At 38.0% G+C, this 144,179-nt stretch overlaps 2 protein-coding genes across 4 annotated transcripts in view; both read right to left on the bottom strand.

Annotated features, from left to right (window-relative positions):
- The window catches only part of kiaa1671.S (KIAA1671 S homeolog), a 130,254-nt gene extending 78,907 nt beyond the window's left edge, over positions 1–51,347 (bottom strand). The window contains exons 1-5 of the mRNA XM_018244035.2: positions 51,144–51,347; positions 24,652–26,223; positions 23,631–23,718; positions 13,900–16,788; positions 12,330–12,449 (exon numbers count right to left, since the gene is read on the bottom strand). Coding sequence (XP_018099524.1) covers positions 12,330–12,449; positions 13,900–16,788; positions 23,631–23,718; positions 24,652–26,156 — 4,602 coding nt within the window. The 5' untranslated portion in view covers positions 26,157–26,223; positions 51,144–51,347. The remainder of the gene's footprint in view (positions 1–12,329; positions 12,450–13,899; positions 16,789–23,630; positions 23,719–24,651; positions 26,224–51,143) is intronic.
- Positions 51,348–81,450: 30,103 nt separating this feature from the next.
- On the bottom strand, positions 81,451–140,733 carry LOC108707084 (small G protein signaling modulator 1). 3 transcript variants are annotated; one of them, XM_018244033.2, is made up of 25 exons: positions 140,581–140,733; positions 140,429–140,472; positions 130,680–130,755; positions 120,059–120,221; positions 119,143–119,295; positions 117,737–117,804; positions 117,050–117,195; positions 116,088–116,219; positions 112,999–113,123; positions 110,249–110,316; positions 108,840–109,003; positions 107,682–107,811; positions 105,443–105,581; positions 103,947–104,011; positions 102,880–103,025; positions 100,714–100,842; positions 98,408–98,590; positions 96,325–96,396; positions 94,358–94,954; positions 92,793–92,917; positions 90,202–90,284; positions 89,135–89,244; positions 85,576–85,672; positions 84,204–84,371; positions 81,451–82,718 (listed from the first exon to the last, which is right to left on the bottom strand). In XM_018244033.2, exons 1-25 carry the CDS (start codon positions 140,597–140,599, stop codon positions 82,630–82,632), a joined length of 3,291 nt encoding a protein of 1,096 aa, XP_018099522.1. In that variant the 5' UTR covers positions 140,600–140,733; the 3' UTR covers positions 81,451–82,629. The 3 variants fall into 3 exon arrangements, with proteins under 3 accessions (XP_018099522.1, XP_041436196.1, XP_018099523.1); XM_041580262.1 differs by having other exon boundaries at positions 105,443–105,578; XM_018244034.2 differs by having other exon boundaries at positions 108,840–109,000.
- Positions 140,734–144,179: the final 3,446 nt, after the last annotated feature.

The following is a 144,179-nucleotide window of genomic DNA, read 5'->3' as shown; positions in this document are numbered from 1 at the left end:
ATATATATATATATATATATATATATATATATATATATATATATATATATATATATCATACAGGGATTCCCAGCTGCTTATTTTTATTGGCCAACAATCATGAACTGGTGGCTACTCTTAAAAACGTAGTGCCGACAATGTGACGCAATTTGGGGCATTTCCAAAGTTTTTGGGTGTCTGTTACTAAGCAGCAGCAATAAGGATGCTCTATGCCAAGTGCACACATGCAATATGCACATCAAATCCTATTAACTACTTTAAAATAAGGAGCAAATAAGGAGCAATCCACCAGAACATTCCCATAATGTTTTTAAAACAATGTTTTTAAAACAAAACTCAAAGACTACCTCTGGGAGCACCTGGATAACACCTGAACTGGCACATATATAACAGTGTAACAAACTGTAACCCACAGCACCTTAATACAACTCTGAATTGTGTCTGTATGTTACCCTCCCATTTAGACTGTAAGCCCTACGGGGTAGGGTCCTCTAGCCTTTTGTTTCCTTGACACTGAGCACTTAATCTGTATTGTAATTATATTTTTTATATTTATGTGAATTGTATTTCTAATAATGTTTGTTACTACTAATTTATTGTTTTGCTGTACAGTGCTTTGCCCTTAAGGAGCGCTTTACAAATAAAAATATATATACATACATACATACATAATTTTGCTCCTAGGAAAACATAAACACCACGTAAAAATAACCTTAATGTGCAAACAAATGTATACACTTTGAAGAGATATTTAAGCTACTGGGGGCATAAGATCTTTCATTACTTAAGCTGGCCACAGATCCACAGTACGAATCAATGTACAATCGGACTTTCCCATCTCCCGACCTGCCACTAACCATTCAGATCAAAGTCTTACCATTTTGACCAAATAAAGGAGGTAAAGAACAGATCAGCCGATGTTCTACCCCTGACAGCAATTGTACGATAGACAAAGCTAGTGACAGTCTCCCACTGAAAATCGTACGATCGGCAATACACGCAGAGATATTATCAGCAGCCGACAGAAATTTTCTAACCTGTCCGATCGACCAAACAACCGATCTCCGCCGGACGAAAAATGTCGGGAGCCTCCACACACGTTCTGAAAATTGTACGAATCCTCGATTCGTACGATGAGATCTTTGCATCTATGGCCAGCTTTAGGGACTTATTCAGTGCTTATGTACTGTGCTGCAAACGATATATTGTGTATGTACAGTTGTGCTCAGAATAATTGCAGTGTGTTTAAAAAAAGTGAATAAAGCATGAGAAACATCCCCATATCATGATGCTTGCGCCACCATGTTTCACTGTCTTCACACTGTACTGTGGCTTGAATTCAGTGTTTGGGGTCGTCTGACAAACTGTCTGCGGCCTCTAGACCCAAAAAGAACAATCATGTCCACAAAATGTGCCTTCAGCAATTTTTTTTTTTTTCAACAATGGGACTTTGCTGGGGCTACTAGCCGATAGCTTGGCTTCACATAGGCGATTTTTATTGTAACAGTACTCACAGACAACTTTTGGCCTTCTTTGATCTTCCTGGAACTGATCATTGGCTGAGTCTTTGCCATTTTGGCTATTCTTCTATAGAATTGAATGGCAGTTTTCCATTTTTTTTCCACATCTTTCTTCTTTTGGTTGCCATTTTAAAGCATTTGAGATCATTTTAGCGGAATAGCGTATCATTTTCTGCATTTATTTTATAATCAACTTTTTAATCAAAGTATGCTGTTCTTCTGAACAATGTCTGGAATGACCCATTTTACTCAGAGAGAAATACACTATAACCAGCATGCACAACATTTGCTGCCTTCCTTCCTTAATAAGGACCGTAATTGACACATTTTTTTCATTGAATGAATGACCTCACTAATTAAACTCCCCGCTGCTATTATTTGGAACCAGCTATTATTATATTGAACAAGCCTTAATTATTCATTTAATTCCACAGAATCAGCTACATGTTGGGTCTGTTGGTTTTCTATTTCTCTACTACTACTAGAAAATGATTTGCCAAACTATTATTAAGCAAGTCTGGTTAAACCAAAGTGAGCTCCTTGCTCCCAATATATGGCCGTTGACTTTAAAATAATTTATATATTAGAATGGTGATTACTTTGTTTTATTTTCTTAATAGAGCATGGTTTACCTTGTCTTAAAAGTTGTCTGCTGACACTGTGGAAAGTGACACACAGTCAGTTATGATGACCTTTAAAACTATATATATATTACAGCAGCAGAGACAGTGCTGTAGCAATGAAATTACTGTATTATACAGCAATATCTACTAAAGCCAACAGATGGCAGCAAAGAAATGTTCTATCGACAATGCTGAGGAAAAAGAGACATGATTACGCACTGTTATTGTAGTTGACTTTTATAGTACCAATATTTTCCACAGAGCTATATAATATAATGTAGCTATAGTGAGCCTTGCTATTGGAAGCTTACAATTACAAGTCCACATTGGGTTGGAGAGTGAATTACCAAGCAATGTGCATATCTGCTTTCAGTCCCAGAGGAGTATATATTAAAGTAAAACGTTTTGAACATCAGCAATTCTGCATCAGGAGATAAGCAAGTGTTCTGCATAAAAACAAAATATGTGTTCATGAGGTGGCATGAAAGGCTTATTGGCAAAGTTCAATAGGACATGTGGAGAGTCACAACTAAATGATGGATTTTAGTAGTCACATTCAGGTGGTGTGTGCCTAAGCTATAATCTGCATCTCTAGAAGTAGGCTAGAATTTGATGGGGTGGAACCTATACTTGATCTTATATCATTTATCTCAAAATAACAATAAAAGCTAAATTAATTAGGAACCCCAAGTGATGATAATTGCTAACATGGGACCTTACATTCAGCAGAGTCCTCAGCCACTCCTATTTCTTCTTTCCAGTGATCCCTTGTGCTAAATGAATAAAATATGTGCATTTGTATTACAGAAAGTTCTGTATTGTGCACACACCCAGCCGGGCAATGCAGAGGATTTATTGTCTAAAAACACAGCAGCAAAATGCTTAAAATCACATTGACCTCTAGCCCCTAAAAGCATCTCAGTCAGGAGTCTCATTTGACTACATTGCTTTAAGCAGAAAAAACAAAGGTAATTACCCAGCAAGAGTAGTTCAGTGAAAAGTAAGAGAGCACATACACTGCTCGTTGTTCAATGGGAGAGCTTTTTTCCTGCCACCAATTTTCGCCACAGAATATGAAAAATGACTGCATTATACTAGTTACTGTTTACTCCCACAAAATGACCTGAATGAATTCTTCATGCTATGCTACTTGTACATCTGTAGCTTCACTCCTCTTCACCCTGCTAATGTCCATTCTTTCCTGAATAATATGATCCACCATTGTCAATTATAAATCATTCCTGATGTCTTAAAGGCCTACGGCACACAGGTTGTATGGAGAAGAAACTGAGTTTGGCTATACAGACTGCTGCTGGAGAATATTACATAGCTCATTATTGCAAAGGTTAGCGTTAACACTTTCTCTCGAGTTTCGTGAAATATTTTGGCACAAAAAATGCTTTTCAATTGTGAAAATGTATTATATACACTATTGTGTGCAAAAGCCATTTGTTCGAAAACTTTACGCAGTGGTCTTTGCGAACACTGGGGTTTATTTCCTGTACAGCTTCTTTTTTTTTTTCCAAAATAGTTTTTTATTGGAAGTCCAGCTCATCTAAACAAAGGATTTCAACAGTTATGTTGTTAGAAATTGTATATAAGTGCATATTTAATAAAATATTGTTTTACATATACAGGGGTTTTAGGGTTAAATGTGCATATATGCAGAAGAAAAACACATTAGGTGAAATCTAAAATTGTTGTGATGGGGTGTTGGTGTTCACACTTCCATAATTACCACCACGCCTAAATAGGATAGGTGTTGGAGATTAATTTTCTATGTTTGAACACATTAATAACAAAACAAACAAAATAGTTTAACTAGAGCCAAATATGCCCATCATTTGTCTTATATATGAAGGATGTATGTCATCCTTAATCATCCATATGTTGGTGGACTCTGGGAGGCAGCTGTTGCCTTCGTCAGCTTTTTATTTTTTTAAATAAATATTAATATCTCATCCTCAGCACAAGTTTTAGAGCTATGGTATCACATTTCAGTAACCTTCACTAGCTGAAAAGCAGCTAAAATATGAATTGTCATGTGAATTGTCAATTGTAGGCAATTGTATATCTTTCTCAAACAGATTGAGGAAAAACAAGACAGCTCACAATGTGTGGGCAGCAAAATAGTTTTGTATGTGGGACACTGCTCATAAAGACCCTTTTTTTTCCGGTATGCCATTTGCACTATCAAGCTCCCTGTAGAGATGAGCTAAGCCTCCGTTTTCCAAGGTTCGGCGTACCTTCCAAAAACAGAACACTGATTTTAAGTACTATTTATCACTGACTTTTCAGTACTATTTAGAATCACAAGATCATTCAACAGTGAGCTGCTCCAGGGCTGTGCTATTTCTAGCCAGTGATATTACACATAGCTTGTTATGAATTACATAACACAGATACGTGTAGTTGCTAATACAGACTCAGATTGTGGGGGCATTTCTACAAGCCTCCCTGTAAGCGTGCCTTGCAAAAAATATTGATACCCCTAAAATGCTGTTTGCTGTGATAATTTTATGACACAAACACAAAATTTGCTTTTATTGTGGTTATTTAAAACTATTTTAAAAATACCCTGAATTTGTAACAGGGCTGTACAACGCACTGGTATGGTGCTTTGTTGAGGCAGCTGTATTTTAGATATAATGATAGCCACCTATATTATGCAAAGCGATTCCTTTCCTTCTTTTCGGTAAAACTGCCTTAGCATGATAGGATGCAGATAATTAGAGATTCCTAGAGATCTGCCCCTTTACAGACTACGGGCAGATTTATTAAGTGTCGAATTGAAAATTCGAATTCTCAAAAATTTTTATGGGGAAACCTGTCAAATTCGGGTAGGGTATTATCCAAACTCAATTTGAGTTTTTTTAAAAAATTCTAATTAGATTTTGAAGATTTATCAGACTCTGGACCTTTAAGAATTTACATTCGACTATTCACCACCTAAAACATGGCAAATTACTGTACAAGCCAATGGGAGAGTTTCAAAGAAAATTTGGTGAGGTTTACAGCCTTCCTGACATTCACGTTTTTTTCTGAGAAAAAAAACTCACACCGAGTCTTGTATAATTCTAATTGAATTCTATTCGAGTTTTCGGATCGGTAAAATTTGTCAGAGTTTTAACAATTCGATTCTTTCAATCTGATTTATGGGAGTTTAAAAAAAAACTTCCATGAATTTGAAATTTAACCCTTGATAAATGTGTCTCTTAATGTGGCCTACACTTCAAGATGCCTGTGGAAATTCAGCCTTAGTTTGCTCATACCCTGTACAGACCAAAATGGCAGCATACCAATAATTCAGCAGAAAGTCCAAAAGGTATAATCATCCTTTATATTTCTGAGAAAGTTGGAAATGCAGAGTAATGAGGCCATACAGAAAAATTTTTACAATTGTGTACAAACGTTAAGCTTAAAAGTCAAGAATATGCCGGTGGATTTATCATGGTTTTATAAAACAGTAGAACCCCCATTTACATTTTTTGAAGGGGATCTGAAAAATAAATCATGGAAAATGTAAATTCAGGGAAATGCATTATATATACTGGCAGGACCTCAAAAAAAAAAAAAAACGGGTAAAATGAGGAAAAACTTTAAATCAGGGAATGTAAAATTGAGGCTTCACTCACTGTAGTTTAGTTGCATTTTTCTTTGCAGATGCTTAAATATTCCACAAGAGGGCATATAATTACATAAAAAGACAAACAAGCTGTCATCAGCAAAGAAGTGTAAACAGTTTATCTAAACTGCTAAGATTTTGGCAAAATAAAACTATTGAACCACTTTAAAATGCAGGTTTAAGTTATGATGACAAAAAAAACAATATTCTCCAGAAAACAAAAGTAATACAGGGTGTGTTTTTGGCAGCAGAAAAGGAAACACAAACTACTGGGCCAAAACAGTGGTTTATGGGTAATTTGGAGACATGGATTCATTCCAAGGTGAGGCTATGAAAGAAGAGAGGTCTGGGGACACAGAAAAAATAGAAGTGAAACCATGTGATTAGTCTCCTGAGATTTAGTGGAGGAGAAAAAAACTGCCTGATCTAATGAATTATCCTGTCCTGAGGGGTTTGGGAATCAAAGAGGTTGTTTTGTTTCATGGAAAACATGCCAGCTTTTCTCTTCAACACAGAGAACTGATCTCTGGGCATTAAAGGCAACCTAATAGCCTATTATTAACAAAACAATATGGCCAGTGGAAAGGACAGGATTTCTGCTCATGTATCCCTGTAGATTGTGTCAATGAAAAAGGTGTTAGCAGCAGAGTTCCACTTTCTGTAGGGAAAAATCACATTTGTATGCTCTATCAAGCAGGGCCTTCTTTACCTCCCATATCAGCCAATATGTAATCTCCATGCTTGATGCATGCACCCTTCTAGTATACAGTGCTGCGGAATATCATGGTTCTCTATAAAACCATGCACAAAAGAGGTGATCAGGGTTTTGTTTCAGGGCTACAAACTTAAGCAGGCAACAAAGTGGATAACCAACTGGTGGCACAATGGTTAATAAAAATTGAATCAGTGAACAGCCTCTTTGAAATCTTTAGATAACTTTAACTCTGGTTGTTAAAAGGTTAACATAAGGCTGCAGCATCCCCTTAATCACTTAAAAATCCTTCTACTCCTCTAACCCACTCTGCCCCCTTCCTCAGGAATTTAATTTGGCTGTTGGCTCATGAGCATGCTCAGTTCTTCTCAGTTCTGATTACTAAACATGCCCTCTATTCTAACAGCCAATGAGGAGATAGCACTGCTGGTTTCCATAGAAACTCCGCTCTAGCTGTCTGATCCTATTTTTTTCTCCTAACCACCTCTGAGCTCAGCTTAAACGTTACAGTGCGTAAAAGAGAAACAAACCCTTAATAACGTTTTTTTTATTAAAGTTTTGTTTCTCCTTTAACCCCAGCAGAACTTTTTATCAAAGTATGTTGTGCCTGTGTAAACTTACATCCTGCATTGCATGAACTTTACAGAATACATGTCCTGTTTGCAAAAGTCATGTTACTGATGATGTGTCAGAGGGAAAATGGCCGCCAGATGAAAGCTGCTATTTGTTGTAGGAAAATGTGATGGCATTGGCAAATAGAGGGGGTATATGCAGTAAAAATGATGTGGCTTGGGTGGGGAAGATATGCCCAACCTATATACATGGTAGGAAAATGTAGGCTTTACATGTCCTCTAAGGTTCTAGATTCTATTTCAGCCATTGTGTGGGTTTCCTCTAGGTACTCTCCTCACACACTCCAAAAACATACAGGGAGTTTAACTGCCATCTGACAATATTGACAACAGCAAGTGTGATTGCAATGAAACCTTAGCTTGTAAGCTTCACCTATACATAATACTTGTGATGTATAATGCCTGTAAAGTGAAGCAGAATATTTTGGGGCTATGACCAACTGCAGCAGCATGAAAATCAAACCTGAGGCGGTTTCAATGTAACAGCCTGTGTTTGCTTAATTCCATTAACTCTTATAAAGTGTAACCAACTGTAAGCCAACAGACAAAACAGATCGACAGAACTGTTGGTTCTCCTCATGACACTTGCAGGCAGATCCCTTGGTGTGCACTAGTGCATGCAACTGGCAGGAGGAATGCAGTGCAGAGTGATGACCAGACTAGCAGATCATCTTGAATTGCAGGAAAAACACATGAGGACTTTTATTTGTACATTCCATTTTTTGCTGATGACAGCACAACTGGCTCATGTTTACATGCCTATACGCGGTATACTCCTGTTAGAGAAAAAGCAATGAACATTTCCAAATTGCCATTTTGATACCTGCACACTATCATCATTTATGCCTTTTTCTCATTATACTCCATCTATATTAAAAATTATTGGTAGGAAAGACACTGCAAATTGGAAGTTACAAATCAGTACACGGAATTACATTATTCACTTTAGAGACCCCTGAAAAACTGATAAACCACCCTGACATATGTTTCTATGAGTGATGTTCCCATTTGTCTTTTAACCGTGTATTGATGCTCCCATTGGCAGTAGTGCAGATAATACAAAGTTACAAAGGTTACTTGTTACCAGTACAAGGCATATGAACCTTTACAATTGAAGATAAAACCTGAAGGCCAGATAACTGGGGATAAGTGTTCTGAGTGGTTGTAACTTTATGACTGTACATTTATGACTGGGTTTTTATAGTCTTAGTTCAAAGTATGATCTCTTTTATGCCTCAGACAGGAATGGAACAGAATTGTGGCACAGTATTAACTGTTTTTAGAGGCATACATCAGGAAGATTGTTGTTGGTAGATCAATGGTAATGTGGTATATAATCCATCCAGCAGTACAGAGAAGCACCATTGCATAAAATATTAGACAGAGCAGATATTTTCATTATTACAAACAAGTAAAAGAGTAGAGAGATCTTAACATAAAATGTGTGCAGGTCGTACAAGTCACTACCAACAGCTTGCAATCACAGCAGTCTGCTACAGGGCAGGATCTCATTCTTCCATTACAGTAAATTTAACCAGCTGAACCTTCAGTTTATAACAGTAGGCTATATCATGCCTCCTAAGATGAAAATATGTGTTAGCTATAGAAATTCTTCAAGGGTCTTCAACAATAAGTCAAATACAAGAGTCCTCTGCACTCAACCCATTATCAATATATTTAAGACAGAGACATTTTGTGCATACTGCTACTGAAAAATGCCTTACCCTTTAAACAACACAGGGATTGTTTGTCCATATATTGCAATATATTTAAGCTGGCCAACTACGTTAAAGTCATCCCATATCTGGCCAGTCCTATGCTCATCTGATTCATTAAGAATTCTATTGCTGCAATTTACATTTTACACAGGGACTAAGTTTTACCTGCAACCTGGGTCATCAACAATAATACATACCTAATGTTAATATAATACACAAAAGCCATGAATATCTTGTAAATTATATCCTTATAAACGGTGAGTTCTGATGTCATCAGTTATAAACGGTGAGTTCTGATGTTATTTCCGTCACATGACTCACTGAAATTTGTGTATTATAATAAATAAAGTACCCCCGGTTGTAAAATATGAGGATATTAGAAGTTACCTCAGAGTTCCATAACCTGTATAAAAACACTCGGCCTTCAGCCTCGTGTTTTTATATGGTCATGAAACTCCTCGGTAACTTATAATATCCTTATATTTTACAAGAGGGGGTACTTTATTCACTATATTATCCTACTGATCATGCAATCACTAGACTTTAAAGGAATTGTTCAGCGTAAAAATAAAAACTGGGTAAATAGAATGTGCAAAATAAAAATTGTTTTCAATATAGTTAGTTAGCCAAAAAAAAACGGCTGGAGTGACTGGATGTGTAACATAATAGCCAGTTAGCTACTTCATGCTTTTAAGCTCTCTTGGTTTCCACTGATTGGTTACCAGGCAGTAACCAATCAGTCACTTGAGCGGGGCCACATGGGTCATATCTGTTGCTTTTGAATCTGAGCTGAATGCTAAGGATCAATTGCAAACTCACTGAACTGTTATGTCCTATGTGGCCCCCCCTTAAAGTCGCTGACTAACTCAGAGTTATAGAGCTGAAAAGCAGGAAGTAGTGTTATGTTATGTTAGACATCCAGTCACTTCAGCCTTTATAGATGACATTTTGGCTAACTAACTATATTAGAAACATTTTTTTGCACATACTATCTACTATATTTACTATCTATTTTATTTTTATTTTATTTTCCTTTAAAGCCGTTTTTTTTTTTAAATGATTGCCTAGGTATGGAGACTCTGAAATCCATTTATCAAATACAGAAATTATGTTCTAGTCCTAGTTAAACATTAACACTAGAGCAAAAGAGCATATATTTATTGCATCCACCTACTCTGCACTTAGCAATGCAAAAGCTGATGATCTGTAAGGGGTGTTACAACAATGTAGAAAGATACGTTCTCAGGGCTTCTAAAGTTGTAATAGTAGTCAAAGGCACAGCAGGGCAGTCAGGTGTGTATTCACTTGTCTTTGCACAATCTTTACATCAAATGGCCTGATGTAGCAATGCACATTTTCCTTCTCAAATTTATAGCACTTAGATGGATGACATTCAGTTAAAGGGACAGTGTACCCTCCTTTTCACTCAGCGTTAGGGCAATGAATAGGACTTGTGCTGGACTTTTCGCCCATTAATTAGGGAAAACCTATTGCTTTTCTATTTCTAAACAGGGCAACGTATGAAAGTAAAAGTAAAGTCACATTATATTTCCAGTCCTGCCATGCAAGGTAGACTAACCCCTCCCTTCCACCAACTATAGCCTGTGATCTTGCTTCAATATATTTTTTTAATTTTGGTGAAATATCTGAAAACAACTTAAAGGGATCCTGTCATCGGAAAACATGTTTTTTTCAAAACGCATCAGTTAATAGTGCTACTCCAGCAGAATTCTGCACTGAAATCCATTTCTCAAAAGAGCAAACAGATTTTTTTATATTCAATTTTGAAAGCTGACATGGGGCTAGCTGGTCATGTGACTTGTGCCTGCACTTTAGGAGAGAAATGCTTTCTATCAGGCTGCTGTTTTTCCTTCTCAATGTAACTGAATGTGTCTCAGTGGGACATGGGTTTTTACTATTGAATGCTGTTTTTAGATCTACCAGGTAGCTCTTATCTTGTGTTAGGGAGCTGCTACCTGGTTACCTTCCCATTGTTCTTTTGTTTGGTGATATCACTCCAACTTGCAGTACAGCAGTAAAGAGTGATTGAAGTTTATCAGAGCACAAGTCACATGACAGCTGGAAAATTGTTAATATGTCTAGCCCCATTTCAAAATTGAATATAAAAAAATCTATTTGCTCTTTTGAGAAATGGATTTCAGTGCAGAATTCTGCTGGAGCAGCACCATTAACTGATTCATTTTGAAAAAAATGTTTTTCCCCATGGCAGTATCCCTTTAACTGAAAAAAGTTTTGGAGGGTGAACAACCCCTTTAAACCCCAGCCAAGGTCAGGCCTGGTACTAATTTACCAGCAATGCAATTATACTGCTGTTAAGTCTGTGTATTGTTTCACACCTAGTCCACTGAAACCTTGACCCACCCCAATCTCCACTCCCACTAAAAATATAGAACTTCACAAACAAATGCAATTCCTTTACTGAAAAATGAAGTTCTATTAATACATGTATCTGCATAATCTAAGAAGCACTGCCTTCTTTTGAAGTCTATAGACTATATTTGAAAATCCTTACTCACTCATTGTTATACCAAGCATGTACTACAAGAAGCAACAGGTGCCCTTTTCTGCTCCACCTGGAGGAATAGATCCAGACAGGTAGAAAGTTGGCCTTTGTGTCTGACAGACTGCAAACCTTTTTGGTGACAGAACAAAAGCAAAACATGATTTCAACTATTAATTTTGGTTTGAATACTTGGTGTATTCTAAACTCTATGGAGCAGGAACCTCTGATTTCTTGTGTCTCTTAACAAGTGCAACTTAATCTTTATTACTGCGTACTGTGACCTCAATGAGGGTTGACACAACGAAAGTATCTTTTAAGCAAGTCTTGAGAGTACAGCAGTGTTCGACATGTCATACCCTTCAATACAAAAACCAAGAAAAAATAAAATCATGTTGTTTTTTGTGCTCCCTTAATAAACCACATCTTTGAAACAAAAACCATTTGCATTTTAAAGACCGTGACAGTTATTTGCACACATTTGTCAAGAACATTTCTCTGCCTGGTGCTATTAACAGCAACAGTATAAATGCAGAACACTGTACCAATGAAGTGAGAAAAACAGTTTTGTCCCCTTTCTGACATTTGGCAGACTACTTTAAAACGACACCGAATATTCTGCAGGTCATGTAAAGAAACACTTTTAATTAAATTTGTATCACTGGTCTGATGCCATGGTACAGGTATTGGCAACCCAGACTTTTGATTTATTTCCACTTACCCATGATAACTTTATCACCCACCGGAGCACATACAGGTTTTCTGTTGCCAAACACTTTCCAAAGGCTACAAGAAATGAGCTATAGAAGGTGCTGAAGATACAGGTTCAAGAAACCATCTTTAAATGAAAGCCTTTCTCAGAAAACTAGCAAGCTCATTTTAAACCCATAATGCCCTTAATGTTTTATTTTTTTAATGTGGAAAATAAATCTAATAAATTTGGCTTCTATAACAAATAAATTTCTAGTGAATCCTTACCAGCTGTGACAGTTCTGCTCTCCCTCTTTGTTGCTTTGTACTTCTCCTATGGGATGTTTCAGTCGTAACTTCAACTGTTGTTGAATGGTATACTGTTTTGTTGTAGTCCTGGGAATGCAGCTTTAAAGAGTTACACATAAAAATAAAATTATTATTATTATTCATCGAAAGGTCTTTAAAATTTCAAAATTACTCACTTGAGCTCCGCTCTGTGCAGATGGGCTTACCGATTTCATCTTGGCAATAAAGAATAGTATGCAAAGCAAAAGTACACTACAAAAAGCTTTTCAATAGATTATTCACAACATGTATTACTATTGACCTAGTTCTTATCTGGCAACAATTATAAGGCAATCAGGATTTCCAGCATGGCCCTATCAGATGTTGTCAGCTCAGGAAAGGAACGGGTTACATGTGTGTGATGACCGTCACAAAAGGGGCACATTTATAGATACTTTAACACAGGACTCTCATCTAGAACTGGCTTTGTCATGTCAGCATTAATGCTATTTTTACCCAGTCCCACACAGGCAAAATGCCTTTCCTGCATCTTACTTTTTCTCAGAATTTACACCATTCTTACACAGTTCCCTATAAACTGACAAATTGGCGTTCTATAATTCAATTGACTTGTTGCATTTCTGCCATGAGCCACACTGAGGCTAAGCAGAAAAATAAAAAAACACTGTAATAATTAAAGTTTTATGAGCAACCACAAAGTGTATTTAACTTTAAGAATGTAAGTGTAGAAGTGTGTTTTTTCAGGAGAAATTTCATTAGATGTAAGGCGGCAATAGAAAAGTTACTACTACCAGATTCAGAATATTTTAACTGCCCCAGCCATGCACTACAATATATGTCCAAAAGCATAGTGATAATGAATCCCCCTACCCACATGGAAGGAATATGTGTATACTATCATCCAGCAAATGAAGCAAGAACTGTGACCTGGTATATGCCGTCACACAGCAGACTTGCTTCCTGCAAACAGCAGAAAATGAATGCCTCTGTTTCACAATAAAGCACGTTTTGTAACATTGTTTAACACTTGCAAACAAATTATTAAACTAAGAAAATATTATCCTCAAACAGAGTCAATTTAAGGACACAACTATATACTGGCCAAAGCCAGCCCTATGTGAGCAGTGACAGGTACATTTCATTCATTTATGTCAATACAGACACAGGAAGGATGGGTATGAATCAACTACAGGTATGGGATCCCTTATCCGGAAACCAGTTATCCAGAATTATCCGAATTACGGAAAAGTTCTCTCTCATAGACTCATTTATCCAAATAATCAACATTTTTAAAAATGTTCTGCTTTTTCTTCTTAATAATAAAACATTACCTTGTACATGACTAATGTATTTATTGAGCATACAGCACAATCTAATACTTATTTACATGACAATGGACATTAGAAGTTCGCTTTCACTGTTAAAGATTGGTGTTGACTTACAAAAATATTCAGAACCAAACTTACATCAATATTTTTAACTGGTTTCTATGTAAGAAAGGGGTATCAAGCATACTTTAATAAAAGTAAGGAACACAAACATTACATACCTTATTACCACTTTGTACACGCTCTTGTTCATTGAAATGTCTTGATGATAAAGTTTGTACATTATAATCATCAATAGGTCTCTGCTTTAACCTATCTTGCCTTCTCCTTTCTTTGTCCTCTAACATTAGCGCTACTAAATCACTAGACTTGGCTGGGTGTCTTCTTTCAGAATGTGTTGGTTTCATCTCAGCTACACTGGATTTATTTGCTGTCTGGTTGGTAGGCTGATGTTTTAGTTTGATATCGTCTTCATCATTATCAACACTGAGCTCAATAAAACCAAAACCCTTTGATGGCTGCCTTCCCGTTTCTACTTCATAGGAGTCTTCAAGCAAGGAAGTTGGCAGTTTGTGGGCACGTCTCCTTTCTCTTGATGAGTCAAGCAGCGCATCCACAGTACTTATGTTTTTACTACAGGATTGATGCTCTCTAGTTTTAGACTGTTTTACATGATCTGCTTCAACAGTAAAAGTGGAATCAGTAGACCGACTTTCATCCTTAAGATGAGTGAATTTATGGTCTTCGGCTTTTGATTCATGTCCAGAATGTTCTCGAGAAGCATACCATGATGAGACAGTCTCATATTTGACTCCTTCATTATATGTGAAATGTGTCACGTCAGGGTCTTTCCATCTTCTGCTATCATTCTTTTCTGAGCATTCCCTGAAGGATCTTGACCTCTCCCACTTAGATCTGCCCTGATCAGGATTATCCCTTTTATTTTTAGAGTCTTTATAATCTATCATTAAAGCATCAATATCGACAACTTGTGATTTGTATGTCCCTTTTAGATCAAAATGTTCAGGTCCCATATGCTGTTTGTGATCATAATCTTTTGCCAAGTGTTCTGCAAAAGAATCTCTGTGTGTAAGGCTACTTTCATTATCATATGGCTTTTTTCTATGTCTTTCCTGCAAAAGATCTATATCAATAGTAGTTGGCCTATAAGTTTCTAAACTCTTTACATCAGACTTTACATTGAAATCAGATTTCACAAAAGCCTGGCTTCTGCTTTTGTTTTGTACACTTGGTTCCCTTCGTATTGCAAAGTCTTGTTTACCAACACAAGAATCCCAGTTATCATTGTGTGACGCTGCATACAGTTTGTCTGTATTTAAGTCTTTTTTTACAAAAAGATTGTTTGATTGGAGATTTACAGCAGTGCCTTGATATTCAAAAGCGTTTTCACTTTTTTCTTTTTTATCTAAGCACGTCACAGCAAAATATGTTACCTTTGTATCTTGTGGAGAGGTGTCTCTCAGTGTAAATTTGTTACAAATGTCTGGATTTTTATCAGCAGTGACTTTGTTAGTGTTCCCGGTAGATGCCTCATTAGTTGTGTATGTGGTGAAATCATATGTGGTATTTTCCACTTTGCTATTATCTTTTAAAGGAAACAAGGATTGCTCTCTTCTCCATTCATGTTCTGTGAATAATTTGTTAACTCTGTTGTCTATTTGAGAAAGTTTTGTGTCCACTGAAGATGAATGCATGCTGAGATTTTTCTTCATCTGTTCAATGTCATTATTAAGCATTGATTCAAAAACAGCCATTGATTCTTCTTTGACTGTATTTTTGTACAACAGTTCTGAATTGTTCTTTGTGACAGATCTATAAGGCCGGTTTGCATTTTCTTTAAAATTGTCTACTTTAGAACTATGGAACTGTTCTCCATAAACACCAGTGTCATCTTTACTATCAAACACTGATGCAATTTGTGCACCTTTTTCACCACTGCCTTTGCTTGATTTGTAAGTCTGGGGTTTTAAGTAATCTCTATGACCTTCTCCCAACAGTTCTTTTCCAGATATTGGTTGATTTGCTGATGGTGATCTAAAAGAAGAATGCTCCAAACCTTTTATTGATTCTTTTTCTGTCAGATTTGTCCTTAGTGTACTCTCTTCCCACAGTTTGGCTTTCTCTGTTTTGATTTCTTTGTCTTGAACAGCAGAAATAGTAAATGCATCTGCCTTGCTTTCATTTGAGCTTATTCTTTCTGCAGTTAATGCATTGTCAGCATGTGCCTTTACAGGTGGTCTTAAATCATATTTCTTTTCTAAATCAAAGTCTTTATCTATAAACGAGTTTTGTGAACTGGTCTGTGTAGTGCGTTTCCTGTATTCACTTTTGCTTCTTTGAAGCCTGCTCCAAGGGCGATCAAGGACATCACCATCCAACTCTGATTTCTCTTGTTCTATTTCTATTTTACTAAAAGATCTTCTAGATCGTAGGGTCCGGACATTTTGCTCTGGAAGCAACTGTATGGACTCGCTGGACACCTTTTCCCCAATAGTTTGAACAATTTCATATCTAGGCTCTATTCTCTGATTACTTAAATCAACTACAGTATTAGTACGTTTGTGTGGACTATGGCTGGCAACGTAAGTACTCTTCTCCACAACATCAGCTTGAGGAATTCTGGTATTCAACATTTCAGTGCTTTGTTGATACTTAGAAGAGTTATCACCCTCCCTACAAGCAGTCCAGCCACTTGATTCATTAGCTGGTGACTTACTTGTATGTTTATCTGGAACAGTATGTCTTGGAAGGCCCGACTCATTAACACTGTGCCATTCAATATTGTGTTCAAACATAGTAGCCTTAACAGTTCTGAATTCGTTGCCAGTAATATTTTCTTTTTCGCTTGTACTTTCTGTTGCTGTATCAAATTTTTTATCTTTAGAAGGGAAACTTTTCCTCTCATTGGAAACATCTGGGCAGGCTTCAGATTGCTGATACCAGTCTGATTTTCTTAATGATCTTTTCCTCTCAATGGGAATATCTGGACAGGCTTCGGATTGCAGATACCAGTCTGATTTTCTTAATGATCTCCGTGATTTCCACTGCTTTTCCTCTGACACATGACAGTCCTTTGTATCGATAATTTTCTGAAATGTAAAGATATTACTTTTTATAATTTAATATACTAAAGCAGTTAGATCTAGCAAAAAAGAGATCTTTTTGATCCCCCAACCAGAGACCCAAAGAGTGCAATAACAGACTGGTCTCACACGTAGAATTTCCATAATGTGCTTACCATGTGTGAACATACAAGGCTGAAAATCCCAAGATATTTCAATCTTTCTGCCTTTCTTGCCTGAGATTTTTTTTTTATTTTTATAAAAGGCATTATGTTTGCTTTGATGCAATAACCCATAGCAACTAATCAGATATTTGGTTTAAAACAGTAACCTGTAAATATTACCTGCTTAGTTGCTATACGTGATTTGACCAGTAGCAAACTCCGCACATTAATGCCCTTAGAATAGAACTGAATTTGAAAGTCAAATCAATTCTAATGAACTGCGTCCAAAATGGCTTTGATAAATGTGCCAATTTGTTAAAGGAACAGTAACACCAAAAATTAAAGTGTTTTAAACAAATTACACTATACTATGTACTGTTATCCTGTACTATTATCCTGCACTGGTAAACATGGTGTGTTTGCTTCAGAAACACATCTATAGTATATAAACAAGTTGGGGTTACATAGTTACATAGTTAAATTGGGTTGAAAAAAGACAAAGTCCATCAAGTTCAACCCCTCGAAATGAAAACCCAGCATCCATACACACACCCCTCCCTACTTTTAATTAAAATTCTATATACCCATACCTATACTAACTATAGAGTTTAGTATCACAATAGCCTTTGATATTGTCTGTCCAAAAAATCATCCAAGCCATTCTTAAAGGCATTAACTGAATCAGCCATCACAACATCACCCGGCAGTGCATTCCACAACCTCACTGTCCTGACTGTGAAGAACCCTCTACGTTGCTTCAAATGAAAGTTCTTTTCTTCTAGTCTAAAGGGGTGGTCTCTGGTACGGTGATCCACTTTATGGGTAAAAAGGTCCCCTGCCATTTGTCTATAATGTCCTCTAATGTACTTGTAAAGTGTAATCATGTCCCCTCGCAAGCGCCTTTTTTCCAGAGAAAACAACCCCAACCTTGACAGTCTACCCTCATAATTTAAGTCTTCCGTCCCTCTAACCAATTTCGTTGCACGTCTCTGCACTCTCTCCAGCTCATTTATATCCCTCTTAAGGACTGGAGTCCAAAACTGAACTGCATACTCCAGATGAGGCCTTACCAGGGACCTATAAAGAGGCATAATTATGTTTTCATCCCTTGAGTTAATGCCCTTTTTTATGCAAGACAGAACTTTATTTGCTTTAGTAGTCACAGAATGACACTGCCCAGCATTAGACAACGTGTTATCTACAAAGACCCCTAGATCCTTTTCATTTAAGGAAACTCCCAACACATTGCCATTTATTGTATAACTTGCATTTATATTATTTTTGCCAAAGTGCATAACCTTGCATTTATCAACGTTGAACCTCATTTTCCAGTTTGCTGCCCAGTTTTCCAGTTTAGACAGATCACTTTGCAGTGGCAGCATCCTGCATGGAACCTATAGTTCTGCACAATTTAGTATCATCTGCAAAAATAGAAACAGTACTTTCAATGCCCACCTCCAGGTCATTAACAAGTTGAAAAGCAAGGGACCTAGTACAGAGCCCTGCGGTACTCCACTAACAACACTGGTCCAATTAGAAAATGTTACCACCACTCTTTGTAGTCTATCTTTTAGCCAGTTCTCTATCCAGGTACAAATACTATGTTCCAGGCCAACATTCCTTAATTTAACCAGTAACCTTTTGTGTGGCACTGTATCAAATGCTTTAGCAAAGTCTAAGTAAATCACATCCACTGCCATCCCAGAATCGAGGTCTCTACTTACATTCTCGTAAAAAGAAATTAAGTTAGTCTGGCAAGATCTATTACGCATAAAACCATGCTGGCACAAACTCATAGTATTATGATTTGCTATGAAGTCCAGTATCTTATCCTTTATTAACCCAGACTAACTGGCCTATAGTTTTGAGGCTGAGAACGGGATCCTTTTTTGAATAGAGGCACCACATTAGCAATTCGCCAGTCTCTCGGCACTATGCCAGATCTCAATGAATCCTGAAAAATTAAGTAAAGAGGTTTGGCAATCACAGAGCTAAGCTCGCTAATTACCCTGGGATGAATACCATCTGGCCCTGGACCTTTGTTAATCTTAACATGTTCAAGTCTCTTTTGAATTTCTTCATGTGTGAACCATGCATCATTAGTTGTATTACTAGAATTGGGAGTGTTAAGAAGGAAACCTTCACTTACTGGTTCTTCATTTGTGTAGACAGATGAAAAATACGAGTTCAGAATCTGCGCTTTTATTTTATTTTCATCAACCAGCTGACCCCCCTCTGATAGTAAGGGTCCCACCCCTTCCTGCTTCATTTTTTACTATTGACATATTTAAAAAATAATTTTGGATTTTTTTTACTGCTTGCTGCAATATCCTTTTCTATAGCAATTTTAGCTTGCCTTATAGCTTCTTTGCATGATTCATTGGCCTCCTTGTACCTTATAAATGTTTCGGCTGTACCAGCTAACTTGAAAGCCTTAAAAGCACGCCTTTTCTTACCCACCTCAACACCAACGCTTCTATTGAACCAAAAAGGTTTTGCTTTGAAACGACGTTCCTTGCTTACAAGTGGAATATACTGACAAGTATATTTATTAAGCAGCATTTTAAAGACTTCCCATTTTTGTTCTGTGTTTAACCCTGTGAAAAGCATTTCCCACTTAATATGTTGCAGAGATGCCCTTATACTGTCAAAGTTTGCACGTCTGAAATTTAGTGTTTTAGTTACTCCCTTATAGAATTGCTTCTGCAACAGAATCTCAAAGGAGACCATGTTATGATCACTATTCCATAAATGCTCACCCACACAAATGTTAGAGATGAGTTCAGTATTGTTAGTTATTACAAGGTCCAAAAGAGAGTTATTCCTAGTAGGTTCTTGAACGAGCTGGAATAAAAAGTTGTCATTCAGCATATTTACAAACCTACTAGCTTTTTCTGTCTTAGCAACCCCATTACCCCAGTCAATGTCTGGATAATTGAAGTCACCCATAGCAACAACTTGACCCAGCTGTGAAGCCGCTTGTATCTGCAAGAGTAGCTGGGCTTCATACTCGACACTTATACGAGGTGGTTTATAGCATACACCATTGATAATTCTTTTTAATACCTTTTGCCCAGTCGAAATCTCTACCCAGAGTGATTCTACACCCTCACCAGTGCCAGCTATTTTTATTTCTTTAGCGCATGGCTTTAATTCAGGCTTTACATACAAACACACTCCTCCACCCTTTTTTAATCCCTCTGTCCCTCCTAAAAAGGGTGTAACCATTTAAATTCACAATCCAGTCACATGTTTCATCCCACCAGGTCTCAGTGATACCAATTATATCATAATTTTTAGAGCATGCAATTAATTCTAGGTCTCCCATTTTACCTGACAAACTCCGTGCATTTGCCAGCATACAGCGGAGGTTACTACTTTTAGTAGAGAATTATACGTTAAGTTCTGTTTTCCTTGTAACAGAGGGACCTCCTTAGCTGGTAAACTGTATGCCCCCCTCACTCCTCCCCCATGACCCCTTACTAACCCCACTGCCCCGTCTACACTAGCTTCCCCATAATCCTTTATCTCACCCACCCCCCCCTGCCTAGTTTAAACACTCCTCCAACCTCTTAGCCATTCTTTCCCCTAGCACCGCGGACCCCCTTCCATTGAGGTGCAAACCGTCACGGCTGTATAGGTTGTACCCCAACGAAAAGTCAGCCCAGTGCTCTAGGAACCCAAACCCTTCCTTCCTGCACCAAGACTTGAGCCACGCATTAAACTCCCTAAACTCCCGCTGTTTTCCTAAACTTGCACGTGGCACAGGCAAAATTTCAGAAAAGATTACAATGGAAGACCTTTCCTTGATCTTAGAGCCTAGATCCCTGAAATCATTCTTTAAGGTCTTCCATTTAAGGTGTGTAGCCATGGGGGCAGTCATTCAAGCACAGGATACACAGTAGATAACACATAACTACTGCAGAATCCTATTTTATACTACAGCGCTTATCTGTTATCTGCTGTGTATCCTGTGCCATTTCTCCTTATTTCACTTTAGAATGGCTGCCCCCATGGCTACACAGCAGTTTGCATATATAAACTATTGTAGTCTTTCTGAACCAAACACACCAGTTGAACTAGTGCAGCACAGTCAATACATTATGTTTTCATTAGTTTAATACACTTTAAATTTTTGGTGTTACTGTTCCTTTAAAACATTCTCCTGACTGTCAAGAACATTTTCCTGGCAGTTAGTAAAGTGCTAACTGTGATAATAGTTATATGGCTGGGAAGAGGGTAGCTCAGTTTGAATTTGAATAATTCTGCCCCAAAGTATTGATCACGCAAGCAAATGTAACAGTATTATTTGATGGTTGTGTTAATGGCAAAATCACACAAGACCACTTTAATCTGCTTCAACAAACCATAAAACAGATTATCATTACAGAAATGAGAAGTCTGTTTCATTATTGGATAAGAAAAACAAGTTTAAAATGAAGGAAAGAGCATATCAATTAGCCTTCCTGTCAAATAGGAAGTTGCTGGTACCGTACTTTTTTTTGGCACTCTAACAGGTTTAAATTGAAAATCTTTCAAATTTTATTAATAAATAACAAATTCCTTTTATATTACTTATTTCCGCATTATTCCAAGACTTCAGGCCAGCAAAATTGCTAACAATTCCATCACACGCTCTCTCCAGGCCCGGTGCCTTGGGGTTATCCTAGATTCTGCCCTGTCATTCACTCCTCAGATCCCTATATGAATCCTATGACATGTTTTGGATTTCAAGCATCTGAATTTGTAACTTCCACCTTCTCGGAGCAATAAATAAAAAAAAAAAAGTAGGAGGGGACCTGTAAGAGATAACCTTATTTAACATTACTGCATGGTCACCTCCACATGTCAACAAGGAAATGTTACACAATGTCTCTGCACCTTTTCCACTATGAACCAGGTTTATACCTTGTGGTGCAGATAGCTATATGTGTCTCAGTAAAAAAGTTAGAAATGTGTTTCTTATTCCAGTAAGACCATTATGTCCTGTGACATGTACCTTTACTGTTACATAGAGGGGGTAAATATCAACAGGGAAAGTACTTGTTAGGGCATAGTGCTAGGAATCAATCATATTATCCATAGGCATAAAATGTCTTATGAATGTTTGAGCCTGGAAATGCTGCTGTGTGGGACAGAAACCCAAAATGGAATGCACTAATTGAAGGCAGATTTAGCAAATATACTGCATAACATTTTCTTTTGTATTTACTTTCCCTTGTGACTTCCCTAATAATTCACAGTCTCCTAATAACTGGATAGCATCATTCCTTCACCCACAATGTTATTCTGAACCCACAACAATCTTGGGAAATAAAGCAGGAAATGGCTTTGCTAAAAACAAATTTGGCTTTTAAAACTAAAAGTGCATGCTATTAGTGCAGCCAAAAATACCCCACCAGCCTTATAGTAGCTTCTCATGCTTCTGACTTCCCCTACGTGCTAAGTATTATAATGAGAGTGTGGGTGTTCCAAGGGTCAGAAGTCTGTGCCTACAGTACATTCACTGCATTGTTTACTGCTGCACAAAACACTAAGAGGCATACTTATAATGGTGTGTAAAGTTAAAAATGTGGTGTAAAAGTTGCTGTAAACAAAATTTACTTTTAAAGTTCCTTCATTGTTTTGAAGCATGAGTTTTCATCATAGCAGAAAAGACTCATTACAAAAAGCTAGGATTAGTTTAAATTGCCTCTGCCATAGTTTTACAAAGGTGTGAAACATGGGAGAGCGCAGGTGAAATGATGGATTTCAGTAGCACCGATGGGTTTTTTTCAGCACCAGAAAATCACAATTTTTAGGAAACTGCAAAAGAAGAATTCTTCACATTTGTACTGTAAAATCCGAGCCTGACCAGCACATGCTAATGATAAAACATCGAACATCGAGGTACTTCTGTAGGTTTTTTAGAATTTTAGTTCAAGCCTCCTTTTTAGGGTCCAACATTTTGGGCAGCCCCCCTTAGATGTTTCTGAAATAAGGTATATATTACACATTTTATATGATGTTTGTATATGTATTGCTATTGAAAGCAGTGTTTGTCCCTTTCTATTCTCTGCACTGTCGATATGTAATACAAGTCAGCTGATTAACAGACCCATCTTTGCTGGGGAACTAAGACTTTTGTTTAAAAAGTAACAACCAGGAGTTAGTTGCTATTGAAAGCAGCATTTGCCTGTTTTGACAAAGAACTTTAAAAGGACTGAAAATTGTTAATAAATGTATATTGTAAAGTTGCTTAGAATTATGTTTTTTTAATTAGGCAAATTTTTTGTCGGGGTTATTTAAAAGGTTCAATTTTTGTGATAATAAATGTGTGATAATATCAGATTAAAAATAAAATTAAAAATTAGTTCTGTTTCCACCAGTTTACATCAGCCAGCTCAGAAGCATATAATACTACTGCAGTGCCTTTCTTTCACTTACACGTTAAATTCCAAAAAGCACCAATGCCGAGTGTTTTTAGGGGTGACAAACATACTTCCACTGACAGGTATTTCCCATTCAAGTGGGTTATATAAGCCATGTGTGTCATATTCCTAAAAGTTTCTTTCCGAGGCAAGTTGTAAAATATTTTCCTAAAGATTTATCTTTATTTTATCTGGCACTGCTAAGGCCTGGGAACAAAATTTGGCCATTATCCATAAAATGCACCTTGTATTAAATATTTAACCCTTTCAGTTCTCCGGGATGATAAGAGAGTACCTTTGGGTCTGGTGATCCATTGAAAGTTTGTTGTTCTTCATTATTTTTTGCATCTTTTATTTCCATGTTTGGTTGTGAACTTGTCAATCTGCAAAATATAATAAAACATGAATAAAATATATTTTACTTCTCATCTAAAAAAAGGTCAACCCACAGTATCTTCATAAATTCTACATCCACCAATTTAACAAGTTACATTGCACCTAAGAGACACACAAAGGTGATTTCTAGCTTGCAGGCTGCCACTTGCACAAATCTGAACTCATTATTGTTTTGTTTATTAAATTACTAAGGAATACCTAAAATTCCCTGTGACATTTTCATATGAGCATATCCATAATGTAGAGTGGAAAAAAAGGCACAACACTATATACTACCACTTAATCACATAGCAACACAGCAGGGTTATAGTCACTGTAAAAATATGCACAAAAAATACGCTAAAACACTTGAATATCAAAATTACCAAAGTAAGTTGGGTACCTTATGAAGCATTTTAAACAAAAGGCTTACTTCCTTTTAATTTAAGAGTTGGAAGAGTTTACTCTAATAAATAGGTGCACAGGTGCATGAACAATTAATGTGCAAGGATTTCATGCTGAAAGCTAAGAATGGAGAGGCCAAGAGTGACACAACACATTTTTATTCCAGAACTGAAAAGGGCTCAAGAGTTCCTAAATACCTAAAATATTTCTGATCTGTACTTTTAGCCCAACTGGCTAAATGGATATTAAAAAACCATGGGTAGAGTACCCCCAAACCACCACAGCTACAATCCAAGAAATCATCAGTATCAAATCTCTAATGCAGTCATTAGATAGAAACATGCAGACAGAACAGAGATGTGGCAATAGCCAAGTGCAGTAAGTTAAAAATGGTTTGGGTTTTAAACAACAGCAGGTTTTCTCCAATGTCATGTTTGTAAAAATTTACCTATTTCTAAAAACTGTTTGCTTTGATAAGCTAGGAAGACCAGGATGAGATTTTAGAAGATAGGAATCAGACATTTAATAATACACACCTTTTTGTCAGTTCTGAAGAGTGGTCCAGGGATTGTAAAAATGTTGGTGTCTTGCCGGGTTTTGTTTCAACGGTTTCTGAAGAAAACCCTCTAATCCTTTGGATATTAGAACTTCCTTTGCCTTGTTCAGCTGTAGGATCTTCAGATACTTCCACTGAGGAACCAGAATTTGCTAAAAGAAGGCTGATGCGCCTATTAATGGTTCCAGGTGTAATGCCAGTGTCATCTGAAGGCTGCACTTCACTGACTTGACTGTCAGGAAAAACAGACTTTATTTCTTGTAGTGTACCTCTGGCATTACCACTTTTTGCTGTTAAATGTACTTTGCTTTCTGTTTCACCACCATCACTGACATCTTGGTCTCTCTTTCCTTTGATTATGTAATTGAGGACTGATTCCTTAATTAGGGGTTCAGATTGCTTATTTCTGTTAAAGGCCTCTGTGGTCATTTGATACCTGCTGCTACTGTTTCCTTGATTTTTACTTCTAACTTCATTAAGGCCACCATCTTGCTTTAAAGAAAGTTCAGACTTCTCCTCAATTATGCTAGAGCAAGTTGGATTTTTTTTCAAAGGTATATTTTCCTTGGTTTCATCAAAACTATTGCCTTTCTTGAGCACTAATGATCCTCTAGTTTCAAACTTTGCCGTAAGATCCACAGAAAGAGGCCTTGGCTTTCTACCACGTGTCTTCTCATCTGTAGCTTCTTGAGCTGGATCATTTATAGATTCTAGAAAGACAGCAGACACCGGACGGCGTCTAGGCCTTACCTGGGCTCTCACAGATGAGCTGTCTTCACTTTCAAACTTTAATGAAGATTTGTTCATTTTGTCAGTTGCTACATCTGGAGGGGATATCCTAAAACTTGTAAGACGTGATGCTGTGTCCTTGGGTTGAAAATTTTCCAGTGTACCTGGTATCACCGGGGGTTTGGTTGTGACCTCAGGTTTGGGGCTAGATTTCTTTTCATTTGAATGTGAAGTAAATACAACATTCTCTGCAATGTTTGTTGATGTGCCCCAAACAGACGGTTTCTGCATCTGAATTTCAGCAGTAGATGCAAATGATCCTGTTTTAGCTTTGGTGGCTTCATTCTCGTCAGTGCTTTGCTGTTGAGAGACCCTGAAAATTCTTCGGTTTATTCTCTCATTAATCTGTGGGTTGTCTGATTTGCTAGTAGGCATTCCAGGTGGTATATCATTAGAGACAAATTCCATCAGACTTCTACTTATTCGGAAATCTGGAGGTTTATCCTTTGAAAAAGGTTTAGGTGAAAGTCTTGGTCTGGATCTTACAGTGAGCATACTCACAGATTTAGTAGCAGCATGATCAGTTTCTGCAGTAAAAACAGAGCTTGTTAAACCAGAGTCATTCGACTTATTACTCGCATCTGAAAGAGGACTAGTATATGTCCTTGGCGTTTTAACGTCGTTTAGTATGTCATTTAGACTGGCTTGAGGTGTTCTCGATGACAATGGGGAAGTGAGTTCTACCTTTGTTGCCATGGTGTTTGCCAGCTAATACTCCATATGGAAAGTATCCAAAGTGGCCGTAACCATCAAACCAATGATTCTGAAAAATAAAAATACAACTAAAAGTTAATCATTTGATTGATAAGAGATGTAAAATATGTTTATCACCACCTTTTTTTGGGGTGGTTCACCTTTGAGGTAACTTTTATTATCTTTAAGAACGGCTAATTCTAAGCAACTTTTCAAATGGTTTTCAATATATATTTTTTTTATAATTTTATAGTTATTTGTCTTTTTCTTCTGAATCTTTGCAGCTTCCAAATGGGAGTTGCGGACTCCCCTTCTAAAAAACTCCCTGTAAGGCTACAAATGTATTGTTATTGTTACTTTTTATTATTGATCCTTCTATTCAGGCCTTTCCTATTCATATTCCTGTCTCTTATTCAAATCAGTGCATGGTCGCTAGGGTAATTTGGACCCTAGTTACCAGATTGGTTAAGATGCAAATTGATGAGCTTCTGAATAAAAAGATATAACTCAAAAATCTTTCAATAATAAAACATGAAAACAAATTTCAAATTGTCTCAGAATATCACTCTCTACATCATACTAAAAGTTATCTCAAAGGTGAAAAACCCCTATAATCTGCAATGCTCCATGACACTCCATTTTTGTTCTTCATGTTCTTCATTTAAAATCTGTGTGCCTACTCTCACTTCCCATCATATTTTTAAAATGCTGCTACCACTATCATTAAGTCCACGATATATTCACAGATTATTCAGTGAATGTAGAATATCTTGTATTTCCCTCTGATACAGCTAAAACAGGTTATTTTTTTATTCAGTCTCTCCATCCTAGACCCAACTAAAACTATCCATCCTTTTACCAACCTAGCAAATCACACACAAAGCTCTGAACTGCACTCTGTCTTACCTTCATTCTGAGAAAAAAGGCCAATAACACCAATTAAAAAGTGGATGTTATTAATTGATAACAAAAAATTGTTATATTAAGGACAACAGTTTGAAATTTTTTTTTTTGGCCTGCTAACTGGGAATGGTCAATGTATGAGGGCCAACTCAATTCAATACAAGTAAAATATGCAAATACTGAGAAACCAAACATTGGGAAGAAATACCTGCTTTGAATAACACGACAGCAGGGGCTGGAAATAAACTCCAGGAAAGTGGCAATAAATTACCATTACAGGCAATTGATACCAGTATATTTAGTAAACAGAAACTGTTTTAACAATATATTTTTTAGTAGACAGGAGATCAGCTTGCTAACCACAAACTGCTTGTTCCAGAATCCCCAAAAAGAGGGGTTGTGGGAGCACTCCAAGTGCAATGGAAGTACAACTGATCTGGCCAAATGAGCTACAAACATACAAAAAATGAGGGGATTGATCAATGACGGGTAGACACATATTTAGACACATAGGTAGACAGATAGGAAGACTGATCGACAGACTGATCGACAGACAGACAGAGTTTATACAGAAAAGAATGGTTGGCACTGACAAGGAGAAAATAATACAATTTTAAAAATCCAGATGTTATGGACTACAAACACAGCAAGAGAAGAGCAGGTAAAATTAGATATGAGTTATGAGCAGATTTTTTTCCATTGTTTGCAATTTTTGTGTAATATCACCATGTGTTCAACAAAGCACAGCCAGACACTTTCCTTCAATAAATCCTTTGAGTTTCCGTAAACGAATCAAGCTAGCAGCAAATAACTGCATACTTTAGCTCCACTGGGAACACAACACACTACAACACAAACTCAGAGAGAGCTATGTTCTTTTATATCATATATGATATATGCACACATACTATACCTATGCAATTTATATTTCCAGGCTTCTCAAACCAAAAAAAGTAACTTATTAATACCTAAACATCACTGTGTAATTTTTTTAAGTTAAAGTTATTTCTACTTGTCTAAAAGATGGAAGGCAGTAGCTAGCATATCAGTATAGAGTAAAAGTATAGAGTAAAATCTAGTATTGAGATCTAAATCTCTTGCTTTACACTACTAAACTAATATATTAAAGGAAAAGGAAAGTCATTTTTACTTGGGGGAGCCAAAAGTTAGGCACCCACAAGTGATTGCACTTACTTACTTACCTGATACGGATACACCTATCAGGAGAAAACGGCACCGGCCAGGGATTCTTCCAGTGAGCACCACAGAACGATCCTCTTTCGGCTTCTCCTTTCTTCTCGTGGCTGCGGATGTAGAGTGAAAAGCCAAACTATAACGAAAAAGTCAGCTATTTCGTTCTACTGCGCATGCGTCTGGCCCAGGTAATTTGAAGAAAGAATAAGCAGGAAGGTAATCGATCCATCGTGCTCGCTGGAAGGATCCTGGGCTGGTGCAGTTTTCTCCTGATAGAAGCACCGGCCTGGGGTATCAGGTAAGTAAGTGCGATCACTTGGGGTGCCTACGTTTTGGCAACCCCAAGTAAAAAGGACTTTCCTTCTCCTTTAAGTCATATTGCATTGTTTTGTTTTACATCAACTTTCCTTTTTTATAAACCCATTAATAAATACTTGTTGTCGCTTCCAATTTAAAGGGGACATACAACTTACATTCACACCATAAAATTTAAGAAAATGTGTTTTATTATGTACCATTCGGGACAACTTCAGTTGCTCTAATCTATACAGACTGCTTGTGGTGACGCCATCTCGCTCCGTCTTTTCCCCATCGAGCCGCAGCAACTGAGAAGGACAGGGTGTACAGATGTGGGTGGCGCTGTTTGCGGACGACATTTTGGTGCCACATCATGCTTGGGTCCTTCTCAGCACTGCTGTGCTCATCCCCAACCTGCTTACTCAGTGAGCAAGCGCATTCCTGTTGTCAGTGAAATAGCGCACCAGTTTTAACGGGAATGAGCACATCAGTCTGCAACTTGAATGCATTAACCTCGGCCTGCCTGCTCTGATCTATGAATGCTGAGCTTTCTGTGATAAGTCTCTCCCAGTCTCCACCAGTAAAAGTAAGCTGAAAAAAAAATAGATATTGCAGTCACCGACTTTTAGGTAAAATTTATTGGCAGTTGGAAATCACACAGTGAATGTATATTGGTTTTAAGGGGTAAATTGCTTTCAAAATGCTTTTTATGCATCATTACTATATCTGAATATGAAGATTATATAAAATGTCTCCTTTAAAGAATGCAAAGCACATTTCACCTTACTCTGAATGCAGTGCTGTCTTCACTACAGAGCACAAGGGCTTTACCTGAAACACCTCCTGCCGGTCTGCCTGCCACGAGGCCCAGTATTTCATTGTTATGCACTACAGAGGGCTCTGACCAAATGTTTGACTAGAAAGGAGGCTTAAACCCCAAATGTAAAAAAAAACATAGTTTTAGATAGAATGTATACCTATCTACTAGGGATGCACCGGATCCACTATTTTGGAATTCGGCCGAACCCCTGAATCCTTTGCAAAAGATTTGGTTGAATATTGAACCAAATCCTAATTTGCATATGCAAATTAGAGGTGGGAAGGGGAAAAAAAGTTACTTCCTTGTTTTGTTACAAAAAGTAATGTGATTCCCTCCCTGCCCCTAATTTGCATATGCAAATTAGGATTCGGTTCAGCCAGGCAGAAGGATTCGACTGAATTTGACGAATCCAAATCCTGCTGAAAAAGGCTGAATCCTGGCCGTATCCCGAACTGAATCCTGGATTCGGTGCATCCCTACTATCAACATACTTATCTAGCAATTGTTGGGTTTTTTTCACTCTCTACCTGGGTAACTAAATCAGACAAAGATCTGTTTTTTGTTGGCCTTTGGCAAACAGAACCGAGCATTCTGGTGTTTTGCCAGCTTCACTCTTTAAACTCCACAAATATATATGCTGTTACAGCTGAAACATATTCTACTAATGCACATACAGGCATATACACACATACATATACGCAACATACTTGATACTGAAGTTGACTATTTGCACATTTCTATACATTTTTGCTTACTCACAAACATGTTTGGGATCCGTTATCCAGAATGCAGGAGAACTGGCCTTTTCTAGAAAAGGGGTCTTTCCATAATTTGGATCTCTATATCTTAAGTCTACTAAAAAAAAACATTGCTTAAACATTAATTAAACCCAATAGGATTGTTTTGCCCCCAATAAGGAATAATTATATCTTAGTTAGGATCAAGTACAAAGTACTGTTTTATTATTACAGAGAATAAGGACATTTTTAAAAATGTGAATTATTTTATTTTGATTAAAATGGAGTTCCATGGGAGATGGCCTTCCCGTAATTCAAAGCTTTCTGTATAATGAGTTTCCGGATAACAGATCTCATACTTGTACACATATGAACCATTAGCAAGTGTACACATTTGTTTTACTAGTTTGCATCTTTGTTTTGTCCTAAATACCATTCATTGCACTGCGTGACTAGATTAGGTACTTTGACCTCAAAAAATGCTGTCTTGTCAATTATTTTTTTATGTTATTGATTTGAATGACTTTATCACATTAGTCCTGCCTTGCTGTTCATTACTTGTTTTTGCCCATAAAACTATAGCTGTGCACTGAGACTAACTAATCAGGTCACACTGCATGATGACTTATTTTATTAGTGTGTGTGATTGCACTGTACTTTTTATTTCTGTATCAGAAACTAGAATCAAGAAACAAAATGTAATGTCTGTCGTGCATCTAGAGTGAATCGAGGTATATTATACACAAGCATATTATACATTATAGCGCTTGTGCGTATTTAGCTGTATTTCGGCTGTAATGTGGTGTAAAAAATGGCATAATTTTTGCTTTTTCTTTGAGCAATGAATCTTTCTATAATTTGGGTCTTCATGCCTTAAGTCTACTAGAAAATCATGTAAACATTAAATAAACCCAATAGGGTTGTTTTGCTTCCAATAAGGATTAATTATATCTTAGTTTGGATCAAGTACAAAGTACTGTTTTATTACTACAGAGAAAAAGCAAATCAATTTTAAAAACCTGGATTATTTGATTATAATGGAGTCTATAAGAGACGGCCTTTCTGTAATATGAAGCTTTCTGGATAACAGGTTTCCAGATAACGGATCCCATATCTGTATTGTGAAAAAAAAATAGGTACCTTTTAATTAATAATTAACATTATTGAAAGAAATAAAGAAATAAAGCACCAGCATAAGATAAATACAAATTACACAGTAGAAGTGCAGGTTATGGGCAACAAGCAGTGGCTGCTAAATTATGCAATGTTCTGACTCAAGAAATGTTTAATTCTGCACTTGCAAAAACTAATAAAGGGTTAAAGAAAAAAAAGATTATTTTCAGATATACCATCAGCACATTGCACATGTAATAAATAAAGCACACTAAAGCAATGTATGTCCATATATTAACATTAAAAAAAGTCAATGGAATCATTAGTAAGAGTGCAAATTAAAAAATGGTTTGGGACGAGTGCCAAAAGCTGGCCAATGCTCAGGCAATTGTATCCAGTACCAAAGGTGATTTTCTGGTTCAAGTGCAATGTGTAAAAATAATATAAGTATGGGATCTTTTATACCTTTTTTCCAAATAAGGGATTTTTCTGTTATTTGGATCCCTACACCCTAAAAAGGTATAAAAAGTAATTTAAAATGAAATAACCCCTATAGTATTGTTTTGTCTCCAATAAGGATTAATTACATCTTAGAATCAGGTACAAGGTACTGTTTTAATATTTTTTTAATATTATTTAATTAAAATGGAGTTTATCAGAGATAGCATTCCTGTAATTCTGAGATGTCTGCATAATGGTTTTCCGGATAACAGATCACATACCTGTACATAACATCCGGAGGGTTATTTACTAAGCCCCGAATGCAAAAATCACGAAAAATACGTGTTTTGTTTTTTTATAAAATCGGGCTTTTAAAAATTCACTAATTTTTCAGAATTTATTAAACCCCACGGCTGGAAAACTCCAAATCTGAAATCTGAAATGTCCTGGTGGTCTTTTTCTCCTTACTTTAGGTTTGGGCTGCGGCACTCTAACCATAGGATTTATTTGGTGAGCATAAAAGGAAATGTAATTGTATGAACAGCCATTCATTTGGATTTCATTAAATTGCCTTTTTAGTGCAATAATCAGATCCTGGGTCTTTGCAAGGGCCAAGTTAAAAAAAAGAAAAAGAGCCCTATTTCATCACAGTGCCTTCCAAAGCTGAATGAGGGTTGTATTGCATCTGCAGGGTAATTAAGGTTGCACTTTCCACACAAATACAATAAAAATATTTAGCCATTATGCAATCCTAGTCTAGTGTGGCGCTGTGCTGAAACCTGTGTATTCCCTGTGTGTGTATTTCATAGGTCACCTTCTCTGATGAAACTTTTCTCCTGCAAATGGGATGTACAGGTACCCCAACATTTTATATGAATTCTTCTTATTTCTATATTTCTTATACAGGTATGGGACCCAACCCATTATGCAGAATGCTCGGACCTGGGGCTTTCCGGATAACAGATTTTTCGGTAATTTGGATCTTCATACCTTAAGTCTACTTGAAAATAATATAAACATTAAATAAACCCAATAGGCTGGTTTTGCTTCTAATAAGGATTAATGATATCTTAGTTTGGATCATATAAAAGATATGGTTTTATCACTACAGAGAATCATTTTTAAAAATTTGGATTATTTGGATTATTTGGATAAAATGAAGTCTATGGAAGACAGCCTTTCTGTTATTCGGAGCTTTCTGGATAACGGGTTTTCGGATAACAGATCCTATACCTGTATCTATTCTTTCAAGCCATTTACAAGATACAGGTATAGGACTTGCTATCCAGAATGCTCTGGGCCTGGGGTTTTCCAGATAAGGGATCTTTCCTAAATCTTTATAACTTATGTAAACATTAATTACATTTTGAAAAAAAGGATTATTTCATAGTTGGGATCAATTACAATTGGCTGTTTTATTATAACAGATAAACAGGAAATATGTTTTATTTGAAATTTGAATTCTTTGATTAAAAATTAATCTATGGATGATGACCTTCCTGTAATTCAGAGCTTTCTAGATAACAGGTTTCCAGATAACGGATGTCATATCTATAGCCACCAGCCCCATTCTACAGTCTGTTCCTCTATCAAGTTGAACATTTAAAAACAAATGCCTTCATTTTCAGTTGATTTCGGAAAATACACTACTTTTGTGTAGCAAAGCATATATTTACTCATTTAATATTTTGACTAAACTGTTTTTAAATGATGGCACTGGGTTTTCTTAGTAGGAGCAGATGATTGATTTTAATTGTAGGGGCTGAAGTATGAAACAAAAAACCCCCACAAATGTTCAATTCTATTTTGAGATCTCAGAAGCTACATATTTTGCATACCCTATGAATATGAGGCGTCTATCTAGTCAGGAGAAATTCATATTTAGAACATTTTGTTTTTGAACCCATGAGTTAGAGAAAAAGGTGATATGGGCAACTATCCAACTTTTTAAACATTTTGTAAAAATCCCTACATTTAGGGGCAGATTTCTCAAGGGTCGAATTTCAAAGTTGAAAATACTTCGAAATTCGAACATTGAATTGAATTACTTCGACTTTAATATAATATTGAAGTCAAAGTTTTTTTTTTTCATCGAATTTGGCCTTTTGCGGTCGAAGTAAAATCGTTCGATCAAATCGAACAATTCGAAGGATTTCAGTGATCGATCGAACGATTTTTCTTCGACGTTAAAAAAACGTAGAAAACTGCTCTAGAAGGTCCCCATAGGCTCATAGCACTTCGGCAGGTTTAATTTGGTGAAGTATTGAAGTCGAAGTTTTTGTTAAAGAGACAGTACTTCAATTATCGAATGGTCAAATATTCAAACTATTTTACTTTGAATCGAATTCGAAGTCGTAGTATCCTCTTCGATTTTTAAAAATTTTTAATTTTTTTACTTCGAAAATTCCCTCGAATTCACTTCGACACTTGATAAATCTGCCCCTTAGTAAAGATTGTATTCATGCTATTTTGTGTACAAAAACATATTTGCCAATTCATTACAATCTCTAATTTCAGTATACAACCTACAGTGATAACATTTAGAACAAAAATTGAGTCACAAAATAATTTAGGCATGCTTAGAAGGCTTGTGTCATGCTAAAAGATGTAGCTTATCATCAGGATATGTTTCTCAAATGAGCACAAGATATCGAGATTTGTCATTTAGTGCATATGGTTGTGTTTAGTTTAGACACTGAAAGGGTTAAAGGGGTTGTTCACCTTCCAAACACTTTTTTCAGTTCAGTTGTTTTCAGATTGTTCCCCAGAAATAAAGACTTTTTTTCAATTACTTTCAATTACTTTATTTTTTTTTACTGTTTTTCAAAAATCTAAGTTTAAAGTTGCATGTTCCTGTCTGTGGTGTTTGAGTCTGGCAGCTCAGTAATTCTAAACTGTTACAATTTTGCAACATGTAGTTAATACATTTTTCAGCAGCATTTCTGGAGTATTAGCAACTATTGTATCAATTCTAACAGCTGCCTGTCATGAAACCCATTAAGGGTAGATTTACTAACGGCCAAATTTTCGTCAGTGTCAGCTTCGCACCTATCGCACCGCTTCGCAGGCACAAATGTGCTACGAATACGCTAATTCACTAAAATGCGAAGTTTTGTCCTGGGCGACGAACGCTGGCGACTTTTTGCTAGCGTTACTTCGGCTGTGTGAGCATTTCATAGCGAAGATGCGCTAGCATTCATTTGTGCCTAGCAAAACTTTGCTAGTGATCTTGCGCTTAGGTCAATTTGCATAGGGCGGGAAATTTAAAGTTGTATGGACGTCTTTATTATAAATGTGGCTGCAAATGGTTTAAGTTACCGGTTTTTATTACATATGTCCAGGGAACCTTAATAAAGACAAGAGGGTTAATATAATGCCCTACACATGAGCCCAACGTAAAATTAATGTTCCATATGTTATAAATTGTGTTGAGAAAACCGCTAACCCCAAAAAAGTAAGTTAGGACTTTTGCAGCCAATCCCGCTTTTTATGCAAGACAGAACTTTATTTGCTTTAGTAGCCACAGAATGACACTGCCCAGAATTAGACAACTTGTTATCTACAAAAACCCCTAGATTCTTCTCATTTAAGGAATGGAACACACTGCCATTTAGTGTATAACTTGCATTTATATTATTTTTGCCAAAGTGCATAACCTTGCATTTATCAACATTGAACCTCATTTTCCAGTTTGCTGTCCAGTTTTCCAGTTTTTCCATGTTGGAACATGTTGAACATGGGGCAACAGACAGGTAATGTGAAAACCTTGTGCAAATACTTTATGGCAAAGTTATAAGTAGCTCTCAAAGGCAATATTATGATAGATGTAAAAAGAGTTTAATTTCTGGTGTCAGTATCTCTTTAAGTCTACTAGAAAATCATGTAAACATTAAAAAAAACCAATAGGCTGGTTCTGCTTCCAATAAGGATTAACTATATCTTAGTTCGGATCAAGTACAAAGTACTGTTTTAATAATACAGAGAAAAATTAGACCATTTTTAAAAAATTGGATTATTGGATTATAATGGAGTCTATGGGAGACTGCCGTTCAGTAATTTGGAGCTTTTTGGATAACAGATCCCATACCTGTATTGACAGGAATACCTAACACATATTACTAAAGGTGGCCATACACGGGCAGATAAAGCTGCCGATATCGGTCGTTTGGACCAATTTGACAGCTTATCTGCTTATCTGTGTATGGGGGCTTCCGACGGGTCTGCCCGACCGATATCTGACCACGATATCGATCGGGAAGGTTTGATTTTTAACCGGCCGACCCGTCGGAGCCCCTTGGCGTATCGTAATTCGATCGTTCGGCCATATGGCCGAACGTTCGAATTACCCCCGATATAGCCGTGTGGTTAGTGGCATATCGGGGAAAGATCCGCTTGTTTGGCGATGTCGCCAAACGAGCGGATCTTTGAGTCTATGGCCAGCTTTAGTTCACAAAATCCACAGATTTTCAGAAAAAGCTCCTCTGTAGTACATGGATATCAGTCAGGATTACAATACACACACACAGGTGAATTACATTTGATTTTATCTGAGCGTCTATGGCCACTTTTACTGAGAATTCACCTAAGAAGAGCTTGTGAAAGGGCTTAGCAGAAGACTGCAAAGCCTATAAATGCTTTTTCAGGCAATTATCATTTGACAATAACTCTTCAGACAATTTCTACATACAGTATATACACCTTTGAATTATTATTATTATACTACAAAGTAATAAAAGCATAACACTCTGGCACACCAAACCTGTATCCAACCATCAGAAACACTAGTAAGATGATCGGATATAGCCACTTATGCCCCTGATTGCATCTGTGCAAGACTGAGAATAGCACTGAGACATGAAAGTGATAGCCAAGGCTACCACGAAAAACAGGTTAAGCCAGAAGACAGCACAGCAGGAAGGGTTAGGAACCATGTGATCACTAGAGGCTGCGTCCACCTTCGTAGCCTGCCCATACCGAGTAAAATGGAAATGCAATTCATTAACACTGTTCAACTGCTAAATTCACTGCACAGCTCACAGGTGCTTTAGCAAAGAGCAGAAACAAAATGAGTCAAAGGGTGGAATCCATAACATAAGCCATTCTTAGTACTTCAGTCCGAGATGCCGGCAGGGAGCCAGAATGCCATGGAGCAAAGGTTACAAACAGGGTGTGTGTCTGTAAAGATCACCCACACGTTGGAATTTGGGGTAGGTCAATACAGGAATGCTTAACACTTTAGGGTCCGCAGAGAATTCATTTCTTCATTGCATTTTGCAAAAAACAAAAAAGGGCTTGAGTACTAGGGTTTAAATGAACAAACCAAACAAACAGATTTAAATGAATAAACAAATACAGATTTTAAAGGAACAGTTCAGTGTAAAAATAAAAACTTGGTAAATAGATGCTGTGCAAAATAAAAAATGTTTCAAATATAGTTAGCCAAAATGTAATGTATAAAGGCTGGAGTGATTGGGATGTCCAACATAACACAACTTCCTGCTTTTCAGCTCTATAATAACTGTGAGTTAGTCAGTGACTTTAAGGGGGGCCACATGGGACACAACTGTACAGTGAGTTTGCAATTGATCCTTAGCATGCAGGTCAGATTCTAAAGCAAACAGTCATGACTCATGTGGCCCTCCTCAAGTTACTGATTGGTTACTGCCTGGTAACCAATCAGTGGAAACCACGAGAGCTGAAAAGCAGGAAGTAGTGTAGTCTGGCTATTTTGTTACACATCCAGTCACTCCAGTCTTTATACATTACATTTTTGTCTAATTAACTATATTAGAAACATTTTTTTTATTTTGCAGAGTCTATCCATTTACCCAGTTTTTAAATTTATACTGAACAATTCCTTTAAAAGCCTAGAAGTGCAAACAGGCACATATTCCAGTCACCAAACATTATATATTAGTGTGGAAATTATACAGAACACAAGCAGGGCAAGTGCAAAAAATGATTCTGAATCAGGAAATGGCAAAAATTACAAATAATCCAGGTACTTTGTATACAACTCAGGAATGGATAAAAGTAAAACACAACCCAAACACATGTATAACTGATATGGATGTTATGCCGCAACAGAAAATAAACACAAGTCATGAAAAAATTAATTTAATTAAAATTTAAAATTTAGCACTTCAATAAAAAACACAATAAATATTGCAGACTTGTACCCTTCTGAACTAGTCACTTGTCAGAAACTAATCAGAAACTGACTGGCCTGTGTATGGACCCTGCCCCACCAATATCTGGCTGATAATGGGAAAAAAAAGTCAGCATCATGATGCAGCCCTTACCCGATAGGCCTCGGTAGAACCACAGTATAATCCAGTCATATGCCCCAGGTCCAACAGTTGTATCAGCCCAATTTAGCCCAGCCCATAAGTGGCCAATTTAGACAAAGTAGTGACAAAGCAGATCTTTAGGTAAATGACCAGCTTTAATTGTTCATGCTGGTTAGAGTTTGCCACCATGATGCCATCTAGGGCAGAGAAAAGTAAATGTACTTGGATCACTAAGCTGACTTCCAAGAATTACCCAGGTCCCATTCCAAAAGGTTTAAAAGATATTACAGAAAACTTTAAGGAATACTCTTCACTGTCAAAAACTATTTTATAAGTTTAGAAAGCTGAACTCCTACAATGATAAACATGCTGATAAATAAGGTTCTCTGCTAACGCGTTCCTATGCCAATTTGAACATTTACAGAAAAACAAAGTCCATATAAATCATATATTTAGTCTTTACATACCACAGGTATTACAGAACTTTCATTCAATCAATATTACTGTCATTACTCAGTTGTTCTTACAAGCCATGAGGACACCGTGGTGTTATTTGGCCACTGAGTTGGAGTGCAGAATCAACCACAAGGATAGGTTGGTTCTGTTTCTAATAAAGTGAAACCCAACAGCATTGCTAAATAATAACAACATAATCAGTTCTGCCACATTATAAATGGGTCTGCTGGTGTTTAGTCAAAGCTTGTATGACCATCTGATTGTGTGTTGTTTATATATATTTTCAACTTAGAGTTTAACCATTTTGGAGAAAGGGCATTTGCAGAAAATATGTTAGTTTAAGCCCAATTAACTGTTTCATTAGCTCTCCTCTCCCTTCTCAAGAACGTTGGGCTGTGTTTGCCCTGCAAGAATAGGTAATGGCATGACTGTACCACAGGGAAGAGAGAGAAACATAGGATATTTGAACCTTTTTTTTGTTACTGTTTGTGAATTTGCTTTTAGCCACTCCTTTAGAGCACCTATATATAGTAGACTGCTCATATATAACTGATTGACGCAAAACTGGCATGCACACCCTTGCCCTCATATGCTGTTGTAGCTAGGTGCTCAGTCCTTAGGGGGAGACAGCCCTCCCCAAAATCCAATGGAGTAAACAGACAAGGTATTGGCACATAGTAGCACTTGCAACAGGGGAGCAAGTGCTACTGTGTGCCAGTACCTTGTCTGTCTGCTCATATATAACTCATATTTCCCTAATGCAAGGGAACATTTAAACCTAATGCCTAAACACTCAGCCTAAGGGTGGTGGCAGACGGGGAGATTAGTCACACAGCGACAAATCTTCTCTACTGTGGGCGACTACTCTCCCCAAATGCCTTCCAACCGGCAAGAATACATATCACCGGCGTTATGGCATATTTAGCTCTTTGTTTTGCGAAGTCACCCGAATTTGCCTCACAAGTAAAGTTCAACTTCTCGAAATCCGAAGCAATACTTATGCCGTCCCGCTGGGGACATTCTTGCCAACTGGAAGGCATTTGGGGAGATTAGTCGCCCACAGTAGAGAAGATTTGTCGCTGGGTTCAAAAGAAGTTAAGAATAGCAGCTTACTTGCCACAGATCACAAAGGGGCATATTTAGTAACATTGAAGACAAACATCACTGGTGATTCTGCCACAGCAACCAATAAGATCTTTACTTTCTATTTCTAAAGGTGGCCATACACAGGCAGATTTAATCTACCAATTCAGCAGTTTATCTGCTTGTGTATGGGGTCTCCGACAGGCCTCCCCAACCAATAAATGGGCAAAAAAAAAAAGACCCCAAGTATCAGATAAATACTGTAGGCTGTAATAAATGCTAGGCGTAGTACTGAAAGCTTTTTATTCGATAAGGGCCAGATGGGCAGCATCAGTCAAGCTTTCCCAGCTGAGTGACATCATTCCGCAGAGGTTGGACCAACTAAGATAGACAAGCCTTGTTTACTAAGACGTCATACAGATCTAGTACATACAGCATTAACTGCTAGGTCAGGTCTGCTTTTGCCAATCCCTCAGTGTAAAGGCTCTGCATTTATGTTCCTAACTATTGTCTACAAGCTTTTTCACATTGGCTTTCTGTTACGAACACAAGACTTGAATTTTTATCCCAGTAAAACAGACTTCTTTCTCTTTTGTGTTTAACTTGCTGCAATTGTTTTCATTGCATAACTATGCCCCATGCACTTTTATAAATGTCAAAACTTATGTAAAAAATACATTTAATTATTTTCCTAATTGTCAGTGGGCTCAAGTTTTTCCTGTAAACACGGGAGAAAATTTGCTGATCTTACACACAAACATGCAGAGCTACACCCTTCTGGAGTCAGCCATAAGATTGTACAAGCTACAAATTTTACTAGAGAGAGGTGCTCCGCTGATACTTATACAAGTCTAACTAATACTACCCTACTATTGCCTGTTGTCTCCATAGCGGAAATAATGCCAGGGAGGTTCTTAGTAAATATATAAAAGGTTGGATTATGATTTGCCAAAAGCCAATGTAGCAAACGGTTATTAAGTGTTCCATTTTGATTGCATATGGTTAAACTGCAGGTTTTGTGCAGCTATCTCCCCTGCAGCTCAATAAATCCCAAGGTAGATGACAGAGCATACAATCTCTTTAAAACATACAAAGGTCAAATCATTACTCAAACACCTGACTGTTTATGGATCAGCAAGAAAATGTAATAGCACAATATGCGGTTAATCATGGAGTTGACAGAGCCACAGCATTCTTATAGCAGATCAAGTTCCCACCAATACAGCATCTGATTAATATATTCTTACAGTAACTGAAGTGGATTAGAACCAGACATTTATGGTTGTTTTAGTGCCCAACTAGTACATTCCAGGTGACAGGTGTATTCTCTTCATTGGGGAAGATGGCTTAGCAGCATGCAGGTGCAAATAAACACAATACCCGGGCAAGATGGAGAACAGTGTAGCCTGCATGATTTCGCTCAATCTGTATCAGGTACAACACTTGCCCTGCTCAGGTGTCAGCCACCTGCTATTCCCCTGTTTTGTGTTGTGTAAAAAAACAGAAATGGCAAGTGGCTGGCAAAACACCCATGTAGCAGAGAGCTTTATTGATTCTGACAGCTACAAACCTACAGCTTGCTCATAAATGTGACTATACAAGGCCTGTTAGGGCTGGGCTTGAAAAACAAGGACACAGAAATCACAAACCAAGCACTTTGCTATAGAACAAAGCTACAGCTGACAGAGATTATATTTTGTAAATGATTCAGCTCTAAAAAATCTTGGGGATAGACAGAAAGAGACGTAATAATATATAGTGTATATATATAGTGTAGTAATTCTTGTTTTATATCACACACTGTGAGGTCATACTCATTAGGGGAAGTGTTTTTTAACACTGTGTAACACCTCCTGGGGTATGAGATTGGATATTCACAAACCTTTAAAGGAGAACTCCACAAAAACATATCTTAAGCTTTTTGAAAAGTAAACATAATTTCAAGCAACTTTGCAATATACATCATTTAAAAAATATGCAGACTTTTCATGATTTTTTTTTTCGATTTACCTTTTTATAAAGAAGATTACAGCATCTTGAAAATAGCACATTATACACAGTGACACGATGAAAGCAACATGATAGCATATGATCAGAAGCATGAGCACTGAGGTTTTGATAGACTTGTTAATACTGTACATTTTATGGGGTTCTCGGATTCTTAGGTATAGGCCCATGTGGGCCTTTTCATGATTTTTAATGATTTCTGACAGTTCCCTAAGCCTTGCCCCCTGCTCTTCTGCTGATCTTTCTGACTACTTTGCTGAGCTGTCTGACTACTGTTACTTTGTATCAACAGCCATCTGTCCTTAGACTGTATCCTCCAAACCCCACAATACCCTGCACACATGATTTCAATAAGGAACGGAACATCCTGCATGCTGTCTGTAAACTGTGAAATTTGTAACATCAGTGTTTAGTCCCTCCTTCCCTGCCAGGATTTCAAATGATGCAGAAAGAGAAGAACTGTTAAACAGCTGGATTTCTGCATAGAAAATGGCATTTATTCATACTTTTTGAAGAAACAGGTAACCGTGATGGGTATTTTGGGGTGTTATGTGGACCTCTTTATCAAATTTTGGTTTGGAAGCCGGAGTTCTCCTTTAAAAATATGTTAGTGTTGCTATAAACTTGCTCCAAAGTTGCAAACATCAATGGCTCTAGTCTAGAGAGATGTGCTCAAAATAGTGTAAAAATTAAGAAATACATTTCTCAAATAAAATTATTTATTTATTTATTAAAAGTTTTTACACTATTTTTAGCACATCTCTCTACAGCAATTGATGTTTGCAACTTTGGAGCAAGTTGATATCAACGCTATCAGATTTTTAAACATTTGTGTGTATCCAATCTCAAACCCCAGGAGGTGTCACTATTTTTAAACGACTAGTTAAAGGGCAAATTAACCGTGCAGCTGAAGAAAAAAAAATTCCCCTAATGAGTATGACCTCACAGAAGGGTGTGATATAAAACAAGAAATACTACACTATATATTATTACATCTCTTTCTGTCTATCCCCAAGCTTTTTTAGAGCTGGTTCATTTACAAAATATAATCACTGCTATATCCAATGGAGAACGGACAACCAGAACCAGCGGAGGGAGTGGACCACAGAGTTCCTGCATATCTTTATATATTTACAGCTGACTGCACTTGCTACTATAGGTTTGTTGTACGCTTGACCATTAAGTTACTTGTGAGGGGGTGGGGGGGCGCCGAGGGTTCTGGTAGCTGTATGTCACCAACAATGCAGGGCATGTTTATTTACAGAATGGGAATATCTACAGTATATAAAAAGCTAGTTTAATTTAAGACTAATGAAATACATATGAATATTTATGTTATCTTTCCTAAAAGCTTGCAATTTGCAACCCACAAAGGGGGGGGGGCGACATTTATTTAGAGAATGGGAATATCTAAATAAAAAGCTAGTTTAACTTAAGGCTAATCAAATACATGTGTATATTTTAACTTTCCCAAAAGCTTTCCCAAAAAGAGGAGCATTCTGTGGTGCTCACTGGTATAACCCCGGGCCAGTGCAGTTTTCTGCTGATAGGAGCACCGGCCCGGGGGTTTCAGGTAAGTAAATACATTCATTTGGGGATGCCTAACATTTGGCACAACCAAATGATAAACGACTTTCCTTCTCCTTTAAACCTCTAATTTAAATAATGTTAGCAGATATATGGTCATGGGTATTAAAAAAAACTATTTGGTGCTGAAACTAGTTATGTGCCATGCTTTACTGTTTTCCTATAATCCAAACCCCAAAACATTGCGTATATACCAGCACAAATATCTGAGTGTACATCACCTTAAAGGGGGCACGTATCTTACAAATAACGTAATGTAAATATGCCCAGATTGCTCTCTTGACATCTCTTGAGGCTTCTCTGCTTAGTTTTATCATGTATCTCATACTAAGCAAAATAACGGAGGAGGAAAGCATCAAAAGACGCTTCCTGCTTTAGTAAAATAAGATTCTGGCATACTGCCTAGCCCTTGTCTGCAGGGGGTCAGTGGAGTACACTGAGCAATTTTACCAACAGCAACCAAATTTTAAATGAAATCTGTTCTCTACTACTCTGTAAGAATAGTACCTAGTCAGTAACTAATCAGTACAATATCCCATTGAACAAACTGGGCTAAACAAGAAAAGATATTATACAATATCTGCACATCACTTGTTAGAAACATTTTGACTGGCCTTTTTTTTCTATAGCACTGACTAGCAAATGCAAGAAGCTTTTGTTAAATGTTTATCTGGGTATAACGGAGCATTATAAAAAAAGGCAAAAAGATAAACCATGCTATTATATTAGCAACAAAGCAAAACCTAAAAGGTACTAAAACAATGAATTCCCCAGTGCCTTATTCTGCTTTTATAAAAGGGAAAATCAAAGCAAGACTTGATTCTGTTTACAGACTATGAGAAATAAAGCAGGCCTGTGGTTATGGCTTGCACTATGCCAAAGGAAGCATAACAAAACAGGGAATTCTGATTCTCAACAGCACAAAGCTCACAAACATATTTCTAAGAAGGCTTTACCGGGAAGATTATATATAAATACAGAAATGATAAAGAACACTTGACTTTGGTTAAAGGCTTAAGTCTCCAGGAAACAAAAAAGGCACGTGCAAGAATTCAGGGCTATAAAATGCTGGCAATAGTCCTCCAGCAACTAGGAAAGCGGACTGGTAAAACACGTGAGAATAATGTAGCAGAGGAAATCTTCCCAAAATGCATGGGACTAATAAATAAGAGCTCTGGACAAATTGCCTATTAGAACAACCTGCAAACTGCAAACTACATTGCTAATCAGAACTGTTCTGATTACCAGTGCACAGAAAAATAGATATCCACTGTGGTTATGAAACCTCTGATAATATAATTATCTACCTCACAAGGACCAAACATGGAGAAGCTTCATTGCACGGACAATGATTGAAAAGTGGTGTATACTGTCTTCTGAATAATCTAAATAAAAGCAGTACTTTTTTTTCTTTTTTTTAATAAAAGCATAAAAACATACATTTACATTTTCCACACAAACCTAGGTGTATATTGCCCCTTTAACATATCTGTTCTAAACAGCCATGCATAGGTACAAGCATATTAAAGGAGTGGTTCATCTTTAAATTAAACGTTTAGTATGTTATAATTCTAAGCAACTTTGCAAGTGGTCTTCATTATTTATTTTTTATAATTTTTGAATTATTTGCCTTCTTCTGACTCTTTCCAGCATTCAAATGGGGGGTCACTGAACCCATGTAAAAAACAAATGCTCTGTAAGGCTACACATTAAGGGGCATATTTATCAAGGGTCGAATTTTGATTTGAAAAAAAAAACTTCGAAATTCAAAAAAAACAACCGAAATTAAGTCAAAGATTTTTTGGGTCGAATAGGTCAGTTTTCGATCTAATAGGTCCGTATTTGATAAAATTCGAACTGCCCAAATAGAAGTAATAGCGCAATCGATCGAATTCGGTTCGAAGTTTTTCCCAAAAAAAAAACCAAAACCTTTGATTCCACCAATTGACTCCAAATAGGTTCTAGGAGGTCCCCCATAGGCTAAAACAGCAATTCGGCAGGTTTTAGATGGTGAATGGTCGAATTTTTAAAGAGTCGAATCGAATTTGGACTATTCCCTAGTCGAAGTACACAAAAAATAGCTCAAAATTTGAAATTTTTTCATTCCAAATTCACCTCGACCTTTGACAAATCTGTCCCTTATTGTTATTGGTACGCTCTACACTATCACTCTCTACATCATACTAAACGTTAACTTAAAGGTGAACAACAAGTTTTAAGAAACTTTTTCAACTGCTAGAAAACTAAAGCTTATAACAACCAATGAGCCATCATTCTTGGAAACATGGAACTATTTGCTAGTATTAATGCACAAGACGCAGTGCAAGTAAACTAAGTTATTCCATTCTACTGACCCCCCTCAACAACAATCGGTGTGCTCAGCACCAAAGAAAGGGAAAATATCTGCACAATAAGCCTCCTAGGCTGCAGGTTCCTGATATATGTGCAATGCCATTAACAGGACCAAGCAAGCCAACAATAGGAAAGTATTCATGAGGCATAACTCCATAAATCTAAATTTCCATAGGAATCATTTCAGCAGACCTGTGCATTACTCATATTGCGTTGTGCAGGCAGAGTGGTAAAACATATGAGCTGTACAAGCTCCAGTCTTAAAGGAGAAGGAAAGCTACGGAGACATTTTATTGCCAATAGATAAGCTGCAATAGTGCAAGCTAGAATGCTATATTTATTCTGTAGAATGTTTTACCATACCTGAGTAAAAAGCTCTAGAAACTCTCTGTTTGTTTAGGATAGGAGCTGCAGTATTAACATGGTGTGACATCACTTCCTGCCTGAGTCTCTCCCTGCTATGGGCTCAGATTACAGTAGAGAAGGGAGGGGGCGGGGAAGAGGAGCAAACTGAGCATGCTCTTGCCCAGGGCAATGAGGTTTAAGCTGAAGGCAGGAAGTCTGATACAGAAGCCCATGTGTACACAATAGAAGGAAAGAAATGCTGTGTTTCTTTTGACAGGGGACTCAGAGCTGCACTACTTTGGGGGTTTACTGGTATATTTAGATGGACCTTTCTGATAAGGCTTACTTAGTTTTAACCTTTCCTTCTCCTTTAAGACATCTGAATTCTGAAATACCACACCAGTAATACAAACTATTAAAAAAAAAGATATTTAAAAAATCCAATTATGGAATTGCAAGTAAAACAATACTCAGTGAGTCTGAAAGAAACTCTGCCCTTTATTGATTTATGATATGGAGCTTTTGTACAATATCAAGATCTGTTCAGAGTGAGCAATGTGAGGATCGATTATCTTTCTTTTTAAAGAAAAACTGTGACTCATACTGTTCTCCACCCACCCTGTCAGTACAGGTATGGGGCATGTTATCCAGAATGCCTGGGGTTTTCCAGATAATGGATCTTTCCATAATGTGGATCTTCATACCTTGAGTCTACTAGAAAATCATATAATTAAATAAACCCAATAGGCTGGTGTTGCTTCCATTAAGGATTCATTAAATCTTAATTTTGGTCAAGTACAAGGTACTTTTTTATTATAAAAGGAGTCTATGGGAGACGGCTTTTCCGAACTGAGCTTCCAATTCTGAGCTTTCTGCTCTTCTCTGCATTTCCCATTAACTGTAATTTTCCAAATCATATGGCAGTCACTTTGCTGGCCAATACTGTCATTGAGTATCTATGTTCAAATAACAAACATGATTAAAATTCCAAATGCTATGGGGCAGATTTACTAAAGGGCGAAGTGACTAATGATGGCGACGATTTGCCAGCGTTGCTGTTTTTAGGCACTTTGCCCTTGAACGGGTGCAGGTAAAAAGAGAAAGAGACAGACACTATCGCTCATTTGCACTCTATCACCAGGCGAATTTTCGCTCTGGCGAATGGACATTACTCCGCAAATTCACTAAGATGTGGATTTTACTGAGCGTTACCTCTTTGGCCAGACTTGCCTTCGCCAGCTCAGACCAGGTGAAGTGCATTGGAGAACATAGATCTTCCTCGATCTTCTGTTACTTACATCATATTTTTAGTGGAAAAAGTTCCAAAGTCCCAATAAACACTGGCGTCTTTTCCTATATTCAGAGTGATAGCCTGCAAAAGTCCTTAAATTTTCTTTTAGATATCCGGGTTCCCCCATACATTTTCTAACATATGGAACATTAACTATACAGTGGGCTCATGTGTAGAGCATTATAACAAATATATTTTCTTTATTAAGGTTCCCTGGACTTGTGTAATGTAATGTATTTGCTGCAACATATACGCCCATTCAACTTTACAATTTCCCGCCGTATGCAAATTAGCCTGAGAGAAGACCTCTAGGCATAATTGAATGCTAGCGCATCTTCGATTTGAAGGCCGAAGTAATGCTAGCGAAAATTCGCCAGCGTTTGGCGCCCTTGACGCAACTTTGCATTTTAGTAAGTTAGTGTTGTCTGAGCAAATTTTCGCCAGGCGAAGTGTAGCGATGGGTGCAAAGCCGTCCATGGCGAATTTTTGCATGTTAGCAAATTTCCCCATATATGAGGAGCTGTCAATTAGTAAAAGAAGCAGTGGATTTTGGGGTGGGAGTAGTACTCACGCATAGACTAGAGTGAGTTGACTAAAATTTGACCCACACCCGCCACTAACCCAATTTGGTAACTCCCACACCCGACAGGCTGCTCTGCACACGGCCTGAGAATATCGTGCGTAAGTCAGCCCAAACCCGCCCAACCTTCACACATTACTAATATAGATATTGTTTCATTATTACAGAGAAAATAATTTTTACAAATTAGATTTGCTTGACATGGACTCTATGGAAGATGGCTTTTCTGTAGTTTGGAGCTTTCTGGATGAAGGGTTTCTGGGTAAGGTATCCCATTCTTGTACAGAGTACTGTAGAATCTCTTTTTATCTGGGCCAACAAGTTTACACAGTATTTTAGAGAGACTGCTGATTATTCATGTTGGCCTTGGTCCATAATGGAGTTTACAATCCAAGTTCCCTATCACATTCACACAACACAATAGGGTCAAGTTGATGAGCAGCCACTTAACCTGCCGTATGTTTTTGGAGTGAGGCAAGGAAACAAGAGTACCAAAAAAAACCTACCCAGACACTGGAGAACATATAAACCAATGGGCACCACAAGTACTAAGTATTGAACAACTACGGTATGTGCCCACTTTTGGAAATTTTTATACAACTACTATTTCCAACAGTAATTTATTTCAATGTATTTTCATTTCGGACGTCTGCTTCTAACACTGCATTTGTTAAATTCAATAACAAAATGTAACAAAGTTGTCAGGAAAAGCCTGGGGGTGGAATGCACATATAATATCGTGACGTACAAGCTGTGTCTAAATATTATCACAAATCACATATAGCATCATTTCTAGGACTGCGAAACGCCCTGAATTTAAATAGACAGGCTAAATCAGAGATATTCAAGCTACAAGCCCAATAAATCTCAGTGTCCCTTGGAAGGCTGGAGAAGTTCCAGCTGGGGATTCCTCAGTAAATAATTAATTGATTATATGTTAGTGTCACAATTTAGTTCCAACAGTGAGTGCCTTGTGTGACAAAGTTCACATGTTATGCCAGAGCATGCAAATGTGGTTATGTACAAGTCTAATAAAGCCCTCTCCCATTTGCATACAGAACAAGTCTGGCAGTTGTGAGATCAGAGCAGCTCAGTCTATAGAAATGAAAGGGCAGGATTAGCAATGCGCTAAAAAAATTCCTTATAATGTAATTATAATGCAATCAGCTAGAGCAGCACTTTGCTGAACTGTAATGCACTATATCCAATAGCATGCAAGAACAGTAGTCTTTGTTTTGGCTTCATTTCATCAGGAATCGGCTTCTTTAAAAAAATGTGCATTGTTTTTAATACCTGCCACTTTTAAAGCAGCCAACTACAAACAAGCCTCCATTTCCCATATAAAAGCGAGCCATGCTTGGCGGCACACAGCTGGGGGAGGGATGGGAATTTCCTAGTCCTGCACTCTTACATCCCCATGTGTTTTGTTTTTATTTTGCCGAGATTTGTTATTACAGGATAGGCACTGACCTCCGGCTGACACTAACATTACTCAATATGGAAAGCGCTGTCCCAAAATGCCCTAATAAGGGGAGATTGTGGACATTTTCTCAGTGGTTATGGGACCTTCAGTCTTAACCATTTCTGTGCCAGACAGGAAAGTCAATGTCTCTGCCACTAAAGAAAGTATCCTGTGTACGGTGCATTGTCATTAGAAATATTAGCATACGCAAAGCTTCATAACAGAGTGAGCAGGAGGAAAAATTCTCTGCAAAAAAATATACATATATTTGGAATCTCTAATATGTACTTTGAAGCTTCAATAATGATCTGGTAATTTTGCAAAATCTCTTCCACTAAAATATAAAATACTATACATGTCCCAGCTTATGGAGGGAGTAAGGTAGTTATACAACTATCTCAGAGGGGCTGTCGGTGTCAAATCCTCTGTATCCCAAGCAGTGGTGTAACTAGATGATATTGGGCCCCACTGCAAATTCACTATATATTGATACCAATATATACTGAAATTGCCCCCTATACCTCCTGGGACCCCCTGCAGCCGCAGGGTCTGCTTCCTCTGTAGTTACGCCCCTGACCCCAAACCACAGAGAACAGTAATAAGGGCCTTGTGTTGCCGGATATTAATGGGTGGCGTGACCAGAAACACAGGCTATTTATAGTACATCCACGCATTTAATTAGTCAATTATATTTTATTGAGCACATGATTTCCCATATTACATTTATAGAACGGATTTCAGTGCTTATATCATAGAAAAGACATACTTAATGAATAGATTACCTTCTTCTTAAAGTTATTTGAATTAAAACAGGGAAGCCCCAATCTGCTGCTGTTAAACTACACAACTCACACACTGCAGCTTGAGCGAACTGAAGATGGATAAGGAATGGGGGGGGCGCAGGTTGGGAGATGTGACTGCTTCCTTCTGTGCAAGAGCACACAGGAGGAAATGCAGTGAGGAGGCACAGGTGTAGGGTGGCAAGGGTGTCGGGAAGCACAGGAGTCGGGAGGCACAGGAGTCGGGAGGTACAGGTGGAGGGAGGTACAGGTGGAGGGAGGTACAGGTGGAGGGAGGCACGGGAGGATGGAGGTAGAGGTGTCGGGAGGCACAGGAGTAGTAGGTACAGGTGAAGGGAGGCCCAGGAGGATGGAGGTACAGGTGTCGGAAGGCACAGGTGGAGGGAGGCACAGGAGTCGGGAGGTACAGGTGGAAGGAGGCACAGGTGGAGGGAGGCACAGGAGTTGTGAGGTACAGGTGTAGTGAGGCACAGGAGGATGGAGGTACAGGTGTCGGAAGGCACAGGTGGAGGGAGGCACAGGAGTAGTGAGGTACAGGTGGAGGGAGGCACAGGAGTAGTGAGGTACAGGCGGAGGGAGGCACAGGAGGATGGAGGTACAGGTGTCGGAAGGCACAGGTGGAGGGAGGCATAGGCGTAGTGAGGTACAGGTGGAGGGAGGCACAGGAGTAGTGAGGTACAGGTGGAGGGAGGCACAGGAGTAGTGAGGTACAGGAGGAGGGAGGCACAGGAGGAGGGAGGCACAGGTGGAGGGAGGCACAGGAGGAGGGAGGCACAGGTGGAGGGAGGCACAGGAGTAGTGAGGTACAGGTGGAGGGAGGCACAGGAGGAGGGAGGCACAGGAGGAGGGAGGTACAGGTGGAGAGAGGCACAAGAGTAGTGAGGCACAGGTGGAGGGAGGCACAGGAGGAGGGAGGCACAGGTGGAGGGAGGCACAGGAGTAGTGAGGCACAGGTGGAGGGAGGCACAGGAGTCGGGGGGCATTTAGTGACACAGTAGACCCCGTATGTCAGACTCGTCCTGCACCAGCATTTCTATAGCAAAACAATTACAGCCATACCCTGAAGTTGAAGGAACTATAACAGGTCCCTAGAGAGAAGTGTTCCTGTAAGTGACAGTTTCCCGGAAGATTTATGTTGGAGAGTTACTGCCCCTATAACCTCAGTGATGTTCCTCTATCCCACCCTGCACAGCGAATGGAAAGTTTTATTTGCCACTAACAGACTCATTTACCTGTTTCAGTCCCGTTTTCCCACTCTGAGCAGTTGCACGCACTCTCCCTCTATAGGATTCTCCGCTCACAGTCCTCCTTCCTCTTTCTCCATGTTCCACCTGCCCTAACAAGGAAAGCTCCGCCCGACCAACCCAACCTGCTCCTGCTCCGCCACGCTATCCCCGCCCACTCCCCTTGCCACAAGGAACTCCAAGCCTTGGACAAAAGGAGCGCAACCTAACGTGTTGTGTGGCTGGAACAGGGGCGGAGTTAAGGACTGGAAGCGGCTTTGTTAACATGGCAACCTGTGGCTGCTACTGCTGGAATAGAAGTGTGTCGTGTATGCAGCGCCACCGCTTGGCCACGCAACTTGGTCGCAGAACAATTCAAGTTGTACATCATCTCCCAAGCCAGTAGTGTAACCAATTGAGCACAGGTATGGGAATGCTAGCGGCTCAGGGACGCCAATATTGCTTATACAGCAGCCATATCAATGTCATGTAAATGCTGTGATGTGTATAGTATATTACAGTGTTATTATTTCTTCCTTTTTCCCTTCAAACTGTGAAAAACACTGGCTGTTTTCCCAGGGATCCTACTGTGCCAGTCATTCACTCATCTATTAGAGTGTAAGCCTTTTTATTTCTACTGTACTAGTGTGTCATATATATGTGTCATTCATACACTCTTCTTTTGTACCGCCCTGCACAATATATCAGCAAATTATTCAGGCCTGTTAACAATAATAATAATAATAATTTACTAATGAGAGGGTGACAGGTCAACACTATGAAATTAAACAGGCAATGTTGGAACTAGAGTGCAATGCGCTGGGCCCCTCCAAAATAAATTTTTGCTGGGGTGGCCAGCACACTGTGATCCCCTACAACTCCCCCCCCCACATCTGCTCACCCCCACCCCGTGACTGCTCACCCCCACCCCGTGACTGCCCACCCCCACCCCATGACTGCCTACTTCCCACCCCCTGCTGAAGTTTCCTGTCGATGTCTGTGTCCCCTTTATTCTTTTCAGCTATAAAGGAAGCAGACCCAGTTGGCTGGGCCTGATTTGCTTCCTCTATAGTTATGCCACTGACTACGGTACGGAGTGCAATCAAACTTGTACCCCATATAACCCTTTGGTGTCCTTTATGACCTAAAACAGTTTTACCAGTGCAGAGCAACAGTATATTATATTTTCATTACTTTAGGACACTTTCATTTTTTGGTGTTACTCTTCCTTTAAAGTAGAACTAAAGCTTAACTAAAGAAGTAGCTAGAAATGTTGCAACCACAGCCCTTTAGCAGGGAAGATCTGTCTCTCCAAAGATGCCCCAGTAGCTTCCCAATTTCTTTTCTGCTGATTCACTGCACATGCTCTGTGCTGCTGTCACTTACTGAGCTTAGGGACTGACTCAAATATACAATACACATTGAATATAAATGTCACAATATAAGGCAGATTAGGACTTAATACAGATAATTAATACATGGCAGCACAGAAACCAGTGCATTTAGTATCAGAATTTAATAATCAGCCCTGTAGCATCAGATTATATTACAGACCAACCTCAATTTCTGCTTGATAATTAGTGACAACCCCTAAGCTTAGCTTCTCAACAGCTGCTCAGAGACCACTGAGCATGTGAGTGTCACAGACACTTTTCAAGATGGTGACCCCCTGTGACAAGTTTGAAGTCCTGGATCATTGCTGCTATTGATGAGCTGAAACTTTAGGCTGGTGCAAAAAGTTCAATATATAAAATATGGAATTTTTAGCCATGTTCATTTTTAGAGTCTTGTTCTCCTTTAAATAATCAGGTGCAGATGTCACTCTTATGCTGAACACCTGAACTGATGCAAACAAACACCGGAAATGATCCCAGACAGGCTTATAAAATATTTTGTGCAGCTGCACTTTATAAACAATGAAGTGCTCATGCAGTTGCATCTATTTTGGAGTATCAGATGCAATTGTGGTAGACACAGTGCAGCTGCACCAAGAGTCACTAAAATTCTTGGGAAAAATGCTGCAGTGTGGGAAAAATCATGTCAATCTACTGGAATGGAAAATAGAAAAGCTGTATGATTTTTATGCACTTGACAACTTTTCAGGTGCATTTGTTTAGCCATTTACAATATAACATGTAATGGGGGTACAGTGCTGGGGGGGGGCAAATTCATGGCTTGATTCCATTTTTTTTATTCATTGTACGCTCTAATGAGCAGGCCTTCTTTATATCCAGATTTGGTGTGCATTATATACTTGTTAATAATAATCACTAAAAAGGTTTCTCTATAGACATCAGACAGCACAATTTACTGTGTTTTACAATACCCAGAGTTGCATTTCAGTGGCTGTTTATGGAGATTATCTCAGTCAAGGAAAAAAAGTGTGGCAGTATCCACTGATTAATATAGAGAGAAGGAATTCTTTCTGACAACAAGAAGCTCTAACATCATACATTACTGCACATGTTTAATGTCTGTTTCTTGCATTTTCATCATATATGGCTGGATGTAAAATGTGTGCTTAGGAGACAGACTCCATGATCACCCATATGCAAACTAAGTATGGCTGTCAGCATACTTTTAATATTTTCCGTGTGAGCCACTCTACATTGGACCTCTTCACTATATCATAACACTGGGGCAGGGGAAGTGGATACCATGTTTATAGCACTGTAGATTACACTTCATCTTCTGTGCTTTGATCTGTTTGCTGTAAATCAGCAGGAGGAAAATAAAGACTTCCATTTCAAAGCAAATTGTTTCAACTTTTCTAAATAATAATTGTATTGTAACACTGGAAGATGGTAACAGTTTTATATTTATTACAAATGTACAATATTTGTAACAAGCGGGTAGTACAGTGAATAGTTTTTCCACAGCCTAATATTATAACAATATATATAGTTATCTGAGAGCCCCATGAAGATATATGTTGTTATTAATAAATTATGTTTTTACTTTGTCCATAACCATTGGATGTGTAATATAAAGCAACAACGACAATAAAATGATAGCTTCCGAGAGCTATAGTTTTTGCCTGTCAGAGTCAGTGACCCCCCATTTGAAAGTGGAAAGAGCCAGAAGACAATTAATGCAAAAAAAAAAAAAAAAAAGAATAAATGAAAACCAATGCGAAGATTTGGTCTTTACACTGTGGTCTTTACAGCTTCTTTTCTTGTAATAGCCTTGGAGCCTACCATTGCAATACAGACCTCCTGACCTGACAATTTGAAGGCCTCTACACTAATATGCATGGCTTTCTGCCCTCTGAACATTGTTTGTGCATTCCTTTATTTCTTCCTCCTGCATGGAGGAATGTAGCCTTATACAGATTACTATATATTCCTTCTTAGTGTGGCAGAATGGAATCTCATATAAATGAATGCATGTGCCTCCCAAATTAGTCAGTGTGCAGTGTAGAGTAGATATGTGCTGAATTCTTCACCCCTTTGTGTGGAAAGAGACTTTGCTTTACAGACCAGTTCACTATTTCTCCCTGTGTACAGAATTTGTGCAGTGTTATTTACTTTAATATATCCTTCACACACATTATACGGGCTTTAGCATATATTACTTATTTGTATATCCTATTTTGCATGTAAAACTTCGCTTTGTAAACCTTCACAGCTTCACTGTAGGGCTGTATAGCTGAGAAGATTCACAAGTTAAAATGAACAGAGATCGGGAGACCTATATTTTGTCCTGAGAAAGATGACAGTCCTAACTCGAGTCCTGCGGGAATTCATTTCTAAGACCTGGACCTGACCTGAACCCGCAGCCGAACCACAATTTTCCCACTTTGATCCGCTACGCAACCCGGACTGCCTTATCCGCAAGTAATAATGCAAAGAATGATGCGATCCGCATCGGAGCTCACCCAGTAGCGCTGTGTTTTCCCGGTCGCAGCCCGTGCGAGACGCCGGCCACTTCCTGCCGGTATTCAGTGTAGAGCAAACAGTATTCTCGTCACTATCGGCGCTGATCCAGGACACGGCACACAGACAACGGCATCAATGCAAAAAGGTTGGCTTTATTTGAACACACACATGCGGTTGTGGATTACAGCGGTGGATACACAAGGCTGTCTGCCTTATCCGCAACCCAACCCACAACCTGCCAACCACCATCAAACAGGAAGGGATTGTGCTACAATTCGGGAGTGATGTCATCAAAAGTGGGCGGGGACAGAACAAAATATAGACAATATTACATAAGATAAGAAATTTTGATGAGACACGGTACTGGACCCACGACCCGCAGACCCGCAGCAGAAAATCCTTCCCTCATTCCGCAGGGTGCCCACTTTTTTTGCGGGTAACCCGCGGGTACCCGACCCGCTGCAGGACTCTAGTCCTAACCATGCCTTTCTTACACATGAACTCTCTTTGCAGCTTGGTGTGTGAGACAAAAAATCAAGGAGAGTACCTTCTTACACCGGTCATTGAATAAAATTAAAATGTAAAACATCCTGTTCCACAGCATTTTATAGATAGGACTGAAAGGACTGACTCTTGATGTCAGCAGTGCTAGTATTTCTTTATTTATTACATAGGAAACAATGTATACCCTTCTGTAAGTTATAGGGATAGTAGAAGTCAAAGGGATTTTCTATGATCAAGGTTGAATTCCTAATGACTCTTATTAAATAGTGTCAGTGTCCATGCTAATAATAAGGAACTCTTCCTTTCTCCACACTCAACACTTTTACTACACACAAGCATGATGAAAGACCAAGACTATGTTCAATAACATACAGTATGGAAAGGAGACAATACTCACTATTCAACTCACTATTCAACTACAATTATCCACAAATTCATTAGAGCAGACCTAGAATAGACCCTCCATTGGACACAAATACCTTAGGGACTGGGCCAACGCTATCTTTAACACCAGCACTCTCGATATTCTCTTTCTCGTCAATACCAAATTATGACTTTACAGCTCCTGCACCAATCCTATTTTACATAACATACATTTTTTGATATCTGGTCCACCTATATCCTACACTCACTACACTCTGGTCCACTATATCACAGTTGACAGGTACTTTCCTTAAGACACTTTCCTTAGACACTTATGTCTAGAGCTGGTGAATGTGATCATAAAAGGTCTTAGCTGGTTTTATGTTATGTTAATTTTGTTTTTGTTTGTGGTTTGTATATTTTGTTCTTCCTGTGTTTCAAAAACACGATTCCTGTTACCTTCATATGGTAGCATGAGACAACCTAACGTGCTTATTCGCCAGCTACCCCTCTGCATTTATTCATTAAACCTCCTACAGATTTTGCACCACCAATAACCCTGGGAACTGTGGATTGAAATCTTAAAAGGAACGCTCTGTTGAGATCATGCTTGTAACACTTGCAATACTGTTGCTTTGTGTTATAAAAAAATAAAAAATTAAATAAAAACAATATTAATAAAAAAAATAAGGAACACTTCTCCCCTGGGAAAAGTGAGTGCCTTGACAGTACTCTAATTTGGGCCACTAAATAGTCCCCAGAAGTGAGGGGATCAGAAATGCTCAGAAGTCTTGATCACTTCTATCAGTTATACAGACATCGGCTTCATGGTGAACAGTGATATTATTATTATAACAACAACAACACATTATAACACATTAGATATGTATAGAGCTAGGGCACCTTAAAGGAGAGGGTGCAGGGGTGCACCAATATGATCTTTTTCCCTGGAAACCCCAGGGTATATATATCCCATTGGTGGGGTTCTGCAACCCCTCATCCCTAAATCTGTGTGTACCATTTGAATGAAGGAGACATCTTTTTCAAGGAATTGTTCAGTATAACAATAAAAACTAAAATAGATAGCAGAGTAGGTACGTGCCTAGGGCGCAAAGCTGGGGGGCGCAAGGCACGTACCTTCTCTGCCGCCTGCATACCCCATGTCAGGTCCACTCTCTTCCCTGACTGTCGATTCTCTCCCCATCTATTCGCACAAGCACCCGTTTGCAAATGCGCGCGCATCGCTGTGGCCGGGCGGGTTGTCTAGGGCGCCTGGCCGTCTGGCACGGCTTTGTAGATAGGCTGTGCAAAATAAAAAATGTTTCTAATATAGTTAGTTAGCCAAAATGTAATCTATAAAGGCTGGAGTGACTGGATGTGTAACATAATAGCCAGAACACTACTTTTCAGCTCTCTTGGTTTCCACTGATTGGTTACCAGGTAGTAATCAAACCCAATCAGTGACTTAAGGGGGGGGCACATGGGTCATAACTGTTTGCTTTTGAAACTGATCTGCATGCTAAGGATCAATTGCAAACTCATTGAAAATGTATGTCCCATGTGGCCCCCCTAAAGTCACTGACTAACTTGGAGTTAGAGAGATGAAAAGTAGTGTTTTGTTCTGTTATATGACACATCCAGTCACTCCAGCCTTTATACATTACATTGTTGGCTAACTAATTATGTTAGAAACATGTTTTCTTTTGCACAGTCTATCTGTTTACCCTGCTTTTATTTTTACACTGACCTGTTCCTTTAATTGGAGTGAGCAGTTCTTCTTAACAGAACATGCCTACTGTATATACAATATTTCTAGTGCTTCCAGCTATAGTTTCTTTTTTATTGTAACCTCTAAGTAGAATCATAACAATGAGACTCTCCTTTGCTAAAATTATATCTTAATTGGATGCACTGATTCACTGCATAGATATGGGTGAGGTGCTAAAGGGAGTGTTGGCCCTAGCTCCAGACTATGACAAACGCTTATAGAGATGTCTAGCACACCCACAAGAGTCTTTTTCCATTAATATAAGATAAGCTTACATGAGTCACCTCCATATTAATGGGAAAGTTCACCTAAAAGCAACTTGTATCTTATAGACAGGAGTTCATTTATAGTCCATTGTAAAGATCTATTAGCCACAAGGTTATTTGATCTTGTCACACATTTTTATAATTCTCCCCAAAAATGAGGAATAATTGTAAATTAAATTATTATACCACTTTCTACATTATAACACATTATCAAATATATTGAACACTGTGACTTAAATAAATGACCCCTTTGGTTTGGTAGATGTCAAGAAAATTCCACCACAATATAATATACTGACTATATAGTTTGGTGCAAGCGGAATAATATATTTATGGTTTGGACTTAACACTACGGGGCAGATTTATCAAGGGTCGAAGTGAATTCAAGGGAATTTTCAAAGTAAAAAAAATTCTAAATTCAAAGTAATTTTTTTAGATACTTTTTTTCTTTTTCGACCATCGAAAAGGATACTACGACTTCGAATTTAATTCGACTTCGATTCAAAGTAAAAATCGTTTGAATATTCATAAGTACTGGAACGTAGAGACGCACTGTTTTCGCATACTTCTTTAGGGCTGAAGGTGTCAATAGACGTACTAACGTGCCAGTACAGTAAACTAAAGAAGTATGGCGTCACTATGTGCCAGTACTTGTCTATTGCTAATACCTTCAGCACACAGGCAGCAGTATAGACCAAGTGGCAGATCATTTCACTAATGTGCCCAAATATTACTGCTACGATTACTCAATTCCTGTAATTTAATGTTAATGGTTCAAAGAATGTCGGGCTGAATGGTCGGCCCCCATCTCACCAAATCTGGCCCTTGTTGCAAAAAGCACATATACAGAATAGTATCATTGAAGGAAAGTCACCCGTGATTTTGCCTGCATTGTGGGTTGCACATCAAATTGTGGGTCTTCCACAACCCCCCTTGTGAGTCCTCTGTTTCCCTGGACACCCATAATACTGCAGGCTCGGTCCCCTCTATAGTTTCCCCACTGTCAGGAATGCCTGGAACAAACATGGATTATACTGAGGGTGAACTGCATCACAGACCATATTTGAATGGGCATGGTAACTGGAACAAGAGGTTCTAATCTGTTGTTAAATGCTATGTTACCGTGTTGCTATGCTTAGTCATTTCTTTAAGTTGCATGCCAAATATTGGGTAATCAGCTAAATCTTTTATTTTGCAGGAGGTGTTTGTCTCATCATGACAGAACAATTTGGCTGTAGGTAAATATTTAGTTATAACTTCACCTCCCATATCACTCAGAATACCTGACTAAAAAATCTGATGATTTCTATTGCACATTTCAAGATGGAAGAGTGATGGGAACACTTACATGTGTTTTTTATTTTTAAATGTATTTTACCCATATTGGAATATATTAGCTATTTATAAACATATTTTTTTTACCTTCAGTATATTTTCTAAGGACACATGGTAGCACTTGCCCTTTAATAATACAGGTATAGAATCAGTTATCTGGAAACCTGTTATCCAGAAAACTGAAAATGATTTCCCTTTTCTTCGTAATAATAAAACTGTACCTTGTACTTGATCCAAACTAAGATATATTTAATCCTTATTGGAAGCAAAACCAACCTATTGGGTTTAATTAATGTTCAAGTGCTTTTCTAGTAGATTTCCAAGTTACAGAAAGATCTGTTATCCGGAAAACCCCAGGCACCGAGCATTCTGGATAACAGGTCCCATAACTGTATATAAACATCCTCTTACTTTGATGAACAAAAATGCTTTTTGTGGATTATGAACAAAATCCTACACGGAATGAATACATTTCAGCATCACTCAATCAATAAAAAACTGTGGCATTCACAGTATAGCAAACTGTTTTCTATACTGTACATGCCACTAAGTTTGAACAAGTTTCTGTAAAGAAAAAATACCCTTCAGTATTTTGTATTTGATTTTTTGCTTTGATGGTAAACCGAAAGCCCAACAAAGGGGCAAATTTACTAAAGGACGAAGTGACTAACGCTGGCTGAAAATTCGCCAGCGTGAAGTCATTTTGCAACTTTGCAAATTCGCCAGCGATGCTGATAGCCTAGCGCAACTTCGCACCCTAACGCTTGCGAAGTTGCACTCTGGCGAAGGGGGTGAAAATACGCAAATTTACTAACATTGATCTTTTTCTAAACGTGACCTCCTTCGCCAGAGTTTACTTCGCCAGGTTAGAGCAGGCAGTGCAATAGAGTAGAGTTTTAAAAAAAAAGTTGAAAAATTTTCTAAGTCCCAAAATAGTTGAAATTTTTTCTAAGTCCCAAAAAACGCTGGCGCTTTTTTGGGTGATAGGCTGAAAAAGATCGAATTTTTTTTTAGGGTGCCCACCTTCCCCCCTACATTTGTGGCACCTTAACTATACTGTGGGCACATGTGTAGGGCATTATAACACCTAAATAAACTTTTATTAAGTTTCCCTGGGCTTGTGTAGTGTTCTGTATGCGCTGCTGCATACACATCTATTGAAATTCAAATTTGGTGCCGTATGTAAATTAGCCTTCGCTATTGCAACTTCGGAAACGATCAGTAACTTGTGCGGAACTTCGGATCTTCGCGAATTTGCGATGTCCTGACGAATCTACACCTGGCGAAGTATGGCGAAGACAACGCTGGTGGATCTACAGAGGTAAGTAAATTTGCCCCTTAATGCTTTTACATTAATTTACTCATCTTTCAATGTTTTATTGACAGGAACTAGCGTTGTGGGGCTGGTAACTAAGAGTTCCATGTTTCTAGGAGATATCTGGTGGACTGTGTTAGTGGCATAAGCAGCAAGCCTCCATTCATGTGAAGTGAAAGCAGAATTTCATGAGCTTAGGAATTATGAAAAGGCAGACTCTGTTTTAATCAAATAGTCCACATTTTTTAAAAATAATTCCTTTTTCTCTGTAAAAATAAAACAGTACCTTGTACTTGATAGCAAACGAAGATCTAATTAATCCTTTTTGGAAGCAAAACCAGCCTATAGGGTTTATTTATTGTTTACATGATTTTCTAGAAGACTTAAGGTATGAAGATCCAAATTACTGAAAGATCCATGCCCCAAAGCCCCGTGTCCTGAGCATTCTGGATAACAGGTCCCATACCTGTACAACAAAGCTGCATTTTAGCTGAAGATGTCTATGAAAGTATTACACTGAAGTATCTAGTGAGTAGATAAAAAGAAGAAAACACTCATTAAAGAAGTCACCTAGGGGTATAATCATAGAGAAAGCAGACTCTAGTACTGCATGGGGTCCCAAGAGGTATAGGGGCCCAGCAGTTCACTGGCTGATAAGCAGATTTCATATATCTTTAGGCAAAATGTCTTATTTCCAAAGGTTAGCGTGCCCATAAAATGATTTGCTCTGAAGCTCAGGGCCTTCTACTTAGACCACTGTTGCTACTCACAACTTCTTACTAAGTTCTTACTATGAATATGAATAATTATTTTTAGACATAAAACAGTATATGTTACATTGTAGGGGTGGTATTTTGTGCCAGTGGGTTGCACAGCAAAGGACACAACCTCCATTGGACAAGCACCAGTATCCCTGTTCTAAAGATTTGCATAAAGGGCTGCAGAGCAAACCCTGAAATTGCTGTCAGCCTGGACTTTGTTGTAATTCCAAGGTTCACTTACTGGCTTACATTGACAATGAAAACAGACTTTTAGCAAGTGAATCAGAACTACCACTGTTCTGATGGAACCTGAAGGCTGGGTAGGTAGATAATTTAGGTTAATATCTTTTTTTCCTTGAAACTGACTTGATACTTTGAGGTGGCCACTTTAACTGGCAGTACCTTATGACCAACATTCCTATATTACACACAACTGTGGTGGTTCCGTACACTGGATAAAAAAAATTAAGGAGCTTTTGTGGTGTTATAAAGAGAGACCTCAAGCTTGCAAGTCTCCTTAGAGTTCTTTCATCTATACCATCTATATAATTATCATTAAAGGTAAAAAGATGTTTTTTAATTTGTTGTCTAGTAACTTGGCATGATTTTTCTTAAACAGAAGTACAAATATAGGACAAACTACACCACAGTAATGTATTTGCTACACTATTATACTGATATGTCTATTACATGGAGTGAAGTTAATCTTGTATAACCAATGTTGAAATAAAATTGGAAAAACAAGCTTAGAAATGGAGCAGAATTTAATGAACCAATGTTGAAATAAAATTGGAAAAACAAGGCCAGAAATGGAGCAGACTTTAGTGAAGCATCAGGTACAACGCAGCACAACATGTACACTCAGAACAACATTTACTTCAACAGGTAAATGGTTCACTATGTTAGGTCAGGTGCTATATCTGTAGGTCATGGCATCTTAGTGACTACAATGCTTAGCACAAAGTAATACAAAAAAGAAATGAACCTTTACTGGTATGTTGGCTTATCCCAGATGGACAGCATTCAGATGGAGTGAGCTTCTGATTTCATCTTCATGATGGTGTCGTGTATGGGATCTCTCTGGGTCATCCAGTCACTCATTTTGACCCTCATTTCCAGATTCAGTTTAATGTCTTCTGCATGATACAAGACGGATACCATATCTTTTGGGGTTTTTGTCCATTGCATAGGACCAAAAAACATGCTTTGCAACCAGACCTGCATTTATTAAAGAACTTTAGACAAAAGCCCTGACGTAAATGGGAAGGTAGGCATTCATATACAATGTATACTTTGAATTATTTGTTTATATATAGGAGTGCAGCAATGTAAAAGTTAGCCCTTTAGTGGGTTATTTATCAAAGTCCGATTTTATCTCAACAGTTTCTGCTACAAACTCCGATCAAATCCGCGCTGGTTTTTTATGCTTATTTATTATTACATTTTCCTGAAAATTTGCTTTAATTTTTCAGGATTTTTGCATTTAGAGATTTGTGAATAACCCCCTTTGTGTGTCCCTGTAAGCAGAGTAGAGTCAATTGTAAATGCGGGAGTCCCAGTGTTGTATTTGAATATGAGTACAGTACTTCAAATTGCTGTATTTTGGAACTGTTCAAGAATACATTAATTCCCCCTGTGATAGTTTACATATCATATATACATTTGGATACCCAGGGTAAATCTGTGCCAGCCTGTGCAGAGTCAAGTAAACTATATTCAGAAACTGCTGGTTCAATTTGGTGCACCTTCATAAAACTGGGTGTGGAATGTGTGATATCTGAACAAAATGTGGTTATGTAGTCTGAATTTCTCATGTAATTGTGCAAAATACTTATTTCTCCAGGTCTCACCACATTGTCAAGGCATTAACCATAATTGCTCGCAGGACCGAGCATCTGTCAGGAGCCTGAAGTGAGGAAGCACATTATTGTCCTACATTGATGTCCCTACCCCAATTAAATCATCTAGACCCCACATCACTGCTTTATACAAGGGGTATACTGAGGGAAGACCACTGTGGAGTTGGGTCTCAATTGAGAAGGATACCCCTGTCTCACTGTTACCCATATTTAATTGTGGCAGTGTAGGAAGGCCACTTGTATTTATTGGTGCTTGTATATATTTGCTGATGTAATTACATTTGCAGATGAAATATAAAAGAAATGATTTTTTTTTTAATTTTTAATCAAGTGAATTCTCACACACACACACTTTTATATACTGTATATATTTATGGTACCCTAATTACAGGCCTTCTGATAATCTTTCAGTATTATATATTCGCTATTCAACTTTGAAAGAAATAAAAACTACCAGTTCTGCTTGGAATGAATAGCACAGTTTGGCTGTGATCCACATGGCCATACAGTATATTGCTAGAATAAAGAAAGAACTTTGCATCTACAACAGAATAATTTGGATGCAGTAACTAAATCATATTTATATGCTCCTATGCAGCCCTGTTTATGGCAGATAAAAAGGAACTTAGAGTAAAATTATTTTAATATACAGAAGAGAGAAGTGGAGATAAATATCTGGCAATCGTACATTAGTATTGAACTGACTTGTGAAGTGAGCCTATGATTAAGTGTTTGGAACACGAAACGTGTCAGGCTGTTTTGACACAATAAACTTTTTCACTTTTTGGAACATCTGCCTGGTGGAAGTTTTTGCCCTTGAGTGCCTGCTTCTATTCGAGATTTTGACTTATGAAGTGTTTGTAACCTATGGGTTGGTATCTAAACATGAGTCACCATGATGCTAAGTTAGGTCCAATAAATTTTCTTCCTGCAATAGAAAATACTAGTTAAAAGCTAATACATGAATATAAATTCAGTCTTGGGTCTAAATCTGAATCCTTTAATCGTGATGTAGACAGAACAATCAGTGAATGCACATTGCTTCTCTCAGACTTCTAAAGGCGTTTGGCGAGGTCAACAAACAAGCAGATCTTGCCTTGATATGCCCTGATCTGATCTCATAAGATTTTTTAAATCAGAAGGCCCCATACATTGGCCAATAAGCTGTCAACTCTGTTGGCAGTTTTATCAGCTTGGGTATGGCCCCTTTAACACACTTACATTATTAATTCTCTATCACAATAAACCATCCATTTCATTCTTTCACTAAACAGTGTAAGTGTGTGTGGATATTCCAGAGATGTAGTAACATTGTACCTTTTGTGAAACTTTCTACGTATAGATTGCCGCTGTGTTGCTGTTTGGGGGATGGCTATTGCTGAGTTTTGGAGCAGTGCTGGTTTTATCATGGACAATCATTCCAGTGGACTCTGTCAAAGAACCGTGTGCACCCCTGCTAGATATGCCCAAATCTCTCCAGGTACAACTGTATCTTAAGCCTAAGAATTACATTCATTTTACAAGAGTTGTACTGGCTCTCTACTCTCTATATAGGATTTAGGGGCACATTTATCAAAGGGTAAATTTTGTGTTCACTCTTTTATAGACCCCCTAAGGGGGTTATTTATCAAAGTCTGATTTTAATATTTTCTGCAAATCAGCTCGGGTTTTTTACGCTTATTTCTTATTACATTTTCTAGAAAATTCGGGTTTGTTTTTTCGGATTTTTCACCCAAAAACTCAAATTTCTTCTGCTTTTTTGCCCTGAAAACTTTGGGATATTGCATGAAACCCAACACAAATCCATAAATCATTGTGACTTCTCCCATAAATGGGGCAAATTCACTAAGCGCCGAAAATACGCTAGCGACACCTTCGCGGCACTTCGCCAGGCGAAGTTTTGACAGGGCGCCGCTAATTCACTAAAATCCGAAGTTGCGCTCAGGGAGGCGAAAGGTAGCAAAGTTGTACTAGCGTTAATTCGTCAAGCAAAGCAAAGTTACGCTAGTGACGCCTAATTTGCATACGGCGCCAAAAAGTACAATGGATGTGTAGCACCAAATTCATTACACTACACAAGCCTGGGAAATCTTCATAAAATAAACAGAGTTGTGATTTTGCCCTATACATGTGCCCACTGTATAGTTTATGTGCCATATGATAGGAAATGTAGGGGGAAAGGAGGGTACCCCCAAAAAAATTTACGATCTTTTTCAGCCTATCACCCTTAAAAAAGTAAAAAGACGCCAGTGTTTTTTTGGGACTTAGAAGAAATTTCAACTTTTTTTGAAGCAATCCCTATCTACTCTATTGCACTTCACCTGGTCTGAGGAGGCGAAGGCAAGTCTGTCGCAAGAGGTAACGTTCAGTAAAATGCGCAAGTTAGTGAATTAGTGTAGTTACGTCCCTTCGCAATAGCACAACTTCGCCTGGCGTAAGGGTGCGAAGTAGCGCTAGAGTAGGTCCACTTCGCTTGCAAATTTACGCCAACGCCCTTTAGTAAATCGGCGAAGAAACTAAATGATGTCACGCTGGCGAATTTGCACTTTAGTAAACTTGCCATTGACGTATATGCAACTTCGACAGGTCTGAGGTGCCGGATTTTCTAGTTTGGACTTTTCCATCCCCGGGGTTTAATAAATTCCGAAAAATTCGTGATTTTTTAAAAGTCCGATTTTATTAAGAAAAAAATCACAAATTTTTGGGGATTTTTGCATGATAATAGTTTTAAGAGATTTAAAACTCCCCTTTAGGGAATGCTTTTGACTATATGAGAAATATACCCCATCATTTCTGCTGCCAGATCCCCTTTGTTTATATCTTGTAATTTTTTTAAGCAGTTACAATACTGTTTCCTACAAGTCCTCTCTCTGCTATCCATCAAACAGGAAGCCAGTGTTTTCCTGTAATGTCAGAGATATCCAGGATATACAAACTATTGTTTGGGCAGGGATTGTGGTGAAGAGGGAATGCTTGTACTTACATTCCACTGAGAGAGAGAGAGTTCAAATAAATGAGCTATACCATTGTGAGTTACTAAAGATAAAAAAAATCAGAAGCTTGCCGATAGATTGTATTCAATTTTATACAATGTGTGTCTTTTTTTGGTAAGCTTTTGATCTGTAAGGGCATTATTATTTAGCACTGACAGTGAACTATAACACCCCATAAAAAACTGCTTTGGACTGCTTAAAGTAGCCAATTTAATTGTGACAAACTAGTATATTTGCTAAAGCAGTGTTTTAACTAATTTATTAAAGCAGTTGCCTGTCTTTCATGTAATTGTTAAAGCTGTGGGTCACCTAAGTTAATTTTTTGTATGTTATAGAATGGCCAATTTTAAGCAGCTTTTCAATTGGTCTTTATAATTTTTTTTAAACAATTTTTTCAATTATTTGCCTTCTTCTTCTTCTGACTCTTTCAGCTTTTAAATGGTGGTCACTGATCCCATCTAAAAAAAAACAAATGCTCTGTAAGGCTACAGGTGTATTGTTATTGCTACTTTTTATTACTCATCTTTCTATTCAGGCTTCTACTATGTATTTTTTTGTATTCCAATTTCTTGTTCAAATCAAGGCATAGTTGCTAGGGGGAGTTGCTGGAGAGCTGCTGAATAAAAGGCGAAATACAGTCATATGAAAAAGTCTGGAAACCCCTATTAATTCTTAAAAAAAACTTTTTAGAGTTTTGTTTATCATTGCCTGAGCTTTCAAAGTATCAACTTCCTTTTAATATATAACATGTGTTATGGAAACAATAGTATTTCAGCAGTGACATAAAGTTTATTGGATTAACAGAAATGATGCAATATGCATCATAACAAAATTAGGGTGCATAAATATGGGCACCCCAACAGAGATATTACATCAATACTTAGTTGAGCCTCCTTTTTGCAAATGTAACAGCCTCTAGATGCCTCCTATAGCCTTTGATGAGTGTCTGGATGACGGTATTTTTGACCATTCGTCCATACAAAATCTTTCCAGTTGAGTTAAATTTGATGGCTGCCGAGCATGGACAGCCTGCTTCAAATCATCCCATAGATTTTCCATGATATTCAAGTTGGGGGACTGTGACGGCCATTCCAGAATATTGTATTTCTCCCTCTGCATAAATGCCTTTGTAGATTTTGAAGTGTGTTCAGGGTCATTGTCTTGTTGGAATATCCAACCCCTGCGAAACTTCAAACTTTGTGACTGATGCTTGAACATTATCCTGAAGAATTTGTTGATATTGGGCTAAATTCATCCGACCCTCGACTTTAACAAAGGCCCCAGTCCATGAACGCGCCACACAGTCCCACAGAATGATGGAACCTCCACCAAATTTGACAGTAGGTAGCAGGTGTTTTTCTTGGAATGCGGTGTTCTTTCATCATGCAAAACGCTTTTTATTATGACCAAATAACTACATTTTTGTCTCATCAGTCCAAAGCACTTTGTTTCAAAATGACTGTGGCTTGTCTAAATGAGTTTTTGGTTTAAGTACAGAAAGGGCTTCTTTCTCATCACCATGCCATACAGATGTTCTTTGTGCAAATTGCACTGAATTGTAGAGCAATGTACAGATACAACATCTGCAGCTAGATGCTCTTGCAGGTCTTTGGACCTTTGGGTTGTCTGCAGGCCCGGATTTGGGGAGAGGCCCCCTAGGCCCGGGCCTAGGGCGGCAAGATGTTAGGGGCGGCAAGCAGGCCCCCTAACATCTTCTCTATAACATAGTAAAGCGGAGCGGTCCGTGACTGTCACATTTCCCTATTGACCCGGCGCAGCAGCTTGTGTGGACTCCTGCTGTGCGCCTGCCTCTACTCTACAGAGAGTAGATAGCAAGCGGTGTCGGTGCAGATCTCCACTTCATCCTGTCTGCGCTCTGTGACGTCGCCATGTTACCATGTAACTGCGCATGCGCGCTTCATCGTGACATCACTTGGCGCGCCACACGGGCACGCACGGCGCCAGAGTAATTAGAAATAGAGTCTAGAGGATTGGGAAGGGAGCAAGTTCAGGCAAGAGCTGCTGAGCGCATGCGTGCACAGAAAATACGGGGGGGGGGCGGCACAGTAGCTGGGCCTAGGGGGGCAGGAAGGGTAAATCCGGCCCTGGTTGTCTGTAACCATTCTCACAGTCCTCCGCATATGCTGCTCCTTTATTTTTCTTGGACTGCCAGACCTGGGTTTTACAGCAACTGCCTGTGGCCTTCCATTTCCTGATTACATTCCTTACAGTTGAAACTGACAGTTTAAAACTCAGAGATAGCTTTTTGTAACCTTCCCCGAAACCATGATACTGAACAATCTTTTGAGATTTGCTTTGAGGATCCCATGCTGTCACTCTACAGAGGAGAGTCAAACAGAAGCACAACTTGCATTTGGCCACCTTAAATACCTTTTCTCATGATTGGACACACCTGCCTATGAAGTTCAAGGCTAAAGGTGGCCATAGACACACAAATCGGATCGTACGAATCGAGGATTCGTACGATTTTCGGATCGTGTGTGGCGTGTGCCGACATCTTTCGCCCGGCGGAGATCTGTCGTTTGGTCGATCGGTCAGGTTTGATTTTGACCCGACCGTTCCCGCCGGAGCTCATGGCTAGAGATGTCGCGAACTGTTCGCCGGCGAACTTGTTCGCGCGAACATCGGGTGTTCGCGCTCGCCGGAAGTTCGCGAACGTCGCGCGACGTTCGCCATTTTGGGTTCGCCATTGTTGGCGCTTTTTTTTGCCCTCTCACCCCAGACCAGCAGGTACATGGCAGCCAATCAGGAAGCTCTCCCCTGGACCACTCCCCTTCCCTATAAAAACCGAAGCCCTGCAGCGTTTTTTCACTCTGCCTGTGTGTGCTGAAGAGATAGTGTAGGGAGAGAGCTGCTGCCTGTTAGTGATTTCAGGGACAGTTGAAAGTTTGCTGGCTAGTAATCGTTTTGATACTGCTCTGTTATTGGAGGGACAGAAGTCTGCAGGGGTTTGAGGGACATTTTAGCTTAGGTAGCTTTGCTGGCTAGTAATCTACCTTCTACTGCAGTGCTCTGTATGTAGCTGCAGTGGGCAGCTGTCCTGCTTCTGATCTCATCTGCTGACTGCTGCAATAACAGTAGTCCTTGTAAGGACTGCTTTTATTTATTTTTTTGTTGTTTTACTACTACTACTACTACTACTACTATAAGAGCCCAGTGCTATTAGTCTAGCAGTGTTGGGGAGTGGGACTGGTGTGCTAATCTGCTGCTCCTAGTAGTTCAGCAGCACCAACTTTAATTTTTTTTTTTTAATATTCATTTTTTTTTATTTTACTTTTTTTTATTTTACTACCGCTGTAGTAGTGTATAAGTTGACCTTTTAGGCATTATTTGCCCTGTAGGCATTATTTGCACACTGTTTTCTTCAACCCGCCATCGAGCTGTGTGACCTTGTTCCCATTCTGTCTAAATATCCATAATATTACCGTCTCCAGAAAAAACACCGGAGTCACTTTTTTCAAGCAGCCATAATATATTTTACGTAATCCGTATCCACCGCTGTAGTAGTGTATACGTTGGCCTTGTAGGCATTATTTGCACACTGTTTTCTTCAACCCGCCATCGAGCTGTGTGACCTTGTTCCCATTCTGTCTAAATATCCATAATATTACCGTCTCCAGAAAAAACACCGGAGTCACTTTTTTCAAGCAGCCATAATATATTTTACGTAATCCGTATCCACCGCTGTAGTAGTGTATACGTTGGCCTTGTAGGCATTATTTGCACACTGTTTTCTTCAACCCGCCATCGAGCTGTGTGACCTTGTTCCCATTCTGTCTAAATATCCATAATATTACCGTCTCCAGAAAAAACACCGGAGTCACTTTTTTCAAGCAGCCATAATATATTTTACGTAATCCGTATCCACCGCTGTAGTAGTGTATACGTTGGCCTTGTAGGCATTATTTGCACACTGTTTTCTTCAACCCGCCATCGAGCTGTGTGACCTTGTTCACATTCTGTCTAAATATCCATAATATTACCGTCTCCAGAAAAAACACCAAACAATGCCTACAAGGTCAACGTATGGCAGTTGTTTAAAGAGAACAGTAGATTACTAGCCAGCAAAGCTACCTAAGCTAAAATGTCCCTCAAATCCCTGCAGACTTCTGTCCCTCCAATACAGAGCAGTATCAAGCAGATTACTAGCCAGCAAACTTACTATCATCTGTCCCTGAAATCACTAACAGCTCTCCCCCTACACTATCTCTTCCAAGCACACACAGGCAGATTTTTCAGATACATTTTTGCCCTTGATCCCCCTCTGGCATGCCACTGTCCAGGTCGTTGCACCCTTTAAACAACTTTAAAATCATTTTTCTGGCCAGAAATGTCTTTTCTAGATGTTAAAGTTCGCCTTCCCATTGAAGTCTATGGGGTTCGCGAACCGTTCGCGAACCGCTCGCATTTTTGCGCAAGTTCGCGAATATGTTCGCGAACTTTTTTTCCGACGTTCGCTACATCCCTACTCATGGCACATCGTAATCTGATCGTTCGGCCATACGGCCGATCAGATTACCCCCGATATAGCCATGCCTGTTAATGCATATCGGGGAAAGATCCGCTTGTTTGGCAACATTGCCAAACGAGCGGATCTTTGCATCTATGGCCACCTTTAACGAGCTAATCCAACCAATTTGGTGTTGCCAGTAATCAAAATTACTTTCACCTTTGATTTAATTTCATACTGAATACGGCTTTGTTCAGAGGTTGCTCAAAGGTGAGAGCAACCTCTTTAATAAATGTGATACAAGTCAGACTGCTTGGAATCCATTAGAATAACCTACAGTAGTACAGATAAAACTGCTCCTAAAGCTGGCCATAGACACAAAGATAAAGTTGCACAAATGGAAGGTTCGCACAATTTTCGGGACGTGTGTGGATCGTCCTAACTTTTTTAGTACAATAGTTATCGTCAGGTTAGAAAATTTCTATTGGCTAACTATAATGCCTCTGTTTGTATTGCCTATATTATGATATCAATGGGTGACTGTTGCTACTATTTGTTGGATATAACTTCATAAGATTGATGTCAAGGCCAGAACACTCTGATTTGTTCTTTTACTACTGAATGGTTAGTGGCAGGTTGATTGTGAAGTACAATCGTTTGCCGGATACAAGGCACGTCTATGACTAGCTTAAGTCTCGTGAGAAAGAATGTATTTCTTTTATATATCTGAAGAAAATTCTGCTGCACAGCCTACTATTTCTACACTGCTGTGATACAGTGATAAAAAGCTGAAATCCCAAGTAATGCTCTGTCATCTGTAAGTTAATTATACTGTCTGTCATGTGTAAGACTTTATTGCATGGACATGTTCAACAATCATGTTAATCATTTGTAATTTGTAAGAAAACATCAGACGTGTCAGCCCTGTTAAGCAATTATTAAACTCCCAACAACACACAAAACACTAGTCCCTTGTTCTGCAAAGAGCAAATAGTAGTGTTGATTGGAGGTTTAGCTCATTGTATAGCACTCATTGGTCTGTTTATAGCAAACTTAATATGGTCCAACATATGTAGGCCAGTTTTTACATAAAACATTACACAACAATAAGGGAATAAGTAAGTCATTAATATAAATCTTTTTTTAAGAGGGGACAGAATTCTGGGGTAAGACCAGTGGGGACTTAACATTGCGGGGGGGGGGGGTTAGTTCTCCTTTAAGATCAGTTCCGCAAGAGATCTGCTTATCTTATTAGTTACGATTGTATCTTTGCTTACCCTACATTTTTACAAATGTATCTAAGTACAGCTGCTCATTGTTCTGGGCTATCTGCCAAAAAGCCTCTTATTTTAATTAAGTTTCAGAATCTTTGTATAGTTTTCTGGCTGTTTAGTGCAGGAGATTCAGAGAAACTTGGGACATTTCAGCAACAAATCTGGGACTGGGGGCTGAGCTGTGAAAATTGGGACTGTCCCACAGAAAACGGGACAGTTAGGAGGTATGATGATGTAGAAGAACCAGCATTATAGACACTTACATTGTAGTAATATAGGAGTAGAGCTGGACTGGCATGCCAGAGTACCAGAGGGCAGGTCCCAAGTAATGACAATTTCCATTAGAAATGTTTTTATTTCCACCGTGGGACATTTAGTATAATAAATTGTTGCGAGAATGGTGCCAGGCTCTCTGGTTGGCCACAGGAGGCCCAGCAAATACTGTATAGGAGGTTTAGCTCAAACACATTGTCAGTGGCTGACACAGGACATGTTGAAAGGCATGGCACTACTGATTTGCTTTTTAGCCTAAAACTGCAATGTTGAGTTGAAGGCAAGAAAGCAACCAGGGCAGTTATCAGTGACTCTCCAGCAGCAGAAACATAACCATGGAGAAAACACCAACCACCATGTGAAAAGGTTCTACATTTGCCCAGATGCAGTAACCTCTATCCACCAATAAGATCATCCTTGTGCCGCCACTGCTGCACTGTTCTGTTGAGACAGGCGCCTCTCTGCCTGTTTTTAGTTGTGGCCCGAATAACATGTTTGCTTTTAAACAGGTGACCAGTTATTGCCAGAACGGCCAGATGTCGATCGGGCAGGGTAAAAATCCCATTGGATCGCGGAGCATCTGTTCGTTGATCCGTATTATCTGATCCCTAGGGCCCACGATCAGATCAGCACGATATCACCCATCGCGCGGTGGGCATATCAGGGAGAGATCCGCTCGTTTGGCGATTTATGTGTATGGCCACCTTAACAGTGCCTCTTCTAGTCATAGATTTTGATGTCACAGGTCCTACCCCTCCATCTGCTACATCATCAGCCAATAAGGAGTCAATAAAAAGGAGGCAACCCTAATGTTACCTGCTGATTGTTGGCTATAGCTTATTCCTGAACGTACTTAGGGGTCTATTTATTATGCTGTATAAAAAGTGGAGGGAAACATTACTTGTGATGCTGCTCATAGCAACCAGAGATTTGCTTTTGTTTTCGAACTGTTGAAATCTAACTGCTAACAACTGGTAATGTTTTACTCCACATTTTACAAAGCTTGATAAATAGGCCGATTAACAAAAGGTCGTTATTCCTTAACGCACAGTTTTGCGTGTTAAAAAACAGTTTATTTAAGGAACAATTCATCAAAGTATTTTTGCATCTGCTAATAGACATATCCCAAGCGTTAATTCTACATTACTGCAAAGTGGTATTCTAATTGCATTACTTATAGAATATAATTAATCCTAATGCATAATTCACAAACATCTTCTAAAGGAAAACTATACCCCCCAAACAATGTAGGTCTCTATAAAAAGATATTGCATAAAACAGCTCATGTGTAAAACCCTGCTTCATGTAAATAAACCATTTTCTTAATAATATACTTTTCTAGTAGTATGTGCCATTGGGTAATCATAAATAAAAAATTGCCATTTTAAAAAAATAAGGGCCGCCCCCTGGGATCATACGATTCACTGTGCACACAAACACGCCAACAAACCATAAATGTTAGGTCACATGAGCCAATTAGCAGAGTTGTGTCTTTTGCTTCCTCACTTCTTCAGTTAGAGCTGCAGTATTTCTGGTCAGGTGATCTCTGAGGCAGCGCACAGACCATCACAAAATGGTGGCAAGAGATGTAAAAGGGCAACATTTACTTAAATATATATTCCAGTTTGGTAAGTCTTTAATATGCCACTTCTTTAATATGCCACATAATATGATATAAACTGTTGCTTAAGTGTTCATTTTGGGGGTATAGTTTTCCTTAAAGCAATGAAGGCATAAAATATTGCGATAATTATGGTGAAATTTAACACCTCCCACGAGTAGACGTTACTAAACAACATCAGATGGATTAATAGAGGGAGATATAATGAGGAGCTGTAGGGCAGCAAATGAAAGGCCTTTATGAGGAGCAACTAACACATGTTCATGGTGCCTTGGGCAGGTCCAGAATGTACTATGTTCTGTGTCGTGGAATTATATCAAGTTTCCCAGGGAAAGGAATGACTGGAATAATGTAAAAAGAGACTTCTACTCAGTGGCATCCCGAATGTCTTAGGTGCTATAGATTGCACCAATAACATGTGACAATATGAAATGGCTTAAAGGAGAAGGAAAGCCCCAGGGCGCAAAACCCCTCCCCCCTCCCCTGTGTTGCCCCCCTCCCTCCTCCCCCCTGGCCTACCTGTCCCCCTGGGCAAATGCCCCTAACTTGTTACTCACCCCTCTGCGCAGGTCCTGTCCACGGAGTTCACAGTCGCCATCTTCTCCCACGCGCGTCTTCTTCCTGCTCTGACCGGCGTCTTCTGGCGCATGCGCAGTAGGAACAGGTACCGGTACAGCTCTATTGCGCATGCGCCGAATGTCACGAAGTGAAATCGGAAAACTTCGTGACATTCGGCGCATGCGCAGTAGAGCTGTACCGGTACCTGTTCCTACTGCGCATGCGCCAGAAGACGCCGGTCAGAGCAGGAAGAAGACGCGCGTGGGAGAAGATGGCGACTGTGAACTCCGTGGACAGAACCTGCGCAGAGGGGTGAGTAACAAGTTAGGGGCATTTGCCCAGGGGGACAGGTAGGCCAGGGGGGAGGAGGGAGTGGGGCAACACAGGGGAGGGGGGAGGGTTTTGCGCCCTGGGGCTTTCCTTCTCCTTTAAAATACCACACAAAATAACACATGCTATAAAATACCGCACACAATTCACTGAAAACTAATGGAAAAAAAATTGCTTCTTAAGTCAGACAAGTGAAATTTTAGTGAATTGATTTTAAGGCATGCTATAAATAACACTCACTTTTTCGACCTTTTGTGAATCGGCCACATAGTGTCTGTTATTACATAACCCCACAAATGAGTCTTCAGCCAAAGACAAATGGTGGCTCACTTAGGCCTATAGTGGATGGGTGTTTTCTGCAAATACCTGTGATCTCCAGTTCATATGCACAAGACAAATGGTCAGTTGTAGGCCCTGCTGCTCATACAGTGTGGATCACCTGGAAATGCTAACTAACAGGTTAAATCTGCACTGGTTATTTTACACAGTAGCATTTTCTCTGGGAACTTGAGTGACACATAAATGGCAAGGATGGGCCTGGAGCACTGCGAGTACCTATATGTAACTTGCTTGGTAATGCAGAATGACAAGTAACCAGGTAGACCCGCTCAGGGAGTGGTTCAATTCCTCCTTTATTAGTCTCTAGTTACAGGTTGGGTCTTTGATGTGTTCTATACAAAGAATGCATTTAGATTTCAGCAACTATTTCTGTGCCTTTCTAAGTATGTTTGCTAAGGGCAACCACATACTTACACACCTATCCCTCACTAATAATGTATCCATGTACATTTGCATTGCCCTGCTCAATCAAACCAGGTGCTAGAAACAAAATCTATATATTTACATTGCTGTGAATCAAAATACCAGCAGCCACATTCAGCCATTGGGGCAGATATACTCAAGGGCGAATTGGCTAACGATAGCATCAATTCGCCAGCGTTACCGCTTTCAGGGACTTTGCCTATTACTAACGGGTGCAGGCGTCATTTCGCTAGCGAAGGAGATAGGCTCTATCGGTGATTCGCACTCTAACGCCAGGCGACTTTCGCTCTGGCGAATGTCGTTACGCCGCAAATTCACTTAAATGTGTATTTTACTGAACGTTACCTCTTTTCATCAGACTTGCCTTCGCCAGCTCAAACCAGGCAAAGTGAATTTGCTTTACATGTAGCATTATTTTACAGTGGGCTCTTGTGTGGGGCATTATAACAACTCAATTGACTTTATTAAGGTTCCCTTGGCATGTCTAGTTATCAGTGAAAATGTAATGTATTAAATGCAGCATGTAACATATAAAGACGTGCATTCAACGTGAAATTTCCCGCCGTGTGCAAATTAAACTTTAGCAAAGTTGCGCTAGCGCTTCTTCGCTTTCATTTGCTCACATTGGTTAAGTAATGCTAGCAAAAATTTGCCAGCATCTGGCACCCAGGACGAAACTTTGCATTATTGTAAATTAGTGTTGTCTGAGCGAATTTTCGTTGCGATGGGTACGAAGCTGTTGCTGACAAATTTTCGGCCACAAGTAAATCTGCCCCCTAGTATTCATTTCTTTTTAGCTGGACTGTGCAGAATAGCTCTACTTCTATCCCCCCATTCCCTGGTCTCCAACACCAATTCCATGAGTAATCATAAACCAATATATAAATAACAACAAGTAGCTTTATTTGTTTGAAAATACATATACCATATAGAATATATCTTTATAGAGTTTATCTCTGAACAACAGGAAATAGCAATTTACATTAAAAAAAATAAAACATGAATAAAATCATATAAAAAAACTGATTACCACCATGTTGAGTTCTGAGGTTGGCAACATTTTCATAAACAGTAGTTTAAGGCAAAAAAAACAAAACACTTCAAAACAAATGCAATCTGTATGTATATGTACCTATAATATTAATGAACTACTATGGATATGTTTGATTTCCATTCAGTTGCACTGTAAAGAACCCTTCTGACAAAATAAAAGCCTTTTTGACAAAACTATTTTGGTGTAGGGTGGTGTCAAAAAAAGAACAAAAAAACAAACTATTGTTTAGAAGATTGTGAATTTGGCATTTAATGTTTCACATGTTTCTTAACTTGAAATTCAACCCAAGAGCCTAGGAAGGAAGCAATTCTGATGGACTCATGTTGTAATTAAATGGGTTGTTCACCTTCAAGTTAACTTTTAATATGATATAGAGTAATATTTTGAGACAGTTTGCAATTGGTTTTCATTTTTTATTATTTGTGGTTTTTCAGTTATTTCGTTTTATTCAGCAGCTCTCCAGTTTGCAGTTTCAGCAATCTGGTTGCTAGGGTCCAGGTTACCCTACCAACCATATACTGATTTGAATAAGAGACTGGAATATGAATAGGAGAGGGCTTGAACAGAAAGATGAGTAATAAAAAGTGACAAAATCAATAAATGTGTAGCATTAGAGAGTTTTTGTTTTTTAGATGGGGTCAGTGATCCCCATTGCAAAGCTGGAAAGATTCAGAAGAAGGCAAATGATTCCAAAACTACAAAATTGAAGACCAGTTGAAAAGTTGCTTAGAACTGGTCATTCTATAACATACTAAAAGTTAACTTAAAGGCGAACCACCCCTTTAGTCTAAATGGAAGTTTTTATAAGCTTTAAACAGAACATGACAGTTAGCCTGTGCTCATACTTCATGAAGAATAATGTTAACATCATGGCACATCCGAAAATAAATTGTGGTATATATAATTGTGGGTAAGTTTTCATTGGTAGTGATACCATCAGGAATACTGTAGTGTAGTAAACAATGGAATCTGGTCTGCACACAAACTCTAATCATCCATGTATGTCTGCAAATGATGCAAGTAGATGTTTTAGTCACTATTTGTGGCCATATTTAATGCTATTTGTTGTACAAGGAATTTTAAATACCCTGGGTTTGAAGACAATTTTCACATTTTAAAAAAATATTCTAACTCTGTTCGTAGGCTCCACTTACAGTATATATGATCTCTCATACGACAGAACTCAACTGATGCCAATCCATTTTTATATGAGATTATCCAAATTCTGAACACTCTGTAAAGGAATGCATAATTATTGTCACTTTGAAATGTGTCACAACTGAAATGTCAAGAAAACACCTATTGTTTTTTGTTGCATCTTTATAACACTCGAGATGAGGTATTTTAGGATCACAGCATCCCCTCAGCACACACACACATCATACTATTCTCCATGGGCCCTGTTTTTATAAAAAAATAAAATTGTGCCATGTGTTGTAGATTTCATAGTAACTTTACTTTAGGCTTTCCTGATGATCCTCCTAGATAACTTTAGAATGAAACCTACATGAATTTAGGAACAGAAGGGCTGCTGGAAATATTTGACATACACTCATTCAGTTGGGCTTGTGTAGAAAAGGTACATAAACACCATCTATTTTTATACAAACATACATTGAAATGATACCATTATAACCAATCTCGCACTCTAGCCCCTCACTCATCTTGCTACATGTAAATCAAGGATTTCTGGGACTTGAAGTCAGTCTGTATTCCAGTGTGTTTGGTACACAGATTGTCTGGAAAGCAGAGGAACTTTAAGTCAAGAATCCATCACTTCACAATGGAACAAGATGAGGGAGGGGTTTGTGAATAAATTCCTGTAAGTACAGACTATCATGTTTTCCTTTTATTCTTTGGAAACAGGTATACCTGCATAAAAATAAAAACACATTTGTTTTGGAAGCTTAGGGTTTATGCATATTTTTTACATAAGCTCAACTGAATAAGCTGTGTATATTCCCTCTAAATGACAGCTGAATGTCGGTATAATACAGTTTTATATAAAACCTACACCAGCTACTGAATTACAACTAGTCCCACCAGATCAATAGTTGTATGATACCTATATTAAAATTTTTTGCTTACTTCTTAAACCCTTTAAGACAGAGACAGATGAGAAGATTGGGGGAGATTTAGTTGCCCGGCGACAAATGGCCTCTTCTTCGGGTGACTAATCTCTCCGAACTGCCTCCCTACCGGCTAGAATCTAAATCGCCGGCGGGAAGGCACTCGGAGCACTTAGTTTTCCAAAGAAACTTCGGGCGACTTCGGAAAATAAATCGCCCGAGTACCATCCCGCCGGCGATTTATATTCAGCCGGCTGGGAGGCAGTTCGGGGAAATTAGTCGCCCGAAGAAGAGGCAATTTGTCCGGGCCAGGCGACTAAATCTCCCCGAATCTTCTTGTCTGTCTCTGCCCTTAGGGTTACAGAGGTATGAACTAGATAGACACTTAGGTGAACTGAAAGAGCATACTGGTGATTTATAGTTTATGCTACAGAAAAAGGTGCAAAAAGCACACATTTTTATTGCATAAGTAATTGGAACCACTTATGTTATGATCATAGATTTGCAGAAGTACAACTCAAGCTTTTCATCTCCCGATGGGACAAAATAACACCTAGAAAGATAAAACAAAGAGGCAGAGCACTGATTATACTTATGTCTTGTGATCCATACCTACAGCTAACGGCAGGTTTACTTCTGATAAATCCCCAGCTCCCTAATGTGTTTTCTCCTCATCAGGTTCACACGCACGGGCTGCATTGTGAAAAACATTTACAAGATATGTCTGAACATTAAAGCAATATCTCTACTAACAGAATATGTCACTGACTCTAACACAGACACACAGAAATGTACAGTACATAGAATAAATAAATAAATATTTCTTCTTATCATAAATTCTCCAAAACACTATTATTTAAGAACACACAGTCATAAGAATATATTCTAGATTAATTAGCAGGTTAATACAGAGCCAGCAGGAACACTCATAATGATTTGCTGACAATCGACAATATCAATTGCGCGGATGTGAGAGAAGAAATTCTTCCAAGCCAAACAGAGCTAAATATTCTTTTCAAAAGAAATCCCTTATAAAAGACAAAATGTTGTAGCCAAGAAAATATTTACATCTGCAGACCAAATATTAAAAGGGATACTGTCATGGGAAAACATGTTTTTTCCAAACGCATCAGTTAATAGTGCTGCTCCAGCAGAATTCTGCACTGAAATCTGTTTTTCAAAAGAGCAAAGATTTTTTTTTAATTAAATTTTCAAATCTGACATGGGGCTAGTCATATTGTCAGTTTCCCAGCTGCCCCCAGTCATGTGACTTGTGCTCTGATAAACTTCAGTCACTCTTTAACTGCTGTACTGCAAGTTGGAGTGATACCCCCCCCCAGCAGCCGTTAGAACAATGGGAAGGTAACCAGAAAGCAGTTCCCTGACACAAAATAAAAGCTCTGTGTTAGATCTAAAAACAACACTCAATAATAAGAGCCAAGTCCCACTGAGACTGATTCAGTTACATTAAGTAGGAGAAATAACAGCCTGCCAGAAAGTAGTTCCATCCTAAAGTGCACACACAAGTCACATGACTGGGGGCAGCTGGGAAACTGTCAATATGTCTAGCCCCATGTCAGATTTCAGGATTGAATATAAAAAATATATTTGCTCTTTTGAGAATTGGATTTTAGTGCAGAATTCTGCTGGAGCAGCACTATTAACTGATGTGTTTTGGAAAAAACATGTTTTCCCATGACATTCCTTTAACTGTAAAGGCTTGTACATTTGCCTAGTGTATATTAAGCTGAAGCATGCTTTTCCCTCTGCCACTTAGACATCTTTGGAAGGGAGACCAGAATCACCAACTTTTTTTTGAGATGTAAACATGAAGCAGGACTCAAGCTTGGTGCTGTGTAAATATGGAGTGAGACCAAACCTGATACTCCCTTTCACTAACATTCTGTCAGGAGGGTAAAACTAAGCTTCAGTGCTATACACAGGATGGATGTAAAGATGCCTGTTTGTGTATGAGCCCTGTTTAAAGAAATACTTTGGGATGTGAATGTCAATCCTCATGGTAGTTTAACTATGAACAACAACCTCCAGTCAGCCAGCTGAGGATTCTGGAAGCTGTAACTCACAACAGTTCAAGGGTTTTCAGACTGATATCCCAACCTTAAAATCGCTGATATTCTTTGAAATACAATACACTTCACTTTAGGGTTATGCATGTGAGGATACCAATGGAGAGTCCAAATACAAAGACTTGGCTTATGGTGGTGAACCATGGGGCTATGTAAGAGATTAGTTGCCCGTGATAAACTGCAATCTCCTGTGAATGCTTTCCCATTGGCAATAATGTAAATCCCCATGGGAAAACATATGTGGTGCTTCATTTTTTCTGTAGTAGTCTGAAGTTGCAATGAAACCTCGGCCTACTTCCTAACTAATTTACTAGTGAACCATCATTTGAAGATTTAGAAAGTTGCTACTGTTAGGACTCCACCTTTTCTTCTTATATTTACAGGTAGAAAAATCCCAGTAAAAGACAACTTTAGACATTCTGAAATGAATCAGAGAGGTATCAGAAAAAGTAAAAGGGAGAGCATTTAAAGGAGAAGGACAGCTACAAAAGCACTTATTGCCAATAGATTAGTCACAGTAGTGCAAGATATAATACTAAATTTATTCTGCAGAATGCTTTACCATACCTGAGTAAACAGGTCTAGAAGCTCTCTCTGTTTGTTAAGGATAGCAACAGCCATATTAGCTTGGTCTGACATCACTTCCTGCCTGAGTCTCTCCCTGCTCACTCATATCTCTGGGCTCAGATTACAGCAGGGAGGGGGGAGAGAGAGGCACAAACTGAGCATGCTCAAGCCTTAACCCTGGAGGTATATGCTGAAAACAGGAAGTCTGATACAGAAGCCCATGGGTACACAAAAGAAGGAAAGAAATGCAGTGTTTCTTTTGACAAAGGACTTAGAGCAGAATTACTTTGAGGGTTTACTAGTGTATTTATATAGACCTTTGTGATAAATGGAGTGAGACCAAACCTGTTATGCTTAACACATGAAAGCATAAATGAGTAAATAAATAAGCCTGCCACAGTATAATGGGAATGAGGTAGCAGGACAACTTAAGTCTGAATTTGGTTTCATTTGTTTGCCATCATCTTGTAAACGTCAACAGTACCTGATGATGTCTCTGCACCATACAATAATTCACCATGTGGAAACCACCATGAAACTTTCTAAGGTTTCGAGCAATGAGTGATGTTTTATCGTATTGTTTGAAATTGCCAAAAGCATCCTCACATATTTAGCAGCATTCGTCAGTGTAAATGCAAAGTATACTACTTAACAATAAAGAGAATTAATTTTCATTTACTTTAAGTACAGTCTATTTTTGTGCCTAAAAGCCTTCCCTGCAATGTAAGAGCATCCAAGGATAAAACAATTCAAACTGTGGCTCTGCAAATGCAAGGCTGTTAGAGAATCCTGGAATCTGAAGCGACAAGATCACAAGATGAAGATCCCCATTTAATACAGGCTGCGCATAAGGCCAGTTTAGGGTTATTTGCATAAATTAATATGTGTGCCGGCAATAGGGGATGTAGAACTCACAGTCTAATTCCACTGTTTTTAGTATTAATATTTTAAAATGAATAAGTAAAATAATGTTATTTAAAATAATGTTAGTGTAGTTGACTACAGAAATCTTTAAAAATGGAGGTTAACAAATATTGTGCATATTGAGTGAGTTACTATACAAGGTAGGGCAGAGTTGCAGAATAATAAATTCTGCTGATTTCCTTGCCCACTGCAATCCCAGTTGAAAAGCTGAATTTAGTGACTAGAAGGATCTTATTTTGAGGCCTAATCAATAAACTACTAATACCAGTGAGGAAAAAGAGTGAGTGTGGAAAATCAGAACATTTACATTTTCTGTGTTCTCTTTCTGAAACTGGCTGAAATAACTTAGCAGATGTAGTGTATAACCCTTTAACCCACAGCTGCAGGGCTGCATTGCAGAGGATGAACTGCAGGGATCCATGGCAGTACAGGTGGCAATGTGTATTTGAAGATGTGCTTCTTCTTATTTGTTTTCTATGAGAGTCTGGACCTTGTATACCAAATCTTGAGCAAGCTTCAGGATGTGCTTTATATTGTGCCTCTCAGCCATCTCTAAAGCAAGCAAACAAACAAAGTGTTACTAATATTATATGTGGTTTCATTTGAAGAACACACAGGGTTACTGCTATGTTCCTGTCAATGACAGGAACTGTATTGTTTTTACTTAAAAAGAAGCACAAATTCCCCAACCTGATTGGCATTACCAGATGGCTCTGAAACTTCAGCTAAGCTTATTTGATCAGAACATGGACAGACCATTGTGTTACATCATCCTAAACATATTTTTATTTAGTCTGGCATATATAGATACAAATCATTTGAATTTTCTCTTTTTGGGTTGCAAGTACAATATGGACTTTGATCAAACATCTAAGCACTGACTTTTCAAAATGAAGGCAGAGTCCATTCATTTAACAAATATAGTGCACACATCTGTGGGCCAACAATCGGAGGGCCACATAAGATACCCTACCATATAATATTTGGGTCCACTACAGTCAGCCATGGCATGTTATTGCTCAGCCTGATCTTCTCTAAAATTAATATATGAGTGACCTATGATTGGACTGTACCTTTTGCCCATTTTGTAGGCTGGAAAGAGGTATGTGTGTACCATGACAAACCCCAGAAAGTCTAAATCCACCACTACATTACCAGAAGGAAATATACTGGTACCAGAGTAGAGATATCACTTTTGGAAAATGAGCCAAATAATAAATCTCTAAAATGTATCTATATGAACAGTGTAAACCCAAGAATTCAGTAACCATACAGTATATACTGTACACACAAGATTGAAGTGCTGTACTTGTCAGCATATAGGCCCAATTATAGGGTCATTGTAATTGCAGATATATAAAGTTTTTGCAGCACATTGAACACGTTGAAAAGTGCTTACATTTAGTTTATTGGCTCATAGCAAAGACTTTTCAGCTTATTCAGTGTGCTGCAGTATGAAGCTACAAGACAAGTGTTTTTATATAGGTCATGATATGACTGTCGATATACATGCCATGACAATTTCAGATGAGGTGATCTAAACTGCCTAAATCTGCACATATATAGGGTCAATTAGTTGCTGACTCTGTATAGAGAAGTCAGTAACGAGATACTGACACCAGATAATAACCTTTTTTATATCCATCATATTCATAACATTGTCTTTGCATACTATTTATAATTTCGCCATAAAAGTATTTGCCAGATGCTTTTACATTACCTTCCTTACCCCCATGTTCCTCTATGAGGGGGCTGCCATATTTGTGCAGCAGGAGTCTGTTAGCATTAGAAACTCTGACAGGTTGAGAAGGGGCAGTCAGGTTGACAAAACAGGAACTTCAAGTAACAGTTACTTACAAAAGCAAAACTATCAGTAAAAAACGATCATGACCTATAGGTAAGCTTTAATGTAGATTAATATTTTGAAAATAATTTTTTTAGTGTCAGTATTATTTTAAGCATTATTGGCTTGTGTATAGCCAATTTTAAGATAGGAGGATATATCATTTGCTCATATTTTATTATGTAAATACTTACCATTAAAGAATTTGATTATATCTGTAAAGTCCATATTGTTTTCAAGAATAATATCCCGGTAAACCTCCACTAAAGCTAAGGCAATGAATAAGACAAAATGGGCAGAGGAGACATGCTTGGCTGCCCAAATGGTCTCCCAAACTGAGAAGACATCATCGTATACCAATTCTGTTAATGAAAAAAGATAGATTAACCATTACTTTAAAAGTATGTGAATATGGAACATAATAAATAATAATAATAAACATGCCAATTCAGTGACTTGAATTAAGACATTATGGTCCAGCAAATCTGACTGTTCTCTATAGGTTGATCTAAATGAAGGAAAACAATTCCCATTCAATACATAGTCTAGGGTCCTGCAGCGGGTCGGGTATCCGCGGGTTACTCGCAAAAACCTGTGGTACCCTGTGGGTTGCAGGTAGAAGTTTCGGGAGTGGGTATAGACGTGGGTCTGCGGTTCTCCGGGTTTGCAGGTCGTGTGTCGGGTTGCGGGTCTTCTCAATAGCGAGTTTTACTCCTTTTTTTCTGAGCACTTCCTGTTTTACTCTTTTTTTTCTGATTACGCCTACTTCTAATGATGGCACTTCCGGTTTACAATGACAGCACTTTTGTGTCTTGATGGTCAGCTGGTTCGCGGATCGGGTTGCGGATAAGGTACTTGCGGATTGGGTAGCAGGTCCAGCAGGTAAGTATGCGGGTTGCGGGTTCAGGTCGGGTTTAAAAAATTGGTTCTGCGCAGGACTCTAATATATTCCTGTTGCTCTGTGAACAAACGTGTACTATATACTGTATGCTGATTGCTGTTTATTATTATTACTATTTAGGTTTTCCCAAACACACAACATGTTAAACAGAAATACAGTAAACATAATACATAATCTCCTTTTATTGTTATGACCATAACTTGTCATGGATGTGCTAAATACAGAGCTGCATGTAATAATAAAAGCACAACATGCACACACATTAGCTCAAGCTAACCATCAGAAAGAAAAGCAAATGTTCTTTTCATTTCTTAGACAAAAAGGCCCTAAAAAAAACCTTTATATGTTGCTACAAAGTAAGCAGCTACTATTGTCAATAATGAAATAAGGTTTATTGAATAAGCTGTTTGTCATTTGAGTGAGAAGCCAGACTGTGCTTAACGTCTGGCCTGTAACATTTCTGACATAATCCACAAATGTAAAATTATTCATTTCCAACAGCGAAAGTCTTTGCAAAGAAATCTTTCTTTCTATTTAGGGAACTACTGTATGTTAAAGTTATATAGTGTGCCTGTAATAGGTAAAGGTTGCAATTTGTCACAATTTGAAGCATATTGTGCCAGCTCAAAGTATCAGTGCTGATTTAGAGAGTAATAAGCACCTACCCCGTTTGAAGTCAAGAAGGAACCAGCGATAACAGAAGTAGAAATGAGTGTAGTCACCATTTTGATGCATAAGTTCAAAAAGTTCTGAATCCAAAATCTGCCAAGAAAGAGTATATATATGAAGTCAGCGTTAGTTACAAACAATAATATTCTTTCTTTCCCTGTGGCTTGATGGAAAAGGTATTCAGAATTCTGAATTGTGAAAGCCAGCAGGATGACTGGTGAAATGTCTTAAAGAAAAAAAACACAGCAAGTCCAGTTGATTTGACTTATTTTTACAGATATACCATGACCTAAATCAGGGGTCCCCAACCTTTTTTACCTGTGAACCACATTCAAAAATAAAAAGAGTTGGGGAGCAACAAAGGCATGCAAAAACTTCCTGGGATGCAAAACAAGGGCTGTGATTGCCTATTTGTTAGCCCCTATGTGAACTGGCAGCCTACAGGAGGCTCTGTTTGGCAGTACATCTGTTTTTTATGCAACCAAAACTTTAAATTATAAAATAAGCAGCTGCTTTGAGGTGACTGGGAGCAACATCCAAGGCGTTGGTGAGCAACATGATGCTCGTGAGCTACTGGTTGGGGATCAATGACCTGAATGAATGAGAATCTTAAACATATTGGTGGAAAAGGATTTTAAAAGTAAAACTCTATGGCAGTCACCAGCGGAAATCTACTAGGCATTTAAATATCTGTGTTGAAATTTATGGCACAATTGTCTGAGGAGGGGGGGGGCTGGTTTTATGATCCCATAAAATAGTAATGTCTGCATGAGTTTCACTAGAGTTAATGAAAGTGAATGTCCAAATCACCCTAACCAGGTTGTTTTCTCTGCTTTACTACTTTTCGAATCTTCCCCCACAGAAGCCATGTTGCAATATCTTGCATTGATGAAATCTAATGAGATTGGAACAGACAGTCTGCAAGTTTGGGTATATGGCTCTAAGGGGCAGATTTATTAAGGGTCAAATTGAAAATCCAAAATTTTTTTAAGGTCAAAACTCTCAAAATTGACTAGGGAATTATCCAAAAAAAATACGAATTCGATTTTCGAGATATAAAAAAAAGTTACATGAATTTGAAATTCGACCCTTGATAAATGTGCCTCTAAGTGTAAGATTACCTGGGGGGCAGCATGGACATCCGCGCCTCCCATTTTGCGCTCCTTCTGCCACTCGCGCTTGTCCTTTTATTTTAGCGCGGCACATGCCGTAATTCCACATGGCATGAAATTCAAATATTAAAAGACGCCGTGCTCTATTTAACTTCCCAACATAGGTTCTGTTTTGTAAGTTCCTGGGTGCAATTTCTGGATTGGTTTTTATGTCCTCTGCCTGTTCTTGACTATGTTTTTAGATTCTGATTTGATACCACGCTGCTCTCTCGGACTGTCTTCTGACTACACTCTGCTTCATCCCTGTTCCTTCTGTGTATGCTCTGGTTCCCTTGCCTGCCCAGAACCTGCCTCCTTTTGTGTATCTGGGCTGACTTCCCCCTTGTGTGTGCACATGCAGGCTGATCGAATTCAGATCAATGGAGTAGAGGTAAGGAGCAGATCCACTTCTCTCAAAAATAAGCAGGCTGAGAGCAAGTGAGCCTGGGTGCCCACAACCTTCATTTTTAGGCTTTATCTGTGATATTAAACACATGGTTCTGAGTTGGCCACACGGACATTAAGGAGCGATTTGCATGTCACCTCAGTTTTGGTTTTAAAGTGGTTGTTCACCTTTAAATCAACTTACAGTATGATGTAGAAAGTGATATTCTGAGACAATCTGTAATTGGTTTTCTTTTTTATCATTTGTGGGGGTTTTTAATAGGCAACTTTTTTATTGATTTTGTTTAAACAAGGGGTGAATTGGAAGAAGAGGTGGGGGGAGTAAGGGTGGAGATTGAATGGAGGTTTTTTAGGTGACTGTTGCTGGAAATTCTAGCCATGGGTTCCATATTTTCTTGAACTTTTGTGGGCATCCTCTGGCTAAGTATGTTAGTCTATAAAGTTCCAGTTGAGAGTTTACCAGCTTTATCCATTTGCTGAGAGTAGGGGGTGAAGGCCCCATCCAGTGCAGGGCCACAGTTTTCTGTGTGTAAAACAACATAGCTCTCATAAGTGATCTGGATGCAATTGTGGGTAGTAAGGAGTCCACCAGGCCCAAGAGGTATGTGATTGGGGTAAAGAAAGTTTGTCAGATAAGAATCTCATGACTTGTCAAAATCTCTGGATATCTGCGCAGTTTCAAAGTAGGTGGATGAAGTCGGCTTCAGGTCCATTGCAGTGAAGGCATCTGGAGTGTTCAGAGCAACCCCATTAGTTTCTTAGGTTTTAGATATGTTTGGTGTATGATTTAAAATTTAATTAGTCTATCTCTCGTGCTTATCAATGGGGTATAGTGATTTTCCTCCACCTCCTCCCAGTCATCTGGGTCCAAGTGGAGACCACTTGCTTCCCAAGTTTAACTCTGTGTCTAGGATCATACTTTTGGGATGTGAGTGCTGCATATGTTTGGAAAGAATTTTCAGTTTATCTGGGGCAGAGATTATGGTCTCCCCTGCAGTGTACTGTATGGGGTGAGTACCTTTCTGAAACTGTATGTGATAGAGGTGTCTAATTTATATGTAACTGAACACTGACAGGTCCACCAGGGCAGGTAGTTGCTGGAATTGCTCATGGGTTTTTAGGGATCCTGCTTATGGTAAATGCTGAAGTTGTAACCCCTGCCCTTGCCCAATGAGCTCCACTTTCAAAGGAAACAAAGTTGTTCAGGAGAGTATTGTGTCAGGTGAGATTGCGTTTTTTACGTTTAAAATGTCCCAGACTTTTTTGGTGGCATTTAAGAGGTGAATCAGGGGAGGTAAGCATTTGCTAGTTCTGTAAAAAGCATGGCAAAGTGATTCAATGGAGCCGAAATAGTAAAAAAAAAATAGAAATGTACGTATATCTAGAAGTTTGGGGACTAACTGGCAAATGATTATTTGTGGTTTCTAAGTTATTTAGCTTTTTATTCAGCAGCTCTTCAGTTTGCAATTTCAGCCATCTCGTTGCTAGGGTCCAAATTACCCTAGCAACCACACATTGATTTGAATAAGAGACTGGAATATGAATAGTAGAGGCCTGAGTAGAATTATAAATAACAAAAAGTAGCAATAACTACATTTGTAGACTTACAGAGCATTTGTTTTTAGATGGGGGTCAGTGATCCCCATTTGAAAGTTAGGAGGCAAATAATGCAAAAACTATAAAAAAAGAAAAAATTAAGACCACTTAAAAATCTGCTTAGAATTAGCCATTCTATAACATACTAAAAGTAAACACGAAGGTGAACCACCCCTTTAAGTTAGTGCTATGTGTATAGCATGAGGCATGAGATTACCTTATGATATCAAAAAGAGTTCCACTGCATATTTTGCATTATGAAGGGCTCTTTGACTGCTTTTAGCCCTTTTCACATTAACATGGTTCGGTTCCCTGCTTTACTCTATTTTTACTTGATATAATGGATTAGACTTTTTGATACATTTCCTATTCTGTGCAAGTATCTGCGGCCACTGGCTCATACCTGAATCAGAGATCTCATGTTGGCAAAGTGGGTGTCCATGGCACCTCCATGAGGAAAATTCTGGTTCATCCTCTTCATCAATTCAGTAAAACAGCTGAAGGCCTTTGCCTCTGCACAGAAATGATTGTGGAGTCATATTGATTAATAACTCTACAGCACAAAAAACAAATCTCTAAGGGGCAGATTTATTAAAGCATGAGATTATAACTCGCCACTGAAAAACTCACCCACTTTCTATTTATTCCTATGGGATATTTTAGAAGTGTATTTATCAATGGAAAGTTAAGGGGCAGATTTATCAAAGTGTGTGATTAGAACTCACCACAGAAAACTCACTCACTTTCCATTCATTCCTATGGGATTTTTAAAAGCATATTTATCAAATACTAAAAATCCCATAGGAATGAATAGAAAGTGAGTGAGTGTTTCTGTGGTGAGTTCTAATCTCCCATTTTGATACAACTGTCCCTAAGTCTCAGTTACATTAAAGGGAACCAAGACAAAACAAGCTGTATAATAAAAGTCCTTTTGAAAGTATCAGTCTATCATTTATTTTACATAATATAGGGAAAACACTTTTGATGTGCTAGCAGTTCTGATCTTATGTAAACTGACACTTTTCAGTCAATCCTCCCTCTAATACAGGGGTCCCCAACCTTTTTTACTCGTGAGCCACATTTAAATGTAAAAAAGACTTGGAGAGCAACACAAACATGAAAAAGTCCATGGGGATGCCAAATAAGGGCTGTGATTGGCTATGTGGTCACCCCTAGGTGTACTGGCAGCCTAAAGGAGGGTCTGTTTGGCAGTACACCTGGTTTTTATACAACCAAAACTTGCCTCCAAGCCAGAAATTCAAAAATAAGCAACTGCATTGAGGCCACTGGGAGCAACATCCAAGGGGTTGGTGAGCAACATGTTGCTCGCGAGCTACTGGTTGGGGACCACTGCTCTAATACATATAAGAGTAGCATTACACTATACATTCAAGTAGCTTCAGAAAGGCAATGGAATGCAACAATGCTTACTAAGATGAAAAAAAACTTTGAGAATAAAGAAAGTCATACCATCATCTAGTATCACCAAGAGAGGAGCCAGGAGATCACACATGCCTTGAACATATCCTATCTCAATGTGCTGCCAGACATAGCTAGGAAATATAATAGGTGCTATTAGCAATGCAATACATTCCACTATAAGGATAAAAAAAATGTTGAGACACGTAACTGAGTATAACTTGAGTAACTTGATATTTTCGAGGCCCATTTATCAAAGGTTGAATTTAGAATTTGTGTGAGTTTTTTTAATTTGAATATACTCACAATTCAAGTGGAAGGTTATTTAAGAAAAAAAATTGAATGTCTAATATTCGATCAAATAGTTCCGACCCGAAAATTCGAATCGGATTCGATTGGTAGGAATCGAGTTTTTCTCCCGAAAAAAAACCCTCGAATGTCAGGAAGGCTATTAACATCTCCAAATGGCTCAACGGACCTCTGCTATTGAATTGTACATGAACTCTGCAGGTTTTAGGTGGTGCGTATTTGATTTAGGATTGTTTCCATGGTCAAGGTGTAATATATCTCACATTCTAATTTACATTCAAACAGAGGGATTAAAATTCAAATGTGTGAATTTGGACAGGATATTACTATTATTTTAGTGAACACTGAATTTACACACAGTTTTGCCACTTTGAAAGAGATTGATAGCAATTATCAAAGCAAAATAGCAATATTCAGTAACACATGTTTTTGATCACTGAAGCCAGCTCAGGGACAACAATTGCGATCAAAATGCCATTCCCTTTATTGATTCTGGTGACTGAAAAAATGGCTGCTCTGTGGCACACTGCTGTTACTGACACAGCTTGGCAGTAAGGTAGACAGCATTTTGTGATATTATTAGGGTTGTATGTTCTATATAGATGCCTGAAGGCCTATTCCTATGGCAGCTTTAGGGTGAAGACACACACACAGCTACTAGTAGCAGCTACGTGTCATGGCTACAAAATAGACAAATGTGATAACTGGCTTTACTAAGGCACTATGGGGGGGTTATTTATCAAAGTCCAATTTTTTTCTGGTCGGACTTTTAAAGGGGAAAAACACAATCTTTTCATAGAAACAAAAATTCAGATTTATTAAACTCAGATGGTGTCAAAAGTCTGAATGAACCTGCCGAGTTCATGCAGAAGTTAATGGCAGTTGTTCTGTTTATATCCTGATCTGTGCTGTGTTTTGTTAAAAAATCTGAATATTTTGTGGTTTTCAGTCAAAAAGTTAGAACAGCGACAAATCTGAAAAATTCGTACAATTCTGTATAATCCACAGAAACGCTGTCTACCTTACAAGTAGCTGCCACTAGTAGCCCTGTGTGTCTTCACACTTAAGGAAGTGAATATATAAATTAAGTGAATATATATATTAAGAAAAATAATGAAAGAATCCCTTCAGTCCACTGCCAGACACTTGCGGCTAAATACAGAGACTGCGCTGAAGGGTTGGGGAAATTCTCCTATCGTTCACATTTGGCACATAGGCAGAGCATGTGAACATTTCTACTGCTGATGCACCATATTGATGACCACATCAGATTCTGCAGTTCCAATCATTCAGGGTGCTAGCCCAACATGAATGAAACTATTGAAAGGTGGTTATACCTCTATAACTATTATGCCGCAATATATAGGGGCCGATTCACTAACTTCGAGTGAAGGATTCAAAGTAAAAAAATTTCGAATTTCGAAGTGTTTTTTGGGCTATTTCGACCTTCGCCTACGACTTTGAATCTATCGATACTATTCGACCATTTTATAGTCGAAGTACTGTCTCTTTAAGAAAAAACTTTGACCCCCTAGTTCGCCATCTAAAAGCTACCAAACTCAATGTTAGCCTATGGGGAAGGTCCCCATAGGCTTTCCTAAGTTTTTTTGATCGAAGGATATTCCTTCGATAGTTGGATTTAAATCCTTTGAATCGTTCGATTCGAAGGATTTAATCTTTCGATCGAACTATTTGCGCTAAAATCCTTTGACTTCGATATTCGAAGTCGAAGGATTTTAATTCCCAGTCGAATATCGAGGGCTAATTAACCCTTGATATTCGACCCTTGGTGAATCGGCCCCATAGTGTCTAAAGTAGCCCCTATTGTAAAATATAAGGATATTATCACCAAGGAGTCACCAAGTAGTTCCGTGACCATATAAAAGTATGATGCCGAAGGCCGAGTGCTGTTATGCTGGATATGGAACCCCAATGTTACTTCTAATATCCTCATATTTTCCAACAAGGGGTACTTTATTCATTATAATAGACAAGTTTTAGTAATTCATGTGACACAAATGACTTCACTACGCTCCATTTATAACTGATGAAAACACTAAGAGACATTTATAAGGATATCATTTACAGAATATTAGTGGCTTTTGTGTACTATAATGCTATAATGCAACAGAAAAATATTATGCTTGATGAAGAGTATATTTATGTACCAATACCCTAATACAAATGGCAAAGCTACATATTCAGCAGTATATCAGGTAAAATGCATACCTCAAAAAATAGAACAAACCATGTTAGCTAACTTCCTCCTATAGCGTTAGGATTCAAACTAATATCTCTTTCATAAGCGTTAAGCTTTGGACTATGTTATACACCTGCACATGACATTGCGTAGCTTCTCCAGGTTGGCTGGTGTGAAATACCAGTAGTTCCGGTCACATCTCTGCACATCCTTTTCAATGCGATGTAGATTTATGGTGTACATGTCCAAGAGTTCTTGCTATGAATGAGCAGAAAATGCAGATTTCAAAAACTGGTGCAAAAATAAACACAACTGACATTAACAAAGTGCCATGTAGCTTTAAAGCTCCATTGCTCCACATTGGCAGGGACTAATTAAAAAAACAAACAAATCAATTAAATACTTTTACATCAAGAATCTCTATGATCAAGGGGAGTCAAGACAGACATCCCCTAACGTATGGAAAATCCTTTGCGGGTAATGGATTCAAGTTTTGACACATTAAGTAGGAACATAACCTAAAAAGTCCCTCGGAGGCTACTCCCTCTGTAAAATCCTCACTGTTGACAAGAAGCGATTAGGGTCAAAACTGAAGAACCCCATTTTAATCAGGCTTTCTTAGACACTTGGGGCCCATTTACTAAAGAGTGAATTTTCTCTTCGCCTTATTTCACCAAAGTTCACTTACTCGCCAGGCGTATTTTCACAGCACATTTCCATATTTACTAAAAAGAAAGATTCTCCAGTATATTTCCCTATACAATCGTGGAGAAAAGTAGCATGGACAGGGCAATGTTGGTTGCAATTTAAAAGTGAAGCTGGTGGTGAAGTAGTATTTGGTGAAAAGGGTAATGTTTGCACTTTGATAAATTACCAGATTTTCGCTAGAGAATTTGCTGGCGAAAATTCACTGACGAAACGGTGCCAAAGTTCTCTAGCGCTGAGGTTTTTCACTAGCGAATTAACACCTTTTAGTAAATTGCCAAATTCGCAGCAAATTGTCATTTTGCCAAATTATCCCCAAAAAAAACAAAATCTGCCCCTTGATCTCCTTTCCTGAACCATGTGGATTGTAGGCACAGATCTCAAGTTTTGGGGTTTGATCAGTAGCGTTCGTTGAGGGGGGTGGTGCGTAACCCCCTCCGTACCGCCGCATTTTCAGCAGTGAACGGACTGCCGGGGGGCCCTGAGGGGGTGTGGGCCCTGGCCCGCTCGCACCCCCTGCTCCCCCGGTAGTTCCGCCACTGGGTTTGATCTGGCAACAGTTGTTCAATTTCATATTTCTCAGTCTGATATACTGTAGATTTTGCATATTACAATAGATGTCCACTGAGTAATGTTATGTATTGTTATTGTTTACTTTACTTTGTTGTTTTGGTCATCATGATTTCATTAATGATCCAACATTAGTGTCACAATCATATCAACTCCTTAACTCTTTAACATTGTTATGCACTTGATTTGGCTGTAATGAATCTGACAATATTCTGTGTGTCTTCTTGAAAACATTCAATAAAAACATTTGAAGTGCTAAAAAGTCCCTAGATATGGTGTATGCTGGTGCAGTTAGCAGAAGGCTCTCAATATGTTGCTAAAACTTTTTTGAAGTGTGCATTAATAAGCATAAAATATCATCAGAGCCTATAAATACAATATGTAGCAAATGCAAACTGGTATTTTATACTAACTGATACTTACTGAATATGTCACTCCTGTTGAAGAAACAGGAGACATCTCACACATCGTAGCATCAATGACCACCAATGAGTCAAGCTGTGGATACAAACTCTCCATCTCTGGTTCTTCAGACAAGTTATCTTCACTTTCAGCTAAGCTCTCTTTATCTGCTTCACGGTCCGGCCACGTTTCTATAACTGAGAGCACAGCTGTCTCCTTGTCTGGCAGGAGATCGTCTGTGCTATCAGTAATGGAAAGAAAATAATCTATGCTCTCATTAGCGGTCACCTCTCCATCCAAACTGTCCTGAATGGGAAGCACTTCTGCTGTCTTGTTATCTGGCAGAATAATATCTGAGGTGGTTTGTTTTTTTACCTCAGTAGCCCCCTGTTTCAAGTGCAAGTGCAGAGAGTTTTTGTTGGTCTCCAGAGAAGCATTGTCATCTGTGCTAAAGCTCTGTTCAGAATACCCAGAGGTAATGGAGAAATTTCGTGAAGAAGGATGACCTGAATCAGGAGAGCAGGTTCCATTAGCAATAGTTCCATTAGCAATCTTAGTAGGTTTGCTGTCCTCACTTCTGGCTTCTATTTGTTCTGCTTCTTCTACTGACTCAAACACCTGTGACAGAATTACACATACTGTATCTACTGAGATTTCACTGTGTAAAAAGCACTATAAAAACAAATTCAACTTATTAAATGAACATTAAAAACCAATGAAAGTGAACAACATCTAAGGGTAAGGCCACACGAGGAGATTCAGGGAGATTTTGTCGCCTGGCGACTAATCGCCTCGTCTTTTGAGCAACTATCTCCCTGAACTGCCTCAGCGTTTCCCCCATAGGCTACAATGAAAAGTCGCCTGCGCTAATGCACACACGGCGATGCGTTTTCAATAGTTGCCTGAAATTGCCTCACTGAGGCAACTTTGGGCAACTTTTGAAAACGCATCGCTGCGTGTGCATTAGTGCAGGCGACTTTTCATTGTAGCCTATGGGGAAAAACGCTGAGGCAGTTCAGGGAGATAGTTGCTCAAAAGAGGAGGCGATTAGTCGCCAGGCGACAAAATCTCCCTGAATCTCCTCGTGTGGACTAGCCCTTAAACTGTAAAATTTATCAGGTCTTGTTACCATTATCAAGTATTCCATGTCTCCTTTATTTGTCCATATCAGAACATAAAGACTCACTGAATGATATATGACAGCACAGTTCTAGGAGCTTATAGCAACCAATCAGCAAGTAGTATTTACTGGTCAGCTGGTTAAATGCAAACATCTTTCTTATTGGTTGCTATGCGTTACTGCACCAGAGCAAAAGTGTGCCTTTTATTACATACGGGGTATGGTCAGATGAACAACTGCTAATTACACATTATGCACAAATAGAAAGCAGCATGTTTCAATGCAGTATCTTCTTTTATAAAATAAATCCTTTATGCTTTTTTAAAAAAGGCAATTAAAATATATGTATTGTAGCTTTACAAGATTTCCATTTAAAGGAGAATTCAACTCTTTAACAAAAAAAACCCGTACCCCCCACCCCAAGTAGACCCCCCTCCCTCCTCCCCCCAGCCTAACTGCCCCCCGGGGAACTGTCCCATACTTTATGCTTAACCCTTGGCGCAGATTCTGGCATCGGAGTTCCACGCAGCCATCTTTCGGGTCTTCGGAAAGCTGAGTGGGAGATCAGCATGTCGCCACATGCGCAGTTGGAGCAATTTGCCAGTTTGTGCCGAAACTCACGAAAATTTCTGTAGCGCCAGAAGAAGACACGAAGACCCCGGAAGATAACTGCGTGGAACTCCAATGCCAGAATCTGCACCGAGGGGTAAGTATAAAGTATAGGCCATTTCACCGGGGGGGCAGTTAGGCTGGGGGGAGGAGGGTCTACTAGAGGTGGGGGGTACGTTTTTTTTGTTAAAGGGTTGACTTCTCCTTTAAACAAAGCTCTTTTACTTCAAAACCCTCAGGGGAAAAAATCTGACCATACCTGTGTACTTGTGCTGGAATCACTCTGCAAGCGAGCATGATTTTGGATTTCAGAGCTGCAGCTTTGAGAGGACTGTGTGAACAAAAACTCAATGAGTGCATGAATCAGAATATAACCCACACTGTTCTTTCATATTTGGTAACTGTTATTAAGTTTCCCATAAACAAAAACTTTTTCAATTGCTTTCCATCCATTTTTAAAGTTTAATATTTGTGTCTTTGGTGTTTCAGTCTGGCAGCTCAGTGATCCAGGAGCAGATTCTGAACTGTTACAATTGGATACATTTAGTGGATACATTAGTTGATACATTTCTCAGCAGTAGCTGTGGTATATTAGCAAGTATTATATCAATTCTAACAGCTGCCTTCAATGAAAGTCAGGGATTCTGCTCAGCAGGGACAAAGATATTGAACAAAAACAGATCAAAGTCCAACCAGGAAAAATCAGGGTTAAGTAAATCACTCTGAATTCTTCAAACTGTGAGTTGGCACATTTTTTTTATATTTGCCAATAACTTGCTGCCACTACTGGCTTAAGATAAGCATAACTTACACAAATAAGGCTAATGTATAGAATTTATCAAAAGAAAAAAATTTACTTTTGATAAAGCTGGAAACAATAAAGCTGCACTGCAAACATTACACAGAGCTTTCTTTTCACCTACAACCACATTTGATAATTCCAAAGGGTTTATTTAAAAACTTTGAATATATCAAAAACAAACAAATAACATCATTATTTATTTTAACACTCTAAACCTGTGGTAGTCCACTGAATTTAATGGGACAAATTAAAAATAGCAAATGTAACCTTGGGGAAAACAACACAGGTTTATTATGTGTTTTACAACACAGTTACTTTACGTATGAATTACGAAAGCTAATTATCTAAGTAATAATTACAGATAATGACAATAATCACATCAGAGATGAATTATGTTTTTTTCTTTGAATTCTATACATAACATAGGGAAAACAACACCGGTTTATTGTTTGTTTTACAACACAGTTATTTTACATATGACTTACAAAAGCTAATTTTGTAAGCAATAATTACACCACTTACAATGGCTAGAGGGAGTTCTGACAATTGACTATGCAATACCTGTCTTACTGCATGAACATAACAAGATCTGTGTCTCCAAAGATGCCCCAGTGTCTCCCCATCTTCTGTTCTGCTGATTCACTGCACATGCTCTGCTGTCACTGAGTTTAGGGACCCACTCACAATATACAGTACACATAGAATATAATGTCACAATATAAGGCTGATTAGTAATTAATATAGATAATTACTACATGGCAGCACAGAAACCAGTGCAATTAGTATCAGAATTTAATAATCAGCCTTGTAGCATCAGCTTATATTAGAGACTAACCTCATTTTCTGCTTGTAAATTTGTGACAACCCCTAAGCTTAGCTTCTCAACAGCTGCTCAGAACCCACTGAGCATGTGAGTGTCACAGACACTTTCCAAGATGGTGACTCCCTGTGACAAGTTTGAAGTCCTGAATCATTGCTGCTACTGAGAAAAAAGGATTTAATACATTTCGATATCTTTCCTTTTCTTATATGAAGAATCAGCCAGCCCTTGCAGACGAAGAGGATGGGCAAAAAAACCCTGAGCTTTAGATTGCATTGAATCTAACCTATCGTAGCTTTGGTTTCAGAGAGAGAGCTAGAGGGCAATCATATGAGCAATCATAGTGATGATAAGGCAGGAGAATATGCTGCAGTCTTTGTAAGTAGCAGGTAGGCTGAAGGCTATCGAAGACACTAGTAGCTATGTGGCACAGGCAGATAAAACTGGAGCAAGTAAGGACTGTTGCAAACTCTGCAAAAATAAAAATAAATTCTGCTTATTCATAAAGGTATTAATCTAAGTTTATCAACATCTGGGAAAAATAGGTTGCTTTTACCATAACAGACTAACCGTGTTAACTTAAACTAAGGGGCAGATTTATCAAGGGTATTCACTAAAGCAATACCTATTGTGGAAGAAATAAAACAGCATATACACAACTACATGCACAATGTGTGAGAATAGTATGTCATGACATTTCTGGGCACGATTGCTACTGACCTCAGTGCTGACTGTAGAGTCCCTGTGCATCATCTTTTGGATTTGGATATCTAGACTGGCCCCCGAAGAACACTTTAAAAGAGCAGCTGCATGAGATTCCTTCTCTCGTTGCCTAACAATAGCCTCGCAACCCACCCATTCTGCCATCGTCTGCTCATAGCAGGCACAGATTTGATCATCTACCTGTAGGGAAATTTGAAACAAAAGAGTTCTTTATCTTACAAAATGCTACATCAGTTTTTATTACATTGTTACTACATCGGCTCTCACCATTGCAAATCCACTACAGTTATGTATGTTAGTAAAACAATTGTGATTCTTGTGTCCTAGTGTTCCTAAAGCAACAAACAACAGACATAGATGCAGAAAAAATGCCATTCACACCATAGCTTTGAATTCCAGGAAAAGCAGCTGACAAGTCCTGAGGAATTTTCATAGACTTTACTATTTTGGTAAAGCACACAAGGAATCTCACCACACCCTTTATAGTGTAAATAATGTGCAGCATCTAAGCTCCAGATCGTATTAGCTCTGTTTAGAAAACATTCATTTTAAGAATGAAGTTTTTATTCAAGTGAACAGCAGCATTTTGGATGAATTGTATTGAGGATAAGCAAGTGAGCAGAAGTTTAAAAAGGAGGAGATTGCACTAATTTAGGTGGAAGACGATTAATGAGTGAACTAGCATATTTGTAGTTTACTGACTGAGAAAAGAAAATATTCCTGCAAATTTTTTAAGATGTAGTTGGCAAGATTTTGTGAAGGATTGGGATGTAGAAATAAAGGAGAGTGTGGAATAAAATGTGACTTAATAGTGCCGGTTTTGAAATTCTATATTTTTTCCACTAATCTCTCAAAATTCATGGTTTTTTTATATTTATAAAAGTTTAAGACTTAATAAGGGGGTAATATATTAAAGTGGTTTTTTTTTCTGGTCTGACTTTTTAAGGGGAAAACACAATTTTTTAGTACAAAACAAACTTTGAATTTTTCATGATTTATTAAACCTAGATGGCGTTAAAAGTCAGAATAAAAAAGTACTTCATCTCTGACATGCCGAGTTCATTTAGAAGTCAATTCTATATCTTGTTAACATTTGGAAGATATCCTGATCTGTGCTGGGTTTCATTCAGTAATCCAAAGATTTTGTTGTTTTCAGGCGATAATCCAAAAAATTTGCAGTTTTCGGGCATCAAATCCTGAAGAATTCATAAGATTCGGATTTCTTAAATGATTTTATCGAGTCTTTTACCGCACAAGACATTTTCATGAAAATTTATTGATAAATGGGGGGGGGGGGAGGTCCAAGAAGATTTCGTGTTTTTAGAAAATATTTCGGATTTTGATGTGTATTCATACCAATGCCAGCCAACAAGAAAGTGCGTCCAAGGCACGCTGCCAATCATTTTCCCAAATCGAGCATTCAAGAGATTGATGAATGACAGGGATAGTGACAAATGCCTCCCAGGATGCAATGTAAAACAGGTAGTTAGATAAACACAGCTTCAGGTAATTATAAGTAGGCCTGGTAAAAATGAGCAAACATGGTTCTTGTTGGTTTGTTTGATTCTGGTCTTTCCATAAATCATCTTAAAATGCAACATGGCACCCCACAACTTGTGGTTTGCTTTACCTTTCTAAATACCTATTATCCTACATGAACAGTCTCTGTAATTTTGACTACATTTATCACATGGCTCTTGACATGGATTTTGGCCTCAGAAACCTTGCATGAGTGGATATGCTCTTATTGTGTATATGGTTGTAATGTTTTGTGTAATACGTGGGTATAATTTTATTAATGTGAAATCCTACTGTTTATAATTTATAAAAAACATAAAAATTAATAAAAAAAAAGGTTTAATATAAATCATAATATATTTGTAACAGGAATTGTATGCCTTATTTTTCATTCTCATCAGCCCCTGCACCAGTAAAGCTCAGGTATGGACTGGCAATCTGTGGGTTCTATAAAATGTCAGAATGGCTGCTATTTGATGCTATAAACTATAAACACTATAAGTGGGCTGGTGGGGCAGGTTTTTTGAGACATCTTTATTTGAAATGGCAGGGCCTACTTCATATCTCTGTCCAGGCCTGATGAAGCCTAAAAACTAAAGTCCCATACACACACTGTGGTCAAGTTCATGAAAAGCCAATTAACCTGCCTTTTTGTTTTAAAAGTGTGATAGAAAACAAGTGCAACTGGAGGAAACCCACTCAAGCACAGATCTCTGGTGTGCTGCCCACCCTTTCATAAAATATCCTGTATCCTAAACCTTATATCTGGAAAGCACAATACTAACCTCTCTTCTCTCTTCTTCTGTCATGCCAAATTGATAGTGTCCAAGAAGAAAAGGCCAAACGTCTCTCCTGATCTCATGTTGAATACCCCCATAGTAAATCATACGTAAAAGCTCCTGCTCTTCATAGTTCTTAAGAAGCAAAATAAAATAGTGCTTTTAGTGGATGACAATTGGTTTCGCCAATACCATTTTGCACACTTTTCTGGATGCCCATTCAGCTTGAATTATACATAATTGTATGTCACCTCCAAAATCGTATATCTAATTATTATATATAAGCTATTTAAGGGGAAAATGGAGATATGCAAATTATTGCTGCACACCAGTATGCATTATTATAGGCACAAAATGCCAAATGACAAAGACAGCATTCCCCAAAATCCCACTCTAATTGCACAAAGGCTGTTTCTCTTATTCACTGTTTTGCCAGAGATGGGCCAGCCCCGCAGTTTAGGAATCTATGCACAAGGTAAAAGGGAGATGTAAGAGGAAAAGAAAGAAAGAAAGTCACACTAGCGATAAGTGTGAAATATTAGCAGGAAGAAATATTATCACGGGTAACTGTGGAAAAAACTATAATAGATAAAGCAGAGACAACATTTTAAGTCACGCTACATGCAGCTGCAAGTCAATCTTCTCTAAAGAAAAGATAAAGAGTTAACTGTACAGGTATGGGATCTGTTATCCAGAAACCCATTTCCAGAAAGCTCCTGATCACATCTCCCACAGACCCCATTTTAATGAGATAATTCATTTTTTTAAATGATTTCCTTTTTATGTGCAATAATGAAACAGTTCCTTTAGATACCTACTGACCAACTAAGATATAATTAATCCTTAGTGGTGGCAAAACAATAGTATTGGGCTAAATTAATGTTTACATTATTTTTTAGTAGACTTAAGGCATAGAGATCCAAATGACAGAAAGACCCCTTATTTAGAAATACCCAGGTCCTGAGCATTCTGGATAACAGGTCCCATACCTGTACTATGGATTATATACTGGAACACAAGCAGAGTTTGGCTTTGTATTTGCTATATACTATTAACACTTCAGTGCTTGTCCAGTAGCACCATATCATTAAGCAACCAGTAGAGCTTTCGGCATATCAGTAGTGACATAGTGGAATGCTTTCTAGGGACCCATGCAGCTCTCACACAAATAAGCAGTGTTGGACTCACACTGAAAACTCCTGAGGGTACCAGTGTGGTATAAAAGGAGAAATAACAGGCTACATATTCAAATCTGCCAGGCTATAAATAAATATGGTAAGCAGCCTGCATATGTCTAACAAAAGTGTGAATGCAAAGGGTAGAATGCAATTCATATCATTGCCCCTTAAATATTTAAAAGGTTTTTAGTATGTAAAAAGTTGTTGCAGGCCAATATTTATAACACACAAGAAAAAGTTGTAATTATGTTGGAGTGTCTAAGGCTGTAAGCTCCCTTCCCTTTTAATACAACATTGTTGAAATGCCAGACTGTTATGCAGGTACTTACAAGAAATCCAATAAAAAACTTGCACATGAACCTTGAACTTTGAATATACAGTCTTAGCTATATTATGTGTGTGTATGTGTATGTGCGTCACATTGTAACCACAGCAAAGAAAAGAGCATATTTTGTAAATAAATTGATTTAAAAATAGTGTAGTTCATACACTGCCTTTGTGAATCATTTATTATATAAATAATTCAGTTTGCTCATGATTGTGCCCAACCACGGAACAAATAACAAAGTACTAATGCATATGGTCTGGGGGTAGGAGTCCATTACCTGCTGCCAGATTCTAAATACTTTGCACCAATTGAGGAATTCAGAGTACACAAAAAAGTGTAAGAACATAATTGTTTGTATTTAAAATGTCTGTCCTGTGTCTCTTTAGTGTCCTCAGAGAGTTAGCATATAAAAATGTTGCCAAGCCATTAAAAATACAGAAGCTCAAATACACCCCCATAATCTATAAGGAAATTTATGTTTTGTGGGTACCCTAGTAAGAAGTTGTTTTCTGACAGTACTGTTTATCAGGATGTCTTTAAGAGGAATAATTTCTCATGATGTTATTACCTATTCTCTTGGTAACATTTTGGGCCTGCTGTGTGTTATTTAATAACATATTCAAAGAAACTCATCATAACTATAATAAAAAAAACACAATTTCCTACCTTACTATCTTCTAAATATTTTTGCCAGATTGCCACCGTCAACCCAAAGCTAGCATCAACAGGTACGTCGGAATACACAATCTTATGATTAAATAGAGCCGATAAGTGCGTTCTCACAGTAGAAAGGTGTCTGCAGTAGGCAAGCCCTGTTGCAGATGAAAAAGGTAAACTTGGTAAATTTTAGATCCTTTTTCTTTTTTGACATGCACTTCAAACGGGGACAAAATTATGAATATGCAACCTGCCATCTTAAAAGATTAGTGTAACTGGTTAATATTGCTTCTTGGTATACTGTAGATTTTAATTAACTTCCCATACAAAGGCCCACTTACAGATATGGTCAGATAAGGAAGCATTGCATTAAGCCTTTATTTAAAAAAGTCCTTCCTTCTTCCATGAAGGGTCCCTGGAAATCTACATTTTTACATTATATTACCTCCAATGTCAAATGCAAAATGTGAAGTGGTTATAAGGGGTCTAAAACACTACAATTCTACAATATACATAGACTCTACACTATTTGTTAACTCACAACTTCAATCAATATGAGCAACTTACTTAGAAGAATAAGAAGCATATTTCCACCTAAAAGTGTAGCACCTAATAAAAGATAAGGTTGTGTAAAGTACATTCCTTTATCAAGGAACAAACCAGTTCTCACAGAAACCAGTGCAAAACTAAGTAATTTTACATCCACATGAAACATTTAAAGGGTTTCAAAGATATACATTAATTGCAATTGAGTAATTGCTATACATTGCATTATCTGTATTTTCTGCACCTATAGGAGAATTGATTTCTGCCACGTTGTTTCAAGAGGTAGAACCTGACAACAGAAATGGCTAAAACAAATATAAACTGCAATTGCATTAAAAAATATATTTAAAGAATTAAAATGATGAATGTATATTGAAATTACAATTTCTAACAGTTATTTGTTGGAGATCCCCCCAAAAATAATCAAACAATAGCAGTTACAACAGATGGTAAAGCACTAAATACAAGATCAAATTAAAAAGTTAAAATCTAAAGCATGTAGAATATGAATAAAAGGTATTAGGACTTACATCCATAAAATGCCCGAGAAACAATCTGGTACTTCATATTGTCGCAAAGCATCTTAAGTGGAGCTCTAAATAAATTAAGAAGTTAAGAATAAGTAAGTTGCATTCCTGTAGACACACAACAAAATGTGTGCCTTTACACAGTCCTGAATTAAAGGGTTCTTCAACTGTTTTAAAGGAACAGTTCAGTGTAAAAATAAAAACTGGATAAATAGATAGTCTGTGCAAAATAAAAAATGTTTCAAATATAGTTAGTTAGCCAAAAATATAATGTATAAAGGCTGGAGTGACTGGATGTCTCATATAATAGCCAGAATCCAACTTCCTTCTTTTCAGCTCTTTAACTCTGAGTTAATCAGTGACTTGAAGGGGGTCACATGGTACATTTCTGTTCAGTGAGTTTGTAATTGATCCTCAGCATTCAGCTCAGATTCAAAAGCAACAGATATGACCCATGTGGCTCCCCTCAAGTCACTGATTGGTTACTGCTTGGAAACCAAGAGAGCTGAAAAGCAGGAAGTAATGTTCTGTTATCCAGTCACTCCAGCCTTTATACATTTTGGAAACATTTTTTATTTTGCACAACCTATCCATTTACCAAGTTTTTATTTTTATACAGAACAATTCCTTTAAAGACTAGAATATGAATAGGAGAGAGTCTGAATAGAAAGGTAAGTAATAAAAAGTAGCAATAGCAATAACATTGTAGCCTCACAGAGCAAAAGATTGTGGCTGCTGTGACCCAGTTGAAAGTTGGAAAGAGTCAGAAGAAGAAGGCAAATTATTAAAAACTATAAGAAAATGAATCAGGAAATCTATAACATACTAAAAGTTAACTTAAATGAGTAAATTATGTTTTGAGCTTGTGTACCAGCCCAAAGCAACCATAGCCCTTTAGCAGGGAAGATCTGTGTCTTCAAAAATGTCCCAGTAGCTCCCCTTTTCTGCTGATTCACTATATATGCTCGGTGCTGCTGTCATTTACTAAGCTTAGGGACACACTCACAATATGCTGTATATGTATATGTATATATATATATATATATATATATATATATATATATATATATATATATATATATATATATATATATATATATGTCACAATATAAGGCTGATTAGTAATTAATACAGATATTTACTACATGGCAGCATAGAAACCAGTGCAACTAGTATCAGTATTTAATACTCAACCTTGTAGTATCAGCTTATATTTTGTATATTTTGTCACATGACCTATTGAACTTGTGTATTATAAAAATACAATACCCCCCTAATGGAAAATAGTGAGTAAATTAGAAGCCACTTCAGAGTTCCATGACTTATATAAAAGCCTTACATGGTCATTGGACTCTTGTGTGTTCTTGCATGTCTATCTGCAATATCTGTAAATTACCCCTACAGAGTTCAAAGACGGACATGAAAACATCATTATCTGTCTGAGTGCCAGGGTGATCTTACTCAGATTTTTTGTAAGGAAGAAAAACAATGTACCTTACCTCTCATGATTACAGCCATTGGAGGGTCCTCCATTCAAAGATCCACTCTGTAAACAGGATGAGCAGGAGGATTTTCGTGTGCTAGGTTGCCACATAGAAGGCAGCCCCTCTCCCTGGGGATCTATAAGTTCCTGAGCTACTGTCAAAAGAGAAAAATAATACAGTTGTACATTTTGCCCAGAGTTATCTTTTCATACCTTAATATTTTTTTAATCAAAAACTCTATTAGCAATAAGTGAAGCAGTAACATACATGTGGAGGCTTAAGGTCAGAGGTTGTAAAGGTTTTTGAAACCATGACTAAACTCACAAACTCTAAAACCACGACTGCCACTGAAGCTATTAAAAGTTCTGATAAAAAAAGTACAAAAGAAAAAAAGAGCAGAACGATCTCAAAAAAATATGAATACCTTGAAAACCTCTAAAAATGTTTTTCAGACAAATCGTGGCAAAAAAATCTGAAAAACTCTAAAATTCTGATTCTGTTTAAAAATGGCCCAATGGAATCAGCGCTCCTCCTAATCTTCTACAGCAGCTCAATAACTTTTACTTGGCGAAGTTTGGCAGTAAAGGCTTTCGTGTTAAATTTTGAAGTTTTAGAGCTTTTTGGAAATATAGGATAACCAAAATTTTTTTGTGATTTGTGGTAATAGTAGTATTTACTAATGATTAATAAAGATGACATTTTATTATAAACCCTTTAACCACCAAAGTTGATTCAGGAATTTAACGTTATAGTTGCTGACGAATTGTTTTGTTGTTTCTCTGAAGGTATTATCAGGGGGCACTTAGAATAGAACATAGAAGGCATCAGGGAATACATAGAATAGAACATAGAAGGCATGCAATTTTACAGATAAATAGATTCTATGCATATTGCACACTAAAGTAACTCTAGGCTAGTTCATTTGGGTGGCAACAGTATTATAAGACTCTAGAGTCTGGCACTTTACACCATGTTACACTAGCATACAGGACCACCATAAGTTAAAATACTGTATTATATACGTAATGTAAATACTGTACATATTGTGTTCTCTGACCCTTGGGGACTGATTTATAAATGCTGAAGCTTCCGTGTTCAAGCATTTGAGTACTAAAATTACGGGTGAGTTTAGGAAGTCACACGATTTTAGTACCTGAATGCTTGAGCCTGGACACTTGAGCATTAGTAAATTGAACTCTTAATCTGGCACTGGTATTTTAATACTTTTAGTTATTACTGCCATGTTCATAACATTATACCATTTTCATGCTCCCGACGGGTCCCCCCGATCGATATCAGGCCAAAAATTGGCCAGGTATCGATCAGTCAAATTAGATTTTTTTTCTGTGATCTAGGGCCTCATCAGCTAGTTAATATGGTCCTGCGACCCATCGGTGCCCATTCGCAGCATTGTAATCCAGCAGGAAGTGCACGGGCTACACTGGGTGGAGAAGGAAGCTGGGAGAGCAGCAGGAGTGTGATCTGATTCACCCATCTGTTGCTTGGAGGTCGGCCCTGCAACAATCTGCAATTGTCGAGGGACTGACGTGACAGCACCCCAGTCTCATTGCCCCAGGGGCTGTCATTCCTCCCATGTGGAGGCGGCAAAAGCCGCTGATGTAGATAGAAGAGCTCATCTGCAGAAAAACATACATGGAACTCTATACGTGTATGGCAGGCAAAGGGTTAAACATTAAATAATCCCAATAGGATTGTTTTGCCGCCAATTTTGGATTCATACAGTTTAGTCACCACTAAATACAAGTACAGTATGGGACCTGTTATCCAGAATGCAGTAGGACCTGGGGTTTTCCGGATAACGGATCTTTCCGTAATTTGGATCTCCATATCTTAAATATACTAGAAAATGATGTAAATGTTAAATAAACTCAATAGGCTGGGTTTGGCTCTAATAAAGATTAATTCTATCTTAGTTTGGATCAAGTTGGATCTTTTTTTATTACAGAGAAAGAGGATATAATTTTTTGGATTATTTGTATAAAATATATAAAATGCCTATGGGACACTGTCTTTCTGTAATCTGGATAATGGGTTTCCGGATAACAGATCCTATACCTGTACTCTTTTATTATTTCATATTATTTATTAATATTTCATATAATCTATTTATTATAACAGATTAATTATTCCCTTCATTTGGAGCTTTCTGTATAATGGGTTTCTAGGTAAGGGATCCCATACCCATACCATCTGCAGCAAAGGGGCTGTTTTAAGCAGTATTAGTTTAACTTACCAAACTCACACTGACTCCCTGGGTAAATAATTCTGAAAACATAATCTGTAGCTTCATCTTCTTCCTTATCCGATGCAGATTCTGATGAACCCTGGGGACCTCTCTTTCTCAGTTTGGGGAAGACTTTCCCCTGGAAATCACAAACAAGTATTCAGAAAATGATCTACACTTTTGCAGCTTTGGGCCAATGATGAAATCCCTTATGATCTCAAGAAAGATTGGTAGGGTAGGGTGTGGCATATATCCCAGAAGCAAAATTAGGGAAAATCATGTGTGTATATTTTTTTTATTTATATAGCACTGTATAGCACCACAATAAATAAATAGAACAAACATGGGTCAATACAAAAACTACAAATAAATAGTAAGTACAGGTAAGATTAAGTGCTATGTATTAAAGAGACAAGAAGAAGGAGATCCCTGTCCCATAGTTGGTGGGTAATTTACAGACACAAATAGGATTATATTAAGTGCTGCAGGTTACATTGGATGCCACTTCACTATGTGCCAGAACTGAGTCACAAATTATTTCTGTGCTCTGAAAGCTAGGCTGAGTTTTGAGTTTATTTTTTAAGAGACTGAGGGAAAATTCTATTCGGAGGAATGACATTCGTAATGTAAATTATTTAGGGAAAACAAGTGCTCTTGCACTTGCTTCCCCCCACCAGTGTAAATGGCCTCATTTTTCCAGATTTACAGCCAGTTTAAAAAGATCTGTGTCTATGAATGTCTGAATTTATATCTCACATATTCTAGGGCAAAAAAGAGAACATTTTAGAGGGGCAAATGCAGGCAGCACTGTATTTACTGGGGCAGCCACAGGTCTCAATCATCCAAAACAGAACACCGAGACCTGGAGCAAATCATTTAAGTTGGATATTATGCACATTTTTTGCATTTTGCACCTTGCTTTCCATGTCATAAATGAGTCATTTTCTACTTTTGACAGAATTATTTAAACCTGTTGCTTACAGTATTACATTGCCCAACCTCATTATTAAGGACAAAATCTAAAAGTTATATTATGGAGAGAAACAATGACCGAATTTAAGATTAAACATAATGACAAAGTGTTTTCATTTGCAGGACTCTCTCCTTCCATCTGAGGTTAAAAAGACCTCAGGAGACAGTTGCAGATTAGCACTACAAGATCTTTACCTTCCCTCTTTGAGACCACAGAGGAGGATCCAGCTGTCCGTGAGGAAGAAGTCCATTCTCCAAACATGAAAGAAACTGCAGCAAGTGTCCACCCCGGGGAAACCTAAGTGGTGGCCTCTGTATACCATCCTGACTCACCAGGACCACTGTCCCTCCACTGTCTACTATAGAAGATTGTTATAGATTAGTGAATAGAGCATGCAGAAAAAAATCACAGCTTAACTAACACTGGTAGAAAAGTTGTTTATCGGGTACAAAAAATACATAATAAGTACCGTTTTGCTATACATGCATTGCACAAAACAGAGTACGTAAAATCTAAATGAAAACTGTAATTCTCATAAGTAAAAAATCTAAGTCCAAAATAAATGATCAGACACAAATAACAAAAAGGGGTTGGTGAGCAACAAGATGTGGGCACGTTGAGTGTGAAAGCCTAACATAACTGGGACTATCCAATTTATATGATGAATATCATTGCATAAATTGTTGACTTTATAAAATATGTCATTTTAATAATTAGTTTATATTTTTGAAGCAATTTTTGTACTAGGAGAACTTATTAAAATATGTCTGAACTTCAGACATATAGATATATTCACACAAACAGCTTGTTTCAGCAATAAATAAAACATTATGCAAGCATTAGGAGCAATACAGACACATACTGTGCTAGTTCACTCAACAAACACAGACTTTATGATAGTTTCCTGTGATTGCTGTCCATTCTGACTGTAAGGGCAAGCATTAACAGATCCTCTCATGCAAAGTGAAATTACATCTCATACGTTTGCTCTATTAGATCTGTTATTTCACGCAGAATAATGGTAGTTACACACTGAAGCTGAAATTATGTTATATTGGGAAATTCAACGTTTAGCTGCCACTGCCATCCCACAGAAGAATCTTCTAAACATTTCCCTAAATTTTACCCATACCCATAGTTAATTCCGGTCTGGTAAGAGTATTTGAATACCACTGCTACATGGCTTCTAAACAAGATACATACTGGGGGACAGCACAGGCAATGCCATATAAATATCTAAAGTATAGGTATGTGTTGCTATATCTGTGGTTTAAAAAAAACAAAAGATGTGATGTAATTATTTAGAAAAATATCTTTATTGTGTCAATTGGTACCCCAGCAACTAAGTGCAGTAATATATAGTTCTCCAAATCTAAAAAGTTAGAAATACTAATTTAATTATATTGGTTTATATGCAATTATGAAGAGACAATGCTTTCAGTAAATCTAGAAACTAGATAGAATATAGAAAAATAAAGAAACTTGTCTATGTGAACATATGATGACTCGTTTTTAACCACATGAATGCTGGGGAGAAACACACTAATGCTGGTAATGACACACAACTCTTTTTTAATGGTGAACGCATTTGATTATTTTTTACCTTGTTGGTGACAGTGTAAATACACAATTTCCTCCAGACGTATTGTCATTGCAAAGTCCCAGTAGACACTTAAAAAATGCAGATTGTAATTAAAGGAAGCATAGGGAAACATATTTAAGGCATTTAAACTTTAATCACACCATGAATATTGCTTTGCATAATAACTGTTTCCTACAACCATAAATAAATGTGTTTGCTGAGAAGCTGCCAAAAGTAGCTGGTTGTATAAAAAAACTGTGTGAATCATGAGAAATAAAGGAAGGAAATGGTAAAACTTGGATTGCAATTTTATATTATAAATTATATTTTGATATTTTTGCTATGTGGTGTTCTCCTATCCCAATAGTGCAGCAATTAGGGAGAACTTCACAGGCAGACACATTTATTCTTACAATTACAACTATAAAAGGCCTATGAGAAATTCACAGGCAGACACATGTATTCTTAAAAAGACAACTATTAACGGGACTATGTTTTAACCCACAGCAACCAATAAAACATTTGCTTTTAAACAAGTGACCAGAAAATGCTACCTGCTGATTGGTTGCTATTGGTTACTGCACCTGGGTAAACTTAATGTGCATTACATAAATCCATTAGGGTGTGTACACCTAGGGGCAGATTTATCAAGGGTCGAATTTCGAAGTAAAAAATACTTTGAAATTCGACCATCGAATTAAAATACTTTGACTTTGAATATCGAAGTCAAAGGATTTTTCACCTAATTTGGCCATCGAACGATCAAAGTAAAATCGTTAGATCAAACGATTTTATCGTATGATCGACCGATTTTACTTCGATGTGTAAAGACTTAGAAAAATCCATTAGAAGGTCCGTATAGGCTAACATAGCACTTCAGCAGGTTTAATTTGGCAAACTATTGAAGTTGAAGTGCTTCGATTATCGAATATTCAAACTATTTTATTTCGAAACGGATTCGAAGTAAATTCTAAGTTGTAGTATCCTATTCGATGGTCGAGGTATCCAAAAAATTATTTTGAATTTCAAATTTTTTTACTTTTAAAATTCCCTCGAATTCACTTCGACCCTTGATAAATCTGCCCCCTAGACTGCAATAATGATTTCATATATTTTAAAGGTCTAGCACAGCTGTTAAGTTAAATATTTTTCATAAGTATTTGCCAGAGTTAAATTTAGAAATGAATTTTAAAAAGGGCCATGCGTCAATCATGGGAGTATTACTAAAATTTAAATAACAGTAGACAATGTTGGATATAACTTTCAGCACAAAGGAAAACTAAGGACACTTGGGGGCAGATTCACTAACTTCGAGTGAAGGATTCGAATGAAAAAAACTTCGAATTTCGAAGTATTTTTTGGGTACTTCGACCATCGAATTGGTTAAATTCGTTCGAATTCGATCGAAATCGAACGATTCGAAGTAAAAATCGTTCGACCTTTCGATAGTCGAAGTACTTTCCCTTTAAAAAAAACTTCGACCCCCTACTTCGGCAGATAAAACCTACCGAAGTCAATGTTAGCCTATGGGGAAGGTCCCCATAGGCTTGCTAAACTTTTTTTGATCGAAGGATATTCATTCGATCGTTTGATTAAAATCCTTCGAATCGTTCGATCGAACGAAAAATCCTTCGATCGTTTGATCGAACGTTTAGCGCTAAATCCTTCGACTTCGATATTCGAAGTCGAAGGATTTCAATTCGAGGGTCGAATTTCGAAGTATTTTTAACTTCGAAATTCGACCCTTAGTGAATCTGCCCCTTGGTAAGACCCCATATGGTAAAAAATAGGTTTATGTTAGCTGGTAGGGTGGTTCTTGGATTGCGCAATATTTGTTCTGAAAAACACGTTTGATTTTTGTATGGCATGCAAGACAATATACTTGGTAGGTCAAGAAATACATGTTGTACACAACAGTATAATCATATATGACCACGTTGCTTTTCTTTCTATCAGAATAATACAATTTCAATTGTGGCAACATCTGCAAAATCATTGCAGTGGACATAGTTTGCATAATTATTTCACATTACAGTTCTTAGTAACTATTAAAAAAGAAAGAAGGTTAATTTATCAATCCATACCATTTTTTTCTTTATGGATTATTAATAATTACCAAAAAAATTGTCAATTATCTTATCCATTTCTCTCAAGTAAAGCAAAAAAGCAAATTTTGTTGACAGAACGTACACTATTGTGGCTGTAAGAAAAAATGAATTGCTGTTTCCTATTACTACGGTTAGCCAAATATTAAATGAAAGGCCAGCAATGAATTATAGGACAAAGAAAATCAGTTAAACCGGGAGAGTATACTTTGTGACCATACTTAAATCATACCCTGTGTATACAAATGAGATGCGCATGAAGCTAAACATATAATGGGTATTGATTTTATACCAGAATTTTGATATGCCTGAAGTTCCCAGTAAAGCTTACTACATCCCTTTTGTACCTTAATGTTTTATAATGCCTTTAAATAAGTTAAGGGTGGAGGTAGAGATTTTTTTTCTTATGCCCATTGCTTTTCGCATACTTCTATTTTTATTATATGTTCTTGTAAACTTGCAAACTTCTGTCATTTTGCAAATAGTAACTAAGTAGCAGACTTTTTTGTGGACTGGACAGTGCATACAATTTATATCAGTTATGTAAATAAGTAGTCTTTGCCTGTATTCTTTTGTACCATACAATTTTACCATATTACTTATGTTGTTTAGATAAAAGTATAAGGACTTGGACAACCATTCATTTATTTTATACAGTATAGTTACCTTTTTTCATAATCTAAATCGCCAACTGATCCGTTCATGAGTTGATTTGGTGTCCATTTCAAAGTGATTGTATCTGCGGCCTGGTGAAGAGATAAATATCCTGGAATTGCTTCCATGTCATCCCTCTGAACATAGAAATAATAATATAATTGTGATAATATTAAACATATCATACATTGTATGGTGTATGTAATTTTGGTTACATAAGCAACTGGTAATCTATTTAAAAGAAAATCCTCCCTCTGGAAAGCAAATATTTGAACTTCTGTCAACCAAAACATCATGCTTAGCTTGCTACTAATCCATTTTGCATTGAGTTATATCCTAATCAGTCAGAAGTTACAACGAACATATTAAACATGGGAAAGTAATTTTTAGATTCGATTTTAGATTAGAAAAGTAAAGCTTTTTTATGGATACCGCTTTTTGTTCTCTAAATTGTATTTTTTGAGTGTGCAAACCTACAGAAATATTGAATCACTTTATGTTACCTAATGTAGGGGTAACTTATGGTTTTTGCACCTCTTATGCTATTATCCAGAACATTTACAAATTGGTGTGCCCTCCATCTACTATTAACTCTATTTTTTAGATTACCCAGAATCACTGTGGAAAGAATGAAGTATATGATTTCTCTAAGATAAGGATCTTCTGAGTTAGCATAGGCTGGTTCCAACCACAGATAAAACAAAAACAAATATGTATATGAACATGACAATTATCACATATTTAAATTTTATTGTGTGCTAGTCTTACTTAAAATAAACTACAGAGTAATGATTTCTCCAATAATGACATGCACTACAATAAAGTAGATGTAATTCTAAGGCTGGGCAAGTAATGAAGCTATTAGGCCTTGGAATACAAATTAAAACTGGCACCCTGAGACAAGTAAAGTTGGGAGTTTCCCTGCATGTTTGTTTATGTCACACACAGTATTGTTTTGGGGGCAAGGCCTTTTGGCAGAAATATGTAAATAAACTTGCTTCCTGCTGCACTTGCCTCAGGGTGGCAGTTTTCTTGTGTATTCTAGTAGAAGTGATGACCTTTCTGACCCAGCATAAGGCTATAACCTTCTTGTGAGGATGGGGGCATGAAGAACAGTTTGACTGTACTGCAATCAGACACTGCCTAATCTAAGACTGGTGGCTCGCTAGAACATTTTTGGATTAAAAAGGTTCCTTATTTAAGTGAATGGGAGATGTAAGAACAGTTTACAATTCCAGTGCTGAAACTGCCCCCAGTTAATAAGATATGGATGAAAAAACCATTTGAAGGAATATTCAAACAAAATGAGGACTCCCACATAGAAGGTAATAGCCTAGATGTTAGTCCAACAGGTCATGTGCTGGTAGTGAACCACTGGTAGTGGCAGAATTGAGGTTGTTGGTAAGGAAAATAATCATTCACACTGATTTATTGTCATCAATGTCATTTCCCACCTCTTCCTCAACATCAGGGGGCAGATTTACTAAACTCAAGTGAAGAATTAAAATGAAAAAAAAAAAAATCGAATTTCGAAGTATTTTTTTGGGTACTTCGACCATCGAATGGGTTAAATTCGATCGAATGATTCGAACGATTCGAAGTAAAAATCGTTCGACTATTTGATAGTCGAAGTACTGTCTCTTTAAAAAATACTTTGCCTTCTTACTTCGCCACTTTAAACATACCGAGCTGCAATGTTAGCCTATGGGGACCTTCCCCAGCACTTTTCGAAGCTTTTTTTGAAAAATCCGTAGATCAATCGCTTAAAATTGTTTGAATCGTTCGATCAAAGCATTTGCGCTAAATCCTTCGCATTTGATATGCGAATTCGAAGGATTTTACTTTGAGGGTCGAATCCGAGGGTTTATTAACCCTCGAAATTCGACCCTTGATAAATCTGCCCTCAAGTGTAACAAATATTACACTGCTCTAATAATGGCAGATTTTAGAAGATTTAAGACTTGACCCATCCATTTTTTAAAATTCATTAAAAAGTGCCCAAGTGCACTGCCTCTAAAACCCTGGGATCATTTCAAAAACTCAAACTTAATGCTTACATTTTTTCAAAAGGACAATCATCAGTAAAGGTCTTCTGGAGCAAAAGTATTTTTTTAACAAATCTGTCACTTCTGAATCTCATTCATTTTAAAAGCAAAATATGAAGTCTTTTATTTGAAGTCATTTAACTTCTGTGATACATTTTCTACCGTTTTCCTCAGCACCATTTTAAAGAAGTATGGTCACCTTTACAAACTACCTGGGGTAGGTTTCGATATTTGGAAAGTTTTCATAACTTTCCTTGTTGATGCTGAAAAACAGAGCTTCAAAAATGTCCTACATATCTTGGCTCTATCTATATTATCTTCATCCAATATGGGATTTGTTCCCGAGTCAACAGTAAAATAAAACTTATAATGTGGTCCTGCCCACGACTATCTGAATTTTGGAAGGCTATTGGGGATCTGGTAACGAAACTCTTTTTCTATGCAATTCCAATACAAGCCTCTAATGCAATACTGGGTCTTCCACATATAGGTGTCTCCCCCCCGGACTAGAAACTTCTAAATTTTATATACACTGCTGCCAGATTGTCTATTACTTCCAATTGGAAGTCTTCTCGTGTTCCAACCATAGGCGAGACAATCTCACGTATCCGTGATATGAAATTAATGGAAGAAATGACAGCCAAACATCACGGATCCTTACCTAAGCACGACAAGGTTTGGTCGAAATGGGCCTATTATGTGTCTCAAGCACTTGTGCAGGACGGGGGGGAGTTGCGTGTATGATTAAGACTATGATTGTTTGTTGCCTTGTTGTCTCCCGCATGTAGCCCTCTGGTCGACCAATACTTTCTACCATTTTTGTAACTCTGTATATTCCCTCTGACATCCATGTACACACCCTCTTCCCTTCTGTTTATTTTATCAGCAGAGAATTATGTATCAATGCCATACATGACTTGTTTTCCTGTTATGTCTGTATCTTGTGTTTTTATTATGCATGGAAACTTAAATGCTAAACCAAATAAAATTTAAGTTACAAAAAAAAAACAGTAAAATAAAACCATTCAAAACATACAACTATGAATTAAAACTTACGGGCTGAACTATGACATTGTTCTTTCCAAAAAGTAGAGTAGCTCTGGAATTTTGGTGTAATGATTCAACATAATCACGAGCTGACATTGATGGTCTGTCATCCATACTTCCACTGGAGTGCCGCTTTTGAATCTAGAGATGAATATCATTCTCTTAATTTGATAAATTAAAGAACCAAATCCCCAAAATAAATTAGCAACTAACTTTTTGTTGTTGAAAACAAAAGGAGTTAAACTGCTTTGAGCAAAATTACTAACATATCTGATACTGGGAATTCTACCAACTGCCAAATTCTGTCCTATGTTAAATTCCATACAATAATGAAAGCATAAATCTTGAAAAGTGGGCTTGATATCAGAAAAAACACTTATTCTACTAAGGTCCTAAACCTTAGCACCACATCATTGTCGGACCCTAATATGGACCTTCTGAAGATGTCTTATCTGCTGAAAATTTTCACCCATTAATATACACATGGCAGGACAATACAATTGATATTAGGAACCACAAACACAATGCTAAATGTTAATGAAGAAAAGGGATTATATTACCTATAATATATTTATAAAAAATAAAAGTATAGTGAACAAGTTCCATTGCAAAATAAAGGCATGGGAGGGCTATGACGTGGTGAAAAGCGATTGGCTGCACTGGCAGCTCTTCAAAAAACCAAACTGTCCGGATCAAAATCGGACAGGCGGCAACCCTAACATCACATCATCTCAGAGATTCCACTGCTGTGAACAGACTGATTTTCAGTGCACTAGCTCCTGCTCTGACAGGTGTGATGCAGCCAAATGTTAAAATATTTAAAGTTAAAACACAACAGTTTGTTCCAGAATTGTATAAATCTAGTTGACTATGATATGAGGTAAAACAGAAAATGACAGTATAACTTTAATTACATCATTCTTTTGTTGGAAATATTATTGTAAAGGTATCTGAACTAGATTCTCACTTACACACAGGGCAGGCCTCTTAGTGGGAGAGTCTTGCCGACAGTGAGAACTATGGATGCGGTGTCTCTGAACCAGCTCATCTGCAGATGGGTCTGTCCAAAAGTGGTCTGCAGTTTTCATTTTTGTGTATTCCAGAGCACATGGTCCAACTGTTGGAAAAACCAGAAACCACAGCTCATGCATGCTATGTATAGGTATATAAAAAGAAACTGAAATTATTATAGTTTGTATTATTATTTGAAATCAAGGAGAAACATCCTAACTCAGTTCCAGTTTTTAACCCATAGAATTTCATGTGATCAAATGTGAGAAATGGTTTTCTGAATTGTCCATGACTTGTGTCATGTGATAACCCTTTTTCACTGAAATGAATCTGGCCCATTATGTTTAAAGAAAAGTGTATATAGGTTATAGCACATGTGCAATTCACACTTTTTAATTTTGAAAACAAACTTGAATTACTGTAGTAAATAAATGGTAACACAAGCAGAACCTGGAGAAGGTTAATGTTCTATGCTACAGAAAGGGTCCATGCAGACCAGGGGGATTACTGGGGATTTTCAGTGAAAAGATATTACTCTAGCGAAACATTGCTCTGATTTTAAAGGAACCTCTTACAAAACAGGTTTGTGCATTATTTACTCCAACTCCATTGTTATGCTCTTCCAATTAAATAATGAAACATTTTACCTAACAGAGAGGCAAGGATTGGACCGTCCACAGGATCCATAAAAAGTGCTTCTTTTTCATAATATTTGCTAAAAAAAAATATTGAAAACATGTAACTGTATGAATATTTAAAAACACAAAACACTTGATTATTAATGACATTGTGACATATTTAATGTGACATATCTAGTGATTACAGATCCCGGAGTCTACAAAAGATTTTAAAAATAATAATAGCACTGAGGCAAATCCAGGATTTAGTTTAAGATTTGGCTGAATCCCAGCACTTTTTGTGAGATTTGGATGTCAGTGAATTTTAGCCCTCAGATGCAGATTTATCCAAATTCGAATTTTTGAATTCTGGAAATTAAAAAAAATCTAATAATGATACTGAAGGTTAAGCAACATTAAGGACAGAAAAAGGAAACCCAACACTCCAAACAAGGCTTAATAAAAATGTCCTGGGGCAAGACTGAATCTAAGCAGAAGTAGGAGAAGCGGGACTAGGTAAAGCTATTGATACTGACATTTCAGAGAGTGAGCATGAGTGAGCACTGCTTGGCTCTCTAAATAATGAATCTGTGTATTTTAGTTGTATGATATATCACACCCATTCCAGATCATACCTGGCCACCAGAGAAAGGTGCTTGCAACACCCTTAACTTCCCTAATTATGAGGATCCCGGTGCACAGTGATAAAGGCTTTGGCACCTTCCTGAAGCACAAGAGAAAATTCACTAGCACAAAGAGCACAGAGTACAGCAGGGAGAACCCTTGCATGTTTCTTCAGTGGAAACCTAAATTTTACATCCCCTGATTTTAAGTTTTCCCTCAACTTACATTGTTGTTTTGTGGTCGCACCTATATATTATGCATAAAACATTTCCTGATTTTAAATTTTTCTGGATTTTGCACCATTTTTTTCTGGTCCCTTAAAAACTAAAATGGGGGTTATACTGTAGTTCCATGAGGAAGTACAATACTTGTTTATACTTGTACTTCCATGATACCATACATACACTTTTTAATATATGGCAGGAGTCCCCAACCTTTTTTGGCCTGGGCACCATTCTGGAGCACCGGCGACGTCCAATTCTGGAGTGCCGGCGTCCAATCCGGCACACCGCGTTAATTGTCCCCTAGGCTCGGTGGACCAGTTCAAGACTGGCGGTTGGGGACCCCTGATATATGGTACATATTTTTTAACAGAGCTACAGATGCTGTTTGAAAAACTGGTGTTCTCACCAGTGCCCTATATTTTTTGCTTCAAAAGGCACAGCCACTCAATATTTCTGGTCTATAATCATAAAGGATGCTTAGAAGGAAGTCTCCTAGAAGTTCGGGCTTGCGTGACATACAAAGGTTTTTTAAAATATTTTCCATATAACTTTAGATAATGTTTAAAGTCAATTAAACAAAGGACATACTTGCAGTTCTGCACCAGGTAAAGGACAATTTTATCTAACAACTTTTCAATGAGTGCAGTTCGAATCCAGAGGTATTTAATAGCTTGTGGAGACAGATTAGGGAGCTTATGTGCCTTCCGTACACTCTCCTGGACACCTTGCATCTGATTCTTCCTAAGGATGAAGAAAAATATATTTTGATGTAACAAAGTCACTGCAGATTTTTTTGTCGACGTTAACCAACACTTGGTAATTTACTAAAACGCATTTTTATTTTACCAGAAACAAACTAGACCTAACTCCCATCCACAAATTTGTCTCATTTACAAATGCCTCTAGTTTTTGAGTGAAAATCAGCATCAAACACCCCAAAACTTCCAAAATTCATGAGGGTTAAAAACTTTTTCAAATTGTTAAAGGGACAGCTGCCATTGACTTTTACATGAATTTGATGGGTTTAAGATGGAGTCTTTTTTCTGACATTTATCAGCTTCGGCGCATAATAAATCTCTAAAAATTCAAGTTTTTTAAAACTCAAATTTTTTGAGGAAAAACAATGAGTTTTAATAATAAATAATCCCCTACATACTTCAATTAACTTAATTTGGAATTTGCACATTGAACATACATTAAATAAAAAATAGAACTGCTAATCAATACAAGAGGGCTCTGTCCAGAAGAGCTTACTATCTTATATTTGTATACCCCTTTAAAACTTGCACCTATTTTACTGATTTGCTCAAAAGAAGTCTATAGCCAAACTGCATTTTTCTGTATGAAAAAAAAGATCCAAAAATGTTTAACTGAACCTTTTAATATATTTTAGAAAGTTAAGATATGTGAAACTGAAATAACTTATTTAAAAGACTGAAGATTAAAAAAAATGGAGCTCTTCCTCAAAGGGTTTTACGAAGGTATAAAAAAGTAACACACATACTTGTTTTCCAAGAGCTGTTCAAGATCTTGCACCTTCTTACAAAGTTGTTCTGCCAGAGGAAAGCTCTTTGCCACTTTCATGAACAAGGCAGCAATTTTGTTACTACGTAGGAAACCAGCAGCTCTACGTTTCAAGCCATACAGAACACATGCTTCAACTGCAGCTGTGGAAGAAAGTGTGATAAATATTAAAACCACATACTGGAGTGTATATGTATACTGTGTATAGTTACTGAAAACATTTCACATTATTTAGAGGTAAGATCCAAGTTGAACAGCATGGGAAACCATTTTTGAGCCTGGACCTACGTATAGGCTAAGAATACCTGCCTAAAGCTCTCCATAGACGCGACGATTCTTTTTGCCTAACGACCGATTTACGGGAAGTCCGACCAATCCTTCGAAATTATCGTGCGGTTAGTGGGATTCGAACGATCGTACATCTTACAATTTTTAGTCCGACATCTGTCAGGAAATTGATCGGCCAGGTCAAAAAATCTTTGTCGGTCCCAGTGCAATCTATCTATGTTTGCAGGGCCAAGCAGGCAGCTCCCCTTTGTTTTCCTGGCAAATTGGTCTTTTTAATTGACGGCCAATGCGTACAATCGTACGATCATTCCGAGAAAATCGTGGTCTCACGATGAGGATCGGATCTTTTAAAAATCTCAACATGGCCAGCTTTAGATGGAGGTTTGGTCTGTGCAAACATGGGTAAGAAGGAAGTATATAGCCCATCCAAATTCAAGAATGCCATGTTGGTGATTAGAGGCTCCAAGTATACTGGGATGTCAAAAAAAACTTTGAGTAGTTTAAAGGGCAGTTTGCATTAAAAAGTATTTATACTGTAAGGTAAATTGAAAACAATCTTTCCATTCAGATGGAAAGATATACATATATATAGATATAGATATATTTAGTTCTGGCATGCTGGAGTTGGCTGGAGGAGCCTATACATTAATCCGAGCAACCTTAAAGACCGGCCTTTGAGCCTTCTAGATGGACATGGTAAATTGTTAACATTTGACCTGAAAAGGAATATCCTATATCTGTGGAATCATCTGTCAAGATTGTTGCATCAATAACATGAGGTCAGGTTGCATTATTGTTATATATTTCCTCTATTTATACTTAATCTATTCTCTAGTATTCTATACACACGAATGCTGTGCTACATTTGTCCAAAACATACTATTAAATTCAACATCACTGTCAAATACTACACTGCCATTATTCACATAGTTAGGTGGGTCTTTACCCAGCATTTCCCTCCCTTTAATATTATTGGTTATTTACATTAGCTTAGTAACTGTTAAATACATTTACTTGATGCTAGCTAAACTAAAGTGATACTGGTCTGTAAAATAATATATCATTGTGTATTTGGCTTTTGACAACCTGAGGATTGAAGTTTATCCTACTAGCAATATATATTTGACATAAATGTATGCAGAAACAAAACAGCAAAGTCTTGTTAATACTGCAAAGAACATTAAAACACTGACATTTTTATCTATTTCTATCTATTTCTTTAACAAAAATATCACAAATGAGCAATCAACAAAAAATCTGAGCAGTTCCATATGATAAAAGACAAAATGAAAATGCATCCTGCATTCATGCAGTTTGTTACACTATTTGCTATACCTTAAACAGATGCTTACGCCCACGCCATAACACAAACACAAAATTGCACTGGGAAAACCTCTCTGTTATGAGTCATACTTAAATGTATATATATTTTTATTTGTAAATCGCTGCTCGAGGGCAAAGCACTGTACAGCAAAACAATAAATTCGTAGTAACAAACAAGGGGTCATTGGAATAAAAAGTAACAATAAGTACATTATTAGTAATACAATTCACATAAATATAAAAAATATAATTACAATACAGATTAAGTGCTCAGTGTCAAGGAAACAAAAGGCTAGAGGACCCTACCCCGTAGGGCTTACAGTCTAAAAGATAATAATTTTCATATTATATGTTTTGATTTCACAATATCTATAAAACTATAGCATAAATTAGTTAATGGGCAAGACTGTAACTTAAGAAAAACCAGACATTGCTGTAACCTGTATGCGAAAAAATTGTGTTAGCAATTTTTAGCACTTCTCTTAATATTATAACTTAAGTTATAGGCAAAAATGTATGATGTTTGGGAGTGATGCAGGGTGGGCAAAATAATGGGTATTACAGTCTAGATAGGGTTTCCTTGTCCTTTAATCTGGACAACCATGTCACTAGTGCATCCTAAATCTCCCACTGATTCTGATAATCCTTTTATGTCCAAATATCAGGACTGTCCCAACCAAACAGCATGCAGTCTACAGCTCTTCCAAAACATCATACATATCCTTTATTTATACAGCAGCTAAATGTTTATGCAGTGCTTCAAAGCTATATAATTATTACCATATTAGATATAAAAATTGTAAAGAGATCATTAGGATCTGCAGTAATATGATGTCAAGTAGGACAAAACTTGTTTGGCTTTGTCATCTTTTCTAACCAGATCACTGCTGATACTTGAGAGGTGTAAAGCCTCCTATATGCTACTTAAAACCAAAAACGATGTTGGGGGTACCTTATAATACAGTGCTAGAGAACAGGTGTATTAGAACTGCATGTATAGTTCATCTCAGGCAGACCTAAGCTTGCAAAGCCTTTTCACACATAGAATATAAATGTCACAATATGAGGCTGATTAGTACTTAATACAAACAATTGCTACATGGCAGCAAAGAAACCAGTGCAATTAGCATCATAATTTAATATTCAGCCCTGAAGCATCACCTTATATTACAGGCCAACCTCATTTTCTGCTTGATAATTTGCTACAACCGATAAGTTTAGCTTCTCAACACGGAGACACTTTCCAAGATGGTGACCCCCTGTGATAAGTTTGAAGTCCTGGATCATTGCTGCTATTGAGATGCTGAAACTTTAGGCTGGTGCAATACGTTCAGTATATAAAATATGCCATTTTTAGCCATATTTATTTTTAGGGTTTTAGGGTTTAGTTCTCCTTTAAAAGAACAAGGGAATTCACAATGCATTCTTTCTATGCACGGGGCATTCTGAGCAAGTAGCTATGTACAAGTGCTTTCTGGCCTCTTCATGAAATCGCAACAGAACCGTTAATAAATGCAGTTGCTCCATATTGTCAATTTTGATTTAGAAATCAACTAAGATACTGCACATAAAAACTGTTCACGTGCTGAGAAGCTTCAGTTCTGTAGAGGGAGGTTTAGACTAACGGGTAAGGGAAAATGCTGTCATAAAATTTTGTTATATGTAAAACAAGTGATACTGTTCATATACCAATCTGACACTTTCTCAACTATAAAAAAGTGCAAATGCCTTAATTAGATACAGGTTCTCCTCAAACAAATACCTAGACAATAAATTAGAATGCTCATTACCAAGCATGTTTTAATCTGAGCCAATATGCTAAACACTGAAAGGGATATTTATTACCGCAGCAACATTACAGACCTACAAATTTCCCTGCAGTCAGTTGCACAAAAAATCTAATTAATGGTAATTGCATTAATAGTCTGTGTTGGAAATGGAAATGCAACTATGCAATTACATTGGAATCATATGGAAAATATGTCATTGACTAGGGAAAATATGGGGCTACAAACTGCACTTAGTCTACTGTGGTTCAGTGCATATATGACCCCTTGAGTCAGTGCTTAAACCTTTACCTGCCAGACAGCGCAGATGTGAATTGTATTTGTTGCCTTTGCACTATTAGCATTATTAGTTATTTTAACAGAAACACAAAATATATCCAGGCAATACCTTGTCAGTGTCAGCAACTTAGATTCAAGATCACTGGTAAACAACGCTGGTTACAATACAACCTATTATCATTCATCCAACAAGCAACCATATCGCAAAGGTAGTAGGTAGGCAGTTGGTGTCAGCAACTTCCAGCTTGGCCAAAAAAAAAACAACTTGATTGACAGGTAAAAGTATGGGATCTATTATCCAGAATATTTGGGACTTGAAGTACATTGGATAATGCTGCATTGTGCAATGTTTAGTATTATTATGACAAGAAAAAGCAAATTAATTTGTTTAAATGGGACACTATATGAACAATTGTATTTCCATATTTTCCATTATTTCATCAATAAGTATGTGGCAAAGACTGTGTTGGTGTGAGGGCAACACTTGCTGAAGTGTGTTACAGTTACTACCCAGTAGTAACTACCCAGTTACCTAACAGCGATCAAGCTGGCAGTTTAAGGGTCAGTAACACCTTGAAATGAAAATGCCACAGATGTTTTTCCCAAATATTTCCTTCATGTTAATGCTATTATGAGGAGGTGCTCAATGAGTGGGTAAGAGATTGGTGTAGGGTGGAGAGCTTTGGGTTTCTAGAGAACTGGGCTGATTTTTCGGCTACAGGTTCTTTGCCAGGGATGGGCTGCACCTCAATGGTGATGGTGCAGCTGCTTTGGGGGAGAATATGGCTAGATGGTTGGAGGAGATTTGAAACTAGGTGTGGGGGGGTGATGGTGAGTAAGTAAAGGATTCCGTGGAAGATATTATTATTTTTTATTATTAACATGTATTTATATAGCGCCAACATATTGCGTAGCACTGTAAAGTAAATGTGATTATACAACTACATCACATGAATTACATATATAGAATATATGGAGTAACAAACATCACAATCAATACAGGTACAAAGAGGTGAGGAAGGCCCTATGCATAGGCATACAGTCTAAAGGGAAGGGAGTAATACACAAGGTGTGGGAGTGGGCAAGATCGAAGTAAGTGGGTGAGAAATGTGGTGTTGTATGTGGTGTTGCGTTTGGTAGTTAAGCAGAGTGAGGGTAGGCTTCTCGAAAGAGGTGCGTTTTCAGAGATTTTTTGAAAGCAGAAAGGTTGGGAGAAAGTCGGCCAGATCGTGGGAGAGCGTTCCAGAGGAGGGGTGCAGCCCTTCCAAAGTCTTGAATGCGAGCATGTGAGGAGGTAATGAGAGAAAAGTTGAGTAGCAGGTCAGTAGAGGAGCGTAGTAAGCGAGTGGGTGAGTATATAGAGATGAGTTCAGAGATGTAGGGTGGAGCAGAGTTGTGAAGTGCTTTGAAAGTCAGTGTCATTAATTTGAATTTGATTCTGAAAGGTAACGGAAGCCAGTGCAGGGATTGACAGAATGGCGAGGCAGAGGATGAGCGGTTGCTGAGGTGTATGAGCCTCGCAGCAGTGTTCATTATGGACTGGAGAGGTGACAGTCTCTGGAGGGGGAGGCCAATTAAAAGAGAGTTACAGTAGTCTAGACGCGATATGATGAGAGAGTGAATAAGAATTTTGGCAGCGTCTTGGGTGATAAATGATCGTATTTTGGATATGTTCCTTAGGTGGAAGTGACATGATTTAATAAGTGACTGGATATGAGGAGTGAATGACAGGGCAGAATCTAGGATAACCCCAAGGCACCGGGCCTGGGGAGAGGGGGTGATAGTGGAATTGTTAACTATGATGGATACTTCGGGGATGCTACTGGTGTTTCTTGGAGGAAAGAGAACCATTTCAGTTTTAAGAGAGGTTTAATTTAAGGTAGCGTTGCGACATCCAGGTAGATATAGCGGACAGGCAGGAGGAGACGCGAGTTAGGAGTTCTGGGTTGAGATCAGGAGATGAGAGATAGATCTGAGTATCGTCAGCATAGAGGTGGTAGTGGAAACCATACGAATTTATTAATTTGCCAAGGGAGGAAGTATAGAGGGAGAATAGTAATGGTCCCAGGACAGAGCCTTGAGGAACTCCAACAGAAAGAGGTAGGGGAGAAGATGATACTCCATTGTAGGAGACACTGAAGGAACGATTGGTGATGTAAGAAGAGAACCAGGACAGGGCTGTGTCACGAAGGCCAAGCGACTGGAGGGACTGGAGGAGGAGAGGGTGATCTACAGTGTCAAATGCGGCTGAGAGGTCAAGCAGTATTAGTAGTGAGAAATGATTGTTGGCTTTAGCGGTTAAAAGGTCATTAGTTAGTCGAGTCAGGGCAGTTTCCGTAGAGTGTTGTGGCTTAAAACCAGATTGTAGGGGGTCCAGCAGGTTATTGTCAGAGAGGAATGAGGTAAGTCGGTTGTAGACTAGGCGCTCAAGTAGTTTAGAGATGAAAGGTAGCAGAGAGATAGGTCGGAGGTTGTCAAGATTGGAGGGATCAAGAGAGGGTTTTTTCAGAATGGGGGTGACAAGAGCATGTTTTAGTTGAGAAGGAAACAGTCCAGTTGAGAGCGAAAGATTAAATAGGTGAGTTAAGGCTTTGATTAGACAAGGATTGGTATTGCGGAGAAGTTTCGAGGGAATTGGATCAAGCGGGCAGGTGGTAAGGTGAGAAGAGGCCAGAAGCTTTGAGACTTCCTCATCAGTGACAGGGGTGAAGGAGCACAGGAGAGACTGGTTAGGTTAGATGAGGTAGTGGGCATAGTAAGGGAAAATAGATAAGGAGACTTGGTTGGGGTACTGTTAAGGACAGGGAGGACCACATGTTGTATTTACAAAATCCTCATGCTGGTACCAGTATAAAATGTATGTTTTTCAAATGCAAGAAGACTGACTGGTAAATTTGGAGAGCTGGAGGTGCTTGAGCTAGAGGGTAAATATGATGTGATTGGTGTTGCTGAAACATGGCTGAATGAGTCGCATGACTGGGAAGTTAATATCAGCGGATATACATTGTTTCAGAGGGACAGAGGCAATAGAAAAGGAGGAGGGTATGTCTATGTTGGGCAGGATATAAAAGCTAATATAAAGGAGGAGGTTATGTTAGAAAATAAGAGGGCAGAAGTCTTATGGATGGAGCTCTTCACTGATTGTAAAGTGTTCGGCAAATTAATTGTAGGAGTATGCTATAGACCCCCTAATGTAAGTGAGGAGGAGGAGGCTAAGCTCTTGATGAAAATAAAAAAGGCTGCTAGCTTGGGGAAAGTAATGATAATGGAGGATTTTAATTACCCAGATATTGACTGGAGCAACAATCCTGCCAGAACAGTTAAAAGGAACAAGTTTATAAACTTGTTGCACGACAATTTTGTGGCACAGGTTGTTTAAGAGCTAACCAGAACATTCAATCCTAGATGTAGTTACCTCTAATGACTACTGGGTAATAGTGATCTAACTTAGTGTTTGGTTCAAAAAACAAATATACACTGGGACAACAAAAACTATGAATTTCAAAAAAGCTAATTTTAGCTCCTTAATGGCTGCACTTCAAAGCATAGATTGGGGCATTGTGTTTTCATCTAAAAACACAGAACAGCGATGGTTGTCATATAAAATGATATTGTTACTGTTATTGTTACTGTTCTTAAGTTATTCCCTTAAGAAGTAAATATATAAGCACTAAGAAACACCCTATGTGGCTTAATATAGAAGTAAATAAGTTAATAGGAAAGAAGAGAAAAGCATTTAAAAAACAACAAGTCTGTGGGGATGAAGCGGCAATTGATGAATATAAACACTATAATAAATGCTGTAAACCAATCAGGAAAAAATGGAAAATAAAAATGAGGAGCTTGTTGTGTCAGAGGGTAAATGTTACCCCAAAAGATTTTTTTAAGAATATTAATAGTAAAAAGATGCGGGTTTAGACTGTGGCTCAAGGGTTAGTTCACACGAGGAGATTCGGGGGGATTTTGTCACCTGGCGACTAATCGCCTCTTCTTCTGGGCGGCAATCTCCCTGAACTGCCTCTGCATGTCTTCCCATCCGCTATAATGAAAAGTTGCCTGCGCTAAAGCACACGCAACGCTGCATTTTCCGTAGTCGCCCGAAGTTGCCTCATGAGGAAACTTCGGGCGACTTCGAAAAATGAAGTGCGGCGTGTTTTAGCGCAGGTGACTTTTCATTATAGCGGATGGGAAGATACGCAGAGGCAGTTCTGGGAGATTGTCGCCCAGAAGAAGAGGCGATTAGTTGCCAGGCAACAAAATCTCCCCGAATCTCCCCCCCCGAATCTCCTCGTGTGAACTAACCCTAAATAATGGAACCAGCATAGCTGTAACAGATCATGAAAAGGCAAATGTGCTAAATCAGTTATTTTCGTCAGTGTATACAACAGAGGAGTCAGAGTTCCAAGACCAACTTCAAAGCTGCACTGATGGCTCATCTCAGACTAGCAAGTGGCTGACTCAGGATATGGTTCATAAAGCTTTACTAAAAATGAATGTGAACAAGGAGCCAGGGCCAGATGGAATACAGTAGAAAGAGAGCTTAATTCAGTTTTAGACGGCTCGACAGAGGGCATTCAAATGTGAGGGAATACCCTACTAAGCCACTTGGACGAGTGGTGAAACATATTCAACAAAAATTCAAAAAGTCCAGGTGCTTTAGACTTATTTCTACTACATACTTTATATCATGAAACAGGTGAATGAAAATCTTCATAGACATCAAGAGAATAAGTTTATTGTTATTTAATTTTTTATTTACTTACTTGATATTTCAGTTAAGAATTTTACCACATGAGTTTCACTGTCACTCACTGTCAACAGTAATCTTTTAGCAAAGCCCTGCAATTTAGCCTCTGGGTTATCCTTTTTCTGAGTGTACCTCTAGGTCCTTCTAAAATGTACTTTGAGATTTATGCTTTGATTTTGATATGTATTTATTGTAGTGACATACAAAAGAGGGCAACCTCAAACTAATTGTAAGACAGTCAGTATAACACAACTTTACACAGCATAGCTGCCAGTGTAATTCCTCTTTTTTGTTATATATATATATATATATATATATTTAACAGAATTTGGGCATGGATCCAGAAGGGTCTATACATGACATATGTGCCATGACCAATGGGGTCATTACAGAGTCTCAGGGGCTAGTGGTCATAATATTATAAAGCTGAGGCTGGTTGGGAAACAAGCACTGGAGTACAGCGAACATCACAGTATCACACCATAACCCCAACCTGGGGGGCCCACGACCCCTATGACAGGCATAGTGGCAAGCTGAAAAACAAACCCATTAGTAAGTACATAAAGGAACAGACAAAAATACAAAATTAGTCACTGGCCCTAAAAATTGGCAGCGTCGGGTGCTAAACTGTAAGAAATAGCTGCAGCCGAAGGGTAGGCAACTCAGGAAAAGCCAGATGAGCTGATAAGTTTTCATGAAAATCCAGCAGAGCTTCCAGATCTGTAAAAGTCACAGTCAGACAGGTAGGCAACAGGCAGACAGAAAATACTGAATACAATACATCCCTCAGATAGAGAGAGCAGTTTGTGGTGGGATTGTGGTGCATATCTAGGGCAGTCTGAATATAACTGGAGCAGGGTTGCAGATAATCAGGAAAGATTCAAATTCTCCTCCAACAAACGTAACCCACAGTGGTCTCAGCAATGATCTCAGCAGATATGGGTCTGCTATCAATGGCCAAAACACATAAAGTTGTACACAGGGGCTGGAGCAAATACCACAATTTGGGAAAGCTAAGGTCCATAAAGTTACCTTCAGCTTTAGAATCAAGGAAACAATATACTTGCATGTTTGATGCATGTGTGGCTTTATGGGAAGAGGACTACCTTGCCTAGGTATAGTTCCCCTTTATGTTTAAATAGCCTTTGTTGGCAGTTAGGCACAAAACAGCCTTAAACCTGCAGAGCTTTTCATCAGATTGAGATTATGGTGCAGCAGCAGAAGATGTCAGATGGGCCAATAGTATAAGCATTCATCCATGCTGCCAAGCTCTGCAAGATTTCGCCCAGCTCAGACCAGTGAGGCCACTGTTTATAGTGTTTTAGAGTAAAGGCCTAGGAGTATGTTGTCTAGAAACAAGATTTGGGAAATTGTGGTATTTATTTGTTAACTATAAATTTCAGCTAAGTGATCTCTAAGTGAGAAGTTACTTACCACATGGTAATGCTTCTCAGAAAACTTCAACCTAATGTGGGTACCATACAAAAGTATCTAGTGTTGTCTTAATTACCTAATTATAGAGAACGTACAATGGTCAATATGCACATTGCAAATGTAATTGCACATATAGATGTACCTTTTAGGTGCATGATAAACAAACATCACACAGCTTCAGTAGTAAAAAGTGCAGCACTGCATGCAATCACAAGAATGCAACCAACCACCACTCCGCACCTTCTAAAAATATTAGCATGAAGCTTATATTAATATATTTTCACGATAGTTCCCTTTTAATGAAACCAGGGCAACTTGTACAGCCCCTATTCTGGTTGTTGTAATACAATCGTTTGGCCCTAGGGTGGGCATATCAGGGAAAAGATTTACTTGTTTCGCAACCTTGCAAAACAAGTGAATCTTATAATGTATGGCCACGTTCACATTTCTAAAAATCACATAGGAATGAATAGAAATTGTGTGAGTTTTTTTGTGGTGAACTCTAATCTAACATTTTTATAAATCTGCCCCTAAGCCTTTTGAGTCTACTGGATAGTGGTCTGCCGTAAATATGCAGAGAAAGCACAGCCATTTCCAGTATACACCTCTCCACACCCACGGATAACTAACAGTGCAGTCACAACTGCACAGTGCATTTCAATCTGTAGGAAAAGCAGCTGCAGACCCACAGAGCCCCCACAACTGCTCAAACAAATGTACTGATTGCGTTTTATGAAACATACCACAGAATGAGATGATATGGCTGCTGTCTTCATGGACAAATTTTCTGGTAACAGCTTCTTCCATGATCTGTTTAACCTGTAAACAACAAAAACATAAATAGAGGATTTATAAAGTATGTTCCAACTAGTGAAAAAGACTCTTCATTCAGTACTCCTTCTATGAGCTGCACCTGAATATTACAATAACAAAACAGAAAAAGGTTACCACAACACCAAAAAAACCTGGCAGTTGCTTATTTCATTGGTTAGCAATTAAGACAAGGTTACACTGATCAATTAAGATAACAATAAGATTTTCTTATTCTCAGTGCCCTATTGTGTCTGGCAGGTGCTTTCTTCCCTTTAAAAGGGACTCCTGGTGATGCTGAGTGATAGTAGTATGCAGTACTACAATAATGTACAGTGTATTTTTAAGTATAAAATAACACTTTCAAAAATATAAAGTATTTGAATATGAAATATTACAATTAATACAAATTTGGTTCATTATGCCATAGAAATTGTCAATTAATTTTCCTATGAAAAATACATACTTGTTTAGTTGTTTGACAGTCTTGACATGTTAAAGTAAGGAGTATTCTATAAGGTAAATGTATTGAGCTAAAGTAAACATATATGGACTTTTAAATGTATGGACCATTAACAATGTTACCATAATTAGACAGGCACACACCAATGTTTTTACATCATTTAGTTACACAGACAGAATGGCTACACTGTGTAAACATTTCTAAATAAACACTCAAGGGCTCATTTACTGACAGCAGGGCAGAATGCAAATTGCAAAGTGCCACAGACAAGCATAAGTCGCCATGTTTTTTGCAATCTGCACCCTGCCCTGTCCCAGAAAAGAGAGCAAAGACCATAAATACCATACTGCTGGCATTTGACAGCCAGACATGCATATTAGAGAATGTCTGTGGGTGCAGGTTTCAAAGGAGCCCTGTATTACTGCCTTACACATACTTACCACCTGAACAGGGCTGCATAGCACCTATAAGAGCAGCGCAGAAGCTGAATAAGCACTTAGGGGCTCTAGCACTTGTGTCAATGTGTTTGGGGTACAGTAAGGTAATATTTGTTTGGAAATGAAGACTGCCACTACCCATTCACTGCACTTTACCCATGGCTCAATAGGTGATAAAACCAAAAACAATAATAGGGTACCATAAGGTAGGAAAGATTTTAGAGATACTGGCCTTTTAATATGCAAGCATGAAATTTTGTCATTCTTCACCAGCACCACCAGAGCAATATGCAATAAAAAGCCAAAATTGTTAAAAGAAAGTATACACCCTTTTTCATCATGAGCTGAATGAATATGGCTTGTGTTTAACATATCTTTTATTTACTTAAGAAATATAATTTTTTTCTTATTTCTTTCACTAAACAAAAACATTAAACCACTTTCACTTTCGAGCTGACAGGTTCACTTCTGCCAGAAATCTGCCTAGGAGAAACTAGTACCATCTTGAAACCTAACACATATATAACAATATATACATTGTCAACATACAAACCAATTATTGAGCTCATGTTAAGCAAAAATACATATAGGTGTACACTGCCCCTTTAAAATATTCTATAAAATTTAAAAAAAACAGGTGTGTGCTGGATCCCAGCCCACTGAAGTTCATTCACCAGAACATTCACCAGAGACAAAAGAAAAATACATTCAAAGTATGATTCATTTATGATCAGACACGTGTGGAGCAAACAGTGATGCAGTAAAGCATGAACATTTATTTCAAAAATTCTTTGTCATAAAAGTATAAATTATGACCAGGGAGCAAAGAATCAATAATCTAAAGCAGTTATGACTCAATAAGTAGGGTAGGTCAAGTTGCAGCTTCATATACCAAACTTGACTAGGTAAAAATGAGGGTTCTGAGGTCGCAGTGCAGGTACAGTAAGTACATTCCACATAGGTGTCTACTCACTATCATATGTAATTAAGTACTTTCTACTTAAAATTATGAGTTTAAAAGACATTAGTTATGTAAGACTCATCACCTACATTAATTTGTGAAGTCCTTATTTGTCCACGTTACATTTACAACCTTTGTTTATAGATATTTGTCGTTCCTTATCCAACACAGATTACATAATTACTATGATTACATACAATAACACACATACAAAAACTACAGAGCAGAAACTAGAAGAAGAAAGCTCCAATCATTACCCAATTACTTCCAACTCTATTCTCTCAAGTTCACCTAGAGTCCATAGCCCTCCTCCCTGCACCAACACTCAACTTTGCCTCATTGGAAACCTTCCTGATCTTACCTCTCTGTCCCACTCAGTGATACAATCCCAACCACCTAAACTCTAACACACATGCCTATCATTGGTCTCCTCAATTTCACTACCTCCATCTTCTCTGTCACCCTTTACCTAAAACACTCTCTAGGAACCTTTGCATATTGCTCACAATACGACCACAATAGCCATGCTTCCCTTCCTCTATTTAGTCGATCTTCTGCACAGGGTATAAATTATTTCTTATATAAATTGCAGGATTATATCCATTGCTTTTTAACTAAATAAATAAGGAATACTATGCTGCATAGCATTAGTTCATGCTCTGTGTACACTCTGTGTACAAGAAATCAATATGTATTGCTTTAAAATTATTAGTATTATTATCACTGTGGATTTGAAAGTTTGGATCAGTCCAATTTTTATTGGAAACAGAGGAGATTTAGCTTAGTAGGTGACAATTTAGGGCCTTTACAAATATTATGTATGATAATAATCAAAGGCAGAAACTGTAGACAAAATACACTATTCTCTACAGGTAGGCAATTACTGGAATGGAAGTGGTTTGTGATAACTAATTGGTTGTTTTGTTCACTGTTATTCCAACTGCTAGTTAGACCAAGAGAATACATTATCTGCACATTCCATAATTACTAGAAGTCTGTACAATACTGGCCTTTCATAAAAATAAACAAAAAAAATCTCCTTGATCCTAATTTATTAAGTCTGGGTGATCCTCTTTTGTCTGATTCTGAGAATTGTTATTACACAAACTCTTAGTAATTCAGTAACATGAAATTACAATTTCCAGCCTCCAAGGAAATAATGCAGTAGAAGACAGTGTTACAACATGGAAACTAATGCAGTAATGTGTGATGAGAGACACTCAGTTGTCAGATGCACTTAAGAATGCATAATGAAAATTCACTGACGAAAGATCTGAGCTGCGTGCTTACATAACATGATTGTTACTGGGTTATTTCAAACCCTATTATCTTTTTTTTTAAAATAATGTAGGAAAAAAATCTTGAAAGATTTAAACACACGCACACAACAAAAATCTCAATTAATCTAGGTGATTTTTAATACAGCTATGGGGCCTGTTATCCAGAATGCTCAGGACCTGGGGTTTTCCAGATAACAGATCTTTCCGTAATATGGATTTCCGTGCCGTAAAGGCACCTATCACAGCCAAAATCAAAAACATATTAACAATCTGACCAGTACAACCTAAACACGTTTAATCAAACTACATATATAGTTTTTTGTTTTGTTTTTTAAAAACTGCAGGTTTAAAAAATCCCTTAATTTGTTAAACGGGTTCTTTCACTGAGCCCATACAGTCACTATAACAGTGATTATAACATGCAAAGTTTAGGAGCATGCTCAGATTGTAGCATTGCCTTGAGTATTCTACCCAGAATGCCTTGATTTAGTAAACTCCTCCAGTAGAAGTATCGTGAGATTTCCCTATCTTGTTCCCGGCTGGTGATGTCATTATGCAAATGAAGGGCACACACTAACATTCCAGACAAGTGGCAGCACTACTGGACAGCAGATAACACAGAGGTTTGGCTGATTTGAAAATATCTTAGAAGCATTGATAAGCAACCAAGGAATTTCAACTGAGCATGTGCGACATTTCAGAGCTGCAGTTGGCTGTGAAGATATAGGTAGGAGGAGCCAGTGAAATCCAAGATGTCTGCCTCAGCTAGAACTGCAGTGGAGATATGGGAGATTTTGCAGAAGGTTTGGTGAGCTGATGATTTACATTATACAATAAAATCTAACTGTTTTAAAAATTGGATTTCTTGAACTTTCACATAGTATCTTTACTTAGTAAATTATTTTATTTATGATTGGTGCCCTTTAATTTTACTAGAAACTCATGTAAACATTAAATAAACAAAATAAGATGGTTTTGCTTCCAATAAAGATGAATTATATCTTATTTCAAGTACAAGGCACTGTTTTATTTTTACAGAGAAAAATTAAATCATTTTTAAAAATTTAGATTATTTTATTATAATGGAGTCTATGGGAGATATAGAGCCTATAATTATGTGGAGTAATTGGTCTCCACAATCAAGAAAATCTATTGGGTGCCACTAAGGCAATATCTCGTAACACAGAGACATTACTAGAACTTATGAAACATAATTATGCACCTAATTTTCTTCTAATGGAACCCACAAGTAACTGTGTGAAATGACACACCAAAACATAGAATACTAAAATATTTATTTGAAATGCTTGCTCTACATTAAATAGTTTTACAACACATTAAAGAATTAAACATAAATCAATTCACCCATAATGATATCGCAATAATTGTACGTACAGTTGTAAATTAAATATCATTTTATACACCAATTAAACATGTTAGAGTATACCGTATTTAAAGCATAGCAATCCCCACACAAAGGTCCCCTTTTCCAGTTTCCAAGTGCACCATGTCTGCTGAAGGACGCCTCAGAAAGGTATGTCAAATCGCGAGATGGTGCTTTTTTTCCTGAGCTTAAAGGGATACTGCCATGGGAAAAAACATTTTTTTCAAAATGAATCAGTTAATAGCGCTGCTCCAGCAGAATTCTGCACTGAAATCCATTTCCCAAAAGAGCAAACAGATTTTTTTATATTCAATTTTGAAATCTGACATGGGGCTAGACATTTTGTCAATTTCCCAGCTGCCCCTGGTCCCATGACAGTATCCCTTTAAAGATTTCATCCTAAAATTGGCACCACACTACATTCAGATCAGTACACCATGCTTTAAGAGCAGTACACCTGCTTCCCTATAGTTTTAACTGTGTAAAACATATTGTGCCCTTTCAATTTAAGGACAGTTGTCAAGGCAACAAGAACCTGTCTTCTCCCACTACAGCTGCACCAAAGGAGCAGCATTCGGTAAGACTGGTTTTCATCTCCTGAGTGTGATATTTATTATTAGATGTAACTGGCAGCAATATGTAGGGAACTATCTACGTCTGAACTGATATGGTTGAACTTGAAGTGTACAGCACTGGATATCTGTGTGGTTTCACTATTTATTTAGTTCTTGCTTACTGTGGAAAGGAATAAAAAGGGAATTCTTTATCTGCAAAGGGTTACACCAATTCTCTTAAATAACTGTACAAGTCATTTATTTGAACAATCGGACTTTTCATTGCAGAATATTTGAAACAAGTAATCAACTATAATACTTAAAGAATCATTGAAGTCTATGGGCATACTGGGGGCCACAAGAAACATCTGCACTCTCTTGTGTTTGTACCCACTGTGTCAGCCTGGGGGCAGATTTACAGAGTGGACTTCAGCACCGTAACATGTAATTATGCATTTTCACTCTTAAATCTGCTCTGTGTGTCTTACATATTCAGTTATTTAAATACTTTAAACAATAACTCAGCATCATTAATCGAAATCCTGATATTCATTAAAGTTCCTGTTTATGTTTAATTTAATAACCACTGGAGCTTCAACTGAATTTTTTCAAGCTGAGAGTATGCTACCTTAACTACAATACCCTTCCTCCACTTTTAGGGCCCATCTGAGAGTGAGAATTACTTGTAAGGCCTGCTCTAATAGGAGTCACCCTCACCCAAATGACTTTAGAGCAGGGTAAGGTTATTATTATACAATGTCTTCTGTCCAAAGTATCACAAAGTACAACACTGCATTTAAATATAGGGTTGCGTAATTATCAGCACTGGTTCACAACAAAACTTTGTCAAGAGGAAGTAACATATAAACTTAACATCTTTAAAAAGTGTAATGTATTCTGTGGTCTGCATCCAGTAGTGTTGACTTACTGGAAGGGTTGCCACAGATTTCCGTTTAAAATAGTTTGATTTTCCATATCTCAATGTACAAACCTTGAAATGACACTGCATCTCTAAAGAAAAAGTATCTCTCTAAGCTGTCAAATCCTAAAAACATTGTACAGTCTGTTTCATAAATATTAAAAGAAATCAAAATGTATATGTTAGAATCAGCTTGCGCTTTCAGCCTTATATTTCCTTAAAAAAGTCGAACGCCATCCAACTTCTGATTGCAAGTACGATCTACATTATGTCCTCTGCTATTATTGTACATTTTGTCAATATCACAAAATTATATTATGTCAAGGACACCATCTTGTCTCAAAAGAATGTCATCATAAAACTGTTTATTGGAAATATTCATAAAAAATCTTTCTCAACTCAAAAACGTCTCATTTCTCAATTTATGTCGACATTTTGGGAGAAATGATGTAAAGGAAGGCTTGAGACCTGTGAGGAACTTCAAAAATCAGCAGTAACAATCACAAGAAAAGAAAAATGGCTCTGTGTAAGCTGTAACCCCATATAAGGCAGAAATATATTACCATATCATAAATTTACTAAAAAACATTTAATCAGTAAAACATATTTGCAATCAAGTCCATATGGTTTTATTATTACAGAAACAAAAAAATAAATAAATAAAAATGAGAAATATTTGCTTAAAATCTAATATATATGAGATGGCCTTTCTGAAATTTGGAGGTTTCCAGATATCAAGGGGCACATTTACTAAGGGTCGAATTTCGAAGTGCTAAAACTTCGAAATTCAATCATCGAATTGAAAAAATTCGATAGTCGAAGTTCTTTTTTTGTTTGAATTTAGCTGTTTTCGATCGAATTAAAATCGTTCGATCGATCGTAGAAATCGTTTGAATCGAACAATTTAATCGATCGATCGATTTTCAAAAACTTTGACTTCTAAAAACGTAGCCAAATATTGGCTTTAATTTCGAGGAGGTCCCCATAGGCTAACATAGCAATTCGGCAGGTTTAAGGTGGAGAAGTGGCGAATTCTACGTTTTTTAAAGAGACAGTACTTCGATTTTTGAATGGTCAAAGTTTTTTCAATTAGAATCTAATTTTGGCCTATTCGATGGTCGAAGTACCCAAAAATTGCTTCGAAATTCGAAGTTTTTGAATTAGAAAATTCCTTCGAATTAAAAAATGCATAAACTGGGTAATAAACAGGGGCGTAAATACAGAGGAAGCAGACCCTGCTGCTGCAGGGGGGCACAGGAGGTATAGGGGACCCCATGAGGCTGTGGGGCCCAGTAACATCTAGTTACGCCACTGGTAATAAATATATAAAATAAACAAGTTGCTCCCTTTTTTTATCCCCTACCAACAGAAAAGGGGGCAGAACACCAGCGTAAAAAAAAAAGAATTGACTACAATCACATGTATTCCTTTTGTTCAAAAAACTATATACATATACACAGTACATAATTGTACTGAAAGTACCCGCACTCTTCCTCCAAACAATGAAATGGTGGGTGCTCTGGTCAAATATAATGTATAGCCTTCAAGTGGAGTGCTGGTCCACTTTGAAGGCTACATATATAATTGTATAAAATGTTGCAAATGATGACATCCAAAAACTGTAGATCTTTGTGCAAAGTTTGGTTATAAGCAGCCAAGTGGGACATATCATCGACAAACAGCAAGGATAGGTGCTTCCAGAACAAATCACTGGTAGTCTATGGCTTACCCAGTTCCTGCAAAGATGACTGCATACCTCCATAAATTTCGTAAATAGAAAGAAGGACAAAAAGATTTGCCGTGCAGAGTGCAAAATGTTTTTGCCGCACCCATTTTTTGCCCACACCATCTAATTGCCATGTCCATTTTACAAAATTTGTCAGGTTATTTCTGTGGTTTTTATGTGTTATACAGTTTTGCTAATGAAGATGAATTGCCCTTTATGCAGTGAGTCTAAGTCAGGGGTGTCCAAAGGTAGTTCGGGATCTACCAGTAGACCTTTAACTGCTGCTGAGTAGATCTCAAGACACTGTCAAGAAACAGCTTGTCTAAATCACCCTCCTATTTCATGCTTTTCATTCAGATATTCATTATGTTAAGGTTACATAAGAAATAGATGCTTTTATGGATGTAGATCATAATAGGACAACATCACTAAAAGTAGACCTCACATTAGTAAAGTATGGGCACTCCTAGTCTAAGTTCTCCCAAGAGACCTGCTTATCTGAAATTGTTACAAAGGTATCTAAGTATCTATTCTGGGCTCTCTGCCAAAAGCCAATTAAGTTAGAAACTTTGTATCTTTTTGTGGCTGTTTAGTGCAGGAGATGAAAGAGAAAGTTGGGACATTTCAGTAACAAACTCGGGACTGCGGGTTGAGCTGTTAAAATCGGGACTGTCCTGCGAAAAATGGGACAGTTAGGAGGTGACTGTGCCAAGATTATTTCTTAGACAAATAAGTTATTTGAAAAGTTTATTTCCCCTGGATTGACAAGCGATTCTTTAAGCTGACAGTAACCTGTTAACCACTCTGTTAACTCTGGAATTTTTAATTAAAGTTACCCAAGAAATGGGAGCTCTTTGTATATCTAATTAGTCGTGTGAATCTCTGGTGTTTGGTGCATCAGCAAATACAATTAGGAATGATTAATGGGCGGAACACAAACTACCCTGGACCATTCAATAATAAAAAAAATATCATGTAACAAGTACCAGTGACATGCCAATATAATGCTCATAAAAGCATAGCAAAGGATGTTCACTCCCAACTCGATTCATATTAATCTCCCATTTTTGGCATAGATACTGGTTATACATGCCTGGTTTGGGAGAGCAGGGGAAACACAATACATGATTGTTACTTGACTGGCATGTAATTACTGTAAATACAATAATAGTCACACTTCGCCCCCACAGTAGAAAGCTTGTTATATATCAGTCAGCCACAGGGACAAAATCAAAAGGGTGCTTATACCCATAAACCTAATTCTATGAAATGATGTGTCAAACACAGTTGAGACTCTATGATGCTGATGGTTTTGGCTTTAACAGTGCACATACTATTTATTTTAGCAATACATGGTTTTCTGCTGCTGTGCACAAGTCTCATTGGCAATCACTGCACTACTCGTACAGATGCTTTTTGACTGTAAATTTTAGATAAATTATGTTTCAGTAATTTTAATGATATTTGACCCGAAAGCCAGGACAAATACAACTCCCGGCAGTCTCATCCCAAAACACCATGGGGATGCTGATGGGAGATAGAGCACTGCCTTCAGGTTTATCATTTCCAGGTTGTGGAGCAGTAAATGCTAATGCAGGGTACATACTGTATGTTCTATACTCACAGCTGCTGTCAATTCACATTCACTAATTTGTTCCATTATTCCCAGGGCACTGAAAGGCAATGCACAATATACTGGGGAAGCAAATGTGCAAGTTGTATATGTAGAGGGCCCATGAGGTGATGTGTCTGAGGGTAGACACTTGTGCTGTGCAGCCCACAGGCTATGGGGACAGCGCGTGTAACTGTAATAGGAGCGACCTGAGGGACCAAGAGCAGCTGTGTCAATGCAAACACGTCCATTACTAACAGACAAGAGAATGGGGCTGCAGATACACATGTATCCTTACATACACAAACCCATCACTGTTTTTGAGAGAACGATGCTTGTCACCTACCTCCTTCTTCACCGTCTTCAGCAGCTTCTGCCTGGTCTCTGCCTCTGCACAAAAACACAGATTTTATTTCAGGATCAAGTTAAAGGTTGTACTGCATTTGTAACACGGCGCAGTTAATATTTCCACACTCATTTCCCTGCCCCTTCCCTCACCTGCCGTCCCCGTTGCCATGTTTGCTGTTTCTCTATTGCCGTCCTCTGCAGGCTCAATTCTAGCAGCAGCTGCCGAGGAGAGTGCACAGCGACAACTCCTGACGTCAAAGCGCGCCCCCGGACGCGCGCACAGCAGTACGGTTCCCGCGCAATGGGACTGAGATGTGTGGAGGAATTGTTTTTTGGATGCGTCATGTATTGTCTTGCTTGCCTTGTACCTAATGCGTTTCCTAATGAATCAGTGTAGAAGGTGTGGCCAGATTGTAACACATTTAGCAAGAAAAAACAAGTTATATGTATACTCCTATGTATGGGTTGCATGTCTTTACCATACAGTAGAAGTAGTGCACTATATAAATGTACAGGTATTAAGTATAGGGCCACCGTCAGAATTAGTGGGGAAATACGACACATTTTTCTGCCCCCCCCCCACTACAAGTTAAAAGGAACCATTGGTGGCCAGGGGCCACTACAAGTAAAAACACTATAGATGGCCACCCCACACACACACATACACATAAACAAGTTAGAAAAAAAACATTGATGGCCGTCTCCCCCAGTTGTTTAAAAAAAAATTGGTGGCTAGGGCCCCCCCGAATTTAAAAAAAATTGGTAGTCAGGCCCCCCCAAGAAATAAAACAAAAAACATCACTGACCCACACACACACACAAGTAAACAAAAAAAAATAGTGACCAGGCCCCCACATTGGTGGAAAGTGTCCCCATATACAGTTAAAAAAAAAGTGCCCAGGGGTTTAAAAAAAAAACAAAAACATTGGTTACCTTACCTTACTTGTTCCTTGGCTCCTTTCCTCGTCATCGGCTCCTTTCGGCGGCACGGCTTCTTTCGGCAGTTGTGCCTCGGCTCCTATTAGACTACTGCAGCTTGGCTCCTTTCAACGGTGGCTTGGCTCCTATTCATGGTGGCCCTAATTCAGTGGTTTAGTGACTCAAGGGGGGCCCGGGATAATCCAGGAAACACAGCACGGCCGGGACCCCCTTAACATATAGTAGCCACCGGGCCTGGGAGCATTGTCCCCCCTGATGGCGGCCTTGATTAAGTATCATATGCTAAGAAAGACTGGCGAAAGGAGAGCACTGCAGAGCTTACACTCATACCCTGTGGTTTCTCAAATGTACATTTCGGGCCTAAAAAAATAACCTGTGCGCAGTGAAAGGACAGGTTAATACTCAAAGCACAATGTATGACTTTAGCCTAAGTGGGTAGGTAACATGGTGGTGTCAAATTGGAGGGTAACAAGTTATTTATTTGCTGGTCAGCCTGAAACCCATGGGACCTATGAATTGGGCAGGTACAGTCTAATATCCACATATGCTTTGCAGGTGGCTTCCGCCTTTAGCAGTCTGTATATATAGACACACCTGCTGTGCCCAACCCCCTTCATGACATCAGAGATGGGCAGGTCAGGCACAGGTCTAGGCCTAGTGCGGCAAAAATATATTTCTGAGGAGCACTTGGGACGCACATCTTGCGGGGGGAGTGTGGGGGGGTGCTAGGACTGCACGGTCAAGGCGCCAGTAGCCAGTGCTCCTTTAGAAATATATTTTTGACGCCCTAGGCCCAGACCTTTGTGGCCTCGCCACAAATCCAGGCTTCTGATGAAGTGACCTTGTCACGAAACACGTCGAGCAACCTTTCCCTGCCCGCAAATTTTAAATTGCCTGATCAAGATGGATTCATTTTAATACTTTGGTTCGCACATTGATGTCATTTGGTGGAGTCCGCAACCATTACTTTTTGGACCACAAATCCAGGCCTGCCTGTTTGTGCTTCCTATGTACTCTTCTAACACTCTGTGGCCTTGGCAGATTGAGGCCACAGTTGGGAGTGATCCCTTTGGTCTGGGTTGGCATATCTGTTATTGACAAATTAAGGTATGGTATGCAAACGGATTCTGAATGGGGCAGGGCTTATGGGATATTGCGTAGGAATTGGGATGGTCATTGATTTAGTATAATGGGTGTGACTGGGGTGGATGAATAGGCATGGCCATGCACCCAACATTTTTATATCATTGGGGCCCTATTCTGCTTGTTGACAGCAGGGCCAAAATTATAATAATTGGGAGCCCCTTATGGGCGAGGCCCACGCTAACTTAATAGTGCCCTGTAATTCCTAAAGGTGGCCCAGGCCAGTTCCCATCCTAGATCAACAATGCTGAAAATGATCTATATAAATAAAGCATGATATTATTGGTATGAAATGCTGCATTACTCCTCTTTGGGTACAGTACACAGAGTTTTGTCCTCAATTCCATTGATAGTTTTAATGAATAATAGTATAGAGGAAACCTTGAGTAAAGCAATCTGAATACTAAGATTTCATTGATAATGAGTTTGTTCTTTCAATATGACCCTAGGTTATATTGAATCTCTTATTTAGTATCAGGGATGCACTGAAACACATACTGACTCAATTTAGCCAAAAGATTTGGCTAAATCCCACACCAAATTTGATTTGGCCAGGGGCTTGCATTTATCTGGATCCAAATCCAGTAAAGAAAAACCCAGTTTTGGTTGAATGTTATCCTTTTTCTTTGTAATAATAAATCTGTAACTTGTACTTTATCCCAAATAAGATATAATTAATCCTTAATGGAGCCAAAACAATCCTATTGGGTAAAACATAAAATTCAGAATAAGTAAAATCGTCAAATACTTTTACTCCAAACTTTTTAAAAATAAAAAAGTTACAGCTGCAAGTCAATCCAAGTGAAAAATTAAATACAGTAAGTTATACATTCTTCATTCTTAAATTGTCTGTGAAGATAAATTCACATTTTTATTTTTTTGTAATACCAGTGTTTGATGTTGTATTGCCATGCATACAATAATATGAAATAACAGTACCTTTCGGTGAATACACTGTGGGGCTAATTTATGAACATATCTGCTAACTGCACAAGGGCAGATGCCAACACAGTGCTACGCAATATGTTGGTGCTATATAAATACATGTTAATAATAATAATAATAATAATAGCAATCAAACAGCAATTTGTTATGGAAAGCTTACAACAAGATAGAAAATGAAAGCACAGACCTGATAGGTTGTTACTATTAACTGCATTTCTTTAGTTTAGCACCTGAGTTTGTAAATCTGTTTACATTTAGAAAGCTTCATTTTGCAACAATATTAATCATTTTATATCATTGGCTATTTGTTTTGGCAGGGCAAGTGGCATAGTGAAATTTAACTGGACTTAAAACAAAGAGGACTGATTGATTTTAAAATGGGACACTTTCTCTGATTAGATCAATAATGTTGATAAATTAACAGTGCATACTGTTCATCCTGTCAGATAAAATTGACTAGTCATTATAAATGTGTTTCCCCCAAAATGTGGCAGGGCTTTTGAGTTTAAAACAAAACATGATTAATTCTGCTACACAAACATACATCTCTTCACTTGTGTATCCTGATCCATATCACCTTTTTTCACTTTTCTTTTAAGATGATCATTTGGGCCATTCAGACCGATTTGGCAGCTTATCTGCCATTGTGTGGGGCGCTTCCGACAGGCCCACCCAACAGATATCTGGTCAAAAATTGGCTAGATGCTGACCAGACAGGTTTG

The sequence above is a fragment of the Xenopus laevis genome, chromosome 1S (assembly GCF_017654675.1).
Source record: "Xenopus laevis strain J_2021 chromosome 1S, Xenopus_laevis_v10.1, whole genome shotgun sequence".
In the NCBI taxonomy this organism is placed as follows: Eukaryota; Metazoa; Chordata; class Amphibia; order Anura; family Pipidae; genus Xenopus; species Xenopus laevis.
This window is presented reverse-complemented; position numbering and strand designations above follow the sequence as displayed.

Coding starts and splice junctions, on each gene's coding strand:
- LOC108707084 (XM_018244033.2), bottom strand. Junction 103,026..103,946: donor TTCTCGGGCATTTTATGGAT/GTAAGTCCTAAT, acceptor CATCTGCAACAG/GGCTTGCCTACTGCAGACAC. Junction 96,397..98,407: donor ACTCTACAGTCAGCACTGAG/GTCAGTAGCAAT, acceptor TTGTTCACACAG/TCCTCTCAAAGCTGCAGCTC.